The 129,251-nt window shown below is 35.2% G+C and overlaps 8 protein-coding genes, 1 non-coding gene and 2 pseudogenes across 12 annotated transcripts; 7 read left to right on the top strand and 4 right to left on the bottom strand.

Annotated features, from left to right (window-relative positions):
* Positions 1-10,598: 10,598 nt before the first annotated feature.
* LOC143579505 (putative B3 domain-containing protein At2g27410) lies at positions 10,599-11,222 on the top strand. The gene has a single exon (XM_077062795.1). It carries the CDS (start codon positions 10,599-10,601, stop codon positions 11,220-11,222), a length of 624 nt encoding a protein of 207 aa, XP_076918910.1.
* Positions 11,223-19,999: 8,777 nt separating this feature from the next.
* LOC143579498 (phosphatidylinositol 4-kinase gamma 5-like) lies at positions 20,000-23,362 on the top strand. The gene is made up of 2 exons (XM_077062789.1): positions 20,000-20,193; positions 21,110-23,362. The coding sequence occupies exon 2, from the start codon at positions 21,231-21,233 to the stop codon at positions 23,106-23,108; it is 1,878 nt and encodes a 625-aa protein (XP_076918904.1). The 5' UTR covers positions 20,000-20,193; positions 21,110-21,230; the 3' UTR covers positions 23,109-23,362.
* Positions 23,363-27,441: 4,079 nt separating this feature from the next.
* Positions 27,442-29,873, bottom strand: LOC143579513 (uncharacterized). Its single transcript, XM_077062802.1, has 5 exons — positions 29,389-29,873; positions 28,635-28,692; positions 28,460-28,543; positions 28,241-28,382; positions 27,442-27,735 (listed from the first exon to the last, which is right to left on the bottom strand). Exons 1-5 carry the CDS (start codon positions 29,810-29,812, stop codon positions 27,457-27,459), a joined length of 987 nt encoding a protein of 328 aa, XP_076918917.1. The 5' UTR covers positions 29,813-29,873; the 3' UTR covers positions 27,442-27,456.
* Positions 29,874-53,559: 23,686 nt separating this feature from the next.
* LOC143579504 (heat shock protein 90-5, chloroplastic-like) lies at positions 53,560-59,654 on the top strand. The gene is made up of 19 exons (XM_077062794.1): positions 53,560-53,874; positions 55,363-55,436; positions 55,620-55,745; positions 55,826-55,919; positions 56,015-56,098; positions 56,189-56,332; positions 56,426-56,542; positions 56,628-56,675; positions 56,855-56,929; positions 57,015-57,119; positions 57,205-57,345; positions 57,433-57,525; positions 57,633-57,710; positions 57,814-58,068; positions 58,141-58,243; positions 58,723-58,897; positions 59,014-59,119; positions 59,210-59,299; positions 59,484-59,654. Exons 1-19 carry the CDS (start codon positions 53,617-53,619, stop codon positions 59,652-59,654), a joined length of 2,337 nt encoding a protein of 778 aa, XP_076918909.1. The 5' UTR covers positions 53,560-53,616.
* Positions 59,655-61,904: 2,250 nt separating this feature from the next.
* On the bottom strand, positions 61,905-62,405 carry LOC143579503 (putative B3 domain-containing protein At2g27410). The gene has a single exon (XM_077062793.1). It carries the CDS (start codon positions 62,403-62,405, stop codon positions 61,905-61,907), a length of 501 nt encoding a protein of 166 aa, XP_076918908.1.
* A 26,804-nt stretch (positions 62,406-89,209) lies between these two features.
* On the top strand, positions 89,210-93,500 carry LOC143579497 (WPP domain-interacting tail-anchored protein 2). Of its 2 annotated transcripts, none has more exons than XM_077062788.1 (5): positions 89,210-89,410; positions 90,339-90,884; positions 91,759-92,849; positions 92,918-93,086; positions 93,156-93,286. In XM_077062788.1, exons 2-5 carry the CDS (start codon positions 90,362-90,364, stop codon positions 93,158-93,160), a joined length of 1,788 nt encoding a protein of 595 aa, XP_076918903.1. In that variant the 5' UTR covers positions 89,210-89,410; positions 90,339-90,361; the 3' UTR covers positions 93,161-93,286. The 2 variants fall into 2 exon arrangements, with proteins under 2 accessions (XP_076918903.1, XP_076918902.1); XM_077062787.1 differs by having other exon boundaries at positions 89,211-89,410; positions 92,918-93,082; positions 93,156-93,500.
* Positions 93,501-99,074: 5,574 nt separating this feature from the next.
* LOC143579502 (B3 domain-containing protein At2g31720-like) lies at positions 99,075-100,034 on the top strand. Its single transcript, XM_077062791.1, has one exon. The coding sequence runs from the start codon at positions 99,303-99,305 to the stop codon at positions 100,032-100,034; it is 732 nt and encodes a 243-aa protein (XP_076918906.1). The 5' UTR covers positions 99,075-99,302.
* Positions 100,035-101,616: 1,582 nt separating this feature from the next.
* Positions 101,617-101,695, top strand: LOC143579516 (small nucleolar RNA R160). Its single transcript, XR_013143474.1, has one exon. It is a non-coding gene; the product is annotated as a small nucleolar RNA R160 (small nucleolar RNA).
* Positions 101,696-109,224: 7,529 nt separating this feature from the next.
* On the top strand, positions 109,225-112,145 carry LOC143579512 (F-box/FBD/LRR-repeat protein At1g13570-like; annotated as a pseudogene). The gene is made up of 3 exons (XR_013143473.1): positions 109,225-110,164; positions 111,313-111,480; positions 111,846-112,145. The product of XR_013143473.1 is annotated as an F-box/FBD/LRR-repeat protein At1g13570-like (transcript).
* Positions 112,146-116,714: 4,569 nt separating this feature from the next.
* On the bottom strand, positions 116,715-117,397 carry LOC143579511 (3'-5' exonuclease-like). Its single transcript, XM_077062801.1, has one exon. It carries the CDS (start codon positions 117,395-117,397, stop codon positions 116,765-116,767), a length of 633 nt encoding a protein of 210 aa, XP_076918916.1. The 3' UTR covers positions 116,715-116,764.
* A 535-nt stretch (positions 117,398-117,932) lies between these two features.
* Positions 117,933-126,945, bottom strand: LOC143579501 (protein PHYLLO, chloroplastic-like; annotated as a pseudogene). The gene is made up of 26 exons (XR_013143472.1): positions 126,829-126,945; positions 126,503-126,706; positions 125,437-125,654; positions 125,283-125,371; positions 125,110-125,214; positions 124,947-125,041; positions 124,789-124,842; positions 124,611-124,679; positions 124,420-124,524; positions 124,144-124,332; positions 123,966-124,064; positions 122,659-123,214; positions 122,058-122,576; positions 121,904-121,969; positions 121,669-121,827; positions 121,349-121,576; positions 121,154-121,271; positions 120,927-121,082; positions 120,598-120,840; positions 120,335-120,502; positions 119,594-119,737; positions 119,062-119,505; positions 118,698-118,991; positions 118,464-118,621; positions 118,275-118,382; positions 117,933-118,190 (listed from the first exon to the last, which is right to left on the bottom strand). The product of XR_013143472.1 is annotated as a protein PHYLLO, chloroplastic-like (transcript).
* Between the last annotated feature and the right edge of the window lie 2,306 nt (positions 126,946-129,251).

Below are 129,251 nucleotides of genomic sequence, written 5' to 3'. Positions count from 1 at the left end.
CAGGTAACATCGGGTCGGTCGCGTTGACTTGACCCGAACCGACCATTAAATCCAACAGTCTCCCACTTGAACGGATGTGGGTCAAGTATCACAACGCTAACAGCCAGAGGCGTTCTAGCTACACATAGCTGTCCCCAACCAAATGTGACATTTTTAAATCCATAACCAAAGTATCTTGGAATACCTTATTGCAAGATAATGAATTTATATAGTAATCGTTGTCATCTACCCTTTCTGTATAAGACATTAATTGAACAATGAGACATGGATCATATCAATCTCATATAATGTTCAATCATTGTAATTCTCGATATAGAGTCAAAGTGGTCCATTCAAACACACAGTAAGTTTGGGTGAGGCCTCACACTTTACCAGTTTGAATCAACGAGGGCGCCAATATGTCTAACTGTTACATTTTAATGTAAGAGTACAGAATCCCATCTTGACTACATACAACTCCCACTGAACTCCAGAACATTCCCAACCAATGCCTTTATGGCTGGCAGTAACGCAACAGCGGTTGACATGATAAAAGAATGTTCCTCGGTAAACGAAAGTTCTAATATGTATCTCAGGTCTTAGGATACTAAATGAGCATACTATTATCAAAACATCTTATGATCAAGATCCATGAAGATGATTTGATGCGAGTTACATCCAACGTCATTCATAATGAGGTATGTGAGTTTGGAAGTCAACTGCTTGAGTCCAAAGTCAGAATAGTCTTAATTCATAATCGTTCCCACGAGTCTGACCGACTACAGATAATTTAGAATACAATATTCATGGATTAAACGTATTAAAATGAACACAGTTGTATTATTCAACGTTTGCATTTAACCATTAAATCAAAAATGAACAGAAAAGTACAACTGATTAAACGTTCAAACATCCAAATACTAAATCAAAATAAATCACTAGCAAGTCTAAGCCCGATGGCATCTCTATACTGATCATGTTTGTCCTGAGTCATTGGCTTAGTGAACGAGTCAGCTAGATTTTGATCTGTGTCTACTTTTCTTATCACGATGTCACCTCGTTCCAATATTTCCCGAATGAGATGGAACTTCCTTAGAATGTGCTTGGTTCTGTGATGAGACCTTGGCTCTTTGGCTTGAGCAATAGCACCTGTGTTATCACAGAATATCTCGATTGGTTTGTGAATACTCGGAACCACATCGAGATCGGTGATGAACTTCTTCATCCAAGCAGCCTCCTTAGCAGCATCTGATGCAGCTATATATTCGGATTCGGTGGTAGAATCCGCCATTACACTCTGCTTGGAGCTCTTCCAATAAATAGCTCCTCCATTGAAAGTGAAAACGAAACCTGACTGTGAGCGAGAATCATCTCGGTCAGTCTGGAAGCTAGCATCAGTGTAACACTTTACAATGAGCTCCTCTTCCACTCCCCCAAACACCAAGAACATGTCTTTGGTCCTATTCAAGTACCTTAGAATGTTCTTCACAGCAGTCCAATGGGCAATGCCAGGACTCTGTTGAAAACGACTTGTCATGCTCAAGGCATACGAGACGTTAGGTCTAGTACACAACATAGCATACATGATAGAGCCAACCGCAGAAGCATATGGAATTGCTTGCATACGTTTAGTTTCAATGTCCGTTGCCTGAGATTGCGATTTGCTCAACACGGTTCCCTTAGTCATTGGAACAGCTCCTTTCTTGGAGTTTTCCATTGAGAAGTGTGCCATTACTTTGTCTATGTAGGTACTTTGACTTAGCCCTAGAATCCGCTTAGATTTGTCTCTATAGATCTTTATTCCCAGAATATATGCAGCTTCTTCAAGATCTTTCATTGCAAAACAAGATTCCAACCATTGCTTAACTTCCTTAAGCATAGGAATGTTGTTCCCAATGATCAGTATATCATCCACATACAAGATGAGGAATGATATAGTGCTCCCACTAGCCTTTCTGTAAACACAAGGCTCATCTTCATTTTTGACAAAACCAAACTCTTTGATTTTCTCGTCAAAGTGAAGATTCCAGCTTCGAGATGTTGTTCAATTTGCAAACCCTATTAAGATATTTTGGATCGACAAAACCTTCAGGCTGAACCATATAGACATCTTCAAAAAGATGTCCATTAAGAAAAGCGGTTTTGACATCCATTTGCCATATCTCATAATCATAGTATGCAGCAATGGCAAGCAATATCCTAATTGACTTAGTCATAGCAACGGGCGAAAAGGTTTCATCATAGTCAACACCTTGAGTTTGAGTAAAACCTTTCGCGACTAGCCGTGCCTTATAGGTTTGCATATTTCCATGCATGTCGGTTTTTCTCTTGAAAATCCATTTGCTCCCTACTGCCCGACCATCGGGGGATAGCTCAACCAAGTTCCAAACTTGGTTATCATGCATGGATTGCATCTCGGCGTTCATGGCATCTTGCCATTTCTTGGATTCCGGATCCAAGATAGCATATTTGTAGTTAGTAGGCTCGTCCCCAGACTCGGCTACTAATAAGACTTCGGGACCATCTAGATGCCATAAGTATCTAGAATTTGGTACGGGAGTCCTACTACTTCTGCGAACGCTCGTGTTCACGTTTGATGTATCAGCAACAACAACTTGTTGATCAGACGCTCCAACTTCCTCAGCGGTTGTTTGTGGTTCTTGAATTTCTTCAAGATCGACAATGTTATCTCCAGTTCCTCGATTGAGAAATTTCTTCTCAAGGAAGTGGCCTTTCCTTCTGACAGAAATCGTATTTATATCAGGATGAAAGAAGTAATAACCGCTTTTGTAATAATATCCGACGAAAATAACTTTTTCGCCGCGGGGATCAAGTTTGTCATCAGACTCACTTGTGATATAAGCATCACATCCCCATACTCTAAGATAAGACAATTTGGGCTTCTTTCCCTTATGCCATATCTCATATGGTGTTTTGTCTATCTTCTTAGTTGGAGCTAGATTGACAATGTGGGCGGCGGTCATAAGGGCGTATCCCCAAAAGGAGTGAGGCAAGTTAGTTCTACACATCATCGATCGAACCATGTTTAGCAAAGTTCGATTTCTCCTCTCGCTCACGCCATTAAGTTGGGGTGTGCCAGGTGGAGTGAGCTGTGAAACAATTCCATGCTCTTTTAGATGAGTGATGAACTCTGAGCTGAGATACTCTCCACCTCAATCTGATCGAAGTGTCTTAATGGTTTTATCAAGTTGTTTTTCCACTTCGCCTTGAAACTCTTTGAACTTTTCAAAAGTTTCGTGCTTGTGTTTCATAAGATACACATAAGCGTATCGACTATAATCGTCGATAAAAGAAACGAAGTATCTTTCATGGTTTCTAGTCATGGTTCTGAAAGGTCCACATACATCAGTATGTATGAGTCCTAACAGATCACTTGCTCGTTCACTTTTATTAGTGAATGAGTCTTTGGCGAGTTTGCCAGCCAAGCAAGATTCACAATCGTCAAAAGAGTCTGGTCATGTGGATTCAATAAACCCTTCGGATTGGAGTCTTTTAACTCTTGCCTTGCTTATGTGGCCAAGTCGGCAATGCCATAGATAAGTATCATTGATGCTAGTCTTGATACGTTTTGAAAAATTATATACGTTATTGTCAGGTTGAACATTAATCTCATAAATACCATTTCGAGGTTTAGCCTCAAAATAAAAGATATCATTTAAGTAAGCAGAAATAGCCATGCCATTAAGAACATACTTAAATCCTTGTTCAAACAACAACGAAACTGAAATGATGTTTCTGTTCAAGCCAGGAGCATACAAACAATTATTTAAAGGAAAAACTAGGCCAGATGGACAAGTAAAATGAAATACTCCAGTTGCCAGAACTGGTACTCTCTTCCCATCTCTAACGATGAGTTCCATGCTGCCTTTATTCAGTTTCCTCCACTTCTCAGGCTCCTGCAAGACATTAACGATGTGGTAACCACATCCGGTATCAAATACCCATGTGTTGCTAGAGACAGTGAAAAGTTCAATAATGTATATGGAAATACCTCCAGAAGAGCCTTCACCATTGGCTCTCTTCTTCTTGATCTCAGCAAGGTATTCGGGGCAGTTTCTCATCCAGTGCCCCATTTGGTTGCATTTTTTTCAAATATTTATTACGCATTCTTGATTTAAATTTTAGAATTTTGTTTTATAGTTCTAATCCCTTTAACTATAACTAATATATTTCATATAGAAACTTATATATTTCACAGGTTAATAAATTTAATATTTTGTAAATGAATGCTTTTGAAAATAAGGATTTAAAGAAATAAATAACAAATATCGAAGATTTAGTAAGATTTTTTAAAATATTAGAATAAAATTTGGATATTTAATAACTAATTTGATTATCTATAACCATTATTATTGTTTAATGTAAGAGTTAGTTAATTAAGAAGTGAGAGAGGCGGGGAAAATATATAGATTTCACCAGAATTTGACATTTGGCAATACAAGATTTCGTAACAAATTGATATTTGACAACCCAGTTGCTTATGTATTATATTAAGATAGGCATCAATCACTCAACCAATGAAACCTGATATGCTATAAAGCTAAGTTAACAAACTATGCATTTTGACCCATTGCGATGACCCATCTCGCACCTCTACTATAAGTGTCTTTATAACAGTTGGCGTATATGGTTGTTGGCTATGATAAAAAAATAGTAGAAAGTTATATACTTATTAGGTCTTAGTTTATCAAATGTGTATATAATAATTGTTTTAAATCGAATAGTTATCATTAAAATAAAAATAGTATTAGTATGACCATGTAGATGTTGTACTAAATCATGCTTAAAAGACTTAAAACAAAAACTAACTAGATAAATCCAATTATAAATTCTCTCTTTTAACACATTGACCATATTCCATATATACTTCTCCCCGTTTTAGCATGTTACATATGTAACGGTGTATGTAAAAATGCATAAACGTAGGTAACATGTGAAAACAATTATTTTTGTCAATCTTTTTTAAGAAAAAAAAAGTTATTTTGACGTTTTTTTAACACGAAAATATTAATGTGTATATGAGCTCTTCCAATTAAAAAAACATATTTTTTGGGTGGTTCTTAAAATTGTCATGACTCATAGGAGTTCAAAATATCTTAACCCTGATTTCCTAAATATATATTTTCTAAACATATCCAAAATTTAAAAATTAATAGATATTTATATTATTTTAAATTGTCATTTCAATTTTTTATCAATCATCGTTAGTTAAGTCCACATGTTATAAACAATTGTACATTGCACACCAATACATGTACTATGTTCATTATTCTAGAAAATCATACAAAATTAATAAAAAGATGCACATTATGCATAGAATATTGTTTTATATATGATCTTATATATGGAAACAATCTCCAAGTTGGAGATTATGATTATTCTCCTTAATTGCAAATCTATTCACGTATCCAAATCCTATAACTACACCATCAATTAACATAATAACTATTTTAACTTATAACATAACACAAACCCAAATAAAATAACCAAACCATAACTCTTTATTCTTCATCTATCGATACCTTTCATGGCTGATAATATTACAATGATCGAAGATGCACCCGCGGCAAGAACACGCAAACGAAGACCAACGATCGAAGAAGACGATTCTTGTTGGTATTAGAGGCAGAATTTAAACAGTAAACACAAAATGAAAGAGCTCAACTTGTTTTTTAATAAGGATAATTTCGAGGTGTACATGAAACTGAGAATTACAAAGCTTTACATAGGGAAAAAGTAACCATAAAAGACTCAACCACCTACTAACTTAGTGCACTATCCTGTAACCTACTAGCCTATTATTATGGGCCCACTACTTTGGAAATATTCAAAGACACACACATGCAACAAGCACGTGCAACATGACTCAACAGAATTAATAAACTACTTCAGCTGCATGCACACATATTGAGCTCCATGCAACTAAGTTTGAATCACACTTCATTACGCCCCTTGATTCAAACTGTATCACCCCTAGCTTCCACCGAAAGAACACAAACTTTTCTTTAGTCACTGACTTGGTAAGAACATCTGCCACTTGTTCATGGGTACTACAAAATTCTAAAATCACCTGCTCTTGCTCAACCATTTCACGAATAAAATGATACTTCAACTCTATATGCTTAGCTCTGCTATGATGACTTGGATTTTTTGACAAGCTGATAGTTGATTTGTTGTCACATAAAATCATGGTGAGACCTACTTGTTCCAAACTAAGATCTGCCAAAATTCTTCGAAGCCACACAGCTTGACATGTTGCTCCAGTTGCGGCTATGTATTCCGCTTCTGTACTTGATAAAGCCACTGTAGTTTGCTTCTTGGAGCTCCATGAGACAGCCCCGCTCCCCAATGAAAACATGTAGGCTGACACGCTTTTGCGATCATCAACATTGCTAGCCCAATCACTGTCACTATAACCCTTCAGAACAAGACCTTTTCCCTTTGTATACCATATACCAAAGTCACTAGTGCCAGCAACATACTTGAGAATTCTTCGAGCAGCTCCAAGATGAATTCGTGAAGGTCTTTGCATAAACCTCGAAATCACACTCACTGCATGGGCCAAGTCTGACCGTGAGTGAGTTAAATAAATAAGACCCCCCCACCATGCTTCGAAAAACCTCTTCATTTGCTTTGTCTGCACCATCTTGCATGGACAACTTCTCATTATAGTTCATGGGGGTAGATTCAAGATTACCTAAAATACCAAACCTGTGAAGCAAGTCTTTGGCATACTTTTGTTGGTTGAGAAAAATTCCCTCTTGAGTCTGTTTGACCTCCAGACTTAAGAACAGCTGTAATAAACCCATGTCTGTCATTTCGAATGCATGTTGCATTCCCTGCTTAAATTCATTAACCAGTTCATCACTTGAGGAGGTATAGATAATATCATCTACATATAAGCAAACGTAGATAATATCTCCTGTGAGAGTCTTTTTGACATACAAGGTGGGTTCATTTTGACTTCGTTTATACCCTTGTTCAGCAAAATACCTGTCGATCTTGGAATACCAGGCTCTCGGAGCCTGTTTTAATCCATACAGTGCCTTCTTAAGCTTGTACACCTTCTCTGGATTGGTTTTTGACACATAACCCTCTGGTTGCTCGACATAGATTTCCTCAGTAAGATCACCATTTAAAAAGGCTGATTTCACATCGAGTTGGTGCACATACCAACCCATATGCGCTGCTACTGCAAGTATGACCCTGATGGTTTCAAAACGTGCCACAGGTGCAAATGTCGTCTGGTAATCAATGCCAGGAAGTTGAGAATACCCCTTGGCCACCAACCATGCCTTATGCTTCACTACTTGACCATTCGAGCCCACTTTAGTCTTGTACAACCATTTAACACCAGCTACATTTTTTCCGGGAGGCAAACTAACCAGCTCCCAGGTATTGTTCTTCTCGATGGCTTGCAACTCACAATGCATAGCCTTGACCCAATCACTGCATTTAACAGCTTGAGAGTAGTGGATAGGGTCAGTGATATTGAGAGCAAAGTGGCATGTAGTTAATTCAGTATCACTATCTGAAAGACCTTCTCCACTTTGGTACTCATTAAGCCATGATTGAGGTTTAGAAACTCTTTTTGAACTAGTGGATGTAGGGTTTAAAGGTGGGGTAGGCATATTTTCGTTGGTATGGGTGGATGTGGATGATTCATCATTGGTATTAGGTGAGTTTTGTGTGAGGGTATGAGTAATGTCAGGAGAATTAGTTGTAGGCAAAGGTATGGTATTTTCATGAATAGTATCACTACTATTAGCCTCATGTGGAGAGTTGTCATAGTCATAGGGAAATGGGTCTGCAAAAGTAAAAGTACTATCAGTACCTTTAGCATTTTCAATACTTTTCCAATACCATTTTTGGTTTTCAAATACTTCAACCTCCTCATATCTTTTGGTACTAAACTGTTTGGTGTCTGGGTTATAAAGTCCATACCCAAGACTTTGACTAGAATATCCAATAAGGATATATCTAATTGCTCTACTGTCTAGTTTCCTAGTTAACTGGAAAGGAATTAGACCATAAGCGATGTTACCAAACAACTTCATACGAGAAACAGATGGCTTAATACCTGACCAGGCATGCAGGGGTGTTTGGTACACAAAAGCTTTAGTTGGTGATCGATTGATTGTGTAAATTGCAGTTGACACAGCTTCAGCCCACATAAAGTTTGGCAATTCTTTTCCCTTTAGCATACTTCGAGTCAGGTTCATAATAGTTCTATTTTTTCTCTCAACGACACCATTGTGCTGAGGGGTGTATGGCACAGTGACTTCTTTCGAATCCCAGCTTCATCACAAAAGGTGTTGAATTCCGTTGAGCAAAACTCACCACCGCGATCTGAGCGAAGTACTTTGATCATGCAGTTGCTTTCATTTTCCACCATGCTTTTGAACAACTTAAACTTTGTAAATGCCTCATTTTTATGCTTCAAGAAATATACCCAACACATACGGGTTAGATCATCAATAAAGAGCAAGTAGTAAAGACTGTTACCAAGGCTTGGAGTTTTCATGGGCCCACATAAATCAGTGTGGACCAGACCTAGTTTTGTGGTAGCACGCCAAGAGGTAGATTGAAATGGCTTCCTTGTTTGCTTGGCAACAATGCATGTCTCACACTTGACTGTTGAATGTATTTTTGGTAGGTCAAGTACCATCTCTTTATCATGCAATTGTTTGAGAGCATCAAAGTTAAGGTGACAGAACCTTTGATGCCATTTAAGTGATTCCTCCTCTTTCTTGTTATGGGCCGACTTGTCTTCAATGGTAATAAGACTTGTTGCATCAAATAGGAACATGTTGTTTGTTGCAACTATGATCTCCATGATGGTCTTGCTTGTGGCTTTGTTCTTGATTAAGCACTTATCATCATTGAAGTAAAGTGAATATCCCTTCTTCATCAACTGGCCAACACTCAATAGGTTGTATTCAAGTTCTGGTGCATAGTACACATTTTCAAGTAGCTTGAATGTGTTATGTCCCGTATGGATCTTCACAGTACCTTTCCCTTCGACAGCTAGCTTCTTCTTGTTTCCTAGTTTTACCCCCAACTTGAAGGTTTCATCAAGAATGGTAAAACTTGTTTTTGAACCTGTCATGTGATTCGAACAGCCTGAATCAACGAACCACATGTGAGACTTAGCACCAAAATCTTCAGTGTTTGACATCAACGTAAAACCATCATGGGTCATCTCATCAGGTAGTGCATGACAAGCAATCAGCAGGTGTTGAGATTCGGTTTCCTCGGGATCATTCTGATCTTCATTTTCAGCAACATTAACCTGAGCCTCATCGTTGTACCAACAATCCCTATTAAGATGGCCGAATTTTTTGCAAACGTGACATTGAGGCACTTTGCTTCGATCCAAAGTACCTCTCCCACGACCAGCCCCTCTACCACGGAGGGCTCCCCGACCACGGCCTCGTCCACGAGCAGCTTTGGACAAGGACAAATCTTGGAAAGCTTGAAGGGCTTGTTCATCTTTTATCTCCGACGTTTTGGTTTCTTTCTTAGTCGGTGATCGGCTATTAATTCGTTCCTCCTGTGACTGAAGTAGACCCATTAGCTTCACGGGTGTAACTTCAGACAGATCGAACACAACTTCAATTGATGGTATAACATAGTCATACTTTGGTGATAGGCTTCTGAGAATTTTTTCAACAATTTTTTTATCAGTAACCTCTTCTCCGTAGGACCTTTGACTACCTACGTTGTCCATAACCCGGGAAAAGTAATCGCCGATAGCCTCGTCGTCTTTCATGCCCAAGTTTTCAAAATCTCGCCTGAGACTTTGAAGTTTCACCGATTGCACTTGCGAGTCACCTTGAAATTCCACCTGCAAGATCTCCCACGTGTCTTTAGCAGATTCAACAGCAGCAATACGAGAGAAGAGGTGATCATGCACCCCTTGTTGAATCAGAGACATGGCTAGTGCGTCCTTTTTTCGTGATTCCCTACGATCTTGGGAGGCATCATTGACAACGGTGACTCCAAGATACACAACATCCCACAGTTCACGGGATCGGAGGATGGTTTTCATGCGAAGGCTCCAATGTTCATAGCCTTCACCCTTAAACACAGGAATGATTGGGTTGGGGTAGGAGGTAGGAAGGACAGAGTTTTCAGCCATGGAAGTGAGGAGTGAGAGTTTGATGAATTGGATCGTAAAGAGCTGTGCTCTGATACCACAAATGTTGGTATTAGAGGCAGAATTTAAACAGTAAACACAAAATGAAAGAGCTCAACTTGTTTTTTAATAAGGATAATTTCGAGGTGTACATGAAACTGAGAATTACAAAGCTTTAAATAGGGAAAAAGTAACCATAAAAGACTCAACCACCTACTAACTTAGTGGACTATCCTGTAACCCACTAGCCTATTATTATGGACCCACTACTTTGGAAATATTCAAAGACACACACATGCAACAAGCACGTGCAACATGACTCAACAGAATTAATAAACTACTTCAGCTTCATGCACACATCTTGAGCTCCATGCAACTAAGTTTGAATCACACTTCATTAATTCTTACCTTCTAAAAATCCAAAAACTCGCGAACGCAGTGTTAAAATCCATACGTAACAATGAGTTACAACCTGGAAACACACAAGTCAAAGGAGACCGCGAAGAAAAGGAGCGTGCGGATGTTGTCAGCGTCGACAACATCCGCTAAGAAGAAACGAAAGGTGCCGAAAAAATACGTACGTATGCCCGTGGTGATTAATGAAGTAACCAAGAGGTTAAACGAGTTTGTGACGAACGAGTTGAATGGTACCGAGTTGCAACTCGTGATACAAAAAAGGTTATATTATTCGGACAGGTTACAAAGTCAAAACCGGTTGAGTATACCGGTTAAACAAATGGAGAGTGTTGAGTTCTTGACAACGGACGAGACACGGACATTGAACACTAAAGAGAACAAGATTGAGGTTTTGTTGGTGGGGCCCACGTTGAAAGTGTATAACAAGCCTATGGAGTTGACTATGTGGAATATGCAAAGTAGTGTGAACTATGTTTTGAAGAGTCATTGGTTTGAGTTTTGGTCGGAGAATAAGGCGTGTTTGAAGGAGGATTCGAAGATTCAAGTGTGGTCGTTTCGTAGAGGTCGGCAGTTGTGTTTTGCGGTCGTGTGTGTCGAGAAACCGGGTGGTGATGATCAAGGTGTTGTGGAAGTGAAGGGTGAAGATCAAGAGGATGTTGTGGCTTAGTTAAGGATGTATTATGTTTATGTTTCTTTAGTTTTGTTTGGTTTGGTTTGTTTGAATGTTTGGATTTTGTTGGTGTTTAATTTGTTAAGTATGATATAATTTGGTGATTAGTATATTTTGTTATTTGATTTAGAAAAGAGGTGATTATTAACCGAAATAAGTGAGCGAGGGCTTGTCTTTACTAAGCTCGTTTACAAACCGAGCAAAATCGAACAAAAATTTCCAAGCATTGCTTGGCTCGTTTATGCACAGAGCCAAAATTGAACAAGCATTAACCGTGCATTTTTCGATCGAGCATCGAGTGAGTTTTGAGCAAACAGGAGTGGTTGAGTATCTAACTTAGGTAATTTGTTTATGGAACTTGAGTTTTTAATTTTAGATACTAGACAATTCGGTAGTGGGCCAGGCTAGTAATTTTACAGTGTTGGACCCGTTTTAATTACATAGAAATTTAGATAGTGGGCCAATGTAATAATGTATATCCGTTAGGGCCGTTCAAACTGTTCGTCGCTCAAACTCGCTCGCTGCTTGCTCGGAAAATGCTCGCTTGTTTTTTCGCTCGATTGTAAACGAGCCGCTCTGCTCGGTTCGGTTTGCAAACGAGCCAAGCAACGAGCAAATGTCTGCTAGGTTCGGTTCGGCTCGAATATTTTAATTTGTTTTATATATAATTATATATGAACAAATATATAAATATATAGACAAAATACATAAATATAAGCTTACAATTTTTTAACCCCTTTAGATTTTTCTTATTCTGCCAATTCTATAGTTTTATTTGTCCCCTTTAAGTTTTTGGAATACTATAAGTTTGTTTACATGATCATTTTATCTCATTTCAAACTTACTTTAAATAAAAATTTACAATCTATTACATATTTGTCTATAAAGTACTAATTTATTTATAAAATATATCATTTACAACCTTTAAACTTGTTTCTTATTTAAAATTCTAAAGTGAAAAATAAATAATGCTCGAAATCGCTCGATGTTCGATCGAAAAATGCTCGATTCGATTTTGGCTCGTTTCGGTTTTCACTCGGTTCGAATTTCAGTCGTTCGGTTCGGTTGTAAACGAGCCAACCAACGAGCAAGCCTTCGCTCGGTTCGGCTAGGCTCGTGAACAACCCTAATATCCATTTATATATTATAATTATATGTAATATTAATAATAGTAATAGTAATAATTTAAAAAAAGGTCATTCGAGTACGGGCATATATATGTTTGATGAGACCTACACCTGTGAATTCGGGTCAAACGTATAAAAAGTCTTCATTAGCAAATAAAACAATATAGTGGCTTGATAGAATTTAGGGATGTTTCTTTTATATATATTTAAGATAAGATTTATGATACGATATCGATTTTACAAGTTTATGATCAAAATTTGTTTTAAAAACAAAATCGTTTCTAGTTTATTAATTTACCGGGTTATTTTAAATATATATATATATTGACATACATATTTTAGTTTTTAAAAAAAATTATTTTACCGGATTAGTTTATATTTATTGTAATCAAAATTTGTATTTTATTTTCTTTTCAAAATTCAAATAAGTTAATTAGTAACTTGAACCATATTTTAATATAAAAGTTGTTGAAATACATATTTTTTTCTTAAAAGTGAATCACATGTGAAACATAAATTTCAAGAACATGAAACTAGAGGTGCACAAATCGGGTTCAACTGGAAAACCCGAACAAGTTCGAAACCGGTTTTTTCACACCGGGTTGTAAAATGGCACCGGTTCCAATCAAGAACCGGTTCGGTTCCCAACCCGAACCGATGCCCAGATATGCTAACTTTTAAGAACCGGGTAGGGTATGAACCGGAACCGGTTTTTACGTAAAAACCGGTTCCACCGGTTTTTTTTGAAATTTAAATATCATAGCCGTTAGGAACCGGTTCCAACGGCTATATAGCCGTTTTTGACCGTTGGAACCGGTTTTTTTAACTATAAATAGGTTATTTTTTTTACTCTAAATAGCAAGGTTTGTTTGTGTACTTGTTAAACCACTTCCAAAACTATAAAACACACTCCAAACCACAATTAACCTTAAACCGACAACAAATGGCAACTAATGATGACGTTGTTATGGTGATCGAAACAACAAGATGCCCCGATGTTTGGGTTCATTATGATTTGTGTCTCATGACCGACTCACATGAGTTGGCACGTTGCAAATATTGCTCGAAGTTTCTTAAAGCAGGGTCCAACTCGACATTACGAAAACATACGAATAAGTATTGTCGAGAGAAAAGAAGTTTGGAAGCTAAAAAAACGGAAGTGGGAGAGTCGTCCGGCTCTACAACCCAAAAATAAGTATTCCCGGATTAAAACGACGGTCTTTGTTTTTTATGTTTTAGTTGTTATGTTTAGTATCGTTTATGTTTTAATAATGTTTGTAATAGTTATTTTTTAAATAAATAAAATGTTCGTCGTTATTAAAAAAGTAACAAAAATTAATCATGAGTAATAAAAGTAATTATAATAAAACAAATCAAAACTAAATATTAGTTGAACAAGTTACAAATAATTTTACCAAAACAAATAATTACAACTCTTCTTCATCTTCATTCTCGTCTTCACCCTCGTCTTCGTTATCGGAAGAAACCCCGTCCTCCGCCTCCTCATCATGAATATGACGCTCTATTGGTATTTCGTCTTCAAAGTTCGCCTTGTGTTGTACACGATCCACCGCATCCAAATGGTCATTTAGGCAAATGCAAACCTCTAGAGACTCGGGAGTTAGTTTTGTTCTTCGCATAGATAACACCCTCCCACTAAGAGAAAAAACCGATTCGGAAGCAACCGTTGAGGCTTGTACGGCAAGCAAATCACGAGCCATGGCGGATAGAATGGGAAATTAGTTTTGTTTACCTTTCCACCAAGCCAACAAATCAATATTGCGAATTTCGTCGACCGTTGCGCCCTCAACATAGTTTGCTCCACTATATCGACCAAGTTCGCTACTTGGTGTGTTTCCTCTTTGCCTCTTAGATGCCGATTCACGAATCCCATTCATCAAGTTTATAAGTGGGTCATTGCACGGCCTACTAGTTGTTGTTTTTTCACAAAAGACGATCTCGTGCTTGGACCATACATTTGAAAATAATGGTCATAAAGGTCTTGAAGGTTTTTGTTGAACTTGTCATTCGCTTCCGTCGACAACTTCGGGTCAATCTCGTGCATACCTAAGTTGTCGAATATTTCCTCAATCGTTGTTTCAACCCCATTAACATTCCAATAGGGGTTTAATGCGGCGGCACAAGTAAAGACCGGCGGTATGTTTTCAAAATATTTTATGAACTTTTCTTTCATCACCGCAACAATATTTTCGAAGAGTTTGTTCTTCTCCGCAAAGCTTTTAAAAACACAAGACATATAGTACAATTCTTGCAAAACCCAACAACTAGTAGGGTAATAGACTCCCGATAATTTTGTTGTTGACTTTTTGAACACGTCAAGATACTCCAACAAATAACCGACTTGGACCCAAACACTTTCCGGAAACATATCGGCCTCGCGTTCTTCAACAAGATTGTTATGAAAAGCTTGTAAAGTTTGGCGTTGGGCAAAAGCACACTTTAACATATGACAAGTTGAGTTCCAACGGGTTGGAACGTCCCAATTCGGCCCCAAATACTTTCTTTCAACCGACTTGCAATAGTTCTTATATTCAAGATGTCTTCTTTTACCACTTTTGAAGACATCTTGTAACATAAGTCTAAAGTATTTTAAATCATCACAAATGTTTTCATTGTCAAGACCTATTTGAACAACCAAGTTGATGATATGTGCAACACATCGGACATGAAAAAAATCCCCGAAACAAGGTGGTGAATATTTAATGATAAATTTTTCAGCCGCCTTAGTATTGTTTGAAGCGTTGTCAAACGAAATCGAAAATATTTTATTTCTCAAGTTGTAAGTCGTTATAACTTCATCAAGTAATTCAAACAATTTTTCGGCGGTATGTGGGAACGGGAAGTTTTCAAAAGCGATGGTGCGTTTCATCAATTGCCATGTCACCGGATCAACCCAATGAGCGGTGACACATATGTATGATTCGGGCAACCCGTGTGGTGCCGACCAAACATCGGTAGTTAAACTAACCATGGCTTCTAAAGAATGAAAAGACTCGATTAACTCTTTTTTAGCACACTCCCACAACCTGATACAATGACGTCTTAAGGTAGTACGACTTACATGTGTGTATCTCGGTTGTAGAGTTTCGCGAATCAACGACGTCAATTCCGGGTCATCAAAGTGGTTAAACGGCAAACCTCGTTGAATAACGAACTTTGCCATTCTATCTTGAACTTGAGTCGTGTTGTAATGAAATAGTGTACCATCTTTACCCAAGTCAATTTGATCGGTCGCGCCAATCCCTTTCAACGCCTTGCAATATGGCTTCTCGATGTGCTTTCTCAAAGTAGAGTTGGAATCGTGCTTTAATATTGAACCACATAGTTTGCAACGAGCCTTTTGATAACCTTCGTCATCCACAATCAAATCCCAATTCTTCCATATGTCTTGGTTGCGGTTATGGTTGACTACCGTAACAACCCTTGGGTCCTCCATAACAGGAACGGGGGCAACAAAAACACTCTTCTTAGCCTTCTTGTTAGTTTTTTTGATGGGTGCCATAATAATATTTAGTTGGATGGTCGGGTAACGGAACGGGTTTGCTAAAGGAGTAGTATTTTAGTTTGTTTTTGAGTTTGGTGGTGAAATTAGTGGTGGAAAACAAGTTATATATAGGTTTGGGCATCAAAAACCGGTTCCAACGGCTATATTACCGTTGGAACCGGTTCCAACGGATCTATTGTCTCTCGAAAACCGGTTCCAACGGCTATATTACCGTTGGAACCGGTTCCAACGGCTAATTGGTGGCTAAAAAAACCGGTTCCAACGGCTATATTACCGTTGGAACCGGTTCCAACGGCTACTTTGACTTTTGTTTGACTCTTCAAAAAAAAACCCGCCGGAACCGGTTTTTCCGGGTACGAGCCGAACCGGTTACAATTAAGAACCGGGTAGGAACCGGGTTGGAACTGATACTAACATACAAATATGAGAACCGGGTACGATTTTCGGGTACAAAAATACCCAAACCGGGTATTGTACCAACCGGGTTGGAACTGGAACCGGTTCCGGTTCGGTTCCACCAGTTAGGTTCCGGAACCGGTTTTTTTGTGCACGTCTAATCATATGCATATATATAGGATACTATATATGGATATGTTTTATGTTTTATCATCTTTAATCCATTGGGCTTAAAGCCCAATTACAAACTTAAAGCCTAAACCATTATCCATTGCATTTATTGAATGTGGCGGGCCCAAATAACGTTTAAATGGGTTTACGTGTTTCGTTACCCCCGGTGTAACTCATACCGGGTCACATCGGGTCGGTCGCGTTGACTTGACCCGAACCGACCATTAAATCCAACAGTTTTAAACCAGATAACAAACACCTCAACTCCCCAACAACGACAACAGTCGAATTTTGCTTGGAAGAGACAAAGACGATTAGTGTAGTGTTAATAGCAAGATAAGCATATATATTTGTATACTCACAACAATTTAAGATAATTTGAAAAAAAAAGAAAAAAAACCTTATATTTAAAAAGATAAGAAAATACTTTGGTTGTTTAATCATATATAATCCCTTTTAATTTATTTTTTTTAATTACAAATTTCTATTAAAACATGCCAAAACCCTTACTATTGAGGAGCTAGCAAGGGATGGCCGAAAAACAACAAACAACAATTACACCGCCCACACTTTCCAATTAGGCCAATCTACATTCAAATTTCTAGCCCTAACTTTTAATCCACAAAAAACTTAACACTTTAACGTCTCCAAGTATGTTCTCAACCTTGATTGGTTTATTATCGAATATAAAATTGTTCCGAGCCCTCCAAATACACCAACAAGCCACCATAACTATAGAATGTACTAACTTTCTTTTCTGATCAATATCCTGAATATGCTTGTGTATATCAAAAACATCTTGAACCGAGAACACGTTCATAAGGGGGGATTCTACACCATGTGCAAATGCTTTGCCATACCACCGAGGCTACAAAAAATGAAGTAAAAACACGGTCGACAGACTCACCTAAAGCAAAGCATCCACTACATACAATCGGACTTGAGAGAACTTTTCTCTTTATTAGATTGTCTGTCGTAGCCTCGTAGACAGACGATTTAGAAGAGCGCGCCACGCTACAACGGTCACTTTTAGTAGAACCCAAGAATTCCATTATAAGATATATTCCCTTTTAATTAGTTAGTTAGAAGATTATACTTTTTAGTAAACAAGTCCTAAAAATATGTGAACAAAATCTTCTTCTAGGAGTTAACTTATATGTAAAATACTAAAATGTGTAATCATAAAACAATCGTGAGGAGCACATGGATTTTGCAAGTAGCCGCCAACTTCCAACCTGTCTTGAGGTCCATTGTTGCCACATCACCATCCAATCCATCATTGCCACATCATCATTCCCATCTCTTCTTCTATTGTACGGCTAAGATCTACCAACCAGTCAACAATCCAACGGTTAATATATTCTTCCAGACACTTCCTACTCAAGTTAATAATAATAATAATAATAATAATAATAATAATAATAATAATATAAAGAAAACGTAAAAACAGACAGATAATATCCATTTACCTTTTTTGTTGGATATTTATAAACTTACATATATATATTTTGTCATAAATAAACGGATGCGTCAACTAAAAAGATAGTCTTGTATATCACACTAGTTTGATCCTCCCATATTACGAGAGTTTATTTAAAGTTTTGTTTTAAATCGTCTTGCTATTTTATGATGATTTATTTTATTTTTAACATAGTTTTGTTTTAATTTAATACATATATATTAGTTTGTTATTATATGTTTTAACGTTTGGGGTTTATCAGTTGAGATATTTAGGTGTTTTAGATTTTTAACGAACAAACATAAACGAACACGAGCATGTTAATTTTTTTTAAATGTACAAACATGAACACAAATATTTGTCTAATGAAAAAAGGGGCGTTGATGTAATTGACGATGATGGGTAGTATCGGAAGTTAACCGACGATGGAGATGATAGACCAACAACGGAGAACATGTAAAGTAGATAAATTAAATTAGGGTTTGATGATAATAATGTTTATCAATAAATGAGATCTTATAATCCATTTGAGGAATACTATAGTTTGGTAAGGCCCATAACCCGTGAAAATTATTCTTTGATGATTAAGGGGTTATTTCACAAATAAATGAGATGTTATAACCCGTTTAAGGGTTATCCGGGGTTGGCGAGACCCATGACCCACGAAAATTATTGTTTGATTATGAAATAGTTTTACAAATAAATTAAATGTTATAACTCATTTAAAGACTATCTGGGTTTGGTGAGACTCATACCCGCGAATCCGGGTCAAATGCATGAGAAACCTCCATTTATAAATCAAGCAATCTGGTGGCTCTAGAGAATGAGGGGAACAACCTGAGAGCGACACATAGGATATGATTTTATGGTAGACAATTATATAGATAGTTAGATTTAGAATAATAGATGTAAATGACTCGATTTTCGTATATGTTTACTTAAAAGTGGTTTTGTATTAAATCGTGTAATTTTATTTATAAAATATATAATTATCATCTAATCATTCATCGCCACCTCACAATTCTCATCATGTTCTATTATTCGGCTCAGATCTAACTCATTTAAATCTCCTCTTTTAGACGCTTCTTGACCAAGTTTACGGTAAACAGAAAACATAAACATAAAAGATCCATTTACCTTTATGTTAAGCATCCACACATTTACAAATATATATTCTATAAATTAAACAAATATGCTTCACACATAATCAACTTTAAATACGAATCATTTCGCATATCTTCCTACAAACTTGTCTAAATTTATACATTTAATCAAAATCCAAATTTCATATAATAACACATAATTAGACATGCACAACCATGAAAATATCATCTTATACATCGCTGCGTTTAGAATAATATATATAAATCATATGATTTTCACAATCATTTACTTAATACTTGTTAATTATTAAACGAGGTTATAATTCTGAAAACAGTCTATCTTTTAAGATAAACGTATAGCTTCCTATATTTCACTCTTTCATAACCATATCAATTGCCGTACTATGAGTTAAATTTACGTAGCAACAAAATAATTAATAAAACTTTGATTGGCATTTTAGAAAAATCTCATCTTATATGAAACATTAAACAAATCATTAAATTCTACTTGAAAGTTCAGTTAAATCTAAAAAAAAAACACAACACCAGTTATTGAAAAATATTTAATGTAAAGCATTAAGTTATATATTTTGGAACTACAACTATCCTGTGTTAGATCACTACACTCCTCAAATTTATAGAACTCCGTTACCTCAGTCTAACCATACTTTTTGTCTTAAACCAGGCCCACATTGCTTTCAGAGTTTTGCTTGAGCGTTTTCATGAAAAACCATACCGCCGTCTGTTGCTTAACAGTTATTGTGTTACCATAAGAGCAGAAATCTCTAACATAATAAATGGTGGGATGAAAACCCGAGTATTGTTTAAATAATAAAATAATAATAACATTAATAGAAAAATATTTAATATGTTCCTGAAGTGCATTATTTTATATAATAATAATAATAATAATAATAATAATAATAATAAATTACACATTACCTCCTTGATCTGTATATAGATGATAATGCCCAAAGGATGGAGATGGTTTTAGAGAGAGAAAGCTAAAGATTATTTAGAGAGAGAAAAAGAAGCAAATTACAGAGAGAAAGAAAGGGTTTTGTCTTTCCCATCTCTCTCAGTCTGAATCTTATCTCTTTAATAATAATAATAATAATAAACCCATCAGCCTGCTTTCTTCACTCTGATTCTTGATTGATTCTATTGATTCGGATCTATTCGTTTGGTGAGTTCTTGTTCTTCTTCTTGTTGTTTCAGTTCAGGGTTTTTGATTTTGAGCTTCATTGGTGGGTGTTTATGGTTGGATTGAGGTTTAAATTTAATGGCTTGTGGGTGCACACCAGGTGTTTGTGAAAAGTCCTGAGTGTGATTTTTGCATTCTTTTTTGGTAATGTTTGTTTTGAGCTTTATTGATGGGTCTTTATGGTGTATTGAGGTTTATTTTGGGTTTTGTGGATTCATTTTAATGGTTTGTGGGTGCACACCAGGTGTTTGTGAAAAGTCTTGAGAAACCCGGATTGTAATTTAAGCTAGGAATGTTTGTTTTGAGCTTAATTGGTGAATCTTTATGGTGTTTTGTTATGATTACTGGTGGGATTGAAGTTTAATTTGGGGTTTTGGGGAATATTTTTAATGTTTTGTGGGTGCACACCAGGTGTTTGTGAAAAGTCCTGAGAACAATTATTGCATTTTTTTGGTTAGTAATATTTATTTTGAGCTTCATCAGTAGCTCGTTATGGTGCCTTGTTATCATATCGGGTTGAATTGAAATTTAATTTGGGGTTTTGGGAAATTTTTTGTTCATTTTGTGGATGCACACCAAGTGTTTGTGAAAAGTTTTGAGAAACCCGGATTGTAATTTACACCAACTGCTTCTGTGTTTTGTGGGCATATTTTTATTGATTATATTGGTAGCGAAAATGTAATACTTTACTGAATACGAGATCTCGGATGGTTTGACTTGTATGAATCAATCTTATTGTTTGGAGGATCATATTTTTATGCTTGTTGAGTATAATTAGTAGCCGTTTGGATGCATTTGTTATGAGTATCTCGCAAGTATTATATAAAGTTTGTTGCTTTTTTTAACAAACATGCTTTCAAGGAGAAATTTAATCACCCGCATTGGTCTTTTGGTACAGATTAGGAGAACAGACTGATCTGGCTCTGTGCACCAATCACCATTAATCTGCAGCTTGTTTCTGCGTTTGAATCGTTTTCGGGAGTGAATACCGAACACCCACAGTTACCTTCATCTGGTTCATGTCTGCTGACCTGGACAGCCCGGTTCAAACTCAAATGGCTGTATCACTTTTCAGAAGTCCTTTAGGAAGAGAATACCATGGAAACACTAGGATCAAAGGAGTCAAAACCACTGGCAGAAGACGTGTTTTTGTTCAAACCGAAACCGGTTGCGTGTTAGGAATGGAGCTTGATCGAAGCGATAGTGCGCATATGGTTAAACGTAGGCTACAGATTGCTTTAAACGTCCCGATTGAAGAAAGTTCCTTGACTTTTGGAGATATGGTTTTGAACAACGATCTTAGTGCTATACGTAATGATTCGCCACTTCTTTTTACGCGCAATATTTTGCACCGTAGCTCTTCGACTCCTTGCTTATCACCGACCGGTAGAGATATACAACAGAAAGATCAAAGCGGGCCCGTTGAGATCTTGGGCCATTCGGATAGTTTCATGAAAGCGAAGCATCTCGTTGATGAGGTCGTGAACGCGATCAAGGCTGGAATCGACCCGATCCCGGCAAATGGAGGGCTTGGGGGTGCTTATTATTTCAGAAACAGTAAAGGTGAGAGTGTTGCGATAGTAAAACCCACTGATGAAGAACCATTTGCACCGAATAACCCCAAAGGGTTTGTGGGTAAAGCTCTCGGTCAACCCGGGTTGAAACGTTCGGTTCGTGTTGGTGAGACCGGTTTTCGTGAAGTGGCTGCTTATCTTCTCGACTATGACCACTTTGCTAACGTCCCTGCTACTGCATTGGTCAAAATCACACATTCGATTTTCAATGTTAATGATGGTGTAAGTGAGCACGACAAGATTCATAGAAAGAAGCTTTTTAGCAAAATTGCTTCATTTCAACAGTTTATTCCTCATGATTTTGATGCGAGTGATCACGGGACCTCGAGTTTCCCAGTGTCGGCTGTTCACCGCATAGGTATATTAGATATTAGAATTTTCAACACCGATCGGCACGCGGGAAATTTGTTAGTTAGAAAGGTTAACACTGATGATGGTACAAGATTTAGTGAAGTTGAGCTCATACCGATCGATCACGGGCTTTGTTTACCCGAAAATTTGGAGGACCCGTATTTCGAGTGGATCCACTGGCCTCAAGCTTCAATTCCATTTTCAGAAGACGAGCTTGAGTACATCGAAAAACTTGACCCGTATCGTGATGCAGAGATGTTAAAAAACGAACTCCCGATGATACGCGAGGCGTGCTTACGGGTTTTGATTCTCTGCACGGTTTTCTTAAAAGAAGCTGCTGCTAATGGTTTGTGTTTGAGTGAGATCGGTGAGATGATGAGTCGGGAATTTAGGCGCGGTGAAGAGGAACCGAGCGAGGTCGAGGTTTTGTGTATGGAAGCTAGAAGAATTGTAGCCGAGAAGGAGGCGGAAGCTGAAATTACTGTTTTACCCGTGGAAGTTGAAGCGGAAGAAGACGGGTTTCAATTTGACATTGACTATGATGACGCAGCGTTCGACTTCACTCCCAAATTGTCATATGAAAACATGGGTTTTGGGTTCGGCCCGCTTTCTAAACTCGATGAGGAAGATGAAGAAAGTGAAGAGGAAACCGAAACTTGTATTCCAAAGCTGCCTTTGAAAATGTTGAGTTTAAGTGATACTACTGGTGTTGGTAATAAGTTGAAGAGTCAGAAAACAAAGGCGGAAAGTGGCGGTTACGTGGGTGTGAATTCATCGTCTGGTCACCGAAGTGCAAACGAGCCGCTTGCAGCCGGTGCTAGCTTTGTGAAGCTGGGTGACATGAATGAGGATCAATGGGATACGTTTATGGAGGTTTTCGAAGATCTGATTTACCCTGCATTTGCGAAACGGAAGTCGGTTTCGATGGGTCAGAGGCAGAGACAGAGGCTTGGGACTTCTTGCCAGTTTTGAGATAGGATTAATGGGCTACTACTACTATTACTATTACTATGTTACTGGTTTTATGGGTTTGACTTTGAATAAGTTGACCTGCAGACTTGTGGGCTGGGTTTTGGAGTTGTTTAGTGTTTACTGTTTAGGGTACTTTTAGGTGTTTTAGTTTTTAATGGTAAATATTCTTCCTTGGGACATTTAGTTGCTTATTTTGGTTATTTGTTGCTTCTTTGGTATGTTTATAAATAAATCTTTAGTGACAAAATTTGATTTTTGTAGATATTTAATTTTAAGTATTGTCGCCCAACGAACGGGACGGGTCGGGTCTTGTTGTATGATATGTATGATATGTTTTGCCATTCCAAGTCTAGATTCGAGCTCCAACGGGTATAGAAACCGTGAGAAGGTGACATGAGGAAGGTTACATGCCAAGTGTAGAGGTAGAGATGATCATTCAAACCGGTTCCTGGAACCGAACCGGTAGACCCGAACCGGAACCGAACCGGTTCCTACCCGATTTTTTTTGGAACCGGATCCTATCTGATTCAACCCGATGATCCGTGACCGGTTCTTGCGTTTCTGAGTGGGGGCGGGTAGGAACCGGAACCGAACCGGAACCGGTTCTAGCCGTTGGATCTAGTATAGCCGTTGGAAATCGTTTTTTTGGCCGTTTTTTGACCGTTGGGGTCAAAAATAGCCGTTTTTTGGCTCCCCCAAGCACCCCACTACTAGTATAAATAGGTATTTGGTGTCATGGGTTCATCACAACACTCAAAACGCAAACCCGAACGCAAAAAAATACAAAAAAAACGCTATTACAACGTTTTGAGTTCTCTAATCTCTTGTTTTCTCTTCTTCTATATTCATATTTGTTGTTATGGCTGCCTCACAATCATCGGTTGGTCAAGGTTCCAACGCCGAACCAAGTTTCGTTCGTATTGTACCTCATAATCGTAATCAAGAGATTTGGTGCAATTGGGATTTGGTTAAATTGAGTGACCATTCATTGAAGGCTCGGTGCAAGTTTTGTGGGGTTTATTTAAACCCACTTTCGAATTCAAATTTGAAGAAACACATCGAAAAACCGTATTGCAAGGCGTTGAAAAAGAACGTCGATTCGCAACAAACGCAAATGGATAGTGAAGGCGGAATATTTACATACCAAATTGATCGAGTTCAAGATCGTATGGCGAAGTTTGTGATTCAAGAAGCTTTGCCGTTTAGCCACTTCGACAACCCTCGCTTAACCGCCATGATTCGAGATACGCTTCAACCACAATACACTCACGTAAGTCATCATACTCTTAAACGTTATTGTTTAAAATTGTGGAAGAAGGCCAAAGAGGTACTAATTGCATATTTTGAAAATATAAATACGGGAATAAACTTAACTAGTGATGTTTGGTCGGCTCCACATGGTCTACCCGAATCTTATCTTTGTGTCACCACTCATTGGGTAGACCCGTCATCGTGGGAAATGATGAAACGCACCATTGCTTTCGAACTCTTTGAGTATCCACATACTGGAGATAATTTGTTTGAAATTTTAGATTATGTTATAAAAACTTATAAACTAGAAAATAAAATATTTTCAATGGCATTTGATAACGCGTCGAATAATACATCGGCGGTTGATAAATTAAAATTAAAATATACGCCGATTTGCAATGGTGTATTTTTTCACTCAAGGTGTGTTGCACATATCATTAATTTAATCGTGCAAGACGGACTTGCTTCGGATGAGGTTACATCGGTTATAAACAATTTTAGACTAATGATACATGAAGTTTTTAAGAAAAGTAAAAAAAGACAAATGGATTATAGAAAATTTTGTAAAGATACGGGAAGAAAAGCTTTGGGAGCTAATTGGGATGTACCTCATCGATGGAATTCCACTTGCATAATGTTTCAAAGTGCTTTGGAACAAAGAGAAACTTTACAAATGTTTCATTCTAGTCTTGCCGAGAATGATTTGGCAATCCCCTTTTCAAATGAGAAATGGGAAATTATCAATGACTTATCGACTTTTCTTGAAGTTTTTAAAACATCAACTACGAAACTATCGGGAACGTATTATCCGACAAGTCCCTTGGTTCTTTCGGAGTTATTTTTAATTGTTAACAATCTTAAAGAATTTGAATATAAAAGTCCAATGTTTTCAAACATCATATTACCAATGAAGTTTAAATTAAAAAAATACTTTCTTGAATTGCCACCGGTTTTTACTTGCGCCGCCGCTTTAAACCCAATGTTAAATGTTACGGGGGTTGAATGTGTGATAGACGAAATTTTTTCAGCCTTAGATATGCATGAAGTTGACCCAAACTTTTCAATAGAGACAAAAAATTATTTTAACTTGAATTTTAAATTTATGTATGACTTTTATTTAAATAAATATGGGTCAAACATACACATGCCTAAGCCGGGGGGGGCTTCATCAAGTTCAAGTGCTACTAGAGTACGAGATCCCATGATTAGCCTTATGAACACCGTTCGCAACGTAACGGCTAAAAACAAAGGGGTAACACCCCTTCAAGCGAACTAGGAAGGTATAGTGCAAATGATTACTCTACCGGTTTATCCGAAGAGGAATATGGCACTTTTGATGTTTTGGCTTGGTGGAAGGTAAAGGAAACCGAGTTTCCGATTCTTGCCACCATGGCCCGTGATTTACTAACCGTCCAAGCTTCTACGGTAGCTTCGGAATCCGCTTTTTCTCTTAGTGGCAGGGTAATATCGGTGAGAAGAACAAGACTAAATTCGGAGTCGGTGGAGATGTGCATTTGCTTAAAGGATCACTTGGACTCAAACGATCGTATTCAACACGTAACCACTCTCGAAGATGAAACACCACTTGATGTTCGAGTGCACGACGAACAAGAAGACATTTCTACAAGTAATTCCGAGGAAGAAGTCGCCGCTCAATAATTACGACGAACAAGAAGACTTTTCTAGAAATAATATGTCACAACTTTATATTTATAAGTTTAATGTTTTGTTAGTTTGTTTTTGAAGATTTTAAAACATGTAACCTTTTTTTTTTGAACTTCTTAAAGTAAATAAAATGAATTTTATGTTAATTGTTTTTTTTATTTTTCATGTTATACAAATACGAATCATAGTTTAGAATCCAAATCGCAAACGAAAAACGAAAAAAAAAAAAATTTTTACACTGTAACCGGTTGGAACCGGTTACAGTACAGGAACCGGTTTAGGAACCGGTAAGAACCGGTTAGATAGGTTAGGGGTCCGAGGGTGGGAGAACCGGTTCGGTTCCCTAACCGGTTCGAGCCTGGAACCGGTTTATAATGGGGTTTTGAATATAGGAACCGGTTAGGAACCGGTTCCGGTTCCTAGTCCCAAACCGTTTTGAACATCTCTATATAGAGGTGCACAAACTGAGTATTCTCAGGAATTGGTCAACAAAAGTCAAAACCAGATCAATTAGGAACTTGTTCCGTGTATAGTCGGGTATTTGACTTTGTTTTCCGGGTTTCTTTTTGGGTTTCGGGCGTCTTGATTGGGTATTTTCAATTTCAGTTACGACGACCCGGGTTGGTTTTTGTTCCGGATATGAAAATCCTATACCAGGTTGTACATGTGTCGTGTAGGAACCGGTTCCATGTCGAGTATACTGGGTCGGGTCTAGGATCGGGTATTTTGTGCACTTCTGGCCGAGTGAACATCCTCAAATGATCAAATCAGTATTATATCAAAGGTTATTACGTGTATAATGCGTGTAGAGGCGCATTCTAACCAGTTTGGAATCTGGAGCCAGTTTCCGATCTCTTTTGAAACAATGAAACCAGTTTCGTTTTGATTTGCCCGTTTGAAATGGGTTTAATCGTTTGAGGATACATCGGTTGAAACTTGAAACTTGAAACCGGCTCAAATGGAGCCGATCCAGTTTCAAACCGAGCAATTTTCACTTACAAACTAGTTTGGGACGAACTAGTTTTGACTTTGTCTAATTCGATCAAAACTAGTTTAAAAACCGATCCGCTTTGACCTAAAAACCGGTTTTGTACACCTCTAAATGTGTAGTACACAGTGATGGGATAGAATCACATAATACTAAGACAAGTATACACATCAATTAGTCACATACTCACATCATCAATCAAACACACCAACTTTCAATAAACATTTTCATAACATTAAAATGCTTATTATTTACACAAATCTCTTATTACAAAAATCTCCTCACTTATAATTAGCAACTTCTTAAAAAAAACCAAGCCCATGCTGATATACATTAATACATACACACCAAAATAAATCAAACTTACATGCCTTGTGAAATAAAATCAATAAAGTTAAAATAAACAAGTGTATAATTTTATATCCTATAAATAGTTTATCAAAGTTAGACATGTCTCCATGGTCTTTCAGCAAGGTTCACACATTCACTAAACCTAAAACAGTCAACAAGATGGTCAATGCTCATTCCCGCCGCTTGCATGAACGAGTAAACGATAACCGGCCCCACCAATCGGAACCCGTGTTTCAGTAAATCTTTGCTAATGGTTTCGGCTTTTGGTGTTCTTAGAGGCACATTTCTTGAATGTCTGCATCTGTTAATAGTTGGCTTATAGTTTACTGATCCCCACATGTATCCACTAAATGATCCATGTGCTTTAGCAATCTACATTAATAAAATTTATACATTAATCTTTTTTAAAAAAATGTTTTAAACTAATCTCAACGACCGTTAGTGGTAGGGGTGTCAATCGTGTTAATTAGGTTGACGGATTAAAATGTACAAAGATTTCCATCCTAGCCCGCACACACATAAATTCAGGTCGACCCAAACACGACTTTTTTAACCTTTTTATAATAATAATAATAATAATAATAAAAACAAATTTGATGTAATTCCGAGTTAGTAGAGTAAATGACTAATATGAATATATTTTTTAAAAAGTTATTAAAAAATATTGAAAGTGAATTGGAAATTGCAAGTGTGTAATTTAGAAAAATGGAAGATGGAAAAAACAAAAATAAGAATATAATTCTAAAAGTCTTTTTTTATAAATACTTAAATAAATTAACAAGTCAAGTCAACCTGAAGCACATTTTTCAATGGGCCGTGTTAGTCGACCCAAAGCTTGGTTTTTTTTCATATCGTGTTGAGTGGTAATTAAACTTACTTTAAGGATGCATCTAGCGTTTTCGACAATGGATCTTACTCGACTCTCGGCTAACATTATGTCCTTGTTAGAGGCTATTTCCATTATCTCATCCTCTCCCATCTTAGCAACAATGTTCGGTTCAAATCCGGAAAAAGCTTCCCTACATTAATGAACAAACAATGTTTCAAAACCTTAATGATTCAAAATACAAACTAAACACATATTTAGTCTTGTTACCTGAAAAGATTCTTCCTTTTCAAGATTTCGGCCCAATTGTAATCCATCAACATTCCACACAACGATAACAGCTCGAACAGTTGGCTGTTAATTTGAAAGTTAATACAAGTTAGCTTCCGTTTCACGATTAATCATTGTTTACATAAACGAAAAGAAACAAGGTATGGTGATTTACTTGTCATCATACACGGGAACTCCCCAGCATTCGTCATGAAACTGTACATAAAGTTTATCTGAACAATACAAAACAAATTAAAATCCTAAATTTTGTTATTGATCGCAAGTAAATAATTAGATAGACCACGTCTTAAAGTACATAACGTGCATTGTGTCGCCTTAATATCTTTAAGATAGTCATGTTATGTTGAATGTTTAAAGTATTAATAGAACACTAGAGTAGTTATAGGAATAACATATTTTAATGTTGTCCATGATTAATCAAGAGTCATGACAAGGAGATAGAAGTTTGGTATATTAGGTTTTATGTTTCTGTCATACCAAACACCAAACTATTATAAAATCCATAGACAAGATATTGGTATGTATATATATATATGTGTGTTATGTATACGTAGTATTCGTTTTGGATTATTCTTTTGAATTCGAATATAATACTTGATCATCAATAGTTTAATGTTTAATCAGGAATTAGATGCTCTTATATCAGATTAACTATGTTGTATCCTTTTAGTATTTAGATTTAATAATGTAGAGACAAAATTCTCATGAAAACAATAATGTAGATAAGTACAACTAATCCTATGATTATATGAACATTATTAGGTATATTATGTGATTTTATCTTATCAATGTTGCTTGTATTTATGTAAAAGATGTATGTACGCATTCATATATTCAAATGTATAACGGTATGTCAATATATAAACGCGGCAAACATGTTTTATACGTTTAAATGATTTACAACTTACCGCTATTTTTAGTAATCCAGTTGCATCTTCTCAAGCCATCCTCACCGTTGGTGGGATCCAAACTCGGTTCTGGAACTAAACCATGAGCACTAGTTTTAGCAGCAGGCAGCTCTCTTCGAGCCGGTGTAGGTGATGGTGATGGTGTCGGTGTTGGTGCGATCAGTTGAAGCGCAGAAGAGATGGTCTGCTCAAGTGTAGATGAAGAATCTGTGAACGAACCGCTCGAGTTATGTGAAAGAGTTAGAGAAAGTGAAGATAATGAGAGAAGTGAGCTTGTTTTGTGTATCCCAACAGGATAAACTTTTTTCAAATGTTTTGATAAAAGATTTTGAGTTGATGAAATCTTTTCTTTCTCTCTTGTTGCATTTGGACTGCTATTGTTCTTCTTCTCCACAATGTTTCTCCTCATGTTTTCTTTAGACATATTGTTGATGTTTGAAAGAGAAAATAAATAAATAAGTATATGGTGTTAGAGAACTAGTGATTTTATTAAGTTTTGGTTTTTGTTTGAATATTTATAAAGAAGATAGGAAGGTTGGTGAAATGGTGTGATTTGTTTATGTACCACTAGCACCTTACTTTTGTCTGGAATTCAAACATAATTATCACCTTCTTTTGAAAATGATAGTTGAATATGAATATATGATTTTAGGATGGTCTATGACAATATTTAATTCTCAAGAAAACTGTTTACTGTGTGCAATCTTAATCATAAATTGCAAAAAAATGTTTTCTTTGATTGACTACAATTTTATAAATTATGAGTAAAATTTGGAAGAGCATATCAGATGTTTAATAAAAAGATGTTGTATGTCACTACAACAATATTTTCTTTTCTTTTCTTACAAAACCGTCGGAAATGCTTTTATGTCGAAAATAATTTCGATGGAATTTTAATGGAAAATAAAATTTGTGACACTCGTCGCATATATATACCATCTTTAGTAGCTTTATCATGGTTATCGAGTTCAAGATATATACCGGATAAATATATAAGTTTATAAAACAATGTTATTATACATATGATTAATAAAAACATGAACACCTATTTTATTTTGCTAGATAAAAAGTGGCACCATTACAAACCATATTACCAACTTAATCAATGACCACAAGTATTAAAACCAGGAACTTGCAAAACTAACTTAAATTATTATTAGTATTATTAATATATGCATGTTTATGTTTCTAGTAAATGAAGTGGTTGGCATGTGTGTCTCAGAGAGGTACAGGAAAAACTTAAGTCCCACTCCAGTTGCATTTATCTTGTAATTAGTTTTGAGGCATACCCATTGCCCATATAGAAAAAGATATCCCATCTGTTGGTTCTTCCTGGTCTTTTACTACATGCTCGCAGTCTTAGAGATATCATGATGCCATTTTCACACTAATATGTTTTTGTTTTTTTAATTACAAGGTAGGGAAAGATGAGAAAGAGGCCTATAGATGCCTCCTTGATACCTAATATATTTAAAAAATATTTTTATTTTGTATATATTCATATATAAAATTCTTAAAAAAGTTGGTTCCTATGATCTATATAAAGTATGTGATAAACTGATAATCTGATGAAGCTACAATAGGCATGGCAATATGGTATGATGCTTAACTTCCTATTGTAAACTTTCAATTCTTCATGTGAAATGTTAATCAAGAAATTCGGCTTTCGATCTATGCAGTTGTGGGTGAGAAAGCGCGCTAAAGGGGATTAAAAATCTGTCAGCTCAAGTTGTAAAAAAAGGATTGTTGTGTGTATATGGTGCCTTTGAGATTGAATATAGCCAATTTTACTAACTATTCCAACCAAGTTATCAACTCTCAATAGTGGCGAATCTTGGACTCGAGCGTCGGTCGGGGAGGGGGGGGGGGGGCGAACTCAAAATGTATTTTTAAAAAATCATAAATGAGGGGGGCGACTCAAATTTTTGCCCGGAAACGGGTAAATCTAAACTACGTATAAAACTTTCGGGCGAAAAAACGGATACATTTACACAACCGCGAAAAAAAATAGGGAGTTTTCGGGCGAAAATGAGTAAGTTTACACTACGTATTAAATTTTCGGGCGAAAAAACGGATAAACTTACACTACTGCGAAAAAAATGGGGAGGTCGGGCTCAAATTTTCGGGGGAAAACGAGTAAGTTTACACTATGTATTATATTTCAGGAAGAAAACGGATACATTACACTACTGCGAAAAAGAAATAGGGAGGTCGGGCTCAAATTTTCGGGCGAAAACGAGTAAATTTACACTACATATTAAATTTCCGGGCGAAAAACGGACACATTTACACTGTTGCACAAAAAAACAGGGGGTGAGCCGGGACACCCCTAATAAAACTTCGCCATTGACTCTCAACAACCGCCATAACTTCATATGAAAACACAAATTGGTACTAACCACACAATTAATGCAATACATTGCCAACCAACTCAAACTAATCCACCTTCAATGATCTTAGAACCAATGCAACAGAAACTATATCCTCTCCACCAATCAATGGAAACAAAGATTGCCACAACACCTCTAATAAATCATTTGAATCATGGCTTTGTTGTCTTCAAAGTTGACACTGGATTTACCAAATAATGTTTTGATAAGTAGTTGATTCAAGAGTTAGTTAGACTCTTATTTGAATAGACAAAGGGAACACAAACACATATACAAAAAATATATAAATTAAAAATAAAAATAAAAGGAGCATAGCTTAGATACCTAATGGAGTTGCCGGGACCATTAGCCGTGGATAAAGATGTATTGACTGATCGGATAGAGTCGTATGGACTAACGACCATAGACTGTTTGACCCAACTACTGGAATCCTAACTCCATCTATTAGAGATTTAGAGCTCCAATTAACTGTCACTGAGGTTTTATCATGATTTTAGTAATACTTAAATCTTTCTTTATAAGTACCAAGTTGGATGGGGTGCTTTGTTGGCAACAACAGTGGTGGATCCAGGAATTTTTTTGAGTGGGTTCACTGTTCGGTTCAGTTTGACGGTTCAGGTTGATTTTATGGTTTGGGTCGTTTCGAATGTTCTGGTCGGTTAAGGTTTATCACGTAATAAAACTACAATATAATAACACATAGTATCTCTTAATATTATAATGCCTACAAATTCAAATTTAAACATTATAAGTACAATATAACCCACGTTTCATAGCAGGGTAATATCATGGATACATTTACATTATTAATGATAAAATCCCGATAAAAATTCACATTGAAGCATGAAAATAATAATCTACAATCAAAATTAATTAGTTAATGATAACATTAATCCCATATCATATGATCAACATTCACCATCTATTTTTACAAATCTAGTCAAATTAATGTGCTACCATTTTATATTTCAAATAGTGGAGAGTTTTAAGTCTTTTCAATTGTTTGTATTGTTACTCTAATATTACAAAATACCATATGATAATCCTATGATATTATTACTAAACGTTTTTTATGTTGGTAAGATTGTTCTCAAGAATGTAGTAAATTACAAAGAAATATAAATTGCAGATTGATGCTTGCGCCCAACCAAAAATCAAAACATTACAAATCGAATTGTTTGTCATTTTTATGTTTTTTTAAGAGGCCTACTATTGATTCTCACGGGTTAGCCAACAGTTTAGGACTAGAGAACCTAATAAATTATTTAACAAAAATGGAATAACTATCAGGTTCTAATGGGTTAAACTTAACGAGTTCTAACGGATAGTTATATATCTGTTCTCTATCTTCATTTTATGAATTAAGAATTTAAGATGAATTGTTCTATTAATAGTAACAAATGTTTTATTACAAATTATTTTAATATGTATATTACATATTTTATACATCTGAACCTTGGTTCTATCAAGTTTTCACAAAGTGAATTGCTATATTAAAATCCCTACCTAAGTGCTTAAATTAAGAATGAAATTGCCTACTTCAACTAATAAACATACGTTCTGAATCCGATACACATCTCCACCATTCTCTATGTTTGATGTGTGGAGAGGGCTGAGAGCTGGATAAGCAAAAATCCTAATATGTTAACTAGTAAAAAAAAATGAAAACATGCTGAGAGTGGAAATTGAAAACCCGGGTAGTTAGAATAGGAGGAAGGGATTTTTACCATTGAGCCATGGCTTCATTTTGTCTGATGGGTTCACTCATAACATATATATGTGGGTTCACTCTCATATTTTTTATAGACGTTTTATATAAAATTCGAAACTCAGTGGGTTCCCGTGAACCCGCTCTCGTATATGTAGATCCGCCCTTGGGCAACAAGCTCCGCCATCTCATATAACAGAATATATACCTAGAAACCATTAATATTCGGTGAAATTAATCCACCAGTATAGCAAAGAACTCCCCTAAAATTTTTTACCCACGAGTCCCTGATATTAACACTACAATTGATTTCCCACCAAATGCATAAAAGGATTTGAGTATCAAATTATTGTTACACTAGTTTGAGGCCCGTATATTACACGGGTAATTGATGAACATTTTAAACTTTAACCATTAAGTGAATTACAGTCAACAAAATGATCATATATTGTTAATACAATTACAATTTATATGAAATTTACAGAAATTACATAACTAAGATTACAAATATGTTACAAATAAGTAAAACTTTCATTGTACACTACATTTGTGACTGTATTGGTTGGTATACATTATTTATTAAAAATCAAAATATTTAGTTCATGTCTGTTTATAACTCTTGATATAGCCATGTATACTTGTTTGTGTGACAAATAAGGTTATTTAAGTACATACTGCGACCCTAGATATCTTATAATATATATCCATGAAACTAACAAAAAAATATTCATACACGTAAAATAGCATACTTTTTGATCTATTAATATATATAATGTCATTTGAGATCATTTGCTTATGTTTATCAAAAAAAAAAATCTGATTATCCAAAAAACAAATTACATGAACTTTGATGATATAATCATTCTTAGAATCTTTAGAATCTGAAATTAATTGATCATGATTAATTATTTGTTGTTATTAATATTTTGCATATGACAAATTTTAATTAATTTTATATTTTAAAATTAACAATTGTGTGTAATCAAGAAACATATATAATCCAAAATTCAAATATAACAAAATGATTTGTTTCATTTCATATGAATAGAAAATGACAAAGACATACTAACTTTAAAGCCATGTTCAAATAACAGTAATTTTTTTAAAAACAAATAAAAATTTGTGTGTAGTTTTATTATCTTGAATATAAAATATAATAGACACTTTAATTATGTACTACCCAACAGGTAACACTAACATAAACTTAAATCATTGTATTTGTATAAAAATAAAATTACTAAGTTAATATAATATTGAAATGATTTTAATAACTGATGAAAACGATATTCTAGGTTCTCATATCTAAATGATTTTTGGCAAGCGAAAATAGTGAAAAGGGATTGAAAGAGTTTTTTTTGTTTACAAATTTGAATGTTTATAATTAAGTAATTTGTCTTATAAGATATATTAAATTAAATATTTTTGAATGTATAAAAAAAGTATTAATCAAGTCATAAAATATATGCTTCTGGAGCATTTTTGTCGGAGTTATGAAAGAATATATTGAAAACTAAATATTAATTTTTTTGTTGCTAACCTTTTATATTACACAAAAAAGTCATATAAATAAATGATAGATAATTCATATAGTAAATCGTTATTCATATGGATTATAATTATAATATTCAACTTCAATGATTTAATGTTAAATACCAAGATATATATATAAAATGTAACCTTCATGTTTGCAATATTTATATAAAATGGTTGGAGAAAATTAAGAAAATACAATTTTCCTGAGTTCAAATACATATGAGAAAATTTTAAATCTAAATTTGAAACCAATCTTATATAAAAAATTCCAGTTTAAAAACAAATTATTATTTACCTTGATTTTCATTACCTATGATTTTAAAATTTTATTCTAACTGGTCTTCAAATTTAATTTTGATATTTCTTTATTTGCTTATCTTTCATCATTAATGTTAATGAATGAATTGAATATGATTTAAAATAAACTTCAATTCAAATATTAAAATGACTTAAAATATAATGATCAATATTGAAATGTTGAAAAAAGGATGAAGAGAGCTATGAAAGTGAGAGGTGGCAAAAATGGGTAGTCATTTATTAGAATAGATAGATATTTGACTGTATATTTTCAACTATAGTCTTTCCTTATTTGTTGTAATCAATCCTTATTCACAGCCACATTCATAGCCTAAATTATTGTTGTATTTTCTATATATTAACAAACAGTTAATGAGAAAGAATCAATTTGGTTGAATACATTTTATATGGTATCAGCTAGGAAATCAATTTTCTTAAAAAATATAGCCGCCGCCTAACCCTACCATTTGCCGCTCTTTTCTCCGACAACTTTGTGTTTTCTGGAAGCTATGGCAACCACTGGTCTGTTACATCTTCCGCCATAGGAACCATACTTCTCAACACCTCATCTTCTCTCACAATTGTTACCATGCCTCCCTCTCTAAAACTCAATGAAACCAACTATTTAAGTTGAAAAACACAAATTGAAGCCCTCCTCTATGGCCTTGACCTCTTCAAATACATTGATGGCACACTTCCGACACCAAAACTATTTGTTGACAAAGACAGAAATTCAGTTCCTCTTGCATATAATGCCTGGTTCCGTCAAGATCGCCTACTCTTTGGTGCATTAGCTGGTAGCCTTTCTCCCCCTCTTGTCCAGTTAATCACAAATGCCAAATCTTCACTTGAGGCTTGGAAAATACTTTCCGACACCAATGCCTCCACCTCCCTTGGCCATATCAAACAACTTCAATACCGCTTAAAACAATACACCAAAAAGTCCAAACCATAAAATAACTGACTTCATGCAATCGGTCAAAGCTATAGCCGATGAACTCGCTATCCTTGGCAAACAACCGGACCCGGAAGATGTTTTCTTAAACGGGTTGGATCCCACTTCTTACAAATCCGTCACCGATGCGGTTCATGGCCGTGATACCCCTATCTCGTTCCCTGAACTTCACGAAAAACTAATCAACAAGGAGTTATTATTAGCCCAACAACACACCATTGTTTCTACTCTCCACCAACCTACAACTGCTTTTGCTGCTAATACTCGCCAAACACATAAACCTTGGCACACTCGTAACTCTTCACAGAACCCGGGTATACTACCTACACCTTCAAAACCTTTGGCCACTCCCCAAACAACCTCTCAAAACGACCTTTTTAGGAAAATGCCAATTCTGTTTTGCAAAAGGTCACTTTTTACCTCATGTTTTGCCTTCAAGAAAGAGTATCCTTACATTTTCTTACCTTCTTTGCCCAAAGGAACACAAACAATGCACCACAAGCCAATACGATGCAGGTACCAAATCCAAACACCAATCTAGACTTATTTTACTCATCGTGATTTTCATTTGTTCGTTTGGACTTCTATTTGTTCGCTTGAAAAGTGGCCGCTTTTGTATTCACTGAACGTGGTTAGAAGCGACTGGTGGGATTTTAGTTACACCGAACTGGGTTATCAAGGACTCGTGGAATGATTAAGGAAGTGAGCCTATAATTTTAGACTACTTTTAGAAATCATAGGAAGTGAGCCTATGATTTCCATTTGTCCGTTTGAAAAATGTTGTTAATGTTTTCACTGAACGGGGCTAGCAGGGACCGGTAGGCTTTTGTTTTCATTGAACAGGGATATCTAGGACTCGTGGATAATTAAGGAGGTGAGTCTCTCACTCTAGACTTCTTATATTTGTTGAGGTTTCCATTTGTTCGTTTAAAATTTCATTTGTTCATTTGAAAAAGTGACGCTTTTGTTTTTACTAAACAGGGCTACAGCGACTGGCTTATGTTTTTTCAGTTAGCGGGCTATCAGGAACTTATGGGATGATTAAGGAGGCGAGTTCCTCATTCTAGTCTTTCGTTACACATTGTGGTTTCCATTTATTCGTTTGGGCTTCCATTTGTTCGTTTGAAAAGTGTCGCTTTCTTTTTCACTAGACAGGGCTAGCAGCCACCGGTGGTCTTTTGTTTTCGTTGTACGGGATATTAGGGACTCGTGAAAATTGCGTAGGTGAGTCCATCATTGTAGTATTTCTTTTTATTCGTTGTGGTTTCCATTTGTTCGTTTATGCTTTAACTTTTTCGTTTGAAAAGTGTTGCTTTTTTTTCACTGAACGGAGCTAGCAACAACTGGTGGGCTTTTATTTTTCATTGAACATGGCTATTAGGGAATCGTGAGATAATTAAGGATGTGTGTCACTTATTCTTGACTTCTTTTACTCATCGTGGTTTCTATATGTTCGTTTGGGCTTTCATTTGTTCGCTTGAAAAATGTCGCTTCTATTTTTATTGAACGGGGCTTGCAGCGAGTGTTGGGCTTTTTTTTCACATAGAGAGACTAACAGGGATTCGTGAATTGATTAAGGAGGTTAGTACCTCTTCTATTCATCTTTTACTCGTTGTAGTTTCCATTTGTTCGTTTGAAATATTTCGCTTTTGTTTCACTGAACGGGGCTAGCAGCGATTAATGGACTGTTGTTTTCACTATACGAGGCTATAACAAACTCGTGGTATGATTAAGGAGGTAAATCCGTCATTTTATTCTTATTTTACTCGTTGTGTTATACATTTGTTCGTTTGAGCTGTCATTTGTTCGTTTAAAAAGTGTTGCTTTCATTTTCACTAAACGGGGGTAGGACCGACTGATATGCTTTTGCTTTAATTGAATGTGGATATCTAGGACTCGTTAGGGTAATTAATAGGTGAGCCCCTCATTCTTGTTTTCTTTTATTTGTTGCGGTTTTCATTTGTTCGTTGGGATTTCGTTTGAAAAGTGACGCTTTTTTTACTGAACGGGGCTAGTAGCGACTGGTGGGCTTTTGTTTTCACTGTACAGGGCTATTAGGGACTCGTAGGATGATTAAGTAGGTGCGTCCCTCACTATGTTCTTCCTTTGCACGTTGTTGTTTCCATTTGTTCGTTTAGACTTCAATGCGTTCCTTTGAAAAATGGTCGATTATGTTTTCAATGAACATTGCTAGCAGCGATTGGTTGGTTTTTATTTACCTAGAACTGGCTATTAGGGTCTCATATGAAAACATAAACAGATACTAGCCAAATAATTAATGCAATATATTGCCAACATACTCAACCTAATCCACCTTCAATAATCTTAGAACCAATGAAACAAAAGCTATATCCTGTCCACCAAACAATGGAACAAAGATTGCCACAACACCTTTAAACCATTTGAATCATGGTGTGGTTGTCTTCAAAGTTGACTCTTATTTGGACGGGATAGACAAAGGGAAAGAACACAGAAAAAGAAAAATAAAACTCAACATAAAAAGAGCATAGCTTGGCTACTAATGGAGTTGTCGGGGCCCATAAGTTGTGGATAAAGATGTCTCGAATGGCCAGATAGGCTCGTATGACTAATGACCATAGACTGTTTGACCCAACTCTTGGAATCCTAACTCCATCAATTAGAGATTAAGAGCTCCGACTTTGTCACCGAGTTTTTTTAATGATGGTAGTAGTAATTTTTTAAATCTTTCTTTATTAGTGTAATAAAAGTGGATTCCGCCATCTAAACTTGCTAATATGGAGTACCAAGTTGGATGGGGTGCTTTGTTGGCAACAAGGTCCATCATCTCATATAGCAAAATACCTACAAACCATTAATATTTAGTGAAATTAATCCACCAAAATTGCAAAGGATGCCCCTAAAACTTTTACATGCATGTTTAATTCAAAAAATATTAATGTAATAATAAAGTTACTAATTTAAACTAAAAAATATAAAGACTGTTATTAAAAATAAAAAAACCCTTTATTAAAAATACAAAAAAGCTTTTCATTATATAAAAAAAATACAAGACTAAACCAAAACACAAACAAATAAAAATAAAGCTAGTCATCTACATTTTTATATATGGGCATTTTTAACAAATGATTTTGGTCTTTATAGATTGTTTAGAATTAATTAAGTATTCTTAATCAAACAATCGCATGACCGCGATTGACCAGTGCAAACCTTGGAATCGTCGGCAAACTTATCATGATTCAGGATTTTAATTATTTGTCAATATAGACCAGGAGAGGGTGGTGTTCATTAGCACCGGGCTGCCAACTCAACTCATCCCGATCATAGTGCTTTCCGCACTTTGTACCCTTACAAGAGTCCACAAATACTTGAACCTCTATCAAACTATATATGTGTATGATTCCATAATCATGTAATGACTTGTTAAAGACCAAACTAGTAGTGTAGCTATGGAGGCCAGCTTAGCGAGCCGGTAACATTAATAACCATAATAATAACTACTATTTATTAAAGTCCGAAGTATACAAGATTATCATTCTTACATCAACTTCTTTCACATAAGCACAAAAACACAACAAAACAAAAGCAAACTATGAAGACAAAATATTATAAAAAAAACAACACATTACTTAATTATATAGTTTTAGTTTACATCATTTTCATTTTTCATTTTGACTTTTTTATATATAAAGCAAGTGCCACCTGCTTAAAAAAAAGTCAAATTACAAAACCGAAAATGAAAATAATGTAAACAATATTATTAGACCGTTTATTTAGTTAGTTATTCTTTGGTGGGTGATGCCTTGGTTGATGGTAATCAGCAGTGAAAGCAACAACATTCACATTTTTGTTTCTTGAAAGGGTTATTCTCCTAAAACTTTTTCCTGCCTTCTTGTTACGTATACTCGTTGTATCGATCACCATTTTTCGGTTGCTTGGTGTCTTTTCTCTTGCGGCGGCAGCAGCAGGGACAGCATAAACGTGCTTGGGGCGTACCTATATGTATGCATCACCGATATTCTTATTCGTTTTGAAGCGTTAACGTTTACTAAACAATATTGTGTTACAATGTAAAAGGAAAGTATAAGTTTGTGTAACGTATTTGTACCTCTTCATCTGAAGCAGCAATAAATCCAACATTTTTCGCGCCTGAAATTACAGTGGATTTGAAGATTAATCATATAGAGATAATGCGTGATGTTAAATTCCAAATTCAGAAAATATTTTCCATAATATCGTAAGGAATAATGACCAAAATGTTTATTTAACCGGTCAATGTCAACAGAATTTTCATTTGACCAACCAATTCCTAGAATGTCTACTCTAAAAGACTAAAACTCGTCAACCTGGTCACTTTTTACTCATTATTAGACGGTTTTTAACCAACCAGATTTTACCACATGTCATTAAACTTTCGGGTACCTAGTCTTTAAAAAAATCATCAGAGTTGACAAAACTATTTAGGCGTCCGACAAGATTTATTTTGGCGTCCAGTGAGATTTGTTTTGGCTTATGACGAGATATTTTGGACAAGTAGTAGATGCTGGTTGGTTAAAATCCCGTTGAGTAATGATTAACAAGTGATCGAGTCGACAAGTTATAAGGTGGAAATTATGGGAATTGATCGGTCATGGACATGTTCTTTACATTGACCGGTCAAATAGACATTTTGGTCGTTGCTAACAGCAAAAAATAGTGATGATTATTGAGCATATCATTATAACTAAACCATGCATGCAAGAAAATTAAGCTAAGACAAAATGAATGTAAATATAAGATCAACACACACACCTTTGCAGTGAGAACCAGTGAAGATCATGCTTGCAATGGCTAAGAGCAGTAATGAACTTATAGTGATAAACCTTAAAGACATCTTGTACATATTTTGTGTAGTTGAATATCTTAATCTTTTCTATGAGTATGTCTGGACAGGAAGAAGAATGAAGAAGAAGAGAATGATATGAAGGTTTTGTATAGCCTTATATAGACCCAAGGTATGAGTCAAAGATGGTTCAAACTCTTGAAAGTTAAATTAGGGTTTTGGGGTTTAGGATTTGCAAAGTTACATGCATTTATATTCTTAAAAGTTATAAAAATGGGGACCAAATTGTTTGGGAATGCAATTTTTTAAGGTGTTTACATAAACAATTGTGTCAAACCCCATGTGTATAGATAGTTTCATTAACTTATCAATCACCAATGTTGCCTATGATCTCGAGAAGCTTTGCTGGCCACAATATTTTGAACATGAATAGTGGCTTAGTAAATTATTTTATAATAACAATTCTAATGTATTTTTTTTTCACCATTCTAAATCTATTATTTATTTCAAATTGAAGGTTTAACTAAGTTGAATGAATTTAGGTCAAATATATGTATGTGTGTATTTTTGACTGGTTAAAAACGTTTTAAAAATGAAAAATTACCAAAATAGTCATGTTTGATCCATAACGGTACGAAACAGATAAAGAAAAAAAATCTGACTAGAATAGGTGCGTATATTCAATAGGATTTGCCCATAAAAATAAACTCCTAGGGTACAATAAGGCATGAAGGGGACCTACATTCTCTCGATTTAAAATGATTTGATATCGGCCTTCTTATTATAACAAGTGTCTCAACTGGGCAATAGAGGTGTCCAGTCATGAACTAACTGGCTAAAAGGGTTCCTAGTTTTGCCAATGCTTCGGAGGGGCCTTGTAGGCCTTGCCAGGCACCTTCATTGCGTAGGCAAGTTAAATACCCATGCAACTTTCCAAGCCGGCTCCGAGTAGTGGTGCTTGTCGTAGGTGGCCTTGCTATATATAGCTGCTTAGCCAGCCAGGCTCCCTTGATGCCTGGTGTTTAGCGTCTAGGATGAAATGGTGCCCAACTTGAGAAAATTTTTTCTCAAGACAAAAAATTCATTAAAGTTATCTCATAACACCTTGTGCAAACCATGTTAGGTCATAAACAATGTCTAAGTTAAAATACAACAAACGTTTTAAGATGCATTAATCACGGTTGGAATTAAAACTCGGAAATAAATCCAAATAGGTAATTCTCGGAAGTTTTCATACCGGCAACTAAAGTCAAACTAGTCGTAAACTTCAAGTGGGATATACATTGGGAAACATAGTAAAAAATGCGGGTTTTGCTAACTTTAAACATAGAGTACTTAATAGTAAAACAATTATTAGATAATGTGTTTTTACGATCCCCTTAAAGAGAGTTTTGCGATGAACTAAGAAGTATCCAAAGATGAGCTAAAAATGTATTGAAATGCTTAGTAAGTAAGAATCCAACATGCTTAACTAGCGTCTTCAGTCATGTTCAATTCAACTTCTTTGCAAGTGCGCACGATATGCAAATTTGGTTCGTATAGATAGTATAGTAGCCGAGCTTTGCTTCGAATATTGTAATGGCAATCTTGACCCAAACCCTTTCAAATGAGTCAATTTGAGTTGTTTTAAAAGTTAAATGAGTTGGTTTGGGTAAAAGGTTTTAACCAAATGGGTCAAAATGAGTCATTTGAAATTCCATCCTTTTATTTTCGGGTCAAAATGGGTTGACAAGTTCAAAGAAATAGGTCGATGTGGGTTAGTGTCATAAGGAAATGTGACAGGTTTCGGATTAAAACGGGTTTCCGTACAAGATAGGTTTCGGCACGAAACAGGTTTCAGATTGGAACGGGTTCAGTTCAGGTTTCAAGCCAACACGAGTTTTCACCCGTGACGTGTTGGGTTTTGGTTTCTTTTGTTTCTTTATGGTCAATTCCGGGCTCGTTTTTGTTCGTTTTTTCAGTTTTGTTTTTGTTCGGTTTGAATTCTTTTAGTTTCGTTTTGATTGATTTTTTTGATTTCTATTGATGTGGTCCAGTTTTGGTTTTTGTTTATTTGTTTCATTTTCGTCGATTCTTTCGGTTTCGGTTCGATTGTAGGTGGGGTTTTTTTTCTTTTTTTTATGGAACGAGGACAACGTAGGAAACATTTTAGTGTTTTTACTTTTTTTGTTTATGATTTATATTTTGAGTTATAATTTTTTTTTATTATTTTTGAAATTTTTTAAGGGTTTTTGATTTTAATAGAAAACCCCTCAAAAAAAATTCAAAAAAATAATATAAAAAATCATAACTTAAAATATAAATAAAAAACAAAAAATCTAAAAAACTAAAATGTTTCCGCTGTTATTCTCATTCACACACACACAAAAAAAAAAAAAAAAAAAAAAAACGGGTTCGACCCTAACCTATTTCAACCCAAACCAAAACAACTCTTTTTTTAATTGACACGTTTTGACCCAAACTCATTTTGACTCATACTCGTTTTGACCCATGACTCATTTCAACCTATGACTCGTTCGACCCAACCCAACCCATTTGCCATCTCTAGCTTATTTCATACTTTGTGAGGCTCTTCTAATCTCTTTTTATTGTTGTATAGTGGTATGTCATATTAGGACAAAGCTATTATAAATCAGCTAAATGAATTGACCTTATTTTTAATCCGCAATACTAAGATTTCTATTTAAGTTGAGAAGACTCGAAAACAATACATGCAAAATTACAAAGCTTTTGAGTTCTTTCCAACTACAAGTTTTAGGTGTCTTATCAAACTCGCAAGTCATTTCTTACAATACATATCGTACTACCATGGGAGGCAAACATGCTATTTTAGAAGAGACGTGTAATCAGCTTTTTAAGAGACTCGTGTAAAAAAGATTCAGTAGCCTGTCTTTTTTCCTTTCGTTTATGTCACAAATACTATAATATGTACCATAATCTATTTTACATTCGTATTGTAGTTTATTTTATTCATTCAGAACGGATTAATTGCTTGGTATAAGAGCCGGATACCGAAACAAATCGAGTTTTAATTCATACAAGGAAACCACGAGAATGAATGATACTTTGGCATATAAGCATATAATCTTATATCATTCTATTTCATAAAAGAATAAATGAATTACATATTAAGGGAAGATTAGTCCAATGTATGTAATTAAATACTAGATGTAAATGCATAAAGATCGATAGGATCGGTACAGTAACGTGGAATGCAAGATACAGGTGCTTTGTGCCTGTCTGCCGCCATTTCAAGATAACTTGTTATAAAGCCATAAACTATTATATTCATTTGTACCTTTTGTCCTTTTATTTTCGGAGAAGAATTTTTATTTTACTTCCCAATATAAATTCACAATATCAAATATTTAGTTTGTAGCATTTCTAAGTTTGGTATAGTGGTGGGCCCATGCACATTGCACCAAACCGATTTTCTATGTTTATATTAATTAAAAAGTGATCAAATGTTATGTATGCAAATTTGTATTTTGAGTGAGAATGTGAGATACTACTAAAGTATTGAAAATACTTAGACCATAATTAGTCAAAGCTTTTGTGTTTAAAAATGTAAAATAAACTATTATCAGGGCTCATGTGTTGCGGTGGGGGCGTAAAACATTGAAATACCGTGTAATGTTGAAATGCTGCATTGGATCCATGTTTTGTAGCGAGATTGTTAAACCGAACGAAAAGTATACTTAAAAACGTTCAACTACAAAGATTCGGCTTATCATGTAAAAATCACAAACCATCTTATTAGGCTTTAATAAGACGCTTTAATAGCATGTCTGGATAGGCGGATTCATTCATGCTTCAGGGAGGGGATAGACCCTCACTGAAATTAGCTCATCAAGCTTAATATGTTAGTGGAATACAAAAAAATCCACATGCCCCTCCAAGACAAAATTAAGAATGCACCTTGGCCTTTAGAAAGTCCAAATGGAAACGGAAAACATCAAATCAATTTCTTATTTTTTTAAATGAACCGACTATAATATCAATCCTTAAAGCAATAATATGCATTAATTATTACTTTTCTGCATATATATTTTTGATATAGGGGTAAGTGGGTAACTGATGACGGAGTACATAGGTCTATACAACTACAAGGCTCTAAGTCCGGACATAGTGACTATTCATTCTACATGTTTTTTTCTGTAAGTTGAATTGATTTATGCATTGTAGCTTTTAAAACTAAACTTGCACAATCGACATGTTTTGACCCATTATACTCGACCTGTTTTGACGCGTTACAACCGAGTGTTTATAACAAACATAATTTTTCCCCTCATTAGTGAAAGTTCCTGGATCCGCCACTACAACTCTGCCATATAAGATATAATCATGTTATCACAAAAATTCAGTTTATCATGTAAAAATCACAAACCATCTTATTAGGCTTTAATAAGACACTTTAATATGGTGCCTTCTTATGTCAAATATGACGATTATAATAAAGCACTATAAGACGGTTATATATGGTCGTCTTAAAAAATGTTTAGCACTAAAAAATATGGTCAATGATCAAACTGCATTGCCTTTTAAAGCGGTAATTTTACCACCTTTTTTGATTCAAAAACGCCATATTAGCTCTTGTTTTTCTATACTAGATGTACTTCCTCGGATAGTTAAACATGAACTTGTAATGAAATTCCATACATTTGTTTCCCATTTAACTCTTCACGAGCATAAACAATCAACATAAACAACTTAAATTGAAAGCCTTCCATTCACCTTCAACAATGAGAATACTGTCAAAACGAGAAAATTGTGTTATAGATAGAGGTGGCAAATGGGTTTGGTCGAACGAGTCATGGGTTGAAATGAGTCATGGGTCAAAACGAGTATGAGTCAGAATGAGTTTGGGTCAAAACGGGTCAATTAAAAAAAGGGTTGTTTTGGTTTGGGTCGAAATAGGTTAGGGTCGAACCGGGTTTTGAGTTTTTTTTTTTGTGAACGGGAATAACGACTGAAACATTTTAGTTTTTTTATATTTTTCGTTTTTTATTTATATTTTAAGTTATGATTTTTTTTTTGAATTTTTTTGAGGGGTTTTCTATTAAGATCAAAAACCCTCAAAAAATATTCAAAAATAATAATAAAAAAATTATAACTCAAAATGTAAATCATAAACAAAAAGGTAAAAACACTAAAATGTTTCCTACGTTGCCCTCGTTCCAAAAAAAAAAAAAAACCTAGAATTGAACTGAAACCGAAAAAAATCGACGAAAATGAAACAAAGAAACAAAAAGCCAAAACCGGACCACATCAATCGAAATCGAAAAAATCAATCAAAACGAAACTAAAAGAATTCAAACCAAACAAATAACAAAACCGAAAAACGAACAAAAATGAGTCCGGAATCGACCAGAAAGAAACAAAAGAAACCAAAACCCAACACGTCACCGGTGAAACTCGTGTTGGCTTGAAACCTGAACCAAATCCGTTCCAATCTGAAACCCGTTTCGTGCCGAAACCTGTCTTGTACGAAAACCCGTTTCGATCCGAAACCTTTCACATTTTCTTAGGACACTAACCCACATCGACCCATTTCTTTAGACTTGTCGACCCATTTTGACCCGAAAATGAAAGGATGGAATTTCAAATTACTCATTTTGACCCATTTAGTTAAAACCTTTTACCCAAACCAACTCATTTAACTTTTAAAACTACTCAAATCGACTCATTTGAAAGGGTTTGGTTCAAGATTGCCACCCCTAGTTATAGACAAACGAATTTGGTTTCCATGTAAACACAATTAATCCCTATCGAATGTTTGGACTTGACCATGCCAACTGAAAATTAAAGTTGTCGCGCGTAAAGGCTTTTCGCCCATCTCGTCTCACTGAATTAGCATGTGTTTCTTGGATAACTAGAAAATTCACCAAACATGTAATATGATACATAAATATAAAAGTTATATAAAACTAAAATAAATAGTATGTTGTGATGAGTGGGTAAAAGAATGTGTTTTTAATGTTTAATACACTGTGTTTTAGTTGTTTATATGTATTGAGGTACTTTGATTGGTTTTATGATTACATATGCTCGGAGCTTAAAGGAACTAATTCAGAGCACCTAGGATGGCGAGAAATCAAGTTATGGATAAAAGGAAGCAACCAGGGGATTGGGACGGCGAAATAATAGCAAGAAAAAGAGACACGTATTTTGGTTTAGGGCCACTACAAGCTACGGTGAGCAGACCATAGCCTACGGTGGAGGTGCACAAAAGGACATCATAAGGCAGTGAACAAGAGTTGTAAGTTACAGGTCCATCGTACGCTACGGTGGCCGTAGCTTATGACGAGACTTGATACAAAAATTGGGGGTTTCCAAATTTTTCCCATAACTAAAACCATAAAAACGCTGGAATGATACACCATCACCAACCATTCATTCTTGGACGATTTTGGGGCTATATCTCACCATCTAAACACCCCTTAATCTCCGTAATCATACATACTCTCATTCTTCCAACAAGTAATCAAGATCTTCAAGATGAATATGCAATGCTAAAGCTCTCATGACCATCTCCATGCGTAGGGTTGTGTTTGTAGTTGGAGTTTCTTGATTTAAAGCTCACTTTGGATTTGGATTTGGACAGTAAAAAGGTTGACATTAAAAAAAAGGTTGATTTTATTAGGACAGTAAAAAGGTTGACATTAAAATCCAAAAAGAAATGTAACCGGTATTAAAATTTGTTAAATTGGTTATTGGGTTGAGTTTAAGCTCATGTTTTGAGCAAACGGACACCCAAACATATACTTTGTAACCATATAAAATCATAAATGCATACATAAAATACCGCACACAAATCACGAGTAGCAAAAGTATAAGATGAGATTATCAACACTAGTTCGTTTTACAATTTACATCCATTACATTATGTCATCTTTCACACTACGTGGTTACACTAAGGCGTATTCAAAGTTTATTTTAAGTAATTCTTTTTTTTTACATAGATTAACTATAGTTCATTACATGCACTAAAAAGTAAAAAGTTTTTGTTTTTTTTCAACAGAAGATTTTTTCCTACCATAAAGTTTTTCACTTTTTATAGCTGGAAAAATTTGAACCTTTCATCTTATACTTTTGTAAAGGAAGACACCGTACCGCTACACCAATAAGTTATAAATAAGTTAAAGTTAATCACATTATTTTCATGCATTTTACTTTTGTATCATTAATTAATCGTATTATATAGGAGATATGAGGGATGACCCTGACTTGCCAGTGTTCGAGTCCTGATCTCACTCGGTTTTACCGGCTCCTCGCTGTCGTGTCATTTGGCGGGCTTGGGGTCGGGTTTTATCCGGTGAATCCCTCAATAGGTGGACCGCTAGGGGCTCCGTCCGTCCGGACTAGTGGCCGGCTCGGGCTACCTTTAGCCAATGGGGGTCGCGTATGGAGTACCCGGCGTTACTTAGTTGGTCTTTCAAAAAAAAAATAATAATCGTATTAATCATATTAATTGCCTTAAACATATAAACATAATTAAATGACATTTGAGATCACTATTTCACATGATTGGAAATTGTTTTATCAAGATGATGTATACAGTATATTAATGCTCTACTCTATGGGCCATCCGTTCACAACCCATGGGCCATGTATGAAACTGTCTTGCACACTTGCACACAACTTATATTATATAAGTTTGTTTATCCTAAAATTTTGAATATTTTAGAAAGTGACATGTACACAATTAGACACACATTAACTTCTGGAAAGAAGTATATGCTTTGGTTAATTAACTACACTCAGTTATATTATTATAAAAAGAGTTAAGAGTCATTTTGGTACCTGTGGTTCGTTCACACACGCAACTTTAGTACCGTTTTTGAATTTTTTGCAAATGGCTACTTCACGTTTCTAAAACTTGTCATTTTAATACCTTTTTCTAACCCCGTCTATTTTTGTCCGTTAAGTCTAGGGTAAACTTGTAAATTCATTTATTTTAATACATTAAAAGTTTGCTTAGAATTAAATATATTCCTCAAGAACCCTAGTCTTCAAATTCTCTAATTGATCTATGAAATGCCCCCATTCATGGAAATTGGCAGAGGGGTTTTCACCACGGTGATAAGACGAGTTGAGTTAACATTAAATGATACCTGGGTGATGTCGAATTGACGGCTAGCAGGCTTGATCAGAGTTCTAGACGCGAATTGAGTTCTGATTTGGTCATATAGAGAGGAATTAAGGGAATGGGTGTGTTCGAAACCCATATACAAGTGTGCTAAGGGGTCTTATAATGTTCGATTTAACATGTAACGAGTTCTGACTGATTATCATTAAGTGACGGTTTCAAGTTTGTTCAGCCCGAGTCAATGATTTGACAAAGACGTAAATTTTTAATGATTGTAATGACTTTTGAATACATTCGAATAAATAATAAACGATTAAAAAGGCTATCCATAACCGATTTTGTAGCCGGAGAGAAAGGTTTGGCAGTCGGGAAAACGGGAGAGAAAGGTTGGTGGGGGTTGTGTGGTTTGGGATTGACACTATTAGTCCCTATACTTTTAAAATGTTTAAAAACTACACAAAACTTTAACAAAAGGGGGCGTTTGATAAAAAATATGACAAAATAAATGAATTTACAAGTTTACCCTAGACTTAACGGATAAAAATAGACGGGGTTAGAAAAAGGTACTATAATGACAAGTTTTAGAAACGTGAAGTAGCCATTTGCAAAAAATTCAAAAACGGTACTAAAGTTGCGTGTGTGAACGAACCACAGGTACCAAAATGGTACTAAAAAGATAGATGTATCAATGTATTAGATTAAGGGGCTGTTTGGCAATTGCTGAACCATTAAATGCTGAACCAGTAAGAGGTCTAAATGGTTAAGTAGCTCTGAACCAGTAAGTGTTGTTTTGTTAAACGTCTGAATGATAGTGCAGAATGACTATTTTACCCCTCTGAATATTTTGTGTTAAATAAAAAATATATGTTTGATCAAAGCTCTGATTGACTAAACTGAATGATGAATAATTATATAAGAAAAATAAAAAATATCATAGAAAATCCAGATTGTACATTAATCCTTCAAAATATATGAAAACATACTGAAATCCATATACAATTTTATTTTTAATCAGTTGTGTGGTAAGTGCTATACGACTATATATGACTAATGTTTTATAGCCCTCAAAGAGTCAAACCCATTTGTTCTTGCATGTAGCTCTTCCTTGCACTATATATGTAACACCGTAAATTAATAAAAAGAATGATAAAAATTTGAAAAAAAAGCTGAAATTTCAACACTATATTTGTAACACTGTAAATTAATAAAAACAATATCGAGAGCTAAGCGAAAAATGGTACATCCATTTAACCTTTCATAAAATGCTTCGTATTATATAACTTTCTACTTTGTCAAACCTTTTGAAATAGAACTACAAGAGTTAACATTTAACCTTGTACAAAAATCACGTTTACAAAACTTTCTTCGGTAATATCGTACATCCATTTGTTTTCAAAAATATATACTTAGACTTAACAAAAACAAAACCACAACGCAAGCTTGAAAGAGGGTGCCATTCCCCCATTCTCGTCATTCTAGTGGCAACTGCCTCACTCCGACACCATCATTACATTTAATTTGAATGGCTTATTGATCTAACCATCACAATGATTATCAACTTATTAACTGACATCTTCCATTACACTAGCTTGATGTGTTGGTTAGCTAATGCATCACTACGTATGTGGCAGTGACGTGACATCACTTTTGATTAACTAACTATCAATTATAGATCCACAGCATGTGATCTTATAACATATTAGGTCCACAATGTATGTGGCAATGACGTTAACAAAAGGTAAAACATTATGAAAGTGGACAAGAGAACATAGAAGATACGCATTTATATACCTTGTTATTTTTTTCAAATAGAAATAAAAACAATTAGTTAGCCGAATACTAGTTTTAAATCTCAAGCATTGATAAGCATTTACATGCCATTGATATTTTTTTCATAAGTTGTTTTATGAATATTTTGGTTATGGACTCTCGCTTGAAATTGTACTTTTGAAGGCTACTTTCGGGTTTTATATCTTTGTTTTGGTTTGAAACCTTGGTTTTAGCCTTTAGGATATGTTAAAATGTATTGTTTGAATGTGTTGGCTTTAGGATATTTAAAATGTTTTCTTTTATAGTACACAAAATAAAATAAATGTAGTGATTAGCGATTTAGCTCCCATATAAACAATATAAAAAGATACATGACATGGCATTAAAACTTATAACACATTTCGTCATGTATAAGTGGAACTGGATAGGAATCGGTTCAGATCGGGCTCGGGTATGAACCGACTTTTGAAAAAATAGATGGAACCGGATAGTAGCGCTTATCATTTATGGACCAGTATGGGTCCCACCGGGTAAGAACCTTAATCGGTTTTTGGGTAGGGTAAGCCGAGTAAGTTTGAAACCAGTTTCTTTTGCCTACCTCTATATCTTGATCATGTTGGGGGCTTGTGGGGTCCCTTCTTAAAGTGGTAAGCAGAGGTGCCCGGTCCGGTTCACATCTAAAATTGGTTCCCAAACCGAACCGAACTGTTGGTTCATATAGCGGTTCACAATCAAACCGGTTTTTGTTTTGCCTAAATCCGGTTTAAACCAGTTAAACCAGTTCTAACCGAACCAAACCGGTTTGGATCAGTTCGACTTGTTCTACGCTAAAACCGTTTTTTAAACCAAACTGGTTTGTTTGGATTAAATCGGTTCGGTTATGGAAAAAAAAACGATTTTGTATACCTCTAGTGACTAGTGGTAACCGGTAAGTAATTGAAAAACACATAGGCTAGCTGCACCTAAAAGCCCATATAAAGACCCACTTTATTGGCCCATATTTGGACGTGCTCCTTTTGCTTGTAGTCAAATTACTTGATTACATATTAACTTTGTTATTAGAGTTAGAAAAATATTAATTCTGTAGTTCAATATAATTGTTAATTGCTGACTATCGTAAAAAAAATAATAAAAGAATCCAATTTTAACGAGAACAAAAATAAATAGTGAATAAACAGAAAGCAAATGCAACTTTTAAAACATGATAATTGACTTATTTTACCAAAAATATTTGATAAATAGTAAGCTATTATTAAATACATATGAGTCTAGATGTTAGTTTTAAAATTGATATATTCATTAATACGTCTCATGTATTCATATTTTTTTTGTAAAAAAATTATGCATCAACATGTCAACTATCAATGCATATGATAATATAACGAGATCATATTTAAGTAAATGTTTTTTATACTAATTACACTCCACTAACATATTATTCATCAGGTATGGCCATATAAACCGTATGAGGGGTTGCCACATGAGTGTTATGATGTGTAACTATACGGGTCATGATGTGTAACTATACGGGTCATGATGCTTATACGAGCTATATGAAATTATGTTTTTTACAAATCATATAACTTAAATATTGTATTAGACTAAGAAAAAAAGCGACCAATTAAACAACACACCACTAACAAATATACAATAAACATAAAAAACTATCATCGGTTCAAGTCTTGTTCATACCAAATTATTGTGTGTAAGCCAAAACTTTTATCATAGTAGGCCTTCGGGCAATAGGCTCCCCTAAAAATAGTGGCAGGCCAGTTCACCAACGCTGTCTATGATCTCAGACGTGAATAAACTTTTACTTGTTTTTTGAACGACCAACGAATCATTCAAATGAGTTACTGGCAAAATTCATTACATCGGGATACACTTGCCTTTCATTCGGGGAAACTCTCATCTAAGGCTAGCATTCGTGGACACTAGCCCGAAGGCACGACAATGCGATGGGATAAAACCCATTCGGTTCAAGGTTCCAACTAGCGAACGACACCTATTCGCCTAGTCTCCCGTTATCACTTCTAGTGTCGCCGAAACTAAATGCTGGAAACAGGAATCAAAGCTAGATCACATGAAACACCAAATCTCCTTTTTACCACTCCATCATCAGTTCATTAACAATAACCTTTTACTTATTATTCATTAAACAAAATAAAAAAAATCATAAAAAAATCAAATGAAGATACTCATTAGACTATTAGATCCCAAAGCTTAACCGTCAGGTTAACCGAACCGGTTCAAAAATCAAACAGAAACCGAACTGGTTTGAAATTGATTATGTTGAAACCAGTTAATCGATCCAAAACCATAATGGTCAAAAACAATTTCAACCTAAACCGAAATCGATCATAAACCAACTTTAATTTTTATTAACAAAACCGAATCAGTTTCAACCCAAACCAGTTTTGAGTTTTGAACCAGTCGAAGCACCCAAATTACCGTATTACTTAAAAAATATTTAAAAAAAACATAAAATGAAGATAATGTAACTGATGATGAAATGGCAAAATCCAAACCACACATCAAACACCAAGAAACCTTCCAAACTCACACCCTCTTGCCTACTTCTAGAACCCTCTTCTTCACCTCCAAAACCCCTCAATCTTTAACACCCTTCAAGGGTTTTTCTTCATTTTTGCAGCCACCCTTTAATCTTTAACACACAAACCCATCATGGCACCTGTTCTAAGCAGAAGTTTAACCCCTGCTTCTGTTCTATTCTTATCAAAATCCAATACCCAAAACAGGTTATTATCAAGAAGTGGTTTCTTGCATCAAAATGGGGTGAAAAGTAACAATCTTTCTTGCTCTGGGTTGAAGCTAAAGGTGGGTAAAAGAGGTGGTAGTGTGGTGGTGAAGTGTGAGGCTTCTGCTGTTGCTGAGAAAGAAGGTGTTGAGGCTTCTGGTGAGAGTTTTGAGTACCAGGCTGAGGTGGGTTTGTTGTGTTTTTTATTATTTTGGTTGAATTTGGGTTATTATTTTCTAGGGTTACTTATTCCTGATAGAAAAATTGTTATCTTTATTATTATTATTATTATTATTATTATTATTATTATTATTATTATTATTTTGGTCTTTGTTTGTGATAAGGTTTATGACTTGTGTGTTTCTTTTAAGGTTCTTACTATTTTTATTAACAAAATGTTTGCAATTTTCTAGGCTTATTATGTTTATGTTCTTGTTGACTTTTGAAAATTATATAATTATTGCTTATGAAGCTAACAATTTTGATTTTTTTATCAGTTTGGTTGAGATTTGGTTGCCAAGTTTCATACTTTTTTAGGGTTAGTTGTATTGATGCTCTTGATTGAAAATTTGTTATCTGTTTGTGTTTAATTATGATAAAGTTTATGACTTGTGTGTTTCTTTTAAGGTTCTTTCAATTTTTATTAACAAAATGTTTGCAATTTTCTAGGCTTATTATGTTTATGTTCTTGTTGACTTTTGAAGATTATTTAATTTTTGCTTTTGAAGCTTAAAATCTTGAATTTTTATCAATTTGGTTGAGATTGGGTTGCAAAGTATTCATTATTTTTTAGGGTTATTTGTTTTTTATGCTCTTGATTGAAAATCTGTTATCTTAAAATTATTTATTTATTAATTTATGATAAAGTTTATAACTTGTGTTTTTATTATTTTTGGTTGACATTGGGTTACTTAGTTTTGTAATATTTTAGGGTTGGTTGTCTTTGATGTTCTTGATATTTTGATTGATTGGAGTTTTGTTATCTATTTGTCTTTGTTTATGATAAAGTTCATATTTTTATGTTTCTTTTAAAAAGTGTGTTTCAGTTTATCATGTTTATGTAGCTTAAAGTCTTGAAGTTTTATCATTTTGGTTGAAATTCGGTTGCCAAGTTTCATAATTTTATAGGTTACTTATTGTTGATATTTTTGACTGAAAATTTGTTATCTACTTTTCTTTATTTATGATAAAGTTTTGTAATGATTCATTAGTGTCTATGAACAAGCTGTTTGTAGTTTTTCAGTCTTATCATGTTTATGTTCTTGTTGACTTTTAAAGAATCTTTAATATAATACTTATGAAGCTTAAAGTTTTAAATTTTTAGCATTTTCGTTGAAATCGGGTTACCAAGTTTCATAGTTTTAAAGGGTTAATTATCCTTGATGTTCTTGATAATTTGATTGATTGAAAGTTTATTATCTATTTGTCTTTACTTATTATAAAGATCATAACTTGTATTTCTTTTGAAGTTTTATCGATGTCTATCAGCAGAATATTTGCAGTTTTTCAGTCTTTAACATGCTTATGTTCTTGTTGACTTTTCAAGATTCTTTAATGGTTTCTCAGTGTTTATGAACAGAATGTTTGCAGTTACCTTGTTTATGTTCTTGTTGACATTTAAAGATTCTTTGATTAATGCTTATGAAGCTTAAAGTTTTAAATATTGGATGCAGGTTTCTCGATTGATGAATCTGATAGTTCATAGTTTATACAGCCACAAGGAAATTTTCCTCAGGGAACTTGTGAGGTAAAGGCCTCTCCTTTTTATCTAGACTTATTATTACTATTATTATTAATATAATTATTATATAAGTAATATAAAAATTATTATATAAGTAATATAAAGTTTATTGAAAATTTTGTCTAATCTAATTGAGCCTATAGTGTGCATAACTATTTATGCTCATATTTTCCATTTTTATTGTTTTAGTAATGCAAGTGATGCACTTGATAAACTAAGATTCTTAAGTGTAACCGACCCGTCATTACTTGGAGATGCTGGTGAGCTCGAGATCCGTATTAAACCCGACCCGGAGAAAGGGACCATCACAATTTCGTAAGATTCTTTACTTGTTGCGTAGGGTAAGAGGTGGTTAAAAGTTAAAAACATTTATTTTAATTATAATTATTTTGTAGAGATACCGGTATTGGAATGACTCGTGAAGAGCTAATTGACTGCCTTGGAACTATTGCTCAAAGTGGTACTTCTAAATTCTTGAATGCACTTAAGGTACCTATTCTTTTTCATCTTACAATCATTCACTAGTAACACGTATGTAATTCAGTTTTTTAAATAAATTTCTTCGTGTTTTCTTTGTTTTATAGGAGAACAAGGATCTTGGAAGTGACAACAGTTTAATCGGTCAATTTGGTGTCGGGTTCTATTCGGCTTTTTTGGTTGCTGAAAAGGTATTTAATTTCATAATCATAACTTTTTTTTAATCTCTTCTTTTAGTTAATTTTACTGTTTTGCTGATTTTAAATATTGTATTTAAATAGGTTAGCGTATCTACAAAGAGTCCCAAATCTGACAAACAATACATTTGGGAAGCATCGGCTGATAGCAGCTCGTATGTAATTAAAGAAGAAACCGATCCCGAAAAGCAGATTCGTCGTGGAACAGAAATAACACTTTATTTGAAGGTAGTTATATGTTTTTTTTTCATAAAGTTTTTATTTTTCTTTGTAGTTTTTTTATGTTTTGATTGTATTAATCGGTTTTTTGTTTGTATATAGGATGATGACAAATATGAGTTCACCGAGCCAAGTAGGGTTCAAGGTTTAGTGAAAAACTACTCACAATTTGTTTCGTTTCCCATATACACGTGGCAAGAGAAATCAAGAACCGTTGAGGTTAGTTATAACTTATAACTTCTAGTTACCATATTTTCATAAATAAGTTTAAATAGTAATGTGATATTATTGTTTTTGTTTACAGGTAGAAGAAGAGGAAGAACCGAAGGAAGGAGAAGAAACACCACCAGAGGTAACTTTTACCGTGTTGACCGTTTGACCTGTGTTGACTTTGAGCTAGCTAGTTTTTTTTATTCTAACTAACACACTAATAATAATGCCTAGAGAAACCAGATTTCTATTTAACCTTATTGTGTTATTATTATTATTTTATTTTTTATAAAATTAATGCTGTTTGTTACGGTTTTACAGGGCGAGAAGAAGAAAAAGACAATAACTGAAAAATACTGGGATTGGGAATTGGCCAACGAGACAAAACCTATATGGGTAAGTTAAACCGCTTTAAATAAAGCTTTTAGACAATTTTTATTTATTTATCTCAGAATGTGTTAATTACATGATTAAATTGCAGATGAGGAATCCAAAGGAAGTTGAAAGAGATCAATACAACGAGTTTTACAAGAAGACGTTCAACGAGTTTCTTGATCCACTTGCGTACACTCACTTCACCACCGAGGTATATACCATTTTAGGTTATTTAAACAAATTGCATATTATATTAGTATACAATAAAAAAATTTTAATGCTTACAATTTGTGCAGGGTGAAGTGGAATTTAGAAGTGTGATCTACGTTCCCGGAATGGCGCCTATGAACAATGAAGATGTAGTAAATCCCAAAACGAAGAATATCCGTCTTTACGTGAAACGTGTGTTTATTTCAGATGATTTTGATGGCGAATTGGTAAATATGTTTCCGTTAATTTAACAAGCAAAAAATTGCTAAAACATATTTTAATTAAATATCCTAAATTTGATTCTTGACGTGCAGTTTCCAAGATACTTGAGCTTTGTAAAGGGTGTGGTTGATTCAAATGATCTTCCTCTAAATGTTTCTCGAGAAATTCTTCAAGAAAGTCGAATTGTACGTTAAAAATCCCATCTTTACTTTACCAAAATATATTATCTTAATCTTATATATTAAAGACACTATTTTTATTTATTTTTTATTTTTTTGTTCTTGTGCTACAGGTTAGAATAATGAGAAAGAGGCTTGTTAGGAAAACATTTGACATGATACAAGAACTTGCAGACAATGAAAACAAAGAGGTTAATAATTTAATATATCTTAAATTTGTAACACTTTTTTTTTGTTTTTTAATATTAAGGTGTATATATAAGTTGAGTTTGATCATTGATGAAATGGTTATAGGATTATAGAAAGTTTTGGGAGAATTTCGGCAAGTTTATAAAGCTGGGATGCATCGAGGACACCGGAAATCATAAAAGAATAACTCCATTGTTGCGGTTTTTCTCATCAAAAAGTGAAGACGAGTTGATAAGTTTAGATGAATATATCGATAATATGAATGAAAAGCAAAATGCGATTTATTATATTGCAACCGACAGCTTGAAAAGTGCTAAATCGGCTCCCTTTTTGGAGAAGTTGGTACAAAAGGATATCGAGGTATGCGCTTCTATGAAAAAGATTTAAACTTTATTAAAAACAAAAATGATTTTGTGGGTCCTGTCTTTGAAGGTGTTATATTTAGTCGAGCCTATTGATGAGGTGGCGATTCAGAATCTTCAAACATATAAAGAGAAGAAATTTGTTGATGTGAGCAAGGAGGATCTTGAGCTTGGTAAGTTGACCTTTGACTAGGCATTAAACGAACACGAATGGATCACATTTGTGTACATTCGTTTAACTTTTACTGAACAGACGATCGAACACGAACAATTAAATGAGTGAAGGTTTTCTTTCTCATGTTTGTTCGTTAAGAATATGAATGTGTTCATGTCGGTTTATGTTCGATCGTTAACAGTTAACAATATAAACGGACGGTTTACAAATGTAAACAAACTTAACTGAGCATGCATGACGAAATATTAACGGACGAACTTAAACAAACATAAACTAACGCGCATGAATGAATGTAAACGAACAAACATAAGCGTTTTAAGCGAACCTAAATGAATGTTCACCGGCAAATGAACTAACAGGACATGTGTTCATGTTCTGTTCGTTTGGCTAAATAAAAAAAACGAACTTCCTTCTGAACAGTTCGCAACCGTTTCTTGAGCTTGGTGAGTTGACTTTTGACCAACTGTTGACTTGTAGGTGACACGGACGAGGTCAAAGAACGAGAAAACAAGCAAGAGTACATCCTTCTTTGTGATTGGATGAAACAACAGCTAGGCGACAAAGTTGCAAAAGTACAAATCTCAAACCGTTTAAGTTCTTCGCCTTGTGTTCTTGTTTCTGGCAAGTTCGGCTGGTCTGCCAATATGGAACGGTTGGTATTCGTTTAAAAAAACAATCTTTATGTTAAAAGATTAAATCTTATGTTAAAATATTATTTTCCCATTTCAGTTTTGTACTTGATTAGTAAAATGCAATGTTATTTTTCAGGTTAATGAAAGCACAAACTCTTGGTGATACTTCAACTTTGGAGTTCATGAGGGGTAGAAGAATAATGGAAGTCAACCCTGATCATCCAATCATTAAAGACTTAAATGTATGTAATTAGTAGTTACTTTTTTTACATTTTTTTTTAAGTTTAGTTTTGGATTATTATTCTTTTTTTTTTATATAATTTTTTTTGAAGGCTGCATGTAAAAATGCACCAGAAAGTAGGGAGGCAAAGAGAGCTGTGGATCTTTTATATGAAACAGCTTTAATAGCAAGTGGATTTACTGTAAGCATTTATTTTAAAAACAAATTATTTGATTTATTTCTTCATTATTATTATTATTATTATTATTATTATTATTATTATTTTATGGAGATGATCGGGTGGGTCAGTGGCCCACCAGTGTCCGAATTGGCCGTTAAAAATATTATTATTATTTTATTGACAATTTTTTATTTGGAACGTGTAGCCTGATAGTCCAGCTGAGTTGGGCGGAAAGATTTACGAGATGATGGCGGTTGCTCTCGGTGGAAAGTGGGGAAGAGTCGAGGAAAGTGAAGGTGTTGACTCGAATGTTGACCCGACAACTGAGTCCGAGTCCACTAACGAGACGGAAGTTGTCGAGCCATGGAGTACATGATCGAGTATTAATCAATAAACGTCTGTCAATCGTTAGAAATCGAATCGGGAGGGATACGGATTTTGGGTTGAGAGTTTTATGATTTGTCATGTTGAAATATGGATTTTAGTTCATATTTAAATTAAAACTTTGTGGTTTATTTACATTACCTTGCATTGCAAAATATTTCATTCAAAAATATTTTATACAAAATTTTGATTGTATATTATCAAATATATCCATCTATAATAATATATATAAACGAATTCTGTTCACTATATACAAATGTATCGTAGGTTCTCGTAATTCTTAATATATTTTTGCGCTAAAAAGGTCATGCTCCCATATATTAAATATTTAATAATTTAGCGAGAAAAATGTCCTTACAACTTTTTAATCTAGGATATCCAATGAGAATCATTTGCGGTTTTATCGACGTGTTGAGCATAAGAATCAGAACCACAACTATAGTGTTCATCATTTGAAACTACTTCATAGCTCATAATAAACTTAGTATGCGCTTCAATACTGTCACTTCCGATGAAATACACCATTCAGCAGCTTCTGATTCTCATACTCACAACATCGACAAATCCCCAAGTAAGTTTCATGTTCTTGAAATTTATGTTTCACATGTGATTCACTTTTAAGAAAAAAATATGTATTTCAACAACTTTTATATTAAAATATGGTTCAAGTTACTAACTAACTTATTTGAATTTTGAAAAGAAAATAAAATACAAATTTTGATTACAATAAATATAAACTAATCCGGTAAAATAATTTTTTTTAAAAACTAAAATATGTATGTCAATATATATATATTTTTAAAATAACCCGGTAAATTAATAAACTAGAAACGATTTTGTTTTTAAAACAAATTTTGATCATAAACTTGTAAAATCGATATCGTATCATAAATCTTATCTTAAATATATATAAAAGAAACATCCCTAAATTCTCTCAAGCCACTATATTGTTTTATTTGCTAATGAAGACTTTTTATACGTTTGACCCGAATTCACAGGTATAGGTCTCATCAAACATATATATGCCCGTACTCGAATGACCTTTTTTTAAATTATTACTATTACTATTATTAATATTACATATAATTATAATATATAAATGGATATTAGGGTTGTTCACGAGCCGAGCCGAACCGAGCGAAGGCTTGCTCGTTGCTTGGCTCGTTTACAACCGAACCGAACGACTGAAATTCGAACCGAGTGAAAACCGAAACGAGCCAAAATCGAATCGAGCATTTTTCGATCGAACATCGAGCGATTTCGAGCATTATTTATTTATTTTTCACTTTAGAATTTTAAATAAGAAACAAGTTTAAAGGTTGTAAATGATATATTTTATAAATAAATTAGTACTTTATAGACAAATATGTAATAGATTGTAAATTTTTATTTAAAGTAAGTTTGAAATGAGATAAAATGATCATGTAAACAAACTTATAGTATTCTAAAAACTTAAAGGGGACAAATAAAACTATAGAATTGGCAGAATAAGAAAAATCTAAAGGGGTTAAAAAATTGTAAGCTTATATTTATGTATTTTGTCTATATATTTATATATTTGTTCATATATAATTATATATAAAACAAATTAAAATATTCGAGCCGAACCGAACCTAGCAGACATTTGCTCGTTGCTTGGCTCGTTTGCAAACCGAACCGAGCAGAGCGGCTCGTTTACAATCGAGCGAAAAAACAAGCGAGCATTTTCCGAGCAAGCAGCGAGCGAGTTTGAGCGACGAACAGTTTGAACGGCCCTAACGGATATACATTATTACATTGGCCCACTATCTAAATTTCTATGTAATTAAAACGGGTCCAACACTGTAAAATTACAAGCCTGGCCCACTACCGATTGTCTAGTATCTAAAATTAAAAACTCAAGTTCCATAAACAAATTACCTAAGTTAGATACTCAACCACTCCTGTTTGCTCAAAACTCACTCGATGCTCGATCGAAAAATGCACGGTTAATGCTTGTTCAATTTTGGCTCTGTGCATAAACGAGCCAAGCAATGCTTGGAAATTTTTGTTCGATTTTGCTCGGTTTGTAAACGAGCTTAGTAAAGACAAGCCCTCGCTCACTTATTTCGGTTAATAATCACCTCTTTTCTAAATCAAATAACAAAATATACTAATCACCAAATTATATCATACTTAACAAATTAAACACCAACAAAATCCAAACATTCAAACAAACCAAACCAAGCAAAACTAAAGAAACATAAACATAATACATCCTTAACTAAGCCACAACATCCTCTTGATCTTCACCCTTCACTTCCACAACACCTTGATCATCACCACCCGGTTTCTCGACACACACGACCGCAAAACACAACTGCCGACCTCTACGAAACGACCACACTTGAATCTTCGAATCCTCCTTCAAACACGCCTTATTCTCCGACCAAAACTCAAACCAATGACTCTTCAAAACATAGTTCACACTACTTTGCATATTCCACATAGTCAACTCCATAGGCTTGTTATACACTTTCAACGTGGGCCCCACCAACAAAACCTCAATCTTGTTCTCTTTAGTGTTCAATGTCTGTGTCTCGTCCGTTGTCAAGAACTCAACACTCTCCATTTGTTTAACCGGTATACTCAACCGGTTTTGACTTTGTAACCTGTCCGAATAATATAACCTTTTTTGTATCACGAGTTGCAACTCGGTACCATTCAACTCGTTCGTCACAAACTCGTTTAACCTCTTGGTTACTTCATTAATCACCACGGGCATACGTACGTATTTTTCGGCACCTTTCTTTTCTTCTTAGCGGATGTTGTCGACGCTGACAACATCCGCACGCTCCTTTTCTTCGCGGTCTCCTTTGACTTGTGTGTTTCCAGGCCTAACTCATTGTCACGTATGGATTTTAACATTGCGTTTGCGAGTTTTTGGATTTTTAGAAGGTAAGAATTAATGAAGTGTGATTCAAACTTAGTTGCATGGAGCTCAATATGTGTGCATGAAGCTGAAGTAGTTTATTAATTCTGTTGAGTCATGTTGCACGTGCTTGTTGCATGTGTGTGTCTTTGAATATTTCCAAAGTAGTGGGTCCATAATAATAGGCTAGTGGGTTACAGGATAGTCCACTAAGTTAGTAGGTGGTTGAGTCTTTTATGGTTACTTTTTCCCTATTTAAAGCTTTGTAATTCTCAGTTTCATGTACACCTTGAAATTATCCTTATTAAAAAACAAGTTGAGCTCTTTCATTTTGTGTTTACTGTTTAAATTCTGCCTCTAATACCAACATTTGTGGTATCAGAGCACAACTCTTTACGATCCAATTAATCAAACTCTCACTCCTCACTTCCATGGCTGAAAACTCTGTCCTTCCTACCTCCTACCCCAACCCAATCATTCCTGTGTTTAAGGGTGAAGGCTATGAACATTGGAGCCTTCGCATGAAAACCATCCTCCGATCCCGTGAACTGTGGGATGTTGTGTATCTTGGAGTCACCGTTGTCAATGATGCCTCCCAAATCGTAGGGAATCACGAAAAAAGGACGCACTAGCCATGTCTCTGATTCAACAAGGGGTGCATGATCACCTCTTCTCTCGTATTGCTGCTGCTGAATCTGCTAAAGACACGTGGGAGATCTTGCAGGTGGAATTTCAAGGTGACTCGCATGTGCAATTGGTGAAACTTCAAAGTCTCAGGCGAGATTTTGAAAACTTGGGCATGAAAGACGACGAGGCTATCGGCGATTACTTTTCCCGGGTTATGGACAACGTAGGTAGTCAAAGGTCCTACGGAGAAGAGGTTACTGATAAAAAAATTGTTGAAAAAATTCTCAGAAGCCTATCACCAAAGTATGACTATGTTATACCATCAATTGAGGTTGTGTTAGATCTGTCTGAAGTTACACCCGTGAAGCTAATGGGTCTACTTCAGTCACAGGAGGAACGAATTAATAGCCGATCACCGACTAAGAAAGAAACCAAAACGTCGGAGATAAAAGATGAACAAGCCCTTCAAGCTTTCCAAGATTTGTCCTTGTCCAAAGCTGCTCGTGGACGAGGCCGTGGTCGGGGAGCCCTCCGTGGTAGAGGGGCTGGTCGTGAGAGAGGTACTTTGGATCGAAGCAAAGTGCCTCAATGTCACGTTTGCAAAAAATTCGGCCATCTTAAAAGGGATTGTTGGTACAACGATGAGGCTCAGGTTAATGTTGCTGAAAATGAAGATCAGAATGATCCCGAGGAAACCGAATCTCAACACCTGCTGATTGCTTGTCATGCACTACCTGATGAGATGACCCATGATGGTTTTACGTTGATGTCAAACACTGAAGATTTTGGTGCTAAGTCTCACATGTGGTTCGTTGATTCAGGCTGTTCGAATCACATGACAGGTTCAAAAACAAGTTTTACCATTCTTGATGAAACCTTCAAGTTGGGGGTAAAACTAGGAAACAAGAAGAAGCTAGCTGTCGAAGGGAAAAGTACTGTGAAGATCCATACGGGACACAACACATTCAAGCTACTTGAAAATGTGTACTATGCACCAGAACTTGAATACAACCTATTGAGTGTTGGCCAGTTGATGAAGAAGAGATATTCACTTTACTTCAATGATGATAAGTGCTTAATCAAGAACAAAGCCACAAGCAAGACCATCATGGAGATCATAGTTGCAACAAACAACATGTTCCTATTTGATGCAACAAGTCTTATTACCATTGAAGACAAGTCGGCCCATAACAAGAAAGAGGAGGAATCACTTAAATGGCATCAAAGGTTCTGTCACCTTAACTTTGATGCTCTCAAACAATTGCATGATAAAGAGATGGTACTTGACCTACCAAAAATACATTCAACAGTCAAGTGTGAGACATGCATTGTTGCCAAGCAAACAAGGAAGCCATTTCAATCTACCTCTTGGCGTGCTACCACAAAACTAGGTCTGGTCCACACTGATTTATGTGGGCCCATGAAAACTCCAAGCCTTGGTAACAGTCTTTACTACTTGCTCTTTATTGATGATCTAAACCGTATGTGTTGGGTATATTTCTTGAAGCATAAAAATGAGGCATTTACAAAGTTTAAGTTGTTCAAAAGCATGGTGGAAAATGAAAGCAACTGCATGATCAAAGTACTTCGCTCAGATCGCGGTGGTGAGTTTTGCTCAACGGAATTCAACACCTTTTGTGATGAAGCTAGTATTCGAAGAGAAGTCACTGTGCCATACACCCCTCAGCACAATGGTGTCGTTGAGAGAAAAAATAGAACTATTATGAACCTGACTCGAAGTATGCTAAAGGGAAAAGAATTGCCAAACTTTATGTGGGCTGAAGCTTGTCAACTGCAATTTACACAATCAATCGATCACCAACTAAAGCTTTTGTGTACCAAACACCCCTGCATGCCTGGTCAGGTATTAAGCCATCTGTTTCTCGTATGAAGTTGTTTGGTAACATTGCTTATGGTCTAATTCCTTCCCAGTTAACTAGGAAACTAGACTGTAGAGCAATTAGATATATCCTTATTGGATATTCTAGTCAAAGTCCTGGGTATGGACTTTATAACCCAGACACCAAACAGTTTAGTACCAAAAGATATGAGGAGGTTGAAGTATTTGAAAACCAAAAATGGTCTTGGAAAAGTATTGAACATGCTAAAGGTACTGATAGTACTTTTACTTTTGCAGACCCATTTCCCTATGACTATGACAACTCTCCACATGAGGCTAATAGTAGTGATACTATTCATGAAAATACCATACCTTTGCCTACAACTAATGCACCTGACATTACTCATACCCTCACACAAAACTCACCTAATACCAATGATGAATCATCCACATCCACCCATACCAACGAAAATATGCCTACCCCACCTTTAAACCCTACATCCACTAGTTCAAAAAGAGTTTCTAAACCTCCATCCTGGCTTAATGAGTACCAAAGTGGAGAAGGTCTTTCAGATAGTGATACTGAATTAACTACATGCCACTTTGCTCTCAATATCACTGACCCTATCCACTACTCTCAAGCTGTTAAATGCAGTGATTGGGTCAAGGCTATGCATTGTGAGTTGCAAGCCATCGAGAAGAACAATACCTGGGAGCTGGTTAGTTTGCCTCCCGGAAAAAATGTAGCTGGTGTTAAATGGTTGTACAAGACTAAAGTGGGCTCGAATGGTCAAGTAGTGAAGCATAAGGCATGGTTGGTGGCCAAGGGGTATTCTCAACTTCCTGGCGTTGATTACCAGGAGACATTTGCACCTGTGGCACGTTTTGAAACCATCAGGGTCATACTTGCAGTAGCAGCGCATATGGGTTGGTATGTGCACCAACTCGATGTAAATCAGCCTTTTTAAATGGTGATCTTACTGAGGAAATCTATGTCGAGCAACCAGAGGGTTATGTGTCAAAAACCAATCCAGAGAAGGTGTACAAGCTTAAGAAGGCACTGTATGGATTAAAACAGGCTCCGAGAGCCTGGTATTCCAAGATCGACAGGTATTTTGCTGAACAAGGGTATAAACGAAGTCAAAATGAACCCACCTTGTATGTCAAAAAGACTCTCACAGGAGATATTATCTACGTTTGCTTATATGTAGATGATATTATCTATACCTCCTCAAGTGATGAACTGGTTAATGAATTTAAGAAGGGAATGCAACATGCATTCGAAATGACAGACATGGGTTTATTACAGCTGTTCTTAAATCTGGAGGTCAAACAGACTCAAGAGGGAATTTTTCTCAACCAACAAAAGTATGCCAAAGACTTGCTTCACAGGTTTGGTATTTTAGGTAATCTTGAATCTACCCCCATGAACTATAATGAGAAGTTGTCCATGCAAGATGGTGCAGACAAAGCAAATGAAGAGGTTTTTCGAAGCATGGTGGGGGGTCTTATTTATTTAACTCACTCACGGTCAGACTTGGCCCATGCAGTGAGTGTGATTTCGAGGTTTATGCAAAGACCTTCACGAATTCATCTTGGAGCTGCTCGAAGAATTCTCAAGTATGTTGCTGGCACTAGTGACTTTGGTATATGGTATACAAAGGGAAAAGGTCTTGTCCTGAAGGGTTATAGTGACAGTGATTGGGCTAGCAATGTTGATGATCGCAAAAGCGTGTCAGCCTACATGTTTTCATTGGGGAGCGGGGCTGTCTCATGGAGCTCCAAGAAGCAAACTACAGTGGCTTTATCAAGTACAGAAGCGGAATACATAGCCACAACTGGAGCAACATGTCAAGCTGTGTGGCTTCGAAGAATTTTGGCAGATCTTAGTTTGGAACAAGTAGGTCCCACCATGATTTTATGTGACAACAAATCAACTATCAGCTTGTCAAAAAATCCAAGTCATCATAGCAGAGCTAAGCATATAGAGTTGAAGTATCATTTTATTCGTGAAATGGTTGAGCAAGAGCAGGTGATTTTAGAATTTTGTAGTACCTATGAACAAGTGGCAGATGTTCTTACCAAGTCAGTGACTAAAGAAAAGTTTGTGTTCTTTCGGTGGAAGCTAGGGGTGATACAGTTTGAATCAAAGGGGCGTAATGAAGTGTGATTCAAACTTAGTTGCACGGAGCTCAATATGTGTGCATGAAGCTGAAGTAGTTTATTAATTCTGTTGAGTCATGTTGCACATGCTTGTTGCATGTGTGTGTCTTTGAATATTTCCAAAGTAGTGGGTCCATAATAATAGGCTAGTTGGTTACAGGATAGTCCACTAAGTTAGTAGGTGGTTGAGTCTTTTATGGTTACTTTTTCCCTATTTAAAGCTTTGTAATTCTCAGTTTCATGTACACCTCGAAATTATCCTTATTAAAAAACAAGTTGAGCTCTTTCATTTTGTGTTTACTGTTTAAATTCTGCCTCTAATACCAACAAGAAGCGTCTTCTTCGATCGTTGGTCTTCGTTTGCGTGTTCTTGCCGCGGGTGCATCTTCGATCATTGTAATATTATCAGCCATGAAAGGTATCGATAGATGAAGAATAAAGAGTTATGGTTTGGCTATATTATTTGGGTTTGTGTTATGTTATAAGTTATAATAGTTATTATGTTAATTGATGGTGTAGTTATAGGATTTGGATACGTGAATAGATTTGTAATTAAGGAGAATAATCATAATCTCCAACTTGGAGATTGTTTCCATATATAAGATCATATATAAAACAATATTCTATGCATAATGTGCATCTTTTTATTAATTTTGTATGATTTTCTAGAATAATGAACATAGTACATTGAAGAAACACTAACCGGACCCCGAACAGATTACTGGTAACCTGGGGGTTAGATAGCTGTTTCCCACCAGGGGTTAGACCCTTTGAAGATGGTTCTTCTGATAACCTGCAAAACAGACACCGTGAGCTCGTCACTGAGAAGGAGGGGGGGGTTCCTCCTTGTGACCACCCTCCGGCGTGAGAATCAGACTAGATTGCTCTTTAAATATAAAAGTATATTAAGAGATTGCTAGAGCAGATATCAGGTATAATATGATGATAATGTGATATGATATGATCATAATAGATGAGATGGTCATACCATTTGTGGTATTTATAGCCGAAGGTAGGTTTCCAAGGAGGTATGGCCGGCTGCAACAGTGTTCCTGTTCACCAACAGTAGCCTACGCACGTGCCCTGCTGGTAGTTGGTGGGTAGGTAGCGGCTGATAGCGACCAGGCCTGCTGTATACTATTCCTTTTCCACCAACTGCCGGCTACGCACGTGGTATGACAGGAGTTGGTGAGTAGGCAGCGGCTAATAGTGACATACAGTGTAGGAGCATGCTGCTCGCCATACTGTTGTCTATAAGCTGTCGTATCTTTAGTCAGATCTTTTTCCCATACCTCGTCAGGTACAGTACAGAAGATCTTCCCGTATCGTACGGACTGGCTTATTTGGGCGGGAGTATTCCCCCTCCCGCCCTTGTGCGGGATTGTTCCCGGCTTCGCTCATTCCTTCAGGTGACACTGAACGATTGAGAGCTAAGTGCCTTGTGCGTGTAGCCTTGCTGCGCGGGTGGCCTTCCCTAATGGCTTGTATCCGAGGCTGCGGGGACAGGCGGAGTCCTTCACCATTGGGAGGCATTTCCTGCGGGACCAGCTTGCGTACTGCGCGTAAGGACGTCACGTCTCTGAGCATGGTTGGTCCTGCGGATTCAGTTGGTTTCTGCGCAGACGTCCCTGTTTGAGGTGAGTCCTGCGGGTCCAACTGGGCTCTGCTGGGACCTACCTCTTCAAGTCCCCCCAGTCCAATGTTCTTCTCATGCGTGTTTAATAAAGTGAGGTGAACTTTTGGACTTAAGCAAGGGGTTTTGAAAAGGGTTTTTTAAGGTTTTCCATGGGGATTCCTCCCGCGAAAGTCCTTGTCACTTGCAGAAATTCCCGAGTTTCCTGCTTGGTCTTTGGGTATGATGCGGGTAGGTCTGTAACCTCCTCGCAAGTCAGGAGCGTTGAGTCCCACTTGTGTGGACTCTCCATGAGGTTTTGGTAGTTTTGAACATAGTGATCAATTATGTTAAAACCACCAATTCCATCCTGGAGCTTCAAACAACGTAGTTCTCGACGTTCCCGCTATGCGGGGATGTTATTTCCTTTTCCGCAAGCATTGCCCAGAAGATCCTTCTTGGTTTCAATTCCCAGCGGAGCGCTAGGTATGTGAAGGGTTTTGCCTTAACACTGTACCAGCGCTCGTCTTACGGTTACTTTACTTCCAAGGTATTCCTGGCGTCAATTCCCTGCGGGTGCTAGGTATGCGAAGGGTTTTGCCTTTACACTGTACCCGCACCCGTCTTATAGTTACTTGGTTGCCGAGGAATATTTGGCTTCAATTCCCTGCGGGTGCTAGGTATGTGAAGGGTTTTGCCTTTACACTGTACCCGCATCCGTCTTACGGTTACTTGTTTGCCAAAGTTTACTTGGCTTCAATTCCCTGCGGGTGCTAGGTATGTGAAGGGTTTTGCCTTTACACTGTACCCGCATCCGTCTTACGGTTACTTGTTCGCCAAGGTTTTACTTGGCTTCAATTCCCTGCGGGTACTAGGTATGTGAAGGGTTTTGCCTTTACACTGTACCCGCATCCGTCTTACGGTTACTTGTTTGCCAAGGTTTTACTTGGCTTCAATTCTCTGCGGGTGCTAGGTATGTGAAGGGTTTTGCCTTTACACTGTACCCGCATCCGTCTTACGGTTACTTGTTTGCCAAGGTAAGGGGTATTTTCCCGCTTACTTTTTAATATTTTCAAAATTTGAATTTTGAAATTCGAAGGGTTGGTGGAAAGATAGGAACAGTCCAAACCTCTGAAACGTCGTGCGACGGTTTCTTCTGACTGTGTCAGGACGTGCAGGAAGTTATGGTGACGTGACAGTACATGGTCATTCCAGACGCTTTTCAGGCGCGTGGGCGCAATTTTCGGGCGCGTGGCCCCGAAATTACTGGCACACGTCCTTTCAACAGCTGTTTCCAGCTTGCTTTTTGCCACGTGTCATAGTTTCATTGCACCTTCGATTTCTCTCTCCTCCGCATTAAATTCACCGCATTAATTGCGATTACTATATAAAGGGGGAGAGGGTTCTTTGTAATCCACACCTTCACCCTTCTCTTCTTCTTCTTAGCGATTTCCGGCAAATACTCCCCTTTTCAGGCAAGCATTTTCCCGAAATCGTTTTCTTCTTCCTCTGCAATATGTCTTCCCATGATGCTGAAGCTGTAGCCGACGATAGGAGTACTGCTGGCGAGTGCCAGTGTGCTCTACCTGTCGATCAGTACCAGTACGTCGTCAGGAAATTCATGCTTGAGTCTCTCGAGCCCGAGTTTCCTGAACCCCACCAGACTGTGTACGATGCCCCCAGTGGCAAGATCGGGGTATATGCTGCATTCTTTGTTTATGGGAATCTTAGGTTCCCATTGACAAAGTTTGTGTACCGTGTCCTGGAGAGGCACGGTGTACACCTAACCGAGTTGCATCCAATGGCGATTGCCAAGATCCGGCACTTCGAGTGGGTGTGCCGGATTCTGGGTATTGAGCCCTATGTGGACCGCCTGATGACCTTCTATACTTGGAGGTGCATCCAGGGGTGGTACACCCTGACAACCCGTATTAAGGGTTTGAAGATCTGTGTGACCGAGCGCAGTCTCCGATCGTGGAAGCGGGAGTTCTTCTACGTTTCTGCCCGCGCCATCCCCATTGCCATGAAGTTTAAGAAGGGGCAAGCGCTTCCGAGCCTTCATGCTTCCAGCTACCAGGAGGCGGAATGGTTCGCGAAGATATCCCGGGTCCAATCTCCGGTTTACCGGTTTGCGGAGTCCGGGATGGTGATGCTGGGGATGAGCCGGGTATGGAAGGATGCGTCCCGGTTTCCCATCCTTCTCGAATACGGTTTGAACTCTATTCCTTATGGTATGTCTTGTCTTTTTTGCTGATATGAGTCTGTCTTCTAACTGTTTCTTTTCTTTCAGAGGGGAACGATTTGGTGTCGCTCCTGTACCCGCGGGAAGCTGACGGTCCCGTGCGGGTGGGCACTCGTGCTCTGGACGAGAACGAGTTGCCCATCCTGGAGCAAACGGCGGATCGGTTTGTGGAGGTCTATCCGCTGGGCCACGAGATCCTGAGCCAACGGCGGCCAGGTAAGGCGATACTCTATCCTCAACCCCTCAATGCTGTACCCGCTGCTGGAATTCCTGACATCCTGTCCTCTTCTGAGGAATCCGCAGATGGTCATCCGCTGGTGCGGAAGAGGAAGGCTGCCGGTGGGAAAGGGAAGGAGAAGGTGGCCTCCACAGCTGATCCGGTGCTCCTATCTGACACCGAGTCAGATAGTGAAGAGGTGGCGGGGAGCCCCGGTGGTGAGAAGACCACTGTTCCGGAGGCGACGACTATTACCTCCGGAGAACCAACGACGACGACGGTGACCGGCATCAAGAGACCGGCTCCATCGGGTTTGTCCCCGCCTGTCCGTACGTTCAGGCTCAAGAAAACCCGTAAGTACAAACATCCTTGTTTTTGTAGATTTAACACTTCATAAATTTATTGTTTTAACACTTATCTTCTTGTGCAGGCGTGGATGTTGACGCATTCCCGGGTGGAGTGCCGAGTAGTACCTCTCCGCCGATGACGGTAGGCTTGGTCAGCCTTCCTGAGGCGTCGACCCAGGCGCCTGCGCCTGCTCCCGCTGGTTCAGTTGCTCAGTCTGAGCCGACTGTTCCAGCCTAGATGACGTCACCGCCGGTGGTAAGTGCGATTTTTACAGCATCTTTCACCGAGCCGGCGGTTACGATTGCTGCGGATTCTGCGGCAGCGACTGCGGCGGCTGCCACCATGCCCCCGCCACCGGCACCGACGGCCGGCCCATCAGGTACGCATGGGAGTACTCGCCAATCTTTGCCACCTTCCCATCTGCCTGATCTTTTGGATGGATTTCCTTTGGGTTCAGGTGATGTGTTCGGCGGCTATCGGCCTGTTATAGACCCTACAGGTGCGTAGGGTTCCTTTGGCCCTTTTTCACTTTTATTTTTTATCATCTTTTCCTAACTGCTTTTTTGTTTTTGCAGTGTCGGATTCCAATGAAGTGTATGTTCCGCGATGGAACATACACCGAGGAACAACCCTTCGTACCCCTATGGAGTGCGTGGAATGGGCTCGCCACGCTGCTCCCCATGGTGCGTTGGGGGAAGCCATGGCTAGCTACCAGGAGGGTAGGCTAACCAATGAGCTTCGGGTTCTCCAGGCCCGGATGCAGCCACGCGTCGAGCTGCTTTGTCGTGAAAACGACAAGTTAAAAGCAGCTCGCGCCAAGGAAGTATCTCAAACGCGGGCTCTTCGGGAGGAGAACCAAAAGTTGGCCGCAGCTGCTGCGGAGAAGGAGAAGGCCTTCAAGGCCCTCGAGGTTGAGGTTCAAGCGCGACTCGAGGCCCGCTCCAAGGCTGCCCAAGCTGTTAACGAACAGCTTCGGCTGGCTAAGGAGACTGCGAGGAACGCAACCGAGAGGGCCACCAAGGCTGAAGCCGTTGCTGAGCCTTTACGCGTGGAGAACGAGGAGCTCAAGGCCAAATTGGAGGCTCTCCAACGTGCTCATGATGCCTTGGCGATGGAGGATGCCAAGAAGCTTCAAGAAATCCTGGACCAGAGGGGCGTGCTTGATCACACCGAGCGGAAGCTTAAAGGCGTTGAAGAGGCTGCTGCAAAGGAAGTGCTACTTGCCAACCTTAACAAAAGCGCAGCCGAACGCGCCTGCACCCAAGCTCAAGCCGCCCTCCAAGAAGCTCTGGTTGCCAAGGAATGGCTTCTTCGAGAGGCGTTGCCTCAGGTATGTTTAGCTTTACGTCTTCACGCTTTCCTTTGTACATAGAAAAGGTGTTTGACACTTGTATATTTTCTTTGTAGGTTGTGCATCGGGTCTTCTCAGAGACTACTTACGATGATGCCATGAGCGCAGCCCTCAACGCTTCTCACGAGGATGGGGAACGGGCCGGCTTCCTGCTTGGTCTAGGGTTCGTTGAGAAAGGCTTCCCGCCTTCCAACTTCCCTTTGTACAATGTTGATACTGAAGCCATATACGACCAAGCAGTAAATCAATACGCCGCCTTCCCGCATCCAGTGATGGAGAAGGTGAACCAAGTAGCTGCTGCTGATGATGGGCTAGCTATCCTCAAAGCTTTCCTTGAACTGCCACGCTCTACCGATGGGGCTGGTCCAAGTGGAAGTGGCCCTGAAGCCTGATCCTGAAGATCCCTTCCCACTGCTAGGATAGTTTTAGCTTGTATAGATTTATTTTCTTTTCGTAGGCGGGTAGTTACCCGGCCATTCTTGTAATAATTCATTTGTGAAATATTAATCTTTTTGCGTGTAAGATTGTTATTTCCTTTTTTGGGTTTCTTGCTTTATAAACTTATGACTTGCATACTTAGTTTAAATTAGCAATTTTCCAAGTGCAGAATAAGTTAACCTGTTGAACGTGGTTGATAATAGGTGTGAAGTTTTGCTTCCTCTTTCGTGATTGTGCGGGTAGAACCGTCACTTGCACTTAATAGGATGGCGAAACTTTACCCTTATCTGACCTGCGTGTAGGTTTTCCTCATCTTTTGAGGATAAGTTAACCTTTGAACGTGGTTGATAATAGGTGTGAAGTTTTGCTTCCTCTTTCGTGATTGTGCGGGTGGAACCGTCACTTGCACTTAGTAGGATGGCGAAACTTTACCTTTATCTGACCTGCGTGTAGGTTTTCCTCATCTTTTGAGGATAAGTTAACCTTTGAACGTGGTTGATAATATGAAGTTTTGCTTCCTCTTTCGTGATTGTGCGGGTGGAACCGTCACTTGCACTTAGTAGGATGGCAAAACTTTACCCTTATCTGACCTGCGTGTAGGTTTTCCTCATCCTTTTGAGAATTTTGTTTTGAACCGTTCGACGCGCGGTTGTTAATAGGTTAGTGTTCAGTTTCCTTTCATGATTCATGCGGATAGACCGGCACTTTCATTTAATGGAATAATTGAACTCTTCCCCTTTAACTGACCTGCGTGAAGGTTTTTTCCTGTTATTGGGTTTGTGCGGGTAGGACCGCCTTCCCACGCAACGACTTCACGTAATGTGAATGCCGTCACCAGTGTTGCATAGTTTAACCGTTCGACGCGCGGTTGTTGATAGGTTATTGTTCAGTTTCCTCATTATGATTCGTGCGGATAGACCGGCACTTTCATTTTTGGGTGCTGAACCTTTCCCCTTCAACTGACCTGCGTGAAGGTTTTTTCACATTATTGGGTTTGTGCGGGTAGAACCGCCTTCCCACGCAACGACTTCGTATAATGTGAATATCGTTATATTAGTGCAGAAAAGTAAAATCATCAGCTTCGATGTTCTAAAGAGAATCATTTCCATTAGAAGTGGCTCTTGGCCTTCTTTACAAATTGGAATTGATTTACATGCAAACTGTGTAAATGAGCTCCCTTCCATGTTGTTGGGATGGGAGTGCCATCGAGCCGATACGCACCTGGTTCGGGATCTCGTTCTTTACGCAGCATGTAGTCTCGATATTGAAGCTGGAATTTTTATTCGTGTTTTCCCCAGCTGGGGTTCTACACGCACCCGCCTGCTCAGCCTTTATTGCGCCACGAGGTGCGCGAGCGTCCCATCTCTGACAAATGCTTCAACCATGTCTTTTACGTCTATGCATTCTTCAGTGTTGTGGCCTTTTGTCTTGTGAAAGTCACAGTATTTGCTCCGATCAGCATCGTGACGATGTCGGATTATTGGGGGCTTTGGCCACGGGAGCTCTTCAGTGGCGAATATCTCAGTGACGCTTTTGGTGAGTGGCGTCCATCTGGAGTTTCGGTGCGGCTGTACATTATCCCTTCCGCCCAATCGATGTTGCAAGCCGGATGAGGTGTCAAAGTTTACCCTTGACTGCCAAATGCCTAGCTTCCGCTTTTTATTTAATCGGGCGGTGAGGACATTGTCTTCTCTCGTCTTCTGAGTGTAGAGGTTTGTGCTCTGTGGGAGATCTCTACCCAGTTGCTTCTCCGTTTCCGCATAGCGTTTTGCTGCTGTCATGATGGCATCCCATGTGGATGGCATACCATCTTTACCCGTTAGGGTGCGGATGAGCTCTGGGTCATGCGCGCCCTGGATGAAGGCTGCGCGAACAAGATCTTCGCTGATATTGCCCAAACTTAGCTTCCTTGAGTTGAAGCGAGTGATGAAGTTTGGCAGAGATTCATCTTCTTCTCGTATGCATTTGAGGATTGTCCATTGCTCCTTGGTATACTTCCGTTGCTGGCTGAAGTGTTGGCTAAACTTCTGCTGGAAGTCTGCCCAGTTGTAGATGTGGTTAACCGGTAGACGATCAAACCAAGCTCTAGCAGCCCCAACAAGCGTCATTTGGAACATGTAGCACCACGTGGGTTCCGTCCAATTGCTGACGGTTGCCCCTGCTATGAACCTGTTCAAATGATCGTCTGGATCAGATATACCGTCATATGTGCCTATGTTAGGCATTTGTTTGGCACTCCTTGGGGCGATTGCTTCCGCAATGTCCCTTGCAAATTTGGACGTTCCTGCATTTGCAACGTTTGGTCTGAACGTTTTGGAGAAGTCTCGTGGACTTCCACCTGTGCTTTTTGGTTTAAAGGCTTGTCCAAAATGCCTTTTCGGTTGGGATTCCATTTCCTTACGCTTCCCTTTTGCCCTATGGCGAGGGTTCGCGTCGGAGTCGGATTCCTCCGAGTCATCCTCCCAATATTCGAATTCGTCGGCCTGTTGTACGGAACGCAAGCGTTCGTTCAACTCGGCCTGGAATTCCTTTTGTCGTGCCTCCGCCCATGCCTTGACTTCATCGAGAGTTTGGCGGGGGAGTCTTCGTTTCTCAACCTGGGTATTAGTGGATCCCAGTAGGCGATCATTTACTGCACTTGCCCCAGCATGAGTAACTGGGGTAGTGTTCGTAAAATTTACTTCACTTGCCCCGGCTTGGGTAACCGGGGTAGTGTTTGTAAAAACTGTGTTACCGGTATTCCCCCCAGTAGCTGGGGTCGTGGTTACCGGAATTTCTCTAACCATCTTTGTAGAAGTTTGAAAAAACTGGAGAAAAATGTAGTTCTAGCTTTATGCACGGATGGCGCCAATGAAGAAACACTAACCGGACCCCGAACAGATTACTGGTAACCTGGGGGTTAGATAGCTGTTTCCCACCAGGGGTTAGACCCTTTGAAGATGGTTCTTCTGATAACCTGCAAAACAGACACCGTGAGCTCGTCACTGAGAAGGGGGGGGGGTTCCTCCTTGTGACCACCCTCCGGCGTGAGAATCAGACTAGATTGCTCTTTAAATATAAAAGTATATTAAGAGATTGCTAGAGCAGATATCAGGTATAATATGATGATAATGTGATATGATATGATCATAATAGATGAGATGGTCATACCATTTGTGGTATTTATAGCCGAAGGTAGGTTTCCAAGGAGGTATGGCCGGCTGCAACAGTGTTCCTGTTCACCAACAGTAGCCTACGCACGTGCCCTGCTGGTAGTTGGTGGGTAGGTAGCGGCTGATAGCGACCAGGCCTGCTGTATACTATTCCTTTTCCACCAACTGCCGGCTACGCACGTGGTATGACAGGAGTTGGTGAGTAGGCAGCGGCTAATAGTGACATACAGTGTAGGAGCATGCTGCTCGCCATACTGTTGTCTATAAGCTGTCGTATCTTTAGTCAGATCTTTTTCCCATACCTCGTCAGGTACAGTACAGAAGATCTTCCCGTATCGTACGGACTGGCTTATTTGGGCGGGAGTATTCCCCCTCCCGCCCTTGTGCGGGATTGTTCCCGGCTTCGCTCATTCCTTCAGGTGACACTGAACGATTGAGAGCTAAGTGCCTTGTGCGTGTAGCCTTGCTGCGCGGGTGGCCTTCCCTAATGGCTTGTATCCGAGGCTGCGGGGACAGGCGGAGTCCTTCACCATTGGGAGGCATTTCCTGCGGGAGATTGTTTCCATATATAAGATCATATATAAAACAATATTCTATGCATAATGTGCATCTTTTTATTAATTTTGTATGATTTTCTAGAATAATGAACATAGTACATGTATTGGTGTGCAATGTACAATTGTTTATAACATGTGGACTTAACTAACGATGATTGATAAAAAATTGAAATGACAATTTAAAATAATATAAATATCTATTAATTTTTAAATTTTGGATATGTTTAGAAAAATATATATTTAGGAAATCAGGGTTAAGATATTTTGAGAACTCCTATGAGTCATGACAATTTTAAGAACCACCCAAAAAATATGTTTTTTTAATTGGAAGAGCTCATATACACATTAATATTTTCGTGTTAAAAAACGTCGAAATAACTTTTTTTTTCTTAAAAAAGATTGACAAAAATAATTGTTTTCATATGTTACCTACGTTTATGCATTTTTACATACACCGTTACATATGTAACATGCTAAAACGGGGAGAAGTATATATGGAATATGGTCAATGTGTTAAAAGAGAGAATTTATAATTGGATTTATCTAGTTAGTTTTTGTTTTAAGTCTTTTAAGCATGATTTAGTACAACATCTACATGGTCATACTAATACTATTTTTATTTTAATGATAACTATTCGATTTAAAACAATTATCATATACACATTTGATAAACTAAGACCTAATAAGTATATAACTTTCTACTATTTTTTTATCATAGCCAACAACCATATACGCCAACTGTTATAAAGACACTTATAGTAGAGGTGCGAGATGGGTCATCGCAATGGGTCAAAATGCATAGTTTGTTAACTTAGCTTTATAGCATATCGGGTTTCATTGGTTGAGTGATTGATGCCTATCTTAATATAATACATAAGCAACTGGGTTGTCAAATATCAATTTGTTACGAAATCTTGTATTGCCAAATGTCAAATTCTGGTGAAATCTATATATTTTCCCCGCCTCTCTCACTTATTAATTAACTAACTCTTACATTAAACAATAATAATGGTTATAGATAATCAAATTAGTTATTAAATATCCAAATTTTATTCTAATATTTTAAAAAATCTTACTAAATATTCGATATTTGTTATTTATTGCTTTAAATCCTTATTTTCAAAAGCATTCATTTACAAATTTATTAACCCGTGAAATATATAAGTTTCTATATGAAATATATTAGTTATAGTTAAAGGGATTAGAACTATAAAACAAAGTTCTAAAATTTAAATCAAGAATGCGTAATAAATATTTGAAAAAATGATACGCGTTGAAACTAATTAGAATCTTATTTGTTTTAGATTTTATTGTAATGGAACTCATTTTGTGTACATAAAAATAAGTTATACGCAAAGTCATCATAATCACACATACACATTCAGATTTAATGTTATATTATCATATATAATTTTTTGAACGGCATTCATATTATTTACACTTAAATCACTAAAACTATAAACTGAACTTCAAATTTTAAATTAATAAACTTTTGAAAATATGATAAATGAGTAAATATTTTAGTTTCCATAATAAAAAAGATTTTCTTGTTATAAAATCTAGTAACTTTGGCAACAAGGTTCAAACCAATATATATATATAAATAACCACTTAGGCTATTACTAATTACTCGTTGTAAAGTCACAACTCACACACATACAACATATTATTCGATCGTATACATTCTGCAAAACCTTAAAGTCGACAATGGACAAACTTGCATCGTTCACCGTAGATCATACTCGAGTCACAACACCGTCATCTACTCCGGCAATGTTACATGATCATCGGAACAATATGTCGTGTCAAGAAAGGTAACATATTTAAGATTTAAACCCATATTGTTAAAACAAGTTATATAACTTATGTTTTCATATATTATAATAATAATATTAACATTGTTTGTTACTATGATTATGAACTCAGGTTATTATTGCCTATCAAGAAGCGTTGTTTTGCTACTGCTTTCGAAGAAGACGGTGTGTGGACCGGTGGTGAACAACGACTCAACCGACCAGTTGAAGAGGTTCATCACGGGTGAGATGTTCGGTCTAGACATGAAGTTGGTGATCCAGAAGTCGTTGTACGAGAGTGACTTAAATACGACACAGAACAGGTTGAACATGCCGGTTAAGCAGCTTGTGACGCGCCCATATGAGTTCTTGACTGATGACGAGATGCGGGTCATTGAGGATGGGAGTAAAGATGGTATGGAGGTTAAGATACTCATTTATGATATGATGATAGTTTGCAACTTGATAGCTTTGTGTTCTAATGCTCTAATTAGAGGTGCACATTTCAGTTAACCGGTTAACTGAAAACCGGTTTTTTTCGTAACCGGTTTTTTTTAATACCCTAACCGGTTAGACCGGTTAATCAGTTAGGTTAGTAACCGGTTTTGACCATCTGTAGAAGCGGTTTTGGCCGGACCGGTTAACCGGTTAATAACCGGTTTTTTATTAAATAATAGTTAAAAATAACCGGTTAACCGGTTTATAACCGGTTATGAAATCAAATATATAAACCGGTTACTAACCGGCGGTTAGGGTCGGTTAGTAACCAGTTAGAGTTGGACCGGTTACTAACCGATTAGAGAATCGGTTACAAACCGGTTAACCGGTTTGGATGTGCACCTCTAGCTCTAATAGACTAATTCTTGTAAAACTATGTAACCAAATGCTGGGCTAAAACATTGGGCATCCTAAGCAGCCCAGCCAGGCCCAATTAAAAAGATCAAGCTACAATGTCAATACTTGCTTTAGGCCCTTACAGTCACTATTTAATATTCCCTCCGTCCCTCATTTTGAAAGTGTTTACATTTCCATTTTAGTTTGTCTCATTACAAATGTCCACTTTCAAAATTTATTAACTAATTTCCAAAATTACCCTTACGCAAATGCAATCATTCAAACTTTAAATTTTATCTTTTTATATATGTCAAGGGCATTATAGACATTTGCTAAGCAAAAAATGCAATCATTCAAATTTTCTTAAAATTTGTGTTTTTCAAACCATGACACTTGTAGAGGCACGGAGGGAGTAGTATTAATGCATGAATTTGCTTACACCAACAAGCTCATTGTTTGACGATAAAACAAACATATTCGAGTATGTATGTTCAAAGAAATGTGTTTTTACATTTTTTTTAATCTTTTGAAATATTAGTAAATGAGTTAACTGAGTTTACTTTTTGAGATACAAGTAGACATGTACACAAATACTGGTTTGTTCCAAACTGGTTCAGTTTAAGAACCAACCTATTGGGTTGTGACCAATTCGTAATCTCGGTCCCTCAAACTGGTTTGGACCCGACCCGATCCGTGAACACGCCAAAAAAACTTTTTTTTTGTCCCAAACCGGTTTCAACCCGATACAAACCGGTTTTAAGCACGATTTGGTATCTTCCAAATCGGGTTTGACTGTGCCTTGACCAACCAGACCGCCTTTAACCCAAACAGGTTAGATTCCTTATGATTTTTCGATAAATTGCTAAACAAAATTTACTTTTATACAAAAACTTTTCGAATACTCTCTTTTGGCTCATCTTTTTTTTTTACATATCACATATGTAAAAATGGTATATATCTGTACAACTATTCAAGAATACCGGGAAAAAGACTACTAAAAAGGAAAAATCAACATTATAATATATCTCATTAAACTGTCAAACATTCAAACGATTTACAATGAATGGCAGGTAAGCGGGCAACAAGTTGCGCCGCAAACCTCTTTTAGATAGCAAGCTCAGTCATACTTAAAACAAAGTTTCGGTTATGATACAACAAATAAAGCTTTTTATATGATTATACGTTTTCCTTCTTCTCATTTCTTCTAAACTAGTTGTTTGACCCGCCGCGATGGCGGGATCTGATGTAATTTTTTGTGTTTCTTTGTGTAATAAAACTCACACAACTAATCAAATAGGATAAATAAACATTAGACGCACTGATGCATTCACATCATTAACCCAAGCTATTTACAATTTAACATCATTTACCCACATAATAGCCAGGTTAATGCTAATTACTAAAATAACCGAGTTTGTTTATTGGTTACTAACACATAAGTTGAATGCGTGGCACAATGCGGAAACACAATATTTGTTTTTATGGGATCGCCTCTTGGTTTTCTGGTATGGCTACCGACAGTAGTGTCAACCTGTTTCATGAGATACACGGTCAAAATATGTGTTTAGTAATGTCATATGTATACTACTATTTTTTTTTTAACATTTGAGGGGTACATGTCTATATGTATTGCTTGATGTTTGGGCCGGTTGGGTTGACAGTAAGCAAACATTGTTGTTAGATGGGTGGACTCAAGTTTTTTTAAATCTGTTAACCGGTAATCATATGTTTTTTTTATGATGAGTAGATGTTGTTTGTAATATATATTATCAAATAACTTTTTAGGTTTTAGTACTTACGATCGTATTCTGTTACCCTTGTTGATGTGAATGTGATGGCCAAAATATCTTCAACGCCTGTTGTGTTGTCTACCAAGTCGATTTTATCTCGCCATAAAGTTATGAGAGCATTGTCAGTGTTTCAAATCATAAGAGTTAGACTCGTGCAATGGGCCAAATCCCGTAACAAATGAAACAACATTAAACAGAATAAACCATCAACACTACATTTGCTGACTTACAAAATGATTTTTGCCTTAGATTATCAATTGAAAACATGCATCAAATATTATATAGGATAAGACCAATAATGGTAATACATAAAACATGTTGTCAGCTTGGCAATTAAAACTTCAATAATTGATCTAAATATAACATATTCAACATCTAAACAATCTGTATTGTAGTTAAAACAACTATAGCTCATGGCTACCTAAAGACAACCTACTTAAACAAAGCAAACAATTTGTATTATGGTCAAAAACTGGTAAATTCAGTGACAACCTTTTACATTTTACATATGATCAACAATTACATAAGTGCACATAAAGAACATGTTTTCTAATAAAGCCAAATGGTCAACTGGTATAATTGCAGATAAGAAACATCATCTACATAACAAAAACAATATATAAAGTTTGCAATTGTAATATATAATATATTTTTATTTCTAATCGTGGATTTGAAACATTAACCAAGGGTCATTCATTATCTAACCAATGTCACCTTTGTAGTTTTCTCATGTTTCACAAAAAAAAAAAACTTTGGTTGTTTTATGCAAGTAGTGAGATTAGTTTGAATTTTGAAGGGTGAATATTAACATATTGTATATATTATGCATGGGTTGAAATGTGGAAGTTTTTGCATCCAACGTGTTTGGAATTGGGAGTTGGTGCATTAGATTTTGTCCGTAGTTGTAAACTTCGGATTCTCTTGGTAGCTAACGTACGCAATTGGGCATGATGCTATATTCATATTTTATTTATGCAATAAACATATATTTATATTTCTCACCCTAAAATACGGGTGTTCAGAGTTTGGTTTGAAACCATCCAAACCGGTCATTGGTTTGGTTTCATGGTCGGTTTTTGTTAATAAATTTTGGCCGGTCGGTTTCAATAATTTCTAACCGTAGTGCACGGTTTGGTTTACGGTTTGTGCTGAAAGTCGGCCGTATAAAATCGGACCGGACCATAAGATTTTACATTGTATTTTTAACTGTCTAGATGCTTCATATATATGTATATTAGGCTTAGTTAGTTATTTTATAATCCGTTTTAGTTACTCGCATGCTTTTCTTTTGTTATAGTCTTAAAAGTAAATACAAGATTCACTGCACATTTCCTTTGTAATAGTTTCACACTAAATGACACATTTCCTTTGTAATAGTCTCACACTAAATGAGTAGATCCAGTTTTCTTCTGTGTGCTTTTTTTTCTACTATGGAATTTTGACAACACTTACTTTTAGTATTTCTGTATATGTTGTATCTTATTATGGATAACATATAAATGAGTCAAAAACGTGAAACCGAACCGGAACCAAACCGTTAGTAACGGTTCGGTTTGGTTCAGTTTTGAATATCAACGGTTTGGTTTTGGTTTCAAGTAATAAAAACCATTAGTAACGGTTTTGGCTCACGGTTTGATCTACAAACCGGCCAAACCGAACAATGAACACCCTACCCTAAAATAATAGCATATTCATAAAAGATAATAATATAAGTATTTGATCTTAAAATAGAGGTGTTTGTAGCATTTGAAAATGCAATATTCACAGCCAAGAACCCATAAGGCTAAAAACACCTCAAACCTATTGAGTGTCACACCCCAACCTACGGCGGAAATGCCGGGGCGCGAACTAATTGTCACAGCTCTCAAGGTTACTATCATGCACCATATAAGTTTCAATATCTATTTAATAATTTCAAATAAAACAAATATTCATGTACATCAATGTTATAAATAAATAATTAAATTAAACATCCAAAATTAAGTTCTTGTATCTTTTCTCTAACATGCATCCTAAGTTGTTTCAAACAGTATTGATAATCACGTCACACGATAACCTGCATATGCGTTGAAAATAATATAGTTTGTCAACACAAGGTTGAGTGAGCAACACACCAGTTTAAATGTACATATAGTATATAACAAAAATATGTAGTTGCAACAAGTCATATGAGAATAACAAAATAACCAAATGAACAAGTATAACTGAGATGTCGAGAAGCACAAAGGCTAACGACTGGCGTATGATCATACTAGACTGATATTATGTTGGACCTCTCCGAATGCGAAAGCATACAAAGCAAATAATCACATAAACAAGTAATGTATAAGTTGTTAACACATAAGACAAAGTTGCAGTTTTTGAGTATAAGTATATATAAGAAATATAATTTACGCATATGTCCCCAAAACATTGAAAACAAGTAAAATAGGGGAATGTGGTACTCACCTCGATAGACGAACAATGGAAATAGATATCAATAAAAATGACGATTCGCGGAAATCACGCGTTGACGATTAAGCCTAAAAAGGAATAAGGAGAATACGAATATGTTTAATTTAATGAACTAGATCGATTAAGAAGACTCAAAAATTATGATTATTATTAAATTAATATTATACCCTTTATAATCATAACTAATGTAATTATATTGAAAGATATTATATGAAAAATTATTAGTTTGTTAAGTTACAAATAAAGTGTATTATAATACTTTATTATAAAAATATTGTATAAGTAAAACCCGTCATTAACCGTTTAAAAGTATACTATAACATTTAATACAATATATAAAAAATATTATATGCATAATATACATGTTTAAGAATTATAAGTTTGTTAAAGTATATATATTAAACCGAAAATATTATTTTACGTGATATTATATATGCATACATCTACGCTTACATATACGTACATAAACAAGCGAAAGATACGAGAAAATACAAGTATTATATAGCCGGTTTTTAATAAAAATAATTTATTTAATTATTCTTATATTTTTATTGATTAAAATATGATTTAAAAACAAATATACCAAAAACATATATGTGAACGGGGTGGCAAGGTTCGAACCCACGACCTGCCAACCCACCACAAACGCTTAAACCAGCTGGTCTACCCATCCACTTGCAATTTAAGATAGGAACCAAATAGATATATAACAGGCGCAGCATATCATAACTAGATTAAGAACCCTAACAACTCAATCGATCAATCCGTTAATCGATCGATCGATTAAAGTTGGGGTTATTGTCCAACAACAAATGACGATCCAAACCATATGTTTTATTACCTGAAACGATGGTCAAAAGCACGTTAATATGTATAGACAGACGGCGACCATGGCGGCGTAAGAACAGGTACAGAACCACAGCGATAGTATAATACAACTTAGGGCTTTTATTTGAGATGGAATAAGGGTCGTTCTGGTACGTTTAATTGAATTTATATAATCGTTTATATGTATTTCGCATTAGGTTATGGTCGGCTAAGATAATACACAATGAAGATCCGATTTTTGATTTAATTAACGTAACACGAGTGTCGGTTAGGCCGAAAAAGGAAGATTAACAATTTACATGATTTGATTTCCATATTGATTCCGAGAATTATGGTCCAAGACTTCACCATTTGATAATCAGGTTCGTGGTTAGGGTTTTGATTTGGTTAACCCGTTTTTCGCAAATGGATTATAAGAGAAAATTTGCATTTTAGTCCTCAAGGTTTGAGGTTGGAAGCAAGAGGGATAAAAGTCTAGTTTTGGATTAAAACTGCATATTTTTCAAAGTAGTTTTTAATAATTTAATATATATTTATACAATAATATTGAAATAATAATAATGAATAGATAAACGTGATAAAGTTTCCGAACATCAAAATGGGTCGGGTCTTTTAATAAAAAATATGGGTTCGAAAAACCCGAGTTGTTACATTGAGGAAGACCAGACTAATGACTTTGGCTGTTTTATATGGTGGGGGGCATCAAAGCCCCTTCACCGTGCCACGCCAGCGTCACGTGAACACTAGGGGCATCGAAGCCCTTCTCTATAACACTCTGCTGTGGTTTAAGACCCTTGGGCGCCCCAATATATATGTGTGTGTGTGTGTGTGTGAGGGAGACAAACACATGCCCCGCCACCACTTCCTTAGGCACCCATCGCTGTGAAGCCCCCCCCCCCCCACCCCTCAACAAAGGCGACCCTCTGCGGTGTGCAGGGGAATCGAAGCCCCAATGGCGCCCATAACGTGTGGTCCTGGTGGTTTTTGCATGGTAATGGTAAACTCGTGTAGCAAACAATGCCAACATTGAACTTTGTACTTCGCAATTGTAAGTAGATCATTAATCAATAAGATTATGTATTTCTTTTATCAGCATGTGTCATGTTTTCTAAGTTAAAATCTGATGTCTGATGACATGATATAAAAACTCCCGAGGACAAATAAAAGGCCCAAATAAAAAGTATATAACCTTTTCTTATCATCTTTATTAGCTAATATTTTCACGTTTTACACATTGTTTTTTTAATAGTACTCATACATTATTAACACACGACCTTTATTATTCTAAAATTTCAAACTAAAGAGACGTAATTAACGAGTTGGATCCAAATTTTCCAACATCTCACACCGACAAAAATAAACTATACAATTAGTGAAAACGGTGAAAAATCAAGAATGCGATGTATGGTCTAGTTCATTCACTCAATTTGGATTTTGGATAACGTCTAGTCACAACCTTATATATGTTAAATAAATAGAACTTGATTTTGAACCCAAGTTTAGGACCACACTTAAGTAACACGTCCAAATCATCATTTATTAAATAAAAGACAACCATATGTTTTTTATTTTAATCGTTTTATGACGTTTGTATGATCCAGTGGATTTTGCTTCATGTAGGTCATGGAACTAATATGCATTCAAGTCGAACCAAATTCATTTTTCGGCTTTCTACTAGGGATAGAAAACAACTCTAATTCGGTTTCTGAATCAAGTTACAAATTACCTAGGATTTGAATCCGATTCAAAGAAGCCGACCCAAATAAGTGAAATAAAGCTAAACCGATGATAAACACCACTATTAAAAACATTCGATTTCAATATAATGTTTTGGAAAAATAATTATAATTAAAACACACATTATTCGGTAAACTATTAACTGAAATTTGCATAAGAAAAATGATAAGTTTCACTTTTTATAACTTCTTTTTGCCAAATTAAAAAATAATATAATGGTACAACGCTTACAATAAGAAACTACACACACAAAAAAAAGAAAAAAAAAGGCAGTTCTTCGAATTAATTGCACTTTGCACTAAAATTTGTCTAAAGTAGGGCCAAAAGGTAAATAACCATAATGTATATCATTGAACATTACTTTAAAGCTTAAAGTAAGGTGGATGACATTCTTCTATGATCTACTTTCCGATATAAAATAGCATTTCTTATTAATTATTATAACTAGTATTTAGAACCCGCGCTTTGCCGCGGGACTGTCGTGTTGTGGCCTGTTAAGCGTTAAAAAGGGTACCATTATTTGTATCGAAACGTTGATAAAACTAAAGATGCCGCAATGAAATCCCAATATTATTTTACATCATGTTCTTGAAGTTTTTTAAGAGAAAAAAAGTTTATAAAAAAATCGAAACCTTGAAGCAGCTTTGTTTATATGTGCACTTCGATAACTTGTACATTATGACACACATCTTCGTATTGAATGAATAAATATAAGCTTGTCGTAACGGTATATTCAGAATTTTATAAAAATCAGAATTTATAAAGTTATAAGCTATAAACAAATAAAACAAAGAAATGAGATTGTGTCATACGAAACTATAGGTAAAACTTAAAGAGGGGGGGGGGTATATACAAATTTGAGGGGTAAAAGTGTAACATTATTGAAGATTTGGTTTTGTAGATAACTTATATCAAATCTAGGGTGTGAACAAATAAAATATGCATTACAATGTTGTACTATATGTTTAAAATTTTGTACCAAAAAGGAATAGTAAATATGTGAGGGAGTAGAATCTCCTTTTTATAAAAACATATAAAATATCAAATAGTAAAGTAAACTTAAGTAATAAAAAATTAATAAAACACAATATATGTAAATGTAATGGAGTTAAAAGTAAAGTAAAAAAAAATAAAACAAAAATGTGAATAGTAAATTAAATATTGATGGTGTGAGGAGTAATGAATCCTCTTTTTAATATATATATTAATTATAATATAATTTCTAGATATATAATAATCATCTTTCGTATATAGATTAATTATAATTTAAAAAATAAACGGTAAACAGCATTTTTTTTAATCTCCACCTCCACACTATTTTTTACTCAGGCTATGTGTAGTGGAGGGGCTATAAATGGAGGGCAAATTGTGAAACGTGTCGTCCAATCAGCAAAGGGGACGAATTTGTTTTTGGGGTGTAATGGTGTAGGGGCTACAAGTGGGGCCCACAGTATCTTTTTTTATTATTTTCTTTTTATAACTAAACTAATCAAATAAAAACCAATTTCTTCAAATAATTAAATAAAAATGCATTAAAATTAAAAAAAATACAAAAAAATACATAACTAAAAAAAATACATAACTAAAAATATAAAAAAAACATATAGCTCGGTTGGCGTACATGTTTAGGTTCGGGTCGGGAAATTGAAACGGATAGTTCGGTTGATTTAAGTTCATCGGGTTTTTCATTGTAAGTTCACATTCGGTTGGTTTTGCGAACCATGGTGTTGACCGAAAGGAGGGAATGGGTGGTTCGGTTTTTGTTCGGGTTGTTTCTAGGATTCATTTTGCATATACATATATACACACACAACATATATACATATATATATATATATATATATCACACACAACATATATACATATACATATACATATATATCACACACACAACATATATACATATACATATACATATATATACACAAACAACATATAATATAATAATATTTTTATTTTCTTCACCGAGGCGACAAAACACCCCGCCCCCGCCCCATTTCGCCCACTTATCGCCCGGGGGTGGTGTTCGCGCCCAATGTCGCCCCAAATCGCCCCCAACATTCGCCCACTACACTCAGCCTCATTGTTTTACATTCACATACCATATAGGCAAATTAGTTATTCTAAATGATTTCTATCTTTTTGCCTATTGCCTTATGTTTGTTTTACATTCACATACCATATAGGCAAATTAGTTATTCTAAATGATTTCTATCTTTTTGCCTATTGCCTTATGTTTCGATGTAATTACTACTTTTCATTTTTTAAACTTAGAAACGTAAATCATTTATCTTATAGCAGATTAACCTTTATATTACCTAATATTAGTAAAACCATCATGAGTTAGTTAAAAATGAACCAATTAAAACTTCACTACATATTTAACAGTCACATATATTTTAACTAACATTTACTAGTAAAACCACGACACATTCTCAAAACAACCTAAATGCAACGCCATGTAGTCATCTAAACGCATCTCTTAGGCTATATGTAATGGATGACCTACAAAATAAGGCGTTTTGTGTCATGTAACGCCCACTAAGTAAAATATGGTTTTTTTTTCAAAATACAAATGGGTCCCACATCAAACACGACCCTACATCATACCTACTACTACGCTCCTCATCTTACATGTCACAAGTTGACCATTTTTATTTTAAGAAGTCATCAATACAATTCACGAGTCCCAATGGCGCACGTTAGCAAAAGACTAGCATCCTACGCTATCATACGCCGGAGATCCATTTTGCTAAATTAGAGGCGTACGATACACCAAGCCCATGTTGATTTGATTGGGACTCGCAATTCCATAGTAATCAGTAGCTAATCATTCGCAATTCAACCCGACCCGACTGCAATTCGGATTACCCAGGTGGGTTTCTGCTCAATTGTTTTATTACTCGTTACTCTGTTTGATTTGATTTGGTTGATTTTGGTTCAATTGTGTGTGATTATGAAGATTTAATGCTTGATTTGAGTTGGGTATTTGAAGTTTATGTTGAAAACTTGAAAATTCGGGCAAAATTAAGAAACTTGATATTAAAGATGTTACAGCTGCTCCAAATTATGCAGAATTTGATTTTAAAAATTTATATTTTAATCATAATTTTTTGAATTTTTTTTTATGTTTTTTTTGGTGATTATTATGAATTTGGAGATTATATGTTAGTTTGAACTTTGAAGTATTTTTATGATGTTTCTAAAAAAATTAACTTTTTTTTTTTAATTTTTTTTATTTTCTGATATTCATGAATTTACACATTTACAGCTGAAAGTATGGGGTTTGTACGGTTCGGTTTGGGTCGGTTTTGGGCTAAAACCGAAACTTCGGATTTTGAATTTCTAGAAATCGTTCGGTTTTAGGTTTGGTTCGGTTTGGTTTTGCCGTAAAAAAATGACTCAAAATAATTTTGTGTCTAAATCATTTTGAAAATTAATAATTAATTGATTATTACACATTTTGGCTAGATTATTTGTGTTAGATATTTTTTAAATTTTTATAAATTACTTTAAATAGAAAACAAGAAATGAAAATCTATAAACTCGGTTCGTTTTTTTTGGTTTTTATTACATCCAAAACCAAACCGTAAGTTCTGTTTTGCCAAAAACACAAAACCAAATGAGTCAGTTTTTTATTTGATTCGTTTTTCGTTTCTGATCGGTTTTTTGACTTTTTTCGGTTTCATGCACATCCCTAGCTGAAAGTATGCTGATTTAGATAATTTGATTTGACCTAAAAAGTCAAACTGTAGGTCTTTGTATTGTATGATCATTTTGTTTACTTCTCTTTTGTTGTACAGGGTTGTTACAGAAAACATATAAAATGGATTCTGTTATAACATGTAACAATAATGTAACTAATCCGGAGCTAGTTCGGTTTCACGAGGGTACAACTTCTGATTCCAAGGATATAGGAGAAATAGGACTCTCCATGGAGATTTTGACCAAAGTTGACCTCGAGTTGGCATACGCAACCGAAAAGTTACTAAATTTAGAAAACCTATTATTATATGTTTTATCATGGGAAAATGACTTTGAAGCAATGGCGGCTGATGACGTGTCGGATGAGTTTGTTGAGAAGTCATTGAAAATCGATCTTTTATTTAGTTTCTTGGATTCTGAGGTCAAAGAGATTGACGGGTCAATGGAATTGACTCGAGTTGACCTTGTTGACGCGCGTCAAAGATTGTGTTCTTGTAAGCATCTTGGTGAATTGTTTTCGGTTGTTGAAGGGAAGTTGCATGATTCTGAAGATTCTTTGAAGAAATCGCAAGAACATGTTCTTGAGATGAAAATAAAGTTGGCTAAACTTCAAATGACATCATTAGCTTTTGACCATAATGAATGTAAGTCAACTGTTAATGTCATGTATCTTTTTCAATTCTTGTTTGACTTCCATGGTCAAATAAATATTGTTTGCAGCAATTTCATTGAAGTTTAAAGGTTTTAAATTTTTAGTTTCTTGGTAGACAAACTGAATAAAAAAGTAATGAACTTTAGTCTTGAGTCTTTATTTTACTTGAATAAAGTTTAAGCTTTCAAGAATGTTGTTTTAAGTTAATTTGATCAAGGAACGAGTCAAGTTATAGGGGTTGTGCAATGGTCGGTGTTGGGCTCAAATCGAATAAATTTTGAAAAGTTGGTTTTTGGGTTTTGAAAACCGTTTGGTTTCGGTTTTCTTGGTTTTATCATTTGGGCTTGAAAATTTTGTGCTGGAAAAAAATGGCCTAAAAAAATGAATTTGGGCATAAATGTTTTTGTTAGTTAATATATAATTGATTTATTGTACATTTGGGATAAAATATTAGGGCCACGCTACCTTAAAATTAAAGCTTAAAAATGAAAATTCATCAATTGGACTCGGTCAAAAATTGTTTTTTTTCCGGTTTTGATTGCATGCAAAACCGAACCGAAAGTTCGGTTTTTATAAAAACATAAATCCAAACAGTTGGTTTTGGTTTGGGTTCGGTTATCTCGCTTTGTTTTTTAGGTGTTATGCACACTTCTAAGGTCAAAATGATGAGGTTGCGGCTGTTGACTTTTTTTGACATGGATGGTTGACTTACTAATTATCCCAATCGAAATCTTACTTAAAGTTTGAGACTTTTTGCAAGTGAAAACATCTTTAAATGCTCAAAACAGAATATTACTCTAGTTATTGTGTACATAAATGCTAGATTTCATTTTTTAATTTATTTTTCATTTTTTTTTATTTTCAAGATTCAAACATGGAAGTAAAGCCAAGGCTACAAACCGTCAACAAAGTCCATGTTCTTAGAATGCTGGAGAAATCGTTATCTCGTGAGCTTGATCTCGAGAAGAAACTAACAGAATCAAAACAAGACGAAGAAGATTTAAGGTTAAAACTAAGGTTAACCGAACAAGTAGCATTCATCATGGAAGAAGCAGCCGAGGTTGTGTGGGGTCGGTTTTTAGAAGCCGAAAATGCCGCAGTTGTTCTAACGGGCGTTTCACGAGACCTCATAAGTCAACATCAACTTATCCAATTCAATCTCAATGGTTTTAATCAACGAGAAAATGAATTTAGATCAAAACTTGAAAACTGCATCAAGTTACTAAATTCAAAAGACGCGTCGATAGAAAAACTTAACAGCAGAATCACACAGCTTGTTGCGGATAATCTTGAAGTGTCGGTTTTGCGTGAAAAAGTCAAGTCTTTGGAAGAAAAAGTCAACGAGTCGGAGTCAAAGTTAAAGAAAGCTAATGAGTCAAACGATTTATTTCAAGATCGTGTTAACGAAATGGAAAATGTTATAGAATCGTTAAAAAATGATGTTTACACAGCAGAAAATCGGGCTGAAACAGCCGAGGCGAAAGTAGTTGACTTGTCTGAGTCAAACACCGAGTTAAACGAAGAATTAGTGTTTCTTAAAGGAAGCCATGAAACGAGTTCTAAGAAGATGAGTTTACTTGAGAAACAATCAAGAGATTTAGAGATTCAAGCGCAGCTCGCAAAGGCGTCATCTGAAGCAGGTCAAGAACAACAAAACATGTTGTATTCCGCGATTTGGGATATGGAGACTTTAATAGATGAGCTGAAACAAAAGGTTTCGATAGCTGAAACGAAGGTTGAAAACGCTGAAGAACAGTGTATATTGTTGACCGATACTAACTCGGAATTGACCAAAGAGGTTGACTTTTTGAGATCTGAAGTTGAGTCACTAGAAACCGCTTTGAGTAATGCTAATCTCGAGAAAATGAATAGCACAAAAGATATTAATACCAAGACTAAACTTATCATGGATACGGTCATGCAACTTGCGATAGAACGCGAACGTATAACAAAACAGGTACACTTTATATAAAAAGAAAACCTATAAGATATTTTGTATATAATAATATCATATACATTATGCAGTTACATACTCAAACCGAAGAGAAAAGGATTATAATGGAAACACTACAAAAGTTCACCAATGGAATATGCACAAATGCGTTCCCGAAAGGAGGTATTCATCAGAAAAACACATCATTTTCGGGTCAAGATGCAACTTTGACCGAGAAGTCAACAGAATTCATAAAGGTAGGTAATCTGTTCATAGATTTGGCGGTTATAGTTTCTGTTAAGTTTTATATCTTATTATAGCATAATGCAGGATGAAGAAATACAAGTTGTGAACGATGCTTCTATACACGACCCTGAACCCGAGTCATCCATCACTGATTCGGACCCGAGTATGGATGATGAAGAGATGCAAGAACCAGAATCTAGAAGTAAAAAGATGCTTTTGTTTAGGGCAATCTTCGTGTTAACGATCTCAGTGTTGGCAGCGTTCTTTATCAACTTGAAACCAGACAGTTTTGATGATAATGTAGGTTGATTTTTTTAGGTTCTTTTATCACATGTAACATTTGTTTTTGTAATTTTTTTTCATTTGTTTTTTTTGATTTTTTTTTTGTATATGTTGATCTTTGGTTTTTTGAGTTTGTGCAGCTGAATGAACATTATTAGTTTATTTGTGATGATGTAAAAGGTTTTTATGAATCGAAAAATTATTAGTTTGCGGTATCATACTGAATATAGACAACGGTGAGTTAACCGTGTACAGATTTATCTGTATAAACAGCGAGCCGGGTTGTAATTTTGGGTTGGTCGTTCGGGCTGGCGCGAGTAACAGTCCACCTATTATACAGAAATAGTTAAACCACAATGCATAAACTATAGTCTAAATCAGAAATATTAATAATCCATATACTTACATTAAGTCATTAATCAATCAAATCTAACAAAAATATCAACTCATTATAACAAAATCTAAGACAAGAACACTTTCGCAGCTTTGGGTCTCTAAACCGGCACGATCGCAAAGCATAACTCTCGGTCTTTACGAAACGACCAAACTTGAATCATTGCATACGTCTTCAAAACCATCTTATTACGACCCACAAACTCGTTCCAGTTCGTCTTCAACACATAGTTATCGGTATTCTTCATATGCCAAGTCTTCAACCTCAGCGGTTTCTCAAACATCTTCATCGTTGGACCCACCACCTTAACCTCCATACCATCTTTACTCCCATCCTCAATGACCCGCATCTCGTCATCAGTCAAGAACTCGTGTGGGCGCGTCACAAGCTGCTTAACCGGCATGTTCAACCTGTTCTGCGTCGTATTCAAGTCACTCTCGTACAACGACTTCTGGATCACCAACTTCATATCGAGACCGAACATCTCACCCGTGATGAACCGCTTCAACTGGTCGGTTGAATCATTGTTCACCACCGTTCCACACGCCATCTTGTTCGGCATCTTCCTCTTCTTTTTCTTCTCCGTCAACACACTTTCGGGTTTCTTGATTATCGTGTTTTCGGTTAACTTTTTAACTTGTTGATCATCTTCGAATGTAAGAAAACAACGTTTCTTTATAGGCAAGAACCTGAGTTATCATAACATGCAACGTGTTAGTATAACATGTTAAAAGAAACTGGGAATAATAATATTAATATTATTATTATTATTATTATTATTATTTGTATATACACATACCATTCTTGATTAAACTTTTTAACTTGTTGATGATCATCCTTCATGTCTTCGAAAGCAGTAGCAAAACAACGTTTCTTTATGGGTAACAATAACCTGAGTTCATAATCATAGTAACAAACAATGTTAATATTAATATTATAATATATGAAAACGCAAGTTATATAACTTGTTTTAACAAACTGAGTTTAAATCTTTAATATGTTACCTTTCTTGACACGACATATTATTCCGATGATCATGTAACATTGCCGGAGTAGACGACGTTGTTGTGACTCGAGTATGATCGACGGTGATCGATGCAAGTTTGTCCATTATCGACTTTAAGGTTTTGCAGAATGTATACGATCGAATAATATGTTGTATGTGTGTGAGTTGTGACTTTACAACGAGTAATTAGTAATTAGCCTATATATATATATTGGTTTGAACCTTGTTGCCAAAGTTACTAGATTTTATAACAAAAAAATCTTTTTTATTATGGAAACTAAATATTTGATATTATCTTATTTTCAAACGTTTATTAGTTTAAAATTTGAAGTTCAGTTTATAGTTTTAGTGATTTACGTGTAAATAATATGAATGCCGTTCAAAAAATTATATATGATAATATAACATTAAATCTGAATGTGTATGTGTGATTATGATGACTTTGTGGATAACTTATTTCTATGTACACAAAATGAGTTCCATTACAATAAAATCTTAGAAAATAAGATTCTAATTAGTTTCCATATAAACGCGTATAATTTTTATTCAAATATTTATTACGAGTATAATTTTTTTCAAATATTTAAATTTTAGAATTCGGTTTTATAGGTTTAATCTTTTTAACTATAACTAATATATTTCATACAGAAACTCATATTTCACGTGTTAATAAATACAATATTTTGTAAACCAGTAATTTTAAAAATAAGGATTTAAAGCAATAAATAACAAATATCGAAGATTTAGTAAGTTTTTTATTTTTACATGTTAGAATAAAATTCAGATATTTTATAACTAATTTGATTATTTATAACCATTATTATTGTTTAATGGAAGAGTTCGTTAATTAATAAGTGAGAGATGCGGGGAAAAATATAGATTTAACCAAAGTTTGACATTTCAATCCAAGGTTTTGCAAGAAATTGACATTTGACAAGCTAGTTACTTACTTATTATATTAAGATAGGCATCGTCAACCAATCGAACCCGATATGCTATAATGCTAAGTTAACAAACTATGCATTTTATCCCATTATGAAGACCCATATCACACCTCTACTATAAATGTCTTTATAATGGTTGGTGCATATGGTTGTTGGCTACGATAAAAAAATAGTAGAAGGTTATATACTTGTTAGGTCTTAGTTTATCAAATGCATTTATGATAATTGTTTTAATTGAATAGTTATAAGACAGAATTACAAATTTTGTCCTTTAAAAAAAGCCAAATTACGGTTCGTGTCCTTTTTTTAGTTTCTTTGCAGGCGGTGTACTTTAAGCATTTTTTTCCTGCACGTTATGTCATTTACGCTAACTGGTTTAGAAAAACTCAGTTAAATACCATCACGTGAGGCGCATGTGAGGGCATATTTGTCTTTTCGTCTACACTTGCAAAAAGTTTATCACCACTCCCATACCTCCGGTTTCCGGCACCTGAACCACCACCTCCGTTTCCGGCCACCTGAACCATCACCTCCGAAATTCCGGCCACCTGAACCACCACCTCCTTTTTGGCCACCTGAACCATCACCTCCGAAATTTCGGCCACCTGAACCACCACCTCCGAAATTCCGGCCACCTGAACCACCACCTCCGTAACCCTACCGTTTAAAACTTCCATCGAAACCCTAGCCGTAACCCTAGCGTAACTAGCCGTAGCCATCGCCCACCCAAATTCGTAACCCTAGTCACCGCATCATAACCCCCTCCAGCCACCCACCACATTAAATCCACCCAAATACACAACCACTACCGTAACCCACAGCCGTCGCCACCACACTCCGCCAACACCACCATCCTCGCCACAGAGCTCCTCCAACCATCCTCGGGTTAGTAATTAAAGGGGTTTTTTTGTGGTGGTGTGGTGTTGCGTCGGTGGTGCGATGGTAGTGGTGGTGGTGGTGGTGGTGGTGGTGGTGGTTTAGAACTAAAAAGAAGAAAGTGAGGGGTGAGGGTGAAGGTGCAGACAGAAAGAAACTGAAAATGTTTTTTTTTTCGTTTTTGTTTTAAGTTAATTATATTATATATATATCTTCTTTTCTTTTTTATTTAATTTAAAGATACATTAGAATTACAATTATGCCCATCATATGTCTGGCACATGTCATACTTAACTGAGTTTTTTTAACCCAGTTAGCTTAAAGGACATAACGTGTATGAAAAAAATGTTTAAAGTACACCGCCTGCAAAGAAACTAAAAAAAGGACACGAACCGTAATTTGGCTTTTTTTAAAAGACAAAATTTGTAATTCTGTCTAGTTATAGTTAAGAAGAAGAATAGTATTAGTATGACTATGTAGAAATCATGCTTAAAAGACTTAAAACCAAAAACTAACCAGATAAATCCAACTTTAGAAATGTATAATATACTATTTAATGCGTAAGTCTTTGAATTTGATGATTCTCTTTACGAGTCTACGCATAATTGAGAATAGATTTAGTCACACGTCGTATTCTCATGCAGATGAATACTCGTTAGATTTAGCGCTAGGTATATAGATATTCAACTTTGCCAAAACAAAAGTTGAAAGGGATAATCAAATATAATTAACTCAAAGCCACATGGCCGTTCCTAGTAATTTGTATGTCTTGTGCAATTAGGAAAAATGAGTCTCTAAAATATAAAACTAGTATATATACAAATTCATTGTATCATTGTGATAGTAATAACCAAAACAAAACTATTATAGCAAAACAAATTGATGTTAATAGTTAAATGGATTGTGGGGTTTATGTTAGTGACGAAGCTTGGATGAAAATGCCGGGATAGCCGAGATTCAACCTGTATAAAAATTTTCATGAACCAGGGTGACCAGGTTTAAATTTTTCGGACAAAAACAAATAAATTTACACTACATATGCTTTTTTTGTACGGGAAAACGGATTTTTTTATAAAATTTATGTTAAAAATAAAAGGATCCAATTACAATAAAGATGCAGGTAAGCGGGCAACAAGCTGCGCCGCCACCCCCTTTTGAATGGTAAAACCGATCCTACTGAAAACAAAGTTATCGTTCTTCGGCGTCGATGAGTTACTGTGCACGACCCGCTGAACTCTTTTTAGAAACGCAACAGCATCGGAGGCAAGAGACCCGAATGTGTCAAAAGCAAAAGGAATGAAGGCGTGTTGATTCTCCACACATGCCTTCTCGTGCTTAGCAATTTTTCCTGCTTCTGCCTTTAGCACGGCATGCCTAGCAACAAACCCGGTGTCCCTAAGCCCGACAAGAGGGGACACCCCAATAAGGTCCACACAAGCATGCTTCCCCCCGCCCATCCAAACACAAGAATGTCCGCTGGTCGGAGAGTAGACCTTCCTTCACGTAGACTACATATAAAAAGTTTCGAACAAAAACACATAAATCTACACTATTGGGCAAGAACTACTGGATAACTAGAGCCATCCCGGCCCACAATACAAAGCATTGCTTGATTGCTTGATGGACCTAACGTGATTCATAGGATTGTTGGAATATGGGCCAAAACTGAACCTTAATTTGTTAATTGGGTTAAATGGCATATGGCTTTAGATGGACCGAAGCTAAAATGGGTTATTGGGATTTTAAAATGTCATTGCGTTATTGAGTTTTAAACATTATAGTTTTTTATAACTATTTTAAATATAAATACATTAACAAAAAATTAAAAGTACGGGCCACCTAAATAATGTCACAAAAGATTATACAAAATAGTAGTTAGTCATAATTGTTAGTCATCTAAAAAACTTTAAATTACAAGAGGCTTCATTCTCTTTCTGCTACATATCATATTATTTATTTATTTATGTATCTATTATTATTATTATTATTATTATTATTATTATTATTATTATTATTATTATTATTATACAACCAACTATAAATTCTCTCTTTTTAAACACTGACCGTATGTCTATATACTCATCCCCATTTTGGCATGTTACATATGTAAAAATATATGAACGTATGTAACATATGAAAACAGTAATTGTTATCAGTCTTTTTTTAAGAAAAAAAAAATTGTCTCGAAGTTTTTTTAACACGAAAATATTCATGTGTAGATGAGCTCTTCCAATCTAAAAAAAACATATTTTTTGGGTTGTTTTTTTTAAATTGTCATGACGAGTTTTCAAAATATCTTTAACCCTGATTTCCTATATATATATATTCTAAACATATCCAAAATTTAAAAATTAATAGATGTTTATATTATTTTAAATTGTCATTTCAAATTTTTATCAATCATCGTTAGTTAAGTCCATATGTTATAAACAGTTGTACATTGCACACCAATATATGTACTATGTTCATTATTCTAGAACATCATACAAAACCAATAAAAAGATGCACATTATGCATAAAATATTGTTTTATATATGATCTTATATATGGAAACAATCTCCAAGTTGGAGATTATGATTATTCTCCTTAAATACAAATCTATTCACGTATCCAAATCCTATAACTACACCATCAACTAACATAATAACTATTATAACTTATAACATAACACAAACCCAAATAATATAACCAAACCATAACTCTTTATTCTTCCTCTATCGATACCTTTCATGGCTGATAATATTCTGATGATCGAAGATGCACCCGCGGCAAGAACACGCAAACGAAGACCAACGATCGAAGAAGACGATTCGTACCTTCTAAAAATCCAAAAACTCGCGAACGCAATGTTAAAATCAATACGTGACAATGAGTTAGGCCTGGAAACAAACAAGTCAAAGGAGACTGCGAAGAAGAGGAGCGTGCGGATGTTGTCAGCGTCGACAACATCCGCTAAGAAGAAAAGAAAGGTGCCGAGAAAATATGTACGTATGCCCGTGGTGATTAATGAAGTAACCGAGAGGTTAAACGAGTTTGTGACGAACGAGTTGAAGGGTACCGAGTTGCAACTCGTGATACAAAAAAGGTTATATTATTCGGACACGTTACAAAGTCAGAACCGGTTGAGTATACCGGTTAAACAAATGGAGAATGTTGAGTTCTTGACTACAGACGAGACACGGACATTGAACAATAAAGTGAACAAGATTGAGGTTTTGTTGGTGGGGCCCACATTGAAAGTGTATAATAAGCCTATGGAGTTGACTACGTGGAATATGCAAAGTAGTGTGAACTATGTTTTGAAGAGTCATTGGTTCGAGTTTTGGTCGGAGAATAGGGCGTGTTTGAAGGAGGGTTCGAAGATTCAAGTGTGGTCGTTTCGTAGAGGTCGACAGCTGTGTTTTGCGGTTGTGTGTGTTGAGAAACCGGGTGGTGATGATCAAGAGGATGTTGTGGCTTAGTTGAGGATGTATTATGTTAATGTTTCTTTAGATTTGTTCGGTTTGTTTGAATGTTTAGATTTTGTTGGTGTTTAATTTGTTAAGTATGATAAAATTTGGTGATTTATGTTTTTTTTTTTTTTTTTTTATATATATAGAAACGAGGTGATGAATTTGGTTTGAACTATTTAACTTATTTTAACCGAAACAAGCTGCTCGGCTCGTTTACAAACCAAGCAAAATCAAATGAGAGACTTTAAGCATCGGTTGGCTCGTTTACAAACTGAACCAATCGAACGAGTTTCGAGTATACAAGAGTGGCTGAGTGTCTATGTTTGATAATATATTTATGCAACTAGAGGTTTGCATTTTATAACATTTGAGACAGGCTAGTAAATTTATAGCATTTGGCTAATTTGATAGACTAGAAAATTAGACATTGGTCAGTGTAATTGTATATTTATTTATATCAATATATCATAATATTTATAACAATAATAATTAAACTCATGCTCAGCCCGTATATTTTTCAAGCATTTTTCGATCTAGTGTCCAACAATGTGAAAAGATATCCGGTACTAGACATGTACAAAACATTCGAAAACCGGTTAATTTAATAGTTGACCAATAAGTGGTTAGTAACCAGTTTTCAAGCACAAAAACCTTAACCGGTTTAAAAAAGTAATTTAAAACCTTAAACAGGTTTTGGTTAACGGGTTATTAACCGCTTCTGGGGCAAAATAGAAAAAAAAAACCGGTTGCTAACAGTCTGTTTTTTCCAAATAGAAATCGGTTAGAGAGGGACCTGTTAGGCTGTTACTAACCGGTTAATATCGGACCGATACCACTACCTAGTACCAGTACCAACACTATTTTGATTAGGGTTATTCACGAGTCGAGCCCGAGTCGAGCCATGGTGGTTTCGAGCTCAGGCTCGAAATTAAAAGGGGCAACTTAACTAAGGCTCTAGCTCCATTTGGAAGTTAAACAAGATGAAGATCGAGCCAATGAGCCGAGTCATGATCGAGCCGAGCTTAGGTCAATTTTGGCTCGATAACAAAAATGAGCCAACTCAGCTCAGGATGTTTCAAATTAAATTATTTTAGTTAGTTTTATTCGAGCTTTCATCGAGCGAGACACGAGCCTGAGCCTCGAACTTTTTGAACGACATTTTTGATAACACTCTTTGGGTCGTTATGGGCTAAGATTTGGACTGGGCTTCAACAGACTTCAAACTAACCATTGACACATTACAAGCCCATAAATCAATAGTTTGATTATTAGCCCACTCAAACCCTAGAACCACTTCGTACATAAATACTCAAAACATAACTTCATTATTATCATTATCACAGCCGCATCTTTCTTAAAACACAAACTCAAAAACACAAGCCAAGTACATATATGTTGCACACAATAGCCCCTTGCAACTTGAAGCTTATAGCTGTAAGGAACAAAACGAGATAAAGGGTATTATTATTTGTGCTAAATCAAATATAATAGTTTTGGCAAAACATTTTATTATTTATCTATTGTAACAAGTAATTTACTAAACGTTACCGTTTTGCCAAAACCACATATAATACCTTTTTTTTTAGTTATTTGCAAAATGATGAAGAACTTCAATCTGAATTTATATTTGTTGAATTCTTTTTTAGTACCTTCAAAGTTCTCTGATTGCCTTTTGTTTTTTATAGTAATAATAATAATTATTAATTTATTACTAATCCTTGTTATTGGAAATTATTTCTTTTATGTGTTGAGGCACCTATTTTCATAATCTGGTTTTATTATTGCTGATCAGATTATACGAGCATGGTGCAAAATGGATTTTTTTTCATGTTTTTTGTTATTTGACTTATTTTGTGTCAAATTAATGATTCTTGAAAAATTACAATTTTATAAAAAAAGGTCTAAAATATTTTTTTTTGACTTATTTAGTTTTTTTAAGGTTTATTGGGTTTTACATTGACATAGTTTTAGTTGGTTTTTATGAAATATTTTAATTTGTGATGATTCGTTTATGAAACTTATGAAAACAAATTTTAGTCGTATTTATTGTGCTATGGAGAAATGTACAAGTTGTTTAATATTCTAAATGAATTGTTGGTTGCTTTTGTTACTATTCCAAAATATCTTTGATATTAGTATTATTTGTTCAATTGAATTTATTTGTAGTTGTTTGTTGAATACTTTATGTTGACAAGAAACTACAATTGTAAATATTTTGTTAAGTTTAGTTATTTTTATTAGTCACGTATAAAAGCTTTATTGCAGTTGTTCAATTGTAAATTTAATAGTTGATATTTTGGGCGGTTGCAATAAAGCGTTGTAACGTATGACTAATAACATTATCTTAACTTCACAAAATGTTTTGAATTGTGGTTTTTCGTCAATTTAAAGAGTTTAATAAACAAATTCTTAATGGTTTTAGTTGAAAAAAATGATATATTTTGGTACAATAAGAATAAACAGACAATGATTCATTAGTATACCAGTTAAGCTGATATATTTTCAATACCACTTCCATCACAATATGGGTGTCCGACTGTCCGCGCATGGTGCAGTTTGATGTGGTTTTGAGCTGAAACCAAACCAACTTTGGTTTTAGGCCTTTTACAACAGTTTGGTTTTGTTTTTAGTTTTGGTTCGATTTTGTTTTTTGCCAATTGAGTTTGAAAATTCTATGATATAAATTAAACTTAAAATTATAATCTAAGGTATAAATAATTTTGTTTATTTACAATTGTCCAAAATTATCTAAGCTAGTTTGAAAAATATTTAATTGGATTTGGGGCTTTTTGGAAATATGCTTTTTAACTCTTTTAAAAAGCTAAAATTAGAGTTTTTTACGATTGCTAAACACATTTAAACTTTTTGGTTTTTTGAAAACATTAATAAAGCATTTTTCAAACTCAATTTCAAATATGCACTTAATCAGATCTTTGTGTAAGAAACAAACAAAACAATTTATTTGTAACACTAATAAATTGCTATGTTGAGACGTATCTTTTAGATGATCACTTTCGTTTGGGTTTAAACTAATTTTGTTCATGTGTACTAAGTTTCCTAGGCTTTATATTTACAATTATGTCATTGTGTGGACTTTGTATGATATCTAAAATGTAAATCAAACAATAACAACTAATATTATAATGGACAGTAAAGTATATATGTTAGGTAAATGTTTCTATACAAGTCTTTGTTTGTCTTAACAAAAACAATTATTTAAAGAATAAATATACTATGTAGCTATGACTGAGTCGGCCGAAGTTATGACTTGACGGCAATAATTTTTTTTCAAAGAATAAAACTAAATAAATAAAAACCTACATTTTTTTTATTGAAACTAATGATGAATGAAAAAAATCTAGAGAAATTACAAAGGAAAAATAACTTTTGTGAATGGAATAATAGAAAAAATATACTATGTAGCTATGACTGAGTCGGCCGAAGTTATGACTTGACGGCAATAATTTTTTTTCAAAGAATAAAACTAAATAAATAAAAACCTACATTTTTTTTATTGAAACTAATGATGAATGAAAAAAATCTAGAGAAATTACAAAGGAAAAATAACTTTTGTGAATGGAATAATAGAAAAAAAAAACAAGGATCAAATGTATTGTTTAAAAATTGGTTTTGTAGAATAACTTACTGGAAAATTAATAGTGTGATATTAGATGATGACCGGAAAAGTAATAGTGTGCATGCGTTCCCGGGCTAGAACGAAAGAAGAAGAAAATAACTTTTTAATAACCGTATGACTCTGATACCATGTAGAATAATGAAAACCTTGTATGTAAGATGTAATGTATTATTGATCAACTATATATAAGATACAGGGATCAAATATAATCTTCTAATTATGGTAATATAATAGTACTGAAACTCTGATAATATATTCTATTACAATGTTTGATAACAAAAACATCTATTTAAACGCTTCTCAAGCCACATGGACGACAAACGCAAGATAATAAAAATCAACTCGACACCATTTTTTTTTAATCAGATCAGGTATGATTTTTTGTTTCCCAGTTCGATTTCTGTTATAGGGTTTGAACGGCTAGGACTGAAGCTAGGGTTTATGGTTTGATTGATGTTCAATTTATGCTAATTGATATTTAATTTGGTTGGATCTTGCTTTTGTATTGACAACTTGGTTCATCATGATAAGTTTTAGAACCTTAGAATGGTTCTATTATGGTGCTAAATCTTTAAAAAAAAATTTATATACACCTGAAGTTAGAGGCAACGCTTTGACTCCGTGTTAATCATAGATCATGTGTTTTTTAATATTAAAAGTTTGGCTGATGATTTGATGATTATGGTTACAGATACTATGATTTTTAAGCAAACTGGATATGATTTTGAAACTTATCATCACATCTTATTCTTATCATGCATTATGTTCAAATCGTATATATACTCTTTATATGCCAATTTTAGGCATATTGTTATGTTAACATTATTTCATGAGGTTTTTACGTGTACCTAATGGCTAATGTAATTACAGGTATCGAATGGAACAACAGGGAACAATTACATTGTTCACTGCTGTAGGCTTGTTCAAGATTAATGGTTCCTAAGCATGTCTCTTCATCACATGTATGTTCAAGATTAATTCTCTCTCACTTTATTTTTATTAATAATGATAGCAGCATAGCAACAAGGTGCACTTGTTGCAGTATATGGTATATACTATTAGATACCAACATAAATTTAACCGTATTCACTCTTAATTGCATATTATTTGATAAGTTGGTTGAGGTGGCATAATGGCATATTGGGTAACGGGTCAGGTTGTGTCAAAACACCCTTTTTATAGGTTTATATTTGAGTTTCTCACAAATAATTTGAGTTAAATATGATTAATGAATTTATATAATTTTAGTAATACTATATTATTTTAGGAGGTTGTATGCATTTAGCTATTGTCTGAACTGGAGGTCACGAAAACTTCCATTGTAGTCGATCTCTGCTTGGTTTTGGGTAAATTTGTTTGCTATTGTTTTGGAAACGGGTCCTATTCCAGCCACAATGAAAATTCTGAGCCTTATTAAAGACTATTATGCTCAACATGTTCATATTTAATACTTTCCTTATAAAGTACTTCTAACATCCATTATGTTGTTAACTGTCATATTCTTATTTAGATGTTTGATCATATTGCAGGTCACACTTACTGGTAGCATTATTGCATATTATACATTAATAGGTCAACATTGCAGCTTGCATTTGCATAAGTAAGTGTTTTTTTGTAGTTATTGTTTTAAAATGGCAGTTTCTATTAATTAGTGATGGTAAATTGTTTTAGTGTCAATATATGACATATTTTGTATAAAACTAATCGATATGCAATGCGGTGTTAGGGTTAGATCGCCTGCAAGAGGGGTTAATTGGTGGTGGTTCGCAGGTGCATGTAACAACTGTCGGCATTGATTCATGTACGTTATACGCGCAAGCGTGGGTTCTGAAACCTCGTTAACTATTATATTTGAAAGAAAGCAGTGGGAACATTACAACACTTCAGCACATGAACTTCAATTGGCATTTGAAAATTTTACTTTGGAAATATACTTGAGACGATATACTTTCTTGCCTTTGTACGTTCATTTTAAATAAAATTGTGACGGAATACTTAGTGAACTATTGTTAAGATCGGTGACTTGTAAACTATTTTTAAAATGTATTTTGTTTGGTTATAATGAAAGTTTATTTTATGATGCATTTTGATCGGTTATAATGAAAGTTTGGTCATTCAGTATAGTTATTAAGAGCTCTGACTAAACACATTTATTTCAATCAGCTCGAAATGGGTTAGAGGGGTAGAATAGTAATTCTGTACAATCATTCAGAGGTCTAACCAAACAACAATTACTGGTTCAACACTTACTGGATCAGAGTCTCTTAATCATTCAGACCTCTTACTGGTTCAGCACTTGCCAAACAGCCCCTAAATTTCTTGCAATAGTCAGCATCTCTGGTGGGCTTTCTGGCTATTGCGATCACAATAAAAAGAAAGGTTATAAACACCACATATATATCATATATGTGTGATTAATAGAAAAAAATGTTAAGTTCCCAAACAAGCAATTAGATTTGTTATATTTCTCTATGTTTTGAGTTATAATGTTACTTTCGTGTTTCGTGATGAATCCCTTGTCGGCTCATGGACAAAAGAATACTGTCATGTTTTGAGCGTATTAGTTGTGGATTTCTAAAAACCTATAAGTGTTTTGAATGAAAGTAATCCATTATCATGAGTGTTATCTTAGAAAGTTTCCACAAGCAAAAATAAAATAAAAATTTGTAACCTTCTCATGGAACAAACATATCATATTAGTTGGCACGAGTAACCCGAATATTAAACTTTTTATTCGCCCTTATGATGATTGTGGAACACTAAAAGGAAATAATAGAGAAAGATAGAGTTGCTTGTCTTGGCAGGTTAAGAAGATAGCTAAGAGACCAATCTTGAAGGCAATGTAGTCCATAATGATGTTTAACTAGTTTTGTATGTTGTGTGTCTTGTGAGGGAATGAAGAGCTAGCTTCTTTTTATATAATAAGCAAACTAACACATACAGCCTAACTGCGTTTACTGACTTGACTGGGTCAAAATAGTGGTGAAATGGACGATGAATTAATTCGAGTATAAGATGATGACAGTCTTGAGTAAAATATGTCAATTGAGAACAGAGAAAAAAAGTAATTAAATCCAACATAATAAATTAAAGGAAAATTGGATTTTAATAATCCAAACTTAATGCACTTGGCCAATAATTATCCAAACTTTGAAAATAGCTATCACTGGTCCCAACTTTCACTCTATTTGTTTTCACTGGACTTCCGTTAAAAAAAACTTAACGACGTTAAGTTTTTTCCAAATTTCAAACTGATATTTTAGGGCTTTTGATCGGAATGATGATATAAGTCGATTAATGTAAAACTTACCTCCAAACGGTGGTCCAAATGACTAAACGCTGTTTCAATTCCGGTGTTTAAACTTTTAATTAACAAAAACCAAGTTGTTTGAAGCGTCATTTCGAGTTAAGTTTTACATCAGTTGATTCGTATTCTCATTCCGATCAAAAGCCCTAAAACATCAACCTGAAATTTGAAAAAAACTTAACGTCGTTAAATTTTTTTAACGGAGGTCCAATGAAAACAAATAGTGTGAAAGTTGGGACCGATGACAACTATTTTCAAAGTTGGGATTATTATCGGTCAACTACATTAATTTGGGATTATTAAAATCCAATTTTCCTAAAATAAATATAGATATGTTTAATAAAATAAATAAAATATCCTCTTATAGGAGGCTTGGGTTCTCCACTAGAGACCCAAGTTTGATTATCACTTATGTCGGTTTTCGGTGGATTATGGCGATAAGTGATTTGAGCTAAGACTTGTGCAAGGTTGTTAGTTCGGATCCCGAGCCCACCCGGGGTTTTCGTCCCACTGTATGTTACGTCAAGAGAGTTTTGCTCTTATGATGATACGATTGTCAATTGACAACCGATAATATGGTTTCCCGAGGGAACACCCAACCCAAACTCTGAAAGCCAGCGTGGGCCCGGATAAGATAACATAGTCCGACAAGAGTGGGGTCACAAGGCTTTGCAAATCTGAAGAATGTGGTGACTTAACACGCAAAAAAACCGTCTTTCTAACATATATAGATGTTTTACATAGTCAGTTTTTATTTGAAGTTACCAATCGGTTTCACCAAATAAAAAATGCAGATCTCAACTCATCTTTTCGTTTTGGAATGCAAAATTGATATTGAACCTACGGTTATAATCTTATAATCGGATTCAAGCAGTTTTCATTTTGGGTTTAATTGGACCTTAACCTACCAAAAAAATATATACTATATATAAAGAATGAGTGATGGACCTTTTAATTTTTAAAAGGCACCAAACTTATTACTTTAGTACAAACTATAATGCATAAGATTAAAACATTTTATGGGCAATTTTGTCTTTTAGTAAAAGCAAATCATGTAATGTTTGGTCATTTAACTTAAATATATTTTGTTAATTTATAGAATAGTTACGCTTGCACCCTTATTTTAAACCAACTACCCCGATGGTGTTTAAACGTTTATAACCTTTTCACACGCTAATAATTTTTCAAAACATTATATCATAAAAACGAGTATTTTATTTTCTTTAATTTGAGTATGACATTGCTATACTTTTTTCATTTTGAAAACTTAACGTGCTACGTGATTACTATTGAGGATCGGCAAACGAGTCGGGCGGGTTCGACTGTTCGGGTCATGGGTCTAAAAGGTTAAGGTTGGAATGAGTTGATACAAAAAAGGTTTATTTGGTTGGAGCCGGGACGGGTTTAGGTTGAAAGGGGTCAAGTCAGAACGAATTTCGGGTTATAGATAGTGTCAGGCGGAACGGGTTGCGAGTTAAGACGCGTTCGATGCAGCGTTACGTGCACACAACGCCTGATTGAGCGCGTACAGTCGTTGGGTGACGTGCTTACTTCCACCGGTTAAGATTCCAATGCCACAACACGAGCATAATATCGTCAGGTTACACGCGTACTATTGTGATGCCACACATATACATAAACGGTAATATTGGTTACGCATCCGATGTCATGTTTGCATGTAGCTAGTTTTGAAAATAATAAATAAGAAAATAGAGATATATATAAATATGAAAAAGGAAAAAATAAACAGGGGCAGTAGTGAGTTGAAATGAAATTAATCATCCCCAACCAACCAGAGACCTAAACCTCGTGTCGTGTGTCGTGTCCGCCGGAGTTCAGTTTCATCGGATACGGTTTATGCTTTTTTTTTAAGGTTAGAACATGTGTTTCATCAGTAACTGTATCTTTAAACATTTGTATGCTTACTAGGTTGTTGTTAGGTTTGTGAATAACATAATCTAGGATTTTGTTTTTAACATTTGAGTTTTGAATTCTAATCCCATGTAACAACTGTATATGAATTTCATGGCTATATGAATTATATTCCAACTGAAACTGAAACCGAATCGAAACCAAAAATTAAAAAAACGTAAAGCAACCTAAACGAAACCGAACCGCAGGTTCAAAATCAAAACGAAACAAGAAAACTTGAAACCTACCTGAAATAAAAAAAAACAGAATAAATGGAAACCGAACCCAGACCAAAAACCGAATAAACTGAAACCGAAACGAAACTAAAAGAAACCGAAACCAAAAAATCTAAAACCGAACTGAAGCAAAACCAACAACAATAAAATCAAACAATTCCTTTGTAACATCTGTATATGAATGTCATGACTATTTATTCCATTGATATATATTTGTGTATGATTAATATGCGTCTTCTTGTTAGAATAATGGAACTCGTTCACGAGACGGCAAGTAAAGCATCCAAGTTTGCACCTGAAGATTTTTTTAGCAACATGCCAGACATTATAACAACTAATATTCTAGATCGGTTGCCAATACAAGATGCAGTGAGGACCAGTATCTTGGCTAGAAACAACTGGAGGTTTAAGTGGACTCTGCTTAGCCAACTCGTATTTGATGCTGACTTCTTTCGTTTATTTAATACACAAGATGAAGTTAATCACTTTAGAGTTATAAGCAGGATTCTTCTTAATCTTAAAGGTGCCATTACTAAGTTTGATCTCACCACAGATGACTTATTGTATGCTGAAGATATTGATGACGAAGATTTTGATAATTTGATTTCGCTGTTGTCGAGAAAAGGAATTAGGGACCTCACTATTATGAATTGGCGTGACGTACAATTCGAGTTGCCTACCCATCTTTTCTCTTGTTTAGAGTTGAAACATTTGAAACTTCGAAATTTTTATTTCAATCCGCCGCCTACTTTTCATGGTTTTCCAAACCTGTTGAGCTTAGACTTGCGTGTGGAGTTTGAAAAGAAGTTTGAACTCGGGGATTTTTTCACTCGGTGTCCCTTAGTTGAGAATTTGGACATGGATGATCTATGGGAAATAGACAAAAGTAAAACTAGACGGGATTGCAAAACTTAAAAATCTCAAAATATTATGTTTGCGATTTCATGATCTTGACGATGACGAGACCACAAGTTCCAGTATTATCTTTGAGCTTCTGGATTCTCTTCCAAAACTTGAAGAGCTTGAGTTGGATTTTGAAGAGTGCCATGTAATATATATATATATATATATATATATATATGGGAGAGATATTTTGAGAACTTGATGAGTTTTAAGAACTTTAAGAACTCAATATGAACCACACATTTAATTAAATGAGTATTGAATATGTGGTTGAGAATAAATCTGATTAAAAAATTAATCAGGAGAGAGAATAAAGTTTTTTTATGATTACACAAGTTTAAAAGTTAGTTACACATGTGTAAAAAGTCGATTCGGTGTGTAAAAAATACTGTAATTTTTTTCCGTTACTTACACTTACGTTTTACATGTGTGTAAAAAAATTCAATTTTTTTTTGTTACGTTGAGTTCTTTCGAGTTCTTAAAACTCAGAATGGCTCTCAAAAGAAATCAATCCTATATATAAATATATATATATATATATATATATATATATATATATATATATATATAGGGAGAGGATCATGAGAGAACTCTATTTTATGGAGAGAACTAATAATGAAGTATTTTTATTTTAATTAAAAAAATATTTTTAAAATTTTTTTTCTTTCATCCTTCTTATATGTTGTTATTCTTCACCATAAAAAAAATAAAAATTAACGAGTAATGCATATATGCAATACACCGACTTTTTTTATAATGCATATGTGCAATCGTGTGCATTTTGATATTTGAAATAGTGTTGAACAGCATATATATAGTTGTTTGTATTGTTTATTTTGCAATAGTGTTATATTATATACAAAAATTAAAAAAAATCGATATAGTGCATATGTGCATTAGTGTTGTATTACATATATGCGATAATGTGTTTTCCATACAATTATTAGTGTCGTATTTGCATATATTCAATAGTGTGTATTGGATAATGCAATTGTGTTGTATTATATGCAATAAAACACTATTGTATATATGCAATATGCATTAGTGCACATATGCACTACAATATTTAAGACAAGTTTTTTTTTTTTAGTATCAATATCATCTTATTAGAATGAGGAAAGAAAAAAAATCACAAAATAATTTTTTTTAAATAGTTAAAAATAATTCTTTACTAGTTCTCTAGTTAAGAGGAGTTCTCTCTAGATCCCACCCCTATATATATATATATAATAACAAATAGTAATAATATTTAGTTATAATCTAACTTGACCGTAGTACATGCTTATTTTGTAGTTGACAAAAGGCGGTGCTAGCAAGAGTTTCTCTACCGTCTTTCCCAGCCTCAAGGCTCTTAAATTATCAAGAATAAGTTTAGACAACGGTGTGATGTTTTCATTTGCTTTTGAATTGATTAGGAGCTGCCCGAATCTGCTGTTTCTTCAAATCTCAGCATATAACTTGGTATGTATCATGCTGCTCGTCTTAAAATCACGTGTATAGTTTTGCGTTTGAATACTTGTTGCAAAACGGGCCCATGGGAGGGTGTGGAGGGCGACCGCTGAAGGCCCGGTCTCCCATGGGTCCCGTGTTTTTGAAAAAAATTATAGATACCTTTCTAGAACCGAATGATTTAGGCCCAATACCCATTAACATTTAACAAAAAAATAAAAACTATTTTTTTGAGTAATTTTTTTTTATAAAATTATATTTTTTTTATGTATATGAGTAAGTTTGTTTTTTGGGCCCTTTTTTACATGTCCGAGGCCATGGATTTTTTTTTTCTGTGTTCTCAGGGACAGCCCTGACTAGTTTGGTTATTCTTGCAGAATGGTGATTTGGCTCCACAGATAGATGACGATATAATCTGGCCGTTGCGGCTTCGTAGGGTGTTGTTTCGATGTTTTAATGGTTCGGAGAATGAATTACGGGTGATAGAGTTTTTACTTGCAAGTTCCCCTTACCTAGACAAGATTGAAATTTGTTTCCGCTCGGTTTTAACTTCTGAAGAAAAGTTGAAGTTTACTTTGGAGTTATTGAAGTTTCATCGAATCTCCCCTGTAGCTGAAATCGAACTTTTCTAGTGTTAGTTGTTTTTTGAACTTCTCTTATATTTGACGCGTATTTGTATGAATATTTTCTACTTTAGGTTTATTACTCGGATTTTGGGTTTTACGGGTTTTCATAGTCTTATCGATTACCGATCTGTATGGGTAGATCGGGCTTGAGTGCCAAGGTCACAAAATGCGATACATCATAACAAAAGGCAAATTAGTATCAGTTATTTGTGAATAGATACAGATATGTAGTGCAACAAAAAGCCAAAACAATCCACAAATTTTCTGGTAGTAGGGGTGTAAACGAGCCGGGCCGAGCTCGACTCATTTCGAGCTCTTTTTCTAAAGCTCGAGATTGATGCGGTTATCAAGCGGTTACTATGGTTCGATTTTGGTTGTTCTGATTTTATTTTTTATATTTGGTTTGGTTTTCATTTTTATTATGGGCCATTAAAAGTTTTGGGCTTGGGTAAAAAGAAATCTCTTGATTGTGTGTGCGTAAAGGATTTTAAAGTCCGGTAACATTTTAACCCACCTTGCATTTAACGCCTTAATTCATTAATGAGGTGGTATGCCACTCGTTAACCCAAGTCAACTCAGCTTTAATGCCCTGTGCCGCTGTGCGTTAAGGTATACCCATGGGCCTAAGCTATGTGTTGTGATTGGTTAGTTAAAATATCACATCACTCTTACATAGGCAGTGAGTTTTAACCAACTAACTCTTTAACAAACACGTTATAATTTAACAAAAAAATGTTACTGACTGAAATTGGATGGCTCCTTTTTTTTTATGCTTAACGCTAGTTAACACATCAGCATGACCTTCATAATGCCGAGCCCCAACACGCCTGCACGATGTAGCCGACGTTGAGGGGGCGGCCATGTAGGCATAACGCCTGTCCACAACGACCGGCCTAAAAAAGACGATTTTAGATTACAAAACATCGGTGTTGATTTTTTTTGTATGCTTCATAACTTACAAATACACTTTTTTATAAGGAATACGATATAAAGTAAGACAATAAAATAGTTATATGCAATAATGAAAGGTAAATGCATCAAAACAATTCTTGTCTGTCTTAAACATGAAACATCTAGTTATAACTCTCTTGGGCCACATGGATGGCATATGCAAGCACCATCATTACAATAAGAATCAACACGACGACACCAATACTTTTTGCATATATCATCATCTTGGCATTGTGACGACAATGATCGTCTGTTGATGCCAAAAGATGCACATGGTGGTGGTGCATCTGTAGATCCTGGATCACATACGCAATTACCATTGTGACTATCACAAAAAGCGCCTTCCGTTCCACAAAACATCTTGCAATAATCAAGTTCCGGTGGGCTTTCTGTTGATGATTGTACCGGAGATGACCACACTGCAAGCATAAAGGTTATATGCGTGATCATTAGAAAAAAAAATAGTTTGTAAACAAGCATTTAAATTTGTTATATTTATGTGTTTTTAGTTACAATGTAACTTCCTTGACGAATCCCTTATTGGGTTGTCAATCGTGCATAAAGAATATCATCACGTTTACAACACATTGGTTGTGGATGACACAAAACATAAAAGCGTGTTTGGGAAAAATATGTGTAACGTCTGACAAACTGACAATATTAATTGGTATGAGTAGCCAGATATTAAGTTTTTTCTCGCTTACGACAATTATAGAACATTAAAAGTAAATGATAGAGAAAGATAGAATTGTGTGCCTTTGCATGCTAAGAAGATAGCTAAGAGACCAATCTTGAAGACAATGTAGTCCATAAGGATCTTTAGCTATAGCTTGTTTTGTAATTATATGTGAAATGTGAGATAATGAAAAGTTAGCTTCTTTTATATAATTATATAAGCAAACTTAAAACATGCAACTAAATGCATTTGCTAATGGAAATGAAACGCATGCACCTTTTTAAGAATATTAAGTTTGGCTTCTTCTTCTTATTATTATTATTATTATTATTATTATTATTATTATTATTAATTGTGATTAATGTTATGAGTTACTCTTATTAAAAACTTTTTGTAAATGTTATGAATTGCATTATATATGTGTATATGAATGAAATGGATTGATTTCTTTTGAGAACCGCTTTGAATTTTAAGAACTCGAAAGAACTCAACGTAACAATTTTTTTTTGAATTTTTTTTACACATGTGTAATACGTAAGTGTAAGTATTGTGTAAAAAATTACCGTAATTTTTTACACACCGAAGCAACTTTTCACACATGTGTAACTAAAATTTAAACTTGTGTAATCAACAAAAATACTTATCCTCTCTCCTGATTCATTTTTTAATCAAATTTAATCTCAGCCACATATTCTAACTCATTTAATTAAATGTGTGATCCAAAATTGAGTTCTTAAAGTTTTTACAACTCATCAAGTTCTCAAAATATCCATCCCCTTAATGCAATTTAGACTTTGACTTGTTAATATGCTATGAATAAAATGATAATATTATGACAAGCCTTGAACACATTATAAAGAGCACGAGACAAACGCAATATTCTTATTACACATTACGCAATTTGGAAAAAAAAAATTGTTAGAAAATTCATAAATCATAAATTATTTCTTTGTTATTTTCTATATTAAAACTTAGTTGTAAATGACAACTTTTTTAAACCAACTCTTGGACGAAAACTCATTTTAATCTTAAACTTTTATTACATTAACAATGTTTGATACTTTAATCGGTTAAAGAAACCCACCGTTTCGTATTGGTTACTTATAAAAATCTAATATTAATAACTAATGCAATACATTTTATATTAAACAAATTAGCATATTTATGATGTTATTAATTCTTTTAAATTATGATTGAATTATTAAAAATTGAAAATGAAATATTAAAAAGATAAATGTAGTTAATGTGAGAGATATGAGGGAAAATTATTGGCCTAAAACCGTAAATTTCGACAAACCATAAGGACGAAAACCGCAATTCACTCAATAATAATAGTTTGAAATAAAAAAAGATAAAATATAAAACTATTAATAAGAAAAAGAAATATATATTTAACATAAGAGAAATGAGAAAATTTTGTAAGGATCACTCATGTGTAATGGCATATGACATTAAGACATGTGTAGAACACGAGTTAGAGTAAATAAATTTGTTTAAATAATAACACAATGTAATATGCCAAATGATATAAAGATATAACATATGGTAGAATAAATTACATATTACACAATACGAAAATAAAAAGTTTTTTAAAATTAATAAATCTCTAAATATTTTTTATACAATATTTGCAATTTTAACCTACATATCAAAATTAAAAGTCTCGTTTTGTTTTTTATTTCAAATTTAGATAATGAAACACATCACTTACCATGCGTTAAAACAGGTTGTCTCAAAAACAAATCAAACCATCTATAGTGATTAACTTTAGCTTTTATTAATCTTTACTGCAAAACAAACATAAAGTTAAAATTTCTTTATTTGAAATTAATTATTTTATCTAAATCAATGTGAAAATTTATTACTTATAAAAGCTTAATATTAATAACTAATACAACATATTAATATAAAACTAAATAATATATCTATGTTTGTATTAAAACTTTAAATTTAAAAATAGTTATTGAAAAGAGAAAATAATTGATTAAGAAGGAAAAAAAATTAAATATAAAACTATTAATAAAAATGAAAATGCATTTAATAAGAGAGAGAGGTGGAAAAATTTTGTAAGAATCTATCTTTTGTGATGCTATGTGGCATTAAAAACATTTATTTATTATATATTTAACATGAGAGAAATGAGAAAATTTTGTAAGGATCACTCATGTGTAATAGCATATGACATTAAGAGACATGTAAACCCGAGTTAGACTTTGACTTGTTAATATGCTAGGAATAAAATGATTATATTATGACAAGCCTTGAACAAATTATAAAGAGCACAAGACAAACGCAATATTCTTATTGACACCACCCTAAAAGTGTGCACATATGTCATTCATCTCATACCGTTGTAAAAACCGTATAAACAAGGTAAACCATGAACTTACTCGTCGTAGTTGAATTTAATTTCTAATACTTTTAAAATCTCTATAACACGAATGTGGATCGAACAAGATAGTGGAAGAAATCATAATACTTAGTTTTCTTGGGGTAGTTTTGAGATTGAAGAAATTTGGCGACAATTGGGTTCAGTGGTGTAAATTTGATGTGTTAAATTTGCTGAGTTGTTTTCAGACACTTGAGTTCCTCTTTAATAATATTTCCGCTTTAAAAAAGGTTTTTCAGCAATTTAAACATAGTATTTTTTTATCATTTTTTTTTGTTAAAATCTTTTAATTATGTTAGTAATATTTATCTTAATGTATTGTATACTAATAATGCAACAATTAAGTACAAAAATCACTTAAAAACCTAGCAACTTTTGAAAAGTAATTTTGTAAATTTATATTAACTTGGCAAACATAACAATATACAAACATAAAGTAATTTTGTAAATTAATGTTAACTTTGCAAACATAATAAGATACATAAACAATATATATGTTTTAAGAAATATAAAAGTTCAATGTTACCACACAACAAACAACTAAACAAACTTATTAATTCATAAACCATCTTCCAAATACTTGATATTTGTAACACAAAAACCACCCATGCATGAAACTAAACAAAAGATTATAAACCCATTAACTTAACATTATTATTCAAGTAAAACCTTGTGACCAATCTTATAAGAAGCATAAGCATCAAGACACGCATACTCCACTTGATTCTCGTTCAACTCCTTTGCCTCCCAGTTACTCATACACACATGCTTAGGCTTCTTCATATGCATCCCCAACACGTCCATCGCAAGATCCTTCAAACCCGGCCTACGAAACCTCCCAGGCCACTTCTTTATAGCCGCAACACGAATATCCGCACTTTTGGCACAATCCAACCCGTACTCGTTCTTCAACTTCAAAATATCATCTTGTACTTCAATCCCAACAAAAGTGAATGTAGGATTCAAAAGAAAAGTTTTCAAAGTTTCCGGGATTTCATCAATGTAAAAAAGTTGAAGGATTATGCATTTGGTGTCGACGCATAGTTGAAGAGTGGCGGATTTGTTGCTCATGGACCGGATAGGGTGAGGTCGCCACTCGACATCAAGGCCAACGACCACCATTGAGTCGTTGGCATGAGTTGAGAGGATGTCGTTGACCCATTGCTCGGTGATGGTGGCTTTGGTTGTGACGGTGGTCTCGATTGTTTTGTTGTCGTAGTGGACGTGATACTTGGATGATGTCGAGTCGTAGGTTATGGTTCGAGCCGGTATGTAACAAAATGCCATGGTTAATTGCTACTTTAGGATTTTTACTAATGAATTGGTATTTATAATAATCTTGTGTAACTTATTAAGACCTTTGGGTTAATCTATGAATACCTAAGGTCAAAAAACTGTTAGATGTTGTATTAAAGTTTATTAGTTAATACACTTGAAGGTTGACTGATGTCTTAAATATTGTTGATTGTTGTATTAATATATATAATACTTGTTTTGTTTGTACATATGTTTTACTGCATGGTGTAAACAAGCTAAGTCGTTCGTTCGTGAGCTATTCGAAATTGATTTGATAAAAGGCTAAACATAAAACCGAGTTAAAATGAACTCGAGCCTGATGTCCAAATTATACCGAATGTAATTTAATAAATGAGCTTAAACAAGACTAAACTAACTTATTATTCATATAATTTTATATGTAAACTAAATATAGATAAAATAAATAATAAATAATTAACTGAGTTAAGCTCAAGCTTAGAAATAGAGCTCTAAACGAGCTGACCTCAAACTTCGGTTCGACTTGTTTACGCCCCAAGTTGTCACTTATTATGAATCAAGCACCATATTCAGTCTTGTAACAAATTCACTTATTGACTGAATCACAATAAGTGGATTCTCTATATGAACAGCATGCCCACTATCAGGAATCTTGACCATTGTATGAAGACGTTTGACCGAACGATCTTGACCCTCCTCGAGTTTTGACCACATACTTTGACCAATCTTTTTAAATTTCTCATCTTTATCACCAACAATAAGCAGAATTGGAGTTTCGATACGCTTCAAATCTTCCCACAAAGACCTATTATAAAAAATAAAAAAGTAAAGTAAAAATAAAATATAAAATTCGTTCAAAGTTACAAAAATAGTAAATAAACAAACTTACGGTTGTCTTCCGGTACTAAGGTCGGACAAAGCTTTTGCAAGAGCTTCCACGTTATCGTGTTTCATACGGCTAGCAACTATCTGATTAAACTGTGGATGGCTTCTTAAGCTGCATGGTGAATATGTTACACTCACAATCATATATATATATATAAACATTATATAAATAAAAACTAAAAACTTAAAGTACCTTCTCCATAGCTCTCCAGAATACCATGTCTCCATGAATAAATCCAACCCGTATGAAACAATCGCACGCGCTAGAAAATCATCTTTAACGCTGCGAACGCTTCTCTTTACCTCATCATCTAAATTCGGGCTTCCAGATATTATAACCGCTCCTTTTACCTTATAGTATAACACAGGTTAACTAAAAAAAAAAAAAAAACTGGCATTGTAATTATACATATATCTTTTTATTTACCATATTGTAGTATCTCAAAGATAGATATAAAGCGATCCGTGCTCCCATGGAGTAACCAACAACCGTCACTTTACTAGTGGTTAGAATAATAAACAGCTTGTTTAGCATGTCTGCAACTAACTTCATTGACAGGTCAGCTTCTCGGTCCATGTCTTCATGGACATGCATCTTTGAACTTCCATGACCGGGAAGGTCTAATGCAATGCATCTTGAAGATGCTGACATGGCAGTCATGATCGGAATCCAATCTTCACTAGTCCCAAGGAAGCCATGAAGAAACACAATAACATTATCCTGCATCAATATACAAAACATCAAAATATTGATAATTCACGCGTGTAAAAAGTGAAATGCTTTTTCTTACGTTTTTTTCGTCTCCGAGCTCTTGTACGTTTATTGAAAATGTCACACCCTCGACATCCACTTTTAACTGATAGCTTCGTACATCGACCTCTTTAAAACTTTGGATTAATGAATTCTGATTGATATTAAAGTTGACCAAAGTTTGACCAGCATCGAAAACAGATGCTTCGCCACGGCTAATAGAAAATGGTTCGGTGGTTACATCTTCTTTGAGCCACTTGTACGTTCCAAGACCATGAGCAACAGGTTGTGCGGGTTCACTATTCATTAATTTGCATAATTCTGCATTTTGTATTTTAAGAAAACATGAAAACTGAACTTATGCTGACAAGGCGAATCCGCTTTCAAATGCTGCACTGACAACCGCCATCTTCCCCTGCTGCTGGGCCCATCTTGCAATTAACGCAGCCTTTTCGAAGCCGCCAACAAAGGTTGGTTTTATAACCTGGAAATAACAGTATACCAGATTTTAATTTATAAAAATAAATAATAATAATAATAATAATAAAATATTGAAGGTGTTAATCACTTACAACAGCAACAATTCCATTGTGTTTGAACCTAGCAAGCGTTTTAATAGGATCTTCTTTGAGATTATCAATGGTTTCATCTAGGGCCACAGGTAAGACGGTTTCTTCACAAAACTTAATTATATCATCTTCATCATTCACAGGTTCCTGATATTTGCAAGTTAAAATTTTCAGTAAGTAGGTTGTGATTATAAACATATGTTTCACTTGAGAAATTCTTTGTAGAGTTTAAATTTAATGAGCGCTTGTGAGCTACTCGAGATCGGCTCGCAAAAACCTCAAATCGAGCCAAGCTTAAACGTGCACAAGCCCAAGCTCAAGCCTTTAAATAAGCTTGTTTGATAAACAAGCCCGGGCTCAAGCTTTACAAACATAGCTCGATACGAGCCGAGCTCGGCCCGGCTCGTTTACACCCATAGTATAGAGATGTGGCAACTTTAACACATGTTACTTATGAATGGGCCAACTTGGTGGTTATGTTTAATCTCTAACGGGTCAAACAAGTTAATGACAAAAATAAAGAAAAGAGATTGCAAGTCACCCAAAGTGTACGTTTAACGCATAAAAACCTCCTAAATCATTTTTATTAAAAAAAAAGTAAATTATTACTGAAATAATACTATTTTGGTAATCATATGACACTAATTACTTAAAAAACAAAATAATAGTATTATGGATCCATTTCAACCGGTGCCAAAAGTAACTATTAACAGTTTTGGCCCGTAACTGTACTATAAAGGATACCTCAATATACTGTAATGCACAGTCTTTCACATTAGAGCCAAACTGAAGAGCCTGGTCAAATGACCATTTTCGGTTTGCATCAGCACGAAGTTGAACTTGGAAACCGATTTTCTTTCTTATCGCTTGTACAACATTGGCATCTTCAACAGGACTGGCTCGACGTGCCACCTGTGAGAATCAAATTTTATGAAAGATTACTTAATAACATATGGTTTCATAATACTATTTTTGATAACAGAATCAAGAACAAAGCTTTTGCTCACTTTTAGTTTGATTGCAGTAAATCCCTCTTCAACGAGTGTAGCTGCAACATTAGCGACTTCTTCGGGAGTTCCATCGGAGTCAACAAGTGCACAAACTTTAACATTTAACGACTTTCTTGAACAATCTTCTTTAGGAGCGTACGGATGAAGTAAATCTAACATGGTGGAACCTTCGGCTGCAGCCATAGCATTTAAAACAGCCATCTCTAAACCGCATCTAACACTCGGAAGAAGTGACTCTGGCTACATATAATGCAAATTAAACAAATTTAAAACTTATGTTTATTAATATTTAATATGATAAATACATGATAAAATTAGTTACATACTGGGATTCCTAAAATGGTTGATATCCAATTATAGAATGATCCTTTTAAAAGAGGAAGCGATGATGATAAAGAAGCTCCTTTAATAACATGAGTAAGAAACTGAAGTTGTTCTTTTACATCCAACATAATTTCCTTGTGACTCCCGAGCGGTGCCACCTGTAGACAATAACTGCTCATAAACAACTTCACAAAATTAAAAAAAAAATCAAAAATAAAAATAAATTTACCTCGCCTATTCCTTTGCTTCCGTCTTCAAGATACAAAGTTAGCACAAAGCCATCTCTGTAATGTTCGGAATGGTGGTTACCGACACGAGTTGTGGTCGGTGGAGCCGAAAGCTGAATTCTGTCATAGTGTCATAACAAAATTTGTAAATTTTTTACAGATTTTTATTTAAAAAAAAATATGAAGCAAGAACTGACCTGTACTGGAAGCTCTCCAATTTACATATTTTAGGAGTCGAAAGCCGTGAAATGGTGGAAAAAGCATGACTTGCTGCTTGACAAGCAAATTGTCGCAATTTACTGTGGAAGTTTGCATTGGCATCAATGGAGCTTTCAACTTCAATGACACAGTCAACTTCTTCATGTCGACTTTTTATTAATGCGTTTTGCAGCTCGGCTTTCGTGTGGACATGTACATGCTTCACACTTCATGATGATCAATTTATATATCATGTCAGCAATCAGTACATATGATATAAATACATATAATCACATCTTATTTACGAGTCTAATATTACCCATGTGCTAAACATAGGTTCTGAATTCCAACATTGTGACTTGTGTAAAAATATTTATTTAATATTTCTTCTTCAGTCATATTTGCAATCGGTAGAAGACTAAAAATTGCACCACCATGGTTGTTGACCACAATTATCGTCATATGTTTCCGTGAAATCCTTCAAAAACAACAATAACATATAAACATGGGACCCGCGATTCAAAAGACACAAACTTTACATATACAATCCGTACCTTTGTTTCAAGCGCCAATCCATTGGTATCATGCAAAAACGAGACGTCTCCAACCACACAAACAACCTGCAATTCAAGATTTTAAAACATTAAATAACCAATTATTTCATTATTTAATCATAAGTTATTAAATAATTCATGAAAATTCAGATACTCTTTTGTTGTGGCCCACGGCGAAACCGACAGCTGTACTAATTAAACCGTCAATACCACTAGCTCCCCGGTTCCCCGCCACCTGGATCCAATAGAATGAAAATCCAGAACTTGATGACGTGGCACTGCCACGTGTACTTCCATTCCCATACATATCTGCATCTCGTATTGGCATGCTATTTCCTAAAAACATTGTAGACCCATAATCCAAAGCTTCTGAAGTTATATATGCCACATACGGTTCTGTCAATGAGTTTTCTGAATTTAATAAAAACGATATCTCCCAGTCAACCATCATGTTTATTGAACACAGAAAGCTGGTCCATTTGCTGTCGATGCGCGTTGTCACGCAGGATTGCAGCACCTGATCAGTAAACCGACTTATAGAACTATGAATCCTGTGTGTTATTATATGTGACGGGTCATGACGATTAGGATGATTATCAATTAATATATATGAGCATGGAGAACAGTCTTGCAGCATCTGTGAAACTCGTTTGCTTGTTATCCGGCTTCCTATCTGTATTTAAAAACAAAAATATATAATAAAAAAAAGTTAAACTTAAGTTGACCGTGTATTCACTATGATATATTCACATAACCTGAACAACAACATCAGGTTTGACCCACTGTTTGACTTCTTCAGAAAGTAAAGAATGATCGAGGTGGTCGATAAAAAGAATGTCTTCAATAAGTTTATAACAAGCACTTTTATATTTTCTTAACCTTAAACCTGACAAAATATCGGCTATGACCGGCCACTTAAGGTGATTAGCCAACAAAACAGCTGCATATATATCATCCTCGTTAAAAACCGCTCCAATTAGTAGTAAGCCTCGTTTTGCCCCTTGAATTATATCCAACACATCTGCTAAACTGCTATGTGTAAAAGAATTGTGGGAATGGATATAGTTTGTAAATGGTTGACCACTCGATACCCAAAAGTCTAATCCTTTTAAACAGTTTTGACTCCATTCTTGTGGTGTGTTTTCTAGAGGCTCACGAAAACTGCAGTTGATATGAACGGGCCCCGCAAGGTGAAGAGGTTGCATGATATACAGCGGAGTCGATGGTTGTTAAAACCATCCTGGTTGAGATAACGTCTGTGGATGCAGGCAGACTGAAAAAATGTCTCACAAATGAACCATAATGGTTAACCTAACAAATTATAAAACACATATAATTAGAGAAAAATTAATAAAAAGTATTCTATTATGTAGATTAGAAAACAGGCAGATGGCATGTAAGGTAACCAGCTTTCGATAAAATGTATTAGTTAAACGAACAAACATGAACACATGTCTCGTTCGTTCATTTAAATTCATATATGGTCATTCGTTTCATTTATTTTTGTAGTTTACATCTGTTTTAGTTCATTCGTTTTTGCTCGTTTAAATATTCATATAAACTTTTTTGGCACATTACAACTTAGTCTCGTTTTTATAACTTTTTAATCCCAACACGTTGTTCTTCACGTGTCTTTTGACTGGATTTATCTCAGTTATGTTCATCTATTTACATACGTGAACCGTTCCTTTATACTGTTAACAAACGAACACGAAGATGTTCATTTTCTTAACGAATGAACACAAACAAGAAACCATCGTTCATTTAAATTTTCATCTTCGATCATTTGTTCGGTTAGAGTTACACGAGCATGCTCCGTTTGTGATCGTTTGGTTCTTTAACAAACCTATTTTTTCGTGATGTGGTGCTTGTAAAACCATTAACTTAGTGAAAACCTAAAAAATAATTTTTCATAAAGGTTTGTGCCTTCTCATGAGTGAACAAAACTGTGTTACTCATAAAAAAAATTATACTAAAGTTAGTTACTTTTCTAACCAGCTTGTTAAAAAAAAATTTTAAAAAAAGAAAAATAAATAGATAATAATAATAATAAGCAAAATACCTGATTAATTGTCTGATTGGCACCAGTATCCAGAAGCTCAGGGGGGCGATCTGCTGTGAGTAATAAAAGAGGCAAAAAATCTTGAGAAGCTTCCACTACCTGCAAATTACTCTTTTATTACTAAAACGTTGAAAAGATTATTATGAAGCATATAACAATTACTTAAGCATAAACGCACAGCAGGTAAAAGATTTGAAACTGCAGTGCCAGATGAGGTTATAACGACAGCTGGTCAGCCACGAGCATAACCAATAGCATGGAACGCAAGTGACTGTTTATCAATGCATGAAATACAACTAATCATAGGATGACAAGTGGCAGCAATGGCTAGAGGCGACGAGCGTGACCCTGGAGCTATGCAAAAATACTGATTGAAAAACAATAAAATTAAAATTAAGTTTTTAACAAGACAGTGAATAAGAATAAGCAAATAATATTATTATTTTAGTCTCACCGTCAAACCGAGTCGATAACATTCTTCAATCATTAGTGACGCCCACACGGCATTGATGTTAGCAGATTCTTTTAAAGAAAAACTAATATCTCGGGACTGATCCAGCTTCTTATAAGCAGAAATAAAGATATTAAATACAAAAAAAAAACATAAAAATATAATAAATGTATATAATTACAAAGTTATCATACCATGTTATTGGAGATGGTGACATTAGCTGAAAGTCTGAGGGAGAACTGCGAGGATAACGAAGCATTTTCCTACACGATAAGGGCGTTTAAGACATTTTTCTGGTTCATGTAAATATTAAAATAAAAGTATAAAACCAAGCAAACTCGTAGTAAAATTTTACCAGGAAAAAAGAGATACCAGTTCCATGTGCTCAAGGCAACCATCCGTTAACAAAAGAGCATTTTTATATACCTACAAGAACAATGGTAATAAAATATATGATTAAAATTAACTCCAATGCAATGTTTTTTTTTTTGTTTTTTTTTTTTTGAGTGAATTAATAAAAGAAAATTTACCATTTGTGCATGTTCATCAACCATCATGTTGAACTTTCTTAGAACAGAACTAACACATCTGTTCAAGCAGTTGTGTTCATTGGGCATTGCAAGAACTGGCCTAGAATAAATTTTTAAAAAAATGAAACTAAAACACGAGTGTATAAAAATTTCAAAACTATACCGGTAATAAGACGGGTAATAACATCAAAAGCATCCTCATATCTGGATGAGTCGTTCCATGCTAGTGTTGCAGTTAATATGGATAAAGCGTCAGACTCGACTAATTCTATCAGTAAAAAGTTTAAATTCAGATTAAAATATTTAATCTATTAAATTAAGACTTTACTGAAGAACATTATGTTACCTGAGGAATGAACATGTAAAATGAATTATTCTCAAATAAACCATAAGCCGTCGGATATGTTGAATCAACAGGTTGATATCTATAAAATGATTTCATGTTAACCTTCTGAAAGTGATTATAAGCATGGAATATTAAAAGTTAAACCTTTTGAAAGAGATCTGATCTGCTGAAGCAGAGGAAAAATTAGTTTTAATGTAAACTGCAGCACCGATTCCAAAAACGCCACGAGTTCTACTAAATGAGAGAAACTTATTGGTTGATGTTTCAACCGCTGTAGAAATGAAAAACTGAGGAAATACTTCTAGTGATGGATCTTGACAGCAAAACCAACTCAATGCTTTTGAACCAGGTGATACAGCAATCTGCATATATAAATATACAACAGGATAAGTTAATCTCACGCACCTGTTAGTCTGTTACACAAATCATATCAAAATATACCAGTCAAAGTCGGTGAAAATCGGTCAACATCTTTGAAGTGTTTGAAAATTTATTCTTATTTTGGAAAATTATATATATACATACCACACTTTACAAACAAAACCACACCTCACTCATATTTCTACGGTTCTACCAACTCTTCACTAAATCTTTACAAACAATGGACTCACACAGTCACACTCCGACTCTTCATAGGTTATAGAAATGGAAGATAATTTGATCATTGCTGCGGTTCAAGCGAGGTCCTACTTTTACTCGAGCAATGCGAAAGCTCACCACCGTAAAATAATCATGTAAAAGTTTATGCAAAAATGATTTTTTTACATGCATATGTTTGCAAAAATGAGTTTTTTACATGCATATGTTTCACATGTAAAAAAATCATTTTTACATAATCTTTTTTGGAACTTTTGCATATAAACACATGTAAAAGCCGTTTTAATAAAATATACCTAAAAATAAAAAAAATATATAAAAAGTAATTATTTTTTACGAAAAAAATGAGCTTTTTTATTAGAACACCTTCTAATGTGTTATATGCAAAAGCACCAAAAATAAATATGAGATTTTTTATATAATTTTGTAAAAATTACATACAAAATTCCAATCGTATTATTCCCGATTAATCACTAGTTGGTACTCGGTACCCCACCGCCCGACTAATTCTACAACATTGGTATTACAATTAACCATTTAAACAAGTAAAATTTCATCAATTTGTGTATAATAACTAACTAATAAAAATCAAATAATTATTAAAAAAAAAAACCTGAAATCTGTACATTCCAGCTTTATCTTTATCATAATTACGTTTCGACTTCAATTCGATAACCGCATCTTTAATCCTTTGAATACCCAACTCCAAAGTCAACGCCGGAGTCAACGTACGTGTAATGCAGGTACCCATTATTAATTCAGCTTCTCCAGCTTCAAGAAACTTAATTTCTTCTTTCTTAATTGAACATTGAACAATCTGTATATATATATATGTGTGTGTGTATATGTATACATACATACCCAACAAAGGTTTATTAAGTTAGTAAGTATTGAATTAAATAATAATAATAATAATAATAAGTTGGGTTAATTACAGACCTTGTAATTACGTTGTTGGTGGAGGTGGGTGAAACGGCGTCGTGTGGAAGGTATGATGACGTGGGGTTTAGAGGGTAGAAGAAGAGAGGTTAAGGTTAAGTTGGTGTGGAGATTCATGTTAATGTTTGGATAAGGGGAGTGAGTGTGTTCAGTGTGAAGAAGAGTATTGTTATTGATGAAACTAAACCCATTAGTAAATAATCGGGTTATACCCGCGAGACCAGACCCACCCAGATCAGATTCGGTTATTTATGATAGGGCTTATTCCCAGGTTTTAAAAATACCATCAAATGGGTCTGGGTGACCGAGTTGGGTTAGGTTGAAGTTTGAGCATTTTCTCTTTACATAAAATGGGTAAGACTCGTGAGACCCAGGTCATGAGAATACCAGTAGATGGGTCCGGGTGGGATCTCACGGGTCTGGCATGTTTGCATACTCCTAGGACAGAGTGGCTTAAAAAATCTTCTTGTAATGTTCTCAAGTGTTTTGTTTTTATTGTTAGTTTTTGTTAGTTTTGGTTCACTAAAAGTCTTTTAAAATTTCGTGATACTTTTGTTTTGGTTATCTTGAAAATACTTATAACATTTATAACATTGACAACCAAACACATACTCTCTCTCTCTCTCTCTCTCTCTCTCTCTCTCTCTCTCTCTCTCTCTCTCTCTCTCTCTCTCTCTCTCTCTCTCTCTCTCTCTCTCTCTCGTATAACCATCATTAACCTCTATTAATTGTTGCCTACGCCTCGAAAAGTTTCACATCACTACTAATAGTCGTTCGTGAACAGGTTCAAACGATCAAGTTCGAGTTTTACATGTGCCTTCTCATTTCCAAATAGGAGACATTTTTACTAAAGGGCTTTCCCGGGTTCTGTTTGATGACTTTCGGTCCCGTCTCGGCCTACATTCTCCTCCCAGTTCGAGTACAGGGTATAACAGACAGTATATTAGGAACGTTAACGATAAATCATTCTGTATATTTCGGTTATTTTGGTTTATTTTATCCTACTTGTTAGAAGCTCAATTATGAGCACCATGGTACATTACTCCATTATGTAAGAATATAGATCCTAGGATGCTGTAAATGATCACGTATATGTTTATACATGTATGCTTATTTTCTTAGTATTATGTATCTGAAACCTTTTCTTAAAAGTTTTATGCAAGGCCATCAAGACTATGACATGTTACGGTGTTTAAAAATACGTGTGTACGTATTTAATAAATCTAACGAGTTAGGGTTTGTAGTTATGAAAAATTTATGCCACGTACATTCTTACATCCTTAGAATTGGGTTTGTAGTTTGATTATGTATAGATGGCACGTCAATCCTACTAGATTGGTTTGTTGCATATACGATACTGAGACGAGTTTGCTTTTTAGTCCTACCTCATTTCAAATTACTCTTTTGTGATTTCTCAATTTCGGTCTAGCTAGCTTCTTGCTAGCTGTTTATACTAATTATATATCAATCATCTACCGATTAAGTAAATTACGTGCGGATTATATGTCAATTAGGAAAAAGAACATGATACTTAAGGGACAATTCCATTCGTGTAGATCGAAAATACCATAATCCACTATGAACACCAAAACCAGAAAAGTTTAATTTGCATAGTGATGTATATATCTTTTAGAACAGTGGATATAATTATTTCCAAACCAATGAGTTATGATTTATGAAGCAACACAACACCTGAAAAATGCTTTTTGCCAAAATCTCATACACTCAATTATATAATATAAGGAAAACCGTATATGCACAATACAATACAGCAGGAGTAGGGTGATTTTTGTATGTAATAAACTAATAATATATATAGTGGATTCTTCTTTATATTCAGTGTTTCACTTGTTATGGTAGTCCATTCAATCTATAAAATGAGCACTAATTAAATGCCAGCACTTACCACCACAATTTGTCCATTGCCTGTTTATATTGCTATGCCAATATATATATTACAAGAAAGGTTTTGTCATATTATGGGCCCTTAATATCCCACCCTCTTCCTCAATGTGACTGATCCTTGCTCCCTGTCTCCACCAATATATCTATTTCACTTGATCTTTATTTTGACAAAATACAATGTGACCATTTTTTGACATCCATAATCATTAATATATATATTTATCGCGTTGCAATGATAGCTTGCGTTGTAGGTTTTGACGTATGGCCGGTTTGAATTCTAAATGGCCATTTTGTATATATATCATAGTGCGGGTTATATATAACAATCATGAAGAATAAGTGTATTGGTTTAGTCATTAGTGTTAAACTCATGATCTCAACTCAAGAGGTCCTGGGTTCGAGTCATGGACGTAAAATTAATTATATTATCTAGTTCTTCATTTCAGATATGCATGCAGTTTGCATGGATTCATTTGTTAATAATTTTGGTACTAAGATTGCTAAATATTCATTGTACA

The sequence above is a fragment of the Bidens hawaiensis genome, unplaced genomic scaffold (assembly GCF_021521415.1).
Source record: "Bidens hawaiensis isolate Kalapana, Puna unplaced genomic scaffold, B.hawaiensis_p1.1 tig00029865_1, whole genome shotgun sequence".
Lineage (NCBI taxonomy): Eukaryota > Viridiplantae > Streptophyta > Magnoliopsida > Asterales > Asteraceae > Bidens > Bidens hawaiensis.
The sequence above is the reverse complement of the archived record's forward strand: the minus strand, read 5'-3'. Positions and strand labels throughout refer to the sequence as shown.

What these genes read in the sequence shown, in the direction of transcription:
- LOC143579505 (XM_077062795.1), top strand. Translation starts at nt 10,599, where the DNA reads ATGAGTTACAACCTGGAAACACACAAGTCAAAGGAGACCGCGAAGAAA.
- LOC143579498 (XM_077062789.1), top strand. Translation starts at nt 21,231, where the DNA reads ATGTCTGCTGACCTGGACAGCCCGGTTCAAACTCAAATGGCTGTATCA.
- LOC143579513 (XM_077062802.1), bottom strand. Translation starts at nt 29,812, where the DNA reads ATGTCTAAAGAAAACATGAGGAGAAACATTGTGGAGAAGAAGAACAAT. An exon ending in CTGGATTACTAAAAATAGCG is followed by an intron (nt 28,693 to 29,388) that starts GTAAGTTGTAAA and finishes TGTATTGTTCAG; the next exon opens with ATAAACTTTATGTACAGTTT. An exon ending in AAAAGGAAGAATCTTTTCAG is followed by an intron (nt 28,383 to 28,459) that starts GTAACAAGACTA and finishes TCATTAATGTAG; the next exon opens with GGAAGCTTTTTCCGGATTTG.
- LOC143579504 (XM_077062794.1), top strand. Translation starts at nt 53,617, where the DNA reads ATGGCACCTGTTCTAAGCAGAAGTTTAACCCCTGCTTCTGTTCTATTC. An exon ending in ACGAGACAAAACCTATATGG is followed by an intron (nt 56,930 to 57,014) that starts GTAAGTTAAACC and finishes ATTAAATTGCAG; the next exon opens with ATGAGGAATCCAAAGGAAGT. An exon ending in CAGACAATGAAAACAAAGAG is followed by an intron (nt 57,711 to 57,813) that starts GTTAATAATTTA and finishes AAATGGTTATAG; the next exon opens with GATTATAGAAAGTTTTGGGA.
- LOC143579503 (XM_077062793.1), bottom strand. Translation starts at nt 62,405, where the DNA reads ATGCCCGTGGTGATTAATGAAGTAACCAAGAGGTTAAACGAGTTTGTG.
- LOC143579497 (XM_077062787.1), top strand. Translation starts at nt 90,362, where the DNA reads ATGGATTCTGTTATAACATGTAACAATAATGTAACTAATCCGGAGCTA. An exon ending in AGCTTTTGACCATAATGAAT is followed by an intron (nt 90,885 to 91,758) that starts GTAAGTCAACTG and finishes TTTATTTTCAAG; the next exon opens with ATTCAAACATGGAAGTAAAG. An exon ending in GCGAACGTATAACAAAACAG is followed by an intron (nt 92,850 to 92,917) that starts GTACACTTTATA and finishes TACATTATGCAG; the next exon opens with TTACATACTCAAACCGAAGA.
- LOC143579502 (XM_077062791.1), top strand. Translation starts at nt 99,303, where the DNA reads ATGGCTGATAATATTCTGATGATCGAAGATGCACCCGCGGCAAGAACA.
- LOC143579511 (XM_077062801.1), bottom strand. Translation starts at nt 117,397, where the DNA reads ATGGCATTTTGTTACATACCGGCTCGAACCATAACCTACGACTCGACA.